The sequence below is a fragment of the Mytilus edulis genome, chromosome 5 (assembly GCF_963676685.1).
Source record: "Mytilus edulis chromosome 5, xbMytEdul2.2, whole genome shotgun sequence".
In the NCBI taxonomy this organism is placed as follows: Eukaryota; Metazoa; Mollusca; class Bivalvia; order Mytilida; family Mytilidae; genus Mytilus; species Mytilus edulis.
The window spans coordinates 65286083-65409781 of NC_092348.1; the positions used below are offsets into that span (position 1 = coordinate 65286083).

At 33.0% G+C, this 123699-nt stretch overlaps 7 protein-coding genes across 13 annotated transcripts; 3 read left to right on the forward strand and 4 right to left on the reverse strand.

Annotated features, from left to right (window-relative positions):
* Positions 1 to 3368: 3368 nt before the first annotated feature.
* On the reverse strand, positions 3369 to 4145 carry LOC139525190 (uncharacterized). The gene has a single exon (XM_071320380.1). The coding sequence runs from the start codon at positions 4143 to 4145 to the stop codon at positions 3369 to 3371; it is 777 nt and encodes a 258-aa protein (XP_071176481.1).
* Positions 4146 to 13100: 8955 nt separating this feature from the next.
* Positions 13101 to 18434, reverse strand: LOC139524244 (uncharacterized). Its single transcript, XM_071318916.1, has 7 exons — positions 18312 to 18434; positions 17519 to 17626; positions 16906 to 17129; positions 16298 to 16423; positions 15436 to 15615; positions 14398 to 14440; positions 13101 to 13478 (listed from the first exon to the last, which is right to left on the reverse strand). The coding sequence occupies exons 1-7, from the start codon at positions 18361 to 18363 to the stop codon at positions 13273 to 13275; spliced, it is 939 nt and encodes a 312-aa protein (XP_071175017.1). The 5' UTR covers positions 18364 to 18434; the 3' UTR covers positions 13101 to 13272.
* A 1539-nt stretch (positions 18435 to 19973) lies between these two features.
* LOC139524245 (testis-specific serine/threonine-protein kinase 4-like) lies at positions 19974 to 24140 on the forward strand. Its single transcript, XM_071318917.1, has 2 exons — positions 19974 to 20800; positions 23810 to 24140. Exons 1-2 carry the CDS (start codon positions 20102 to 20104, stop codon positions 24089 to 24091), a joined length of 981 nt encoding a protein of 326 aa, XP_071175018.1. The 5' UTR covers positions 19974 to 20101; the 3' UTR covers positions 24092 to 24140.
* A 2870-nt stretch (positions 24141 to 27010) lies between these two features.
* Positions 27011 to 38238, reverse strand: LOC139524246 (homocysteine-responsive endoplasmic reticulum-resident ubiquitin-like domain member 2 protein). Of its 4 annotated transcripts, XM_071318921.1 has the most exons (10): positions 37825 to 38238; positions 36086 to 36163; positions 35323 to 35382; positions 34042 to 34154; positions 33345 to 33473; positions 32342 to 32653; positions 31845 to 31947; positions 29951 to 30926; positions 28925 to 29891; positions 27011 to 28627 (listed from the first exon to the last, which is right to left on the reverse strand). In XM_071318921.1, the coding sequence occupies exons 1-8, from the start codon at positions 37963 to 37965 to the stop codon at positions 30777 to 30779; spliced, it is 1086 nt and encodes a 361-aa protein (XP_071175022.1). In that variant the 5' UTR covers positions 37966 to 38238; the 3' UTR covers positions 27011 to 28627; positions 28925 to 29891; positions 29951 to 30776. The 4 variants fall into 4 exon arrangements, with proteins under 4 accessions (XP_071175022.1, XP_071175021.1, XP_071175020.1 ...); XM_071318920.1 differs by having other exon boundaries at positions 28935 to 30926; XM_071318919.1 differs by having other exon boundaries at positions 28925 to 30926.
* A 5645-nt stretch (positions 38239 to 43883) lies between these two features.
* LOC139524248 (deoxyribodipyrimidine photo-lyase-like) lies at positions 43884 to 69882 on the forward strand. The gene is made up of 6 exons (XM_071318922.1): positions 43884 to 45348; positions 46455 to 46539; positions 61413 to 61639; positions 62958 to 63152; positions 68118 to 68355; positions 69460 to 69882. The coding sequence occupies exons 1-6, from the start codon at positions 44119 to 44121 to the stop codon at positions 69825 to 69827; spliced, it is 2343 nt and encodes a 780-aa protein (XP_071175023.1). The 5' UTR covers positions 43884 to 44118; the 3' UTR covers positions 69828 to 69882.
* A 10267-nt stretch (positions 69883 to 80149) lies between these two features.
* LOC139524249 (iroquois-class homeodomain protein irx-5-like) lies at positions 80150 to 105372 on the forward strand. Of its 4 annotated transcripts, none has more exons than XM_071318924.1 (6): positions 80150 to 80489; positions 94370 to 94565; positions 101463 to 101672; positions 102844 to 102971; positions 103184 to 103557; positions 103884 to 105372. In XM_071318924.1, exons 2-6 carry the CDS (start codon positions 94563 to 94565, stop codon positions 104360 to 104362), a joined length of 1194 nt encoding a protein of 397 aa, XP_071175025.1. In that variant the 5' UTR covers positions 80150 to 80489; positions 94370 to 94562; the 3' UTR covers positions 104363 to 105372. The 4 variants fall into 4 exon arrangements, with proteins under 4 accessions (XP_071175025.1, XP_071175027.1, XP_071175024.1 ...); XM_071318926.1 differs by lacking the exon at positions 80150 to 80489 and adding an exon at positions 86611 to 86717; XM_071318923.1 differs by lacking the exons at positions 80150 to 80489; positions 94370 to 94565 and adding an exon at positions 97154 to 97810.
* On the reverse strand, positions 91118 to 92591 carry LOC139524250 (sex peptide receptor-like). Its single transcript, XM_071318928.1, has one exon. It carries the CDS (start codon positions 92458 to 92460, stop codon positions 91255 to 91257), a length of 1206 nt encoding a protein of 401 aa, XP_071175029.1. The 5' UTR covers positions 92461 to 92591; the 3' UTR covers positions 91118 to 91254.
* Positions 105373 to 123699: the final 18327 nt, after the last annotated feature.

Genomic DNA, 123699 nt, shown 5'->3' on the forward strand with positions numbered 1-123699 from the left:
ACAACAACATATTTGTCATGGAGGTCGGATAGGTGTTTTGCAACATTTGGGTCTTTAAAGATTGACGTAGCATGGGGATTGATAGACCCATTCAGTTTCTTAATTCTGATTTGTATCAACGACCTCACTGCCTTAATCCATTCGGAAAGAGTGTCTACGTCTTCCTTCTCGCGCTTAGCCCATTGCCTGGCATAATCCTCGACTGAATCCATCAAAATTTTAAAGTTGTATTTCCAATTGATGGATTTAGGCTCACGTTTCTGTTTAGTATTAAATCAATATTTAAGATCCATTGTGTTACATCTTGTGATCTGTTTATTTGGCAATCACTAATGGCAGTCAGCAGGGTTTAAGAACATCCGTTGTTCGACTTGTTAGTCAAATGTGTTATGTTAAAATATAAAATGTTGTTTGTGCTGCTGTTAGACCTTTCTACCAAGAAATTTGTTTTGCAGGCTCACGTATCCAACGCAATCATAGGTTTGAACGTTGTTTTCAATTTAGACTTGTTTATATTTATTCGTTTGGGCTTGCAATACATTTTCCTTCTGGTTTATATGATCCGTACATCCTTTTTATACCCTTCAAATTCAAGAGTCTATCCTAAATTGAGGTATATATTATGGCCTTCCAAATACCGTTTTAATCCCTAACATCACTGAAGGGACATTGATTGTCGAAATCCGGATATAGTGTACCAATTATACACCTTTTGTATGATTGGTTCTTTTGTTAAGAACATCCGTTGTTCGACATGTTAGTCAAATGCGTTTTGTGAAAATAGACTCTTTTTTTTTGTAACTTTTTTGGTAAAAAAGGTCAAACCGGGTAGGATAGTTATAGATTATCATTGGTCATCTCAACTCGATTGTTTTTGTCACTTTCGCCGTACTGGCTCAAACCAGAAAATCAATCTCGTTGAGATGACCAACGATAAACATAATTATCCATCCCGGTTTTATAGCAGATATTCGGGACATCCAAACTCATAATTCAAAACTACACTGACAAACCTATGGCTAAAAAGAAAAACAAATACCAAAAGATTAACAATACACAAAGTAAACATAGAAACTACAATTTTTACAAACATTGACAAAAAATAACTCATAACTTATGCAATAATTTATAATATCGATTTTGGTGGGAAAAAACCATTGATACACATAATCAAATTGCTATCATATGACTAAACAGTACACCTTAGTTACAAAATACTATTAAAGTAGTTCTTTACTATTCGTTTGATCATGTCGATGATTGATGGAATCGGGAGTTGCACAACATCTTTTGAATCTCACGTTTAAACTTAGAAGTGTTGTACCAAGTATTGCATTAATATGAACAAAACTCTTTACAACCTGTTTTAAAGGCATTTTAGATAAAGGCAACAGAAGAATACCATTGTTCAAATGTCAACAGATTTAACTGCGTCAAATTCACGTAGCGAAAGCTGAAGCTCAGGAACCGTTGCTGTGAAAAAACATGTGCATTTTACAGTTACAGTTTGACTTTTAGAAAAATAAATATCCTTTTAAAATCCATGCAGCTGTTCCAATGTGTTATCCAAAATCGCCAAATTCAACAATTACGCATCAGATTTTTCGCCATCAGACAAAGTCTCCAACAATATTGTTTTATACGCGAAAGACATTACTTGGTATGCCCAAATGAAGAAATCATAATTCACAGCAAAACTTTGTTCCCTTAATATTTTTTCGTAATTGATTTATGAGATACAAACATCACTTTTATTGTTGCCTCGATTTAATTATCAGTAGATATGGTAATATATGCAGGAAACATAAAAAAAAATGTAGTATTATTGCCAATGAGACAACTATCCACCAAAGTTCAAATGAAGTGGATGTAAGTAATAATGGACAACCGTACAGCATTCAACACTAGGGAAACCCCATACCGTATGGTTGGCTATAAAAAGCACCAACATGAAAAATATGAATTCAATTACGGCCTAGTTTATAATAAAATTATTTATGAAAAACCAATATGACCGGCATGAACCAACGACATCCACTGAACTACAGGATCCTTAGTTAGGACATGCACTTTTGGCGGAGTGAAACAAGTTTGTGGAAGCTCACCCCCCCCCCCCCCCCCCCCCTTTACCTGATACATTGGTGTATCCGTACAACATAAGATCAAACTATAAAAATCAATTGAAAAAGGCTTAACTCATGGGATGGATACAAATACAAATACAAAATTCATCCAACAAAACAAGTAGTCATCCCTGTGAGACTAGATCACTTTTTTCCCATAGGCCTAACGTTAAAGCCGCCATCTTGGAGGGAGGAAGGAATTTTCGACATGGGTCAAGTGGCCATTTTTTTTTAATTAGTAACATAATTAAGTAAATGTTGTGTTCTTAATTAATAATTAATTGTGATAATTAATAATATAACTAAGTATATTAATTAAATTCCTAATTAATATTTAGTGTTGACCAATGTCCGAGTCTAATATATTATTGATTTATTGTTTACAATAAATATGGGTATGGTCGTTTCAACTGGATTGGTTTAAAGGTTTAATGTTTTGTATCAAGATTAGGTTTGAAGTGTAAATACCTCCAAATATATGTGGGCTTACAAAATAAATAAAATCTATAAGATATATTATATAATTTATTGTATACAAATCACAACAACAAAGAATTTCACAAGACCTGTCATTTCTTAACATACATTCTAAAAGCCGTATGGTATTGTTTTGTAATCATCAACTATGACTCGTTTGTCAAACACAATTTTATAGTCTTTACTTTTTTTTTTTTTTATAATTCGGGCGTTCTTCGGGTCTCTCGAAATCTTGTTTTCATCAACAACTGTAATAACATTTTGATCGCTTAAATTTGTCACCATTTCGCGCACGGTATTAAAATTAATGCTTAGAGCATTTTTATAGTTGAGTGTTATTCCGCGTACTTTGCATAGTTTTAATTCCTGTAGGATCTGACTTTTCTAGATTGAAAGCATAGTTTTTGGGGCCACCGGTAACAAAGTGTGTGATGTTATTATACGGGACTTCATCTGTTAGATCTCCTAGATAGTCACCAAGTGGAGGTTCCCACTCACCCTCGTTTACAGTGAATACAATTGAATCAGTATCGGCGTACATGACTCGGGGTCCTAGCTTTTCTAAACAACTGTACAATTTTAATCTAGCTTTAGCTGTTGTAACAAAGTTAACTCCAGTTACAAGATGTTGATCACTGGTCAAAATATCAAAATAGATTAAAGGGTCTGACACATACTCAACTTGAGGTAAATTTGTCCGTTGTCCGAATTTACCCCAGAAGCTGTTCAACATAAGTTTAGCAAGGGAACGGAGGCCAGGATTCGTTTCTATTTTGGCATAATCCAGTAAGATTCCTTCTTTTCAAAATAATCTTGAATATATTTCTGTCTATGCTCTTCACTAATACACCAGCTAGGCCAACCACTGGCTTCTTGTTTCATTTTCAAAAATATATTGATGTATTCCGTGAAGATTCCTCCTGATTTTGATCTTGTATCATATTGCTCAACATCATTGAAGTGCCATACTTCATAAATTGTATCCACTGCGTATCCCTTTTGAAATGCCATCTTTAACCCATCTGTTACCCAAGTTCCAATAAATTCTCGTTCTTCAGGATTGTGCTCACAAGTGGTTTGTTGTTTCAAATCTGTACAAGTTATGCACAAGGAAAACATCAGTTTGTTGTTAATCTTAGCGGGTAACACTGGAATGTGAAGTTCACGGGGAGGACATACTTTGCGTTTGATTAATCCTTCATATGTTTGTAAATCATCAAAAGTTTCTGTCACAACTGATGGGTGACCTAATACGGCTTTATCAGTTTTATTGATGTAAGGGTAAAGTGAGGTAACATCATAGTATTTGATATGTTCGCCATCTGAAGATTCGTGGTACAGTTTAAATGCTTCCGTTCTACCACCTGCAAAAGCATCTCTCGGTTCTAAGGGTGTGGTAATATCAATGGAGTCTATGAACCTTTTGATGCTCTCATTTTCACAGATATTTTTGTCAAACTCACATTCCCATATACATCTGTATGTATATCCTTGCTTTTCAATATGGATTTTCTTCTCCATAGTTTGATGATACAAATCAGCCATTTATGACTTATTTACAGTGTTAATAGTGTGCTGGGCGTAACATTTCGGACATCCATGCCAAAAACAACCATGATATTCCATTACAACTTTTCCATTATCATCGGTTTCAAAATAACCATCTACTCTGTATTGGTCAATCGTTTTCTCCCCAACGTTCCTTGCATGATGGATGTGTACCCCTTTAAAACTGTGATACGTATTTAATCCATTTTAAAGCTTTAATAGAATGTTTCTCTTCTGGACGGTATCCTTGTGCTGGTATAATCCCAATAGTTTCAGGGCGCAGAAATTTTGTGCGAAACACCAAATTACAAGCCGTAGCTATAGTAATGCAGCTTGCAAACGGATCAATACCCGAATCTTCGCCAGTTGACATCGTCATTGACATAAATAGTTCCCGTAACTTTAAACAGCATCGCCTCAGAATATCTACATCTGATCGACAGTAATCAAACGTTCTACAGGTAAGTCAAACATGGTTTTCCTATTAGTATGGTGCCATTCAAGAAAGGCTTCTCTGTCCCCTGATTTCATAGCCTCTGGATTATAAAACTTGGCATCTGGTAGATGGTCTAACACAACTGTAGTGTTTTCTTTCCTGCTATAAAGATGCGGGAAGTATCCTTTCTGTAAATCTTTAATTCCAAACTATTTAGGCAATTTTGATGATATAATAATAACAAACACTGTCAATTTATAATATGTTTTATTTGTAATACAATTATAAAAGAAATCAATGAGATTAATAGTCTTTTACATCACTTGCTTTCACCCACGAATTAAACTTGTTTGGTTAATTTAACTATTTGATATAATATTGTTTATATGGTCCTCTTCCTTTTGTCCTCATCACTGTTTTTCAATTTTCCACAAGGAATTATCTTTGACGTTTATTCGCTGAAGTTCAGATTGGTAGTAGGATGCAGAAATTTCTTCTCCATGGTAATCTTTAATGCGATATAACGGTGTCATGCTTCTCCAAAAACGTCCGGATATCGTGAACACCTCATCCATCCATTTCTCGTCATATTCCCGAGAAAACATAGTTCTCAAATATATAAGTCTAACTCGATCTCCAAGCTTAAACCTGAAGTGGTAGTATTTCTTGAACTTTCCATAATGTTCTTTTAAAAAATATGTCGATAAGCGAACAGTTTCTGCATTTTCCTTTTTTTACTTCTATGAGTGCCATGTCAATAGTGCTATGAATAGTATGATTGTATCCATTTGCAAAGCTTTGAACCTTGTCTACGCTCGTACACTGATGCTTTGACCTCATTTAACGCATAGAAATGATTAATATCTTCCTTCTTAAAAACTGTCTGGACTCTCTTAGCCTTGAACTCCTGTCCCATATCAGTTCTTATTCTATTTGGATCTCTTCCTGTTTTAGATATGTCTTGAAATGCAGCTGCCACGGACTCGCCTTTTTATCTTTTAATTTACGTAGCCATGCATATTTTGAAAACACGTTAATGACTACCAATACGTATTTATATTCTTTATTGTATTTATGACATGAAGTGCAAATGTTATTGCAACGGTTGTCCTTTTTATGCTGATATCCCTTCTGGCATGAGTAACAATAATAACTCCGGTTTAGGAAAGCAGGCATACTGGTAATAACATCGTAATGACCATCATGGAAGTACAAGTAGATCTTTATTTTGCATCTGGTTCATGGTAGACAATTTCATTTAAGTGTTGTTTTGATACAATACAAATTTGATATCCAGGCAGAACTGTCTGAAATCGATTGATTTCTTCAATTCCACATTTATGAAAGGGAACTTTTGCAAGATTATGCAAATCAACTGCAAGCTGTTCTTGAATTTTTCTTCCTAACCATATACTGTTCCACTTTTCGTGTTTTCTTTTGCCTTTATTAAAGCTCCGGCACAACGTATTTCATTTTTGTTTCTTATAGTAAGAATACATTGCTTAGGTAGCAATAAACAGTTAGGAAAAAATACAAAAATTTGCCCTTATGAATTTTACCATCCCCTTTTCATTGCTTTCTTGCAATATCAAACTTACTGTTTGTGTCATATATGGGCATATATATGTAATCAGAATCTTCCAGACTTTATATCCGGTATATAAAATGGTAAAATATAATTTCTTTTGGGTGTATCCATGGCAACAATCTGCATTTATTTGTTATAAAATATTGCAAAAAGGGGGGGGGGGGAAGATGTCACATATTTCCCCAAAATTTGGCTAAAAGTAGAATTTCAATCGCTTGAAGTAATACCTTTTCTGAAACTGTGTACATATATCATTCAGCAAATCCAATGATAATCATATGTCTTTCATCTCATTTTTTTGTAAAATTGCGTCAAAAACTTCGTGTAGAAAAAGAGTGTTTGTAAACAGTACATTAATTTCTGGACCGATGGCCGGTCTAGCTATGAAAATACGGATTGTCAAACAGAAAACAGCCCATAAAACATGTTTAAAATAATCTTGATGAACTTATAAACCATCTTTGATGGCTAAATTAGCACTCATCTGTCTAAAAATGAATTTTATTACACAATAACTTTCCTATTTTAAAAATCCACAGGGGCCAAAATGCGAAACTAAACTCCTAACTGTGTATTGCTACCTTAATAGTAAATATTTTTTTTTCAAATTCTCCCTTTTAACTTATTGTCTGAGTTCTGCTAGCTAATACGAGTAAAATGGCCTTTTATTTTTGAAAATTGGTTGAGTAATGAATATTTTATGAAGGTTAGCAGTTGACACTGAAACGCGACAAAAACTGATTTTAAAGAAAGGTGTCAAGTCAAAGTGTAAATCTTGTCTCTACTTCAATTTTTAGCCAAATCTTAAAAACTGTACCTCTTTTGTCAGTTTTTTAATGTTGAATATCTTAATAAGATCTCTGATGATGCAACATTGTATAAAATTTAGCAATTTCAAGCATAAAAATGTTAATCTTTATGCTTATTGCATACCAAAGACTTGATTAAAAAACTTGGTGATAGGGAATCAATTTCTTACATCTGATTTAACTATACATTTAATATATGCCAAAATGTAACATGAAATCTTGATAAAAACAATAATTTGATATATTCGCAAGAAAAACAACCAACGCGTTCAATACTTAGGCTACTACATGCAGCCCAATCCATCAGAAGCAAGAGTTAAGCCGATAGAGTACAAATATAAGCCTTGTGTCAAAATGTCTAATTTTGGTTGCTAAGGACTGTAAACAATAAAATTGACATATATTGTCATTCTTAAACACTTAATTTACTCAGAAGTTGATTAAGAATTTAAATATCAATAGATTTGTGGCATGAAAAGTCTTACATTATACAATTCTGAGCTTGGTAAGTATGCCATAAGGTAGCAATAAACAGTTAGGAAAAAATACTAAAATTTGCCCTTATGAATTTTACCATCCCTTTTCATTGCTTTCTTGCAATATCAAACTTACTGTTTGTGTCATATATGGGCATATATATGTAATCAGAATCTTCCATAGATTTTATATCCAGTATATAAAATGGTAAAATATAATTTCTTTTGGGTGTATCCATGGCAACAATCTGCATTTATTTGTTATAAAATATTGCAAAAAGGGGGGGGGGGGGGAGATGTCACATATTTCCCCAAAATTTGGCTAAAAGTAGAATTTCAATCGCTTGAAGTAATACCTTTTCTGAAACTGTGTACATATATCATTCAGCAAATCCAATGATAATCATATGTCTTTCATCTCATTTTTTTGTAAAATTGCGTCAAAAACTTCGTGTAGAAAAAGAGTGTTTGTAAACAGTACATTAATTTCTGGACCGATGGCCGGTCTAGCTATGAAAATACGGATTGTCAAACAGAAAACAGCCCATAAAACATGTTTAAAATAATCTTGATGAACTTATAAACCATCTTTGATGGCTAAATTAGCACTCATCTGTCTAAAAATGAATTTTATTACACAATAACTTTCCTATTTTAAAAATCCACAGGGGCCAATATGCGAAACTAAACTCCTAACTGTGTATTGCTACCTTAGTCTTCAAAAATCGCTCTAAATCAACGAACGTATTATGATGCTTTGTACTACTAACCGGAAGATCGACATGTTTCAAGAAACATTTCAAGAAAAGACGTAAGGATGCGACATCATAGAAACAAACATGAAATCACTCAACCATATCCGCAGAGCAGTCATACGGATCCGCCGCCGCAGCAGAAAGATATTATTTCTTGAAACATGTTGATCTCCCGGTTGGTAGTACAAAGCATCATAAGTTCGTTGATTTAGACCCATTTTTGAAGACTAAGCAATGTATTCTTACTATAAGAAACAAAGATGAAATACGTTGTACCAGAGCTTTAATAACGGCAAAAGAAAACATTGACAAACACGAAAAGTGGAACAGTATACGGTTAGGAAGAAAAATTCAAGAACAGCTTGCAGTTGATTTGCATAATCTTGCAAAAGTTTCCCTTGATTTCATAAATGTGGAATTGAAGAAATCAAGCAATTTCAAACAGTTCTGCCTGGATATCAAATTTGTATTGTATCAAAACAACTCTTTAATGGAATTGTCTACCATGGACCAGATGTAGAAAAAAGATCTACTTGTACTTCCATGATGGTCATTACGATGTTATTACCAGTATGCCTGCTTTCTAAACCGGAGTTATTATTGTCACTCATGCCAGAAGGGATATCAGCATAAAAAGACAACCGTTGCAATAACATTTGCACTTCATGTCATAAATACAATAAAGAATATAAATACGTATTGGTAGTCATTAACGTGTTTTCAAAATATGCATGGCTACGTAAATTAAAAGATAAAAAGGCGAGTCCGTGGCAGCTGCATTTCAAGACATATCTAAAACAGGAAGAGTTCCAAATAGAATAAGAACGGATATGGGACAGGAGTTCAAGGCTAAGAGAGTCCAGACAGTTTTTAAGAAGGAAGATATTAATCATTTCTATGCGTTAAATGAGGTCAAAGCATCAGTGTCCGAGCGTGTTATAAAGACAATAAAAAACGAAAATATATCGCTACTTTTCGTAAAACCAGTCTTACAGATACATAGACAAGGTTCAAAGCTTTGCAAATTGATACAATCATAGTATTCATAGCACTATTGACATGGCACTTATAGAAGTAAAAAAAGGAAAATGCAGAAACTGTTCGCTTATCGACATAGTTTTCAAAAGAACATTATGGAAAGTTAAAGAAACACTACCACTTCAGGTTTAAACTTGGAGATCGAGTTAGACTTACATATTTGAGAAATATTTTTTTCCCGGGAATATGACGAAAAATGGATGGATGAGGTGTTCACGATATCCGGACGTTTTTGGAGAAGCATGACACCGTTATATCGCATTAAAGATTACCATGGAGAAGAAATTTCTGCATCCTACTTTCAATCTGAACTTCAGCGAATAAACGTCAAAGACAATTCCTTGTGGAAAATTGAAAAAGTGATGAGGACAAAAGGAAGAGGACCATATAAACAATATTATATCAAATGGTTAAATTAACCAAACAAGTTTAATTCGTGGGTGAAAGCAAGTGATGTAAAAGACTATTAGTCTCATTGATTTCTTTTATAATTGTATTACAAATAAAACATATTATAAATTGACAGTGTTTGTTATTATTATATCATCAAAATTGCCTAAATAGTTTGGAATTAAAGATTTACAGAAAGGATACTTCCCGCATCTTTATAACAGGAAAGACAACACTACAGTTGTGTTAGACCATCTACCAGATGCCAAGTTTTATAATCCAGAGGCTATGAAATCAGTGGACAGAGAAGCCTTTCTTGAATGGCACCATACTAATATGAAAACCGTGTTGGACTTACCCGTAGAACGTTTGAATTACTGTCGATCAAATGTAAATATTCTGAGGCGATGCTGTTTAAAGTTTCGGGAACTATTTATGTCAATGACGATGTCAACTGGCGAAGATGCGGTATTGATCCGTTTGCAAGCTGCATTACTATAGCTTCGGCGTGTATTTTGGTGTTTCGCACAAAACTGCGCCCTGAAACTATTGGGATTATACCAGCACAAGGATACCGTCCAGAAGAGAAACATTCTATTAAAGCTTTAAAATGGATTAAATACGTATCACAGTTTAAAGGGGTACACATCCAGCATGCAAGCAACGGGGGGGGGGGGGGGGAGAAAACGATTGACCAATACAGAGTAGATGGTTATTTTGAAACCGATGATGATGGAAAAGTTGTAATGGAATATCATGGTTGTCTTTAGCATGGATGTCCGAAATGTTACGCCCAGCACACTATTAACACTGTAAATAAGTTATCAATGGCTGATTTGTATCATCAAACTATGGAGAAGAAAATCCATATTGAAAATCAAGGATATACATACAGATGTATATGGGAATGTGAGTTTGACAAAAATATCCGTGAAAATGAGAGCATCAAAAGGTTCATAGACTCCATCGATATTACCACACCCTTAGAACCGAGAGATGCTTTTGCAGGTGGTAGAACGGAAGCATTTAAACTGTACCACGAATCTTCAGATGGCGAACATATCAAATACTATGATGTTACCTCACTTTTCCCTTACATCAATAAAACTGGTAAAGCCGTATTAGGTCACTCAACAGTTGTGACAGAAAATTTGATGATTTACAAACATATGAAGGATTAATCAAATGCAAAGTATGTCCTCCCGGTGACCTTCACATTCCGGTGTTACCTGCTACGATTAACAACAAACTGATGTTTTCCTTGTGCATAACTTGTACAGAATTGAAACAACAAACCACTTGTGAGCAAAATCCTGAAGAACGATCAATTATTGGTAACAGATGGGTTAAAGATGGCATTGCAAAAAGGATACGCAGTGGATACAATTTATGAAGTATGGCACTTCAATGATGTTGAGCAATATGATCCAAGATCAAAATCAGGAGGAATCTTCACGAAATACATCAAGACATTTTTGAAAATGAAACAAGAAGCCAGTGGTTGGCCTAGCTGGTGTATTAGTGAAGAGCATAGACAGAAATATATTCAAGATTATTTTGAAAAGAAGGAATCTTACTGGATTATGCAAAAATAGAAACGAATCCTGGCCTCCGTTCCCTTGCTGAACTTATGTTGAACAGCTTCTGGGGTAAATTCGGACAACGGACAAATTTACCCCAAGTTGAGTATGTGTCAGACCCTTTAATTTATTTTGATATTTTGACCAGTGATCAACATCTTGTAACTGGAGTTAACTTTGTTACGGATGAAATGGTATAGATGAGATGGAAAACCAAGGAAGAATTCCTGGAAACTTCTGGAAGAACCAATGTAGTAATAGCTGCATATACAACAGCTTAAGCTAGATTAAAATTGTACAGTTATTTAGAAAAGCTAGGACCCCGAGTCATGTACGCCGAGACTGATTCAATTGTATTCACTGTAAACGAGGGTGAGTGGAAACCTCCACTTGGTGACTATCTAGGAGATCTAACAGATGAAGTCCCGTATAATAACATCACACACTTTGTTACCTGTGGCTCCAAAAACTATGCTTTCAAGCTGGAAAAGCCAGATCCTACAGGAATTAAAACTGTATGCAAAGTACGCGGAATAACACTCAACCATAAAAATGCTCTCAGAATTAATTTTAATACCGTGCGCGAAATGGTGACAAATTTAAGCGATCAAAATGTTATTACAGTTGTTGATGAAAACAAGATTTCGAGAGACCCGAAGAACGCCCGAATTATAAAAAAACAGAAAGTAAAGACTATAAAATTGTGTTTGACAAACGAGTCATAGTTGATGATTACAAAACAATACCATACGGCTTTTAGAATGTATGTTTAGAAATGACAGGGTCTTGTGAAATTCTTTGTTGTTGTGATTTGTATACAATAAATTATATAATATATCTTATAAATTTTATTTATTTTTGTAAGCCCACATATATTTGGAGGTATTTACACTTCAAACCTAATCTGGATACAAAACATTAAACCTTTAAACCAATGCAGTTGAAACGACCATGCCCATATTTATTGTAAAAAATAAATCAATAATATATTAGACTCGAACATTGGTCAACACTAAATATTAATTAGGAATTTAATTAATATACTTAGTTATATTATTAATTATCACAATTAATTATTAATTAAGAACACAACATTTACTTAATTATGTTACTAATTAAAAAAAAATTACCACTTGACCCATGTCGAAAATTCCCTCCTCCCTCCAAGATGGCGGCTTAAACGTTAAGCCTATGGGGGGAAAGTGATCTAGTCTCACAGGGATGACTACTTAAACACACTGAGACTCATTTTGACAGAACTTTAAACTTATGAAATTACAATCTGTCTGAAATTGAATTATCATTTTATTTTATCAAAACTTTACAGTGATGTGTGCAGTGTATTTGGTTTCTTTTATTTTCAATGGTCATGTTAAGTATAAGACTGTTTTTATTATCGAACTCGTTTGAGGTAGGTTTTGGTGAGTGAAAAACTTCATATTTGAAGACGAACTTATTGAAAATGAAAACTCTTACTCAACTGCAAGGACTAATAGTAGTCATGGCGCCATGAAACGGGTTTAAAAATACATAAACTATTTCGTTTCCATGACACTCAACAATTAATTTATACTTAAAATACAAAACGGTATATAACAATTTGATTATTCCTTATACTCTGTCTTTAATCTATCTTTATTACATGTCTTATTCATCGATTGTGCAAGAAATTGACGAGAAATGTTGACCAGCAAACAAGAAATGGGTGATCGTTATCATACGCAAGTTCAAAATTATTACGTTTACCATAATTCTATAGCTGGTTGGATACTTATATATAAAAAAAACTAATAGACTATCTATAGATGAATTGAAACGTTAAACTAAAAGTATAGCCTGTCAGATAAACTGATATTTAAGTGACCAAGAAATAAAACAAATAAAACAAAATTTGTTTTTTACCATCAATATTTCAAATTTCACAAATCGGTTCGCTGTACCGTGCATTTTTGTAAGATATTGCTGGAGTTTTCTTCAAAACTTAAAGAGAAATATCTACAGTATTTAGAATTGGATATAAATTAGCAAGTCGTCGTACAGGGAAACTTCTGTTTAATTCTTTGTGCAGTTCAGATCACTTCTCAACTCTAATAAACGTAATGGTATAAGCGGCTTTTGTGTTATGTACTTCATCGCATCTGTTCTGCCTTGCAGGGAGCTAACTAGAAAACTGCTAGTTGCACCTTGTACAAACTCCTTGTATTCCAGAAGTTTAGTTACATTTGGTGTAATTGTGCAGAAATGTATGTCTTTACATCCTGAAACAAAAGAAACAACCTTTTGTCCATCAATATTTTCAATTTCACAACTGGTTCGCTATACCATATATTTTTGTTCTTACTGTGCAGTTATCTGGATACTGCACAGCAAAGGTGTGCATTAACTACCTCAGATATACTACACAGTTCAAATCTAGTTTTCAATTACCTTAAGGGCGGTTCCTGGAATTTGAAAGGATGCACGAGCCGTGCAGATTAAATCCCATATACCGACTTGCTTGGTCAATAACTATAACATATTATGAAAAAAGGTAAGATATGCAACACTAGCTAGTTTTTCTCTTTCTAAGAATTAAAAAAAACTGCGTATATACATTTCTTCTAGCAACATAACTTAACACATTTTACCTACCGAAATTGCGGTTTATTAAACTTAAGTCTGAGTAATTGTGTCATATTGTTTCTTGAAATTCGAGTTTCTTTTAGTAATTCTAACGCCACGGTAGAATGTTTTGTAAGATCCATTTTCTGTTGTTTTGCGTGTTTTTTAATCGGCGAATTTACTTGTACATCAGGATCTATTCGCAATAAAATGATTTAATTCCTCTGAGTTTGATATTTTTTTCACCTTATTGTTACAGTATTAATTTGTAGTATTTTTTATAAAACTTTTATCTTCTTATAACTTTGGCAGAAACGGTTTGTTCATTCATCTAGTTCATTACTATCCATTGTGAATGTATTATCGTCAAGTCTGTCTGTCTGTCTGTCTGTCCATTGTATATTATGGTCTTCTTTAATTTTGTTTTTTTCACGTCTTCAAGTCTTTGGCGAATATACTAAATTTAGTCCTGGTATCTATGATGAGTTTATTTGCATAACTAACGGCATTGTATATATGTTTGTCGTCTCGTTTTGAATGATAATGGTAATGTATATTTTGGACGTGTATACATACCTGTCCATGGTACTGTATCCAATATATCACAATGACCGAAATTCTGAAAATAAAACCAAAAAAACTATTATTTCAAACTTCATGACTTGTTTAAACAAAATTTCATTCTGACATTGGTGTTTATCGTTTACCATTTTTGATTATTCATAAAGGTAGGGTTCTCTCGGTTCCGTTAAACCTGCCACTGAAAATATTTCGAATCATAAAGTTATTCTATTTTATATATTTTGTAACAATTTTATCTGTGAATATCACCGAGTAAAGCTTTCGTCTCATTCTTCAAGTTAATTAAAGTTAAAAACAATAGTTGTACACTAATACAAGTTTCGTTTAAAATATTTGAAGGCAAAACTGTTTCTCAGTCATGTTTCAATTGCCGACCTATTATATTGGGCATTTTCTTGCTAGTTCCGAACTGCTCTCAATTATATTAATTGAAAGAAAAAAATGTAAAATTTCTTATATATAATTCTAAAATTCTTTATAGAACTGTTTCTTCTTACAATGAACATAATGACACTCAGTGGCAAAACTGCATACACTTAAAGAACTGAAACTCTTGAAACTCTTTTGAAATGTACATCAAAATTAAAACATCTTTAACCGTTGATGTCATTCATTTGATTTTGTTAATGTCTGCTGATACTTTAGCAAATATCTTTTTTGTTTCTAATATACCAGGTCGTTATTTTTCTCGTTTGGCCTTCTTAAACAGTTAGAAACGCAACTTGAACCATGCCTACTATTCTATTATTTTTAGGTCTACTTTTCGTCAAACAGTACAGTAACTATACTAAAACACGTTTCCCATAATTATTGTAAAGTTCCCTTTTTCACATATCTTTGCATTTGTTATGGAAACTGAGTCACCTGTTTAGCATGTGAGTTGTATACATCTTCTGTAGCATAAGGTCAGACAACGCTGATGGCTACACAATGCACAGAATTCCTATTCTACACTTATTATAACATCTAAACTTCCTGTCTACCACGAGTTAAGAAAAATCTTAACATTGAGTATCTTAATCCTATACTCACGGCTACTTCCATCACAATTTTTGGACATCCCCAGATCTCGTAGAATTTATTATAACTAAATCCTGGTATGACGCACTGATGCCCCACCGTGGAAAGCTCTGTTCCGTACATAAACGCAGGCATGCGTATATCTACTTTCTCTTTGACATCAAAACTCACTGGTTCTAGAAATATTGTTGACTACAAAATATGCAAACTGATATAAACTTTAGATTGAAAGCATAATTGACAGGGTTAAATTTTCATTTTTGATAATTTGTACGACAGGTTTCACGTGTGGAGCATATTATCATGCTCAATTATCATGCTCACCCTTCCGGAGCACCTGGTATCACTCCCGGTTATGGTTGAGTTCGTGATGCTCTGTCTTTATTTTTCTATTTCGTATTTTGTATGCTGTTGTTTGTTTTAAAGTATTTTTTACTGTTTTAGCCATGGCGTTTTAAGCTTCATGATTTTCGTCTAATGACGTTGGATGTCCTTTTGGTATTTTTCACTCTTTTTTGTAAAATATAATTTGTATTTTGCGTTCTAGACTTTTTATCACTTTTGTCTTCCTTTATATATATCCTTACTGTTGGTTGGTGTGAGTGGAGGTTATTCAAATATTAAAGTGTCTTTTTTAACCTCTGATAACTGTTAATTGTCATAAACCGTTTACGGTTCTAAAGCTGTAATTTATGGACTGCTGCTAGTAAATAAAGATCACTTTGGACCAGGTGAGCTAAACACGAATGTATCTGCAATGATATCAAAATAGTAAATATGATAATAAATGTTGATCTCATTGTTTACTTACTCCATTTGATATATATTATAAACATGCAAGTGAATGACGATAAAATAGAGATATTATACCTACCGTAAACATAGTAGGTTTTTCTCTGATCATTTTCAATGTTGCGTCACATCCGGAGGAATGACACATCAAAGCTGTAGTGTTCCATGCAACTGTTCCTAACGTTTTGTTTGTCATATAGTGTTGAAGCTAAAAAGCACATATAAATGTAGTATGAAGAACATTTCATTATGTTTAAAGCCCAACTGAAAAGGAAATAATACATAAAAATGAGAACAGAATTATTAATGATATTATAGACAATATAAAAGACCTCATTAACAAAACAGCCAATGACTCCGAAAACAACAGACGTACATACGCATGGTCTATGTAGTCCGACTAGGTAAAGGCACGTGTTGAGTAAAAATTTGTTATAATTGAGGGTGAAACATTTCAAAGACAAAGAAAGTGAAGTGTCTGCACCAGTTTTTTTTTTTGTTTTTGTTTTTTTCTCTTGTTCAGCGTATTTTTTTTTATACCATAGCGAATGACTTTGAATTCGTCAAAAAACGGATTGGGACCAGATTAGAATACAGGTGTCTTTTCAAAATTTACATTTTTTTTTTTGGTTATAAGTAAGAATATATCTTAACACATTTTCTGCATGCAATCCGAATTAAATTACTCACCCATGCATGTTGTTCAAAGTACTTCGAAATATCCTGTTTTAATTCGCCAGCATTTATCAAATTTTGTTTTTCCAATGGAAATGCGTAATCTATTCCAAAAATAAAGAAACCATGGGAGGCTATTCTTGAAAGTACAGTTTCATAGTACTCAGCCAACACATACGTATCGAAACCACCAATAAACAAAACAGCCGGGTAAAATCCGGGTTCTAGTGGGAAATAAACTAAAAAGAAAATATTTTAAGTGAAAATTAGTAAATCTATCTTTCAAACTAACAACTTAGAATTATACAAAAACAAACACATAATAGACGATTTCATTTAAGAACAAAACAATGAAATATTTTACAGATCTCATTAAAAGTAGAATTATTACAATTCATTACATGGTTTTTACGTATAATTAATACGTGGCCTTTGGCTGTTGTCTACTCTATGGTCGGGTTGTTGCTTCTTTGACACATTCCCCATTCTCAATTTTATACAAAGCTAACATGTTTGGGAATTGTCCTTTACATTTTGCTTTTGAATCTATTGACTTTGTGGTAATGTTTATTATACTGTTTCTTGTTGATCGATACTTCTCGCCGATCAAAGCTGTATAGTAAGTTACCTTTTGTGTGTAAAGGACTTTTTTGTCCGGTTTTGCTTAGTGTCAGTCCGCCAACTTTTAATGGACGATCTGTATATGGGTTACCAGTATCTACGTAGGTGTTAATACCTAAAATACAATTTGGAGTTAGTGCAAAACAATAATATTTCATTTTTCTATCTACCCAATGAGAGGATTGTATGTATTTTACATACAATAAACGAATTTTAGAGCAATTGTACTCTGGGCATATGTTCTAGTACTCAGTAGTATACAAAAAACTTCACAAATGATAAATAAAAACACCATATACTATACAATCCATATTATCTTAGCCTTTTCCTTACACATGTTATATATTTCTAAGTCAAGTGTACGTACGTATGTTAAACATTGTCTTATGACAATCGTCGTGCACGTGTTTATTTTGTGTATATTGGAGGAGGCCTACGACTTGTTAAAAATGCTTGTTCTGTCCATTTTTTTTTAATTTCGTCATTTTACAAAATATGTTCAAAAGTAAAGTATCTATACGATATGAAAATAACAATAGAAACAGGTTCGTGGGTTAGTTTTATTAATTGTCATTAAACATTTACAAGGTTTGTGGCAATACAATTTTAAACAAACAAACTAAAAAGAACAAAACAAAATAGTATACGAAAAGCATTCAAATAGATATAAAAACATAAGTTTTATATGTAATGCCACAACAAAAAACAAGCAAAAATCACCAGTGCAGTGGTGTTCAAATTCTGTATTCCCCCCATTTTGCTAATTATTTCTTTTCATCAATACTCATAAAAATACTCACCCAAACATATAACGCAACGAAAAAGCAACCCGCAAAATACATAGTATTGCATGGTGTCAAAATGTAAGCTGTTGATACAGACGTTGTTTGTTTGATAATCGGGTTATCTTTGGACGGTCAGTCCAGACGAAGTGATAACATAATTAATAAACAAAATTTATTATCTGAATATTGAATCAGTTTCAATGATAAAATGAAATACGCAAATAATTATTACATATATATATATATATAAAAGGAGCTGTGGTATGATTGCCAAAGAGACCAAAATGACATAGAAATTTAAAACAACTATAATTCACCATATGGACTTCAGCAATGAGGATAGCCCATATCGCATAATCAGCTATAAAAGACCCCGAAATGACAATGTAAAACAATTCAAACGAGAAAACTAACGGCCTTATTTATGTACAAAAATGAATGAAAAACAAATATGAAACACATAAACAAACGACAACCACTGAATTACAGGCTCCTGATTATATTATAATTACTTCGTCGTATTACCTGGTGCGAAATTGTTAAGAATAGAAACTAAGCCGTTTTTAATTTTGTTATTTTTCACAATTCAGTACGTTAGTTTTTTAGTATTTACATTTGGCATGTCGGGGCCTTTTCATCATTATATATAGTTAGATATGAGGTATTGTTTTTGCCCATTGCTGAAGGCCGTATGGTGACCTATCGTTTTATATGTTCAGTGGACCGTGAAAATCGAATAAAATCTCTAATTTGGCATTAAAATTTTAAAAAATCATATCATAGGGAACATGTTTACTAAGTTTCAAGTTGATTGGACTTCAACTTCATTCAAAACTACCTCGACCAAAAATTTAACCTGAAGCGGGACAGACGGTCGAACGGACGGCCGGCCGGACGCACACACAGACTAGAAAACATAGTGCCCATAAATGGGGCATAAAAATATAAATAGGTTCCTTACATCCCTAGCCGAAATAAATTGTTAAAAGAAAAATTACTATCTATCTATTGTTCTTTCGGGTGTATGATGTCCTTTTTTCTCATCGGGTGGCCTTCGATACACAATTTTTAATTCATGTACAATTTGAAATAGTGTACAACAAGAATGTGTCCAAAGTACACGGATGCCCCACTCGCACTATCCTTTTCCATGTTCCATGGACCGTGAAATTGGGTAATAATCTAATTTGGAATTAAAATTAGAAAGATTATACTATACATGGGGAACATATGTACTAAGTTTCAAGTTGATTGGACTTCAATTTCATCAAAAACTACCTTCACTTTCATTTTCTATGTTCAGTGGACCGTGAAATTAGTGTCAAGCGAGACAAGAAAACAAGTGGATCGTAGCAAACATAATGTTTGTTTCGATGGGTATTTTCGCCAGTCAACACATGATTAATGTCCTTGCATAGACCATTTTGGGATATTGTTTTTATCAATATGTGTTTTTTATCAGTCGAGTTCTTTTCAGGTGAAAATGTATCCTGTGCAGATATGAAGTATGGATGATTAAATGTATATCTTGTTTCTTTACTTGAAAATCAGTAGAAAAATGATTTACGATAGCTTGTCGATTAGCGCCGATGTTGCTGTATTATGTAGTTTGAACATGACGTTAAAGATGGTTGAGACGTTTGTGATATATACCATAAGACGTCCTTAGTACCGCTTGTGACGTTTGCATATGTCTGTAACTACAAGATGCCTTCTTTGCACGAATATCAAACGTCTACAATGAAAAATGCTCTTGGTCGCAGAAATATCAACATGGACTTCATTAATAGTGAAATTTAGAAAAGATGAGTAATGGAGAAGACAATAGAGTGAAAACACCAGCAGAAGCTATTTCAGTTTCCTCTGCAAAAAGCAGAGTTCTACATAAGCGTTTCGCAGTTTTGGAGTCACAAGGATTTGTAGTAGGAAAATTTCTAGGTCAAGGATCATATGCATGTGTCCGTGCAGCTTATGATGTCAACAGAAAACACGAAGTAGCGGTCAAAATAATTTCGAAAAGGAAGGCACCGGAAGATTATTTAGTTAAATTTTTACCGCGAGAAATCGACGTGATCAAAGTTTTGAAGCATCCATATTTAATTCAATTTTTCCAAGTAATAGAAACGACAACGAGATTTTTCTTAGTGATGGAATGTGGCCATGTTGATCTATTGGATGTTATACGTTCACGAAAAGCAATAGAAGAAGATACTGCTGGAAAATGGTTTTATCAAATGTCACAAGGTATAGGATATATGCATAGTAAAGGAATTGTACACCGAGATCTCAAATGTGAGAATTTGTTGCTTGATAAATATGAAAACTTGAAAGTCACAGATTTTGGATTTGCGAAGAGACTTGTAAAAGGAAAATTAGGAGAAATTAAACCCAGTGAAACATATTGCGGAAGCTATGCATACGCACCTCCAGAAATTTTAAAAGGATCCCCTTATGATCCTATGATTGCAGATGTTTGGAGTATGGGTGTCGTTTTATTTACAATGGTAAGTAAATTTGAAGAGTATTGGTTTTAAAATAGAATCATATTCAAAACAGTGTGGCTGTGGCCATTGATTGACGACCTAAATTATCCCATTGACTGGGACACTATAAGGTGAACGCTTGTCTGATACGATCACGGCTCACTATGTACTTATTAAAGACACTTAAACTGTGGGGTCACCAAAGGTTCTCAACACCTAAATAAAGTAATTCGAAAAATAATCAGGAATAACACGATGTTTTGATCTATATCAATAATATAAATCAAAACATAAAAGTTAATCGTGATTAATTTTTCGAACTGTTTTATTATTAAAGGCGCTAAGAACCTCTGATGACCCCACGGTTTAAATTCTATAATAAGTAAGTAGTGAGCAGTTGTCGTTACAGACAAACGTTCACATAATCTGTCCCAGTCAATGGGATAATTTAGGTCGTCAATCAATGGCCACAGCCACACTGTTTTGAAAATGATTCTAAAGTCATCTTTCTCGGAGTAGCGATCTTTAATCCGTATTCTCAGCTCAACACTTCTATTACCTATAGGCCAGTAATTCAAGAACCATACACCTTTTTACCTCTTTAAACAAACTTGAAACTAACGAATACGAATACGAAACTGTTATTTTGATTCGGTTCACATATATAACAATACAAACATAACCTCGGAAGAGCTTTTTACCGAATATAAAATAACATTAACAGATCATTGAAACACACAACATGCAGACAAGATATATAACAGAACAGGCATATTGAAATACATGCAGACCACTGTCAGCACTAAAATACATATTTGAACAAGCCAAAACTGAATCACAACTAAAATTTTAGCACAACTAAAATCAAACACAAATTAAAACATAGCACACATGCAAACTTTAAGGCAGCTCTACTGTAGCGTTTCTGTGAAATAGGTTTTTGCTTCATAGAAGTATTTGTAGTTATGTACATTGTGCAAATTATTTAAACTTGACTATTTGATAGGTCTATTATTTTAATTTACTTGAAGTATTTTGTTAAAAAAATATTCGTCTTCCCCCCTTTTTGTTTTCGTCAGCAATTCAAGTTCATTTCTAACTGTTTTCATTTAAAGAAACTTTTAGTAGAACTTTGATTTTTGAAACTTAAAGTTCTAAAATTGAAAATAGTCACCTACAATTATAAAGATTGCAAGGTTCTTTTTATACTTTATGACTTGGGTGGACGGTTGTCTCATTGACACTCATACCACATCTTCTTATTTATAAGGGTTTAATAGCTTGTAAAAATAGTTTTGCATTTCATTTCTCCTGACAATATAACTATTTCAAATTTGTAATCAAGGTATCAAACCTTCATGCAAAGTTTTTAAAAAAGACAATCAAGAAAAGCACTGCCACAAGTGACGATGCTATTCTCCAAGAAACTTGTGTAGTACTTTACAGAAAGTTTGTGCATAGTACTATCTTGTTGTTTTACTTCCGGATTAACTTGTATAGATAAAACAACAAGATAGTTCTATGTACAAACTTTCTGTGCAGTACTATATGAGTCTTAAAAAGTATTTTTGTCGGCTCACTTCGGCCATCGTTTAAATGACTTGTTGGTGTATTTCTTCAATTCTTCTGTGAAGAATGGGCAAATCATGAAATAATGAAATTCATCGCCTTTGTCACTTTTACGTATGCGATATTTTGTTTTCTCCCTTTGAATGTTTGCTCATCTTCCATTCTCGATATCGTCCTGAATATGCATGAAATATTTGCCACTGGACGTTAAGCAACCAACAATCAATCAATCAATCCATTCTCGATAGAAACGTTATGATTGAAATGCCCTTATCTTCAAAATGTGAAGATATCTTTATCTCCAAGTATGCTTTAAAATAATCTTTCGAAAGTTTATGTTTCCTTGAAAAGACGATAATTAATAGTTTTAGATTAATTATTAGCATTGGCTGTAAAGTTTGTTTTGAATGATCTAACATTTAATCCAGTTGTCAATATGGAATAGTTGATACCTCCGTTTTTAGGAAAACCCATACTAGTTAAATTTATAATGTTTTCAACCGAAATAACCAATCGGAACAAAAACCATACAAAGTCTTGTCTTAAAGTCAGCATTTGATATTTAAATTTAAAATCAGTGTATCCCAACATTTTGCAACCATATTACAAAATCGGATTGACAGGTTTTATCAAAAAGGTTAGTTGGACAATGAAAGAAAGATTATGTCAAGTCCTGGTTTTATAATTTCATAATTGCTTAATTGCATTTTCTGCTAATGGGGATTTGCATAACATAAAGTTTCCATTTGTTTTAAAAGATTACTCCTAGATAATAAAGTCCTTTACAATTTCAATCGGTATCGATAGTATCTGAAATGTAGATTTTTTATGAATTCTTCCTTCTTAAATTCAATTGCCTTTGTTTGTTTTTTTGTTTTGTTTTTTCTATTTAAAATTTATGCCCAAAGTACAACAATATTTGTCGAATTTAATCTAAGATTTCTGCAACTCATTTGACAATTTCGCTATTTTCATTCATTCTCCAGCGTACAGAAACACAAATAACCTCACATAAATTCCAAACCTAGTTTCCACGGTATACTTATTTTTTCTAGACATGCCTTCGGTTGTGATTTTTACTCTTTGTTCGGGTTGATGTCTCTGTGACATATTCTCCATTTCCATTCTATATTTAATCAAGAGGCTTAAGTTTAGTCGTCATCTTGTTTGTGTGTGTGTGTGTGTTTGTGTTTTATAAATTAATACGAAGCCTCTGATCTTTGTTAGTCTTGTGTGTTTTATATTTTATTTTTTTGTCCAGTTATATGTTTCGGAGTTCACTATAACATCCATATTCACTTTTTTTCACAATTATGTAAAGGGGACAGCTGAAGTCCACCTCAGTCAAAGTTCGGGATTTTCCTGCTTTGTTGAAGACCCATTGGTAGCTTTCGGCTGTGATTTTTACTTTTTGGTCGGGTTTTATAAATTAATACGAATAAACTCTATTTTGATTTACAGGTTTATGGAAGATTGCCGTTCGATGATTCCAACCACAAGAAACTTCTAAAACAGACACAGCAAAAAGTTATATTTCCGGGAAAACCAGTTGTATCACAAGAATGCAGAATAATTATCTTGAAAATATTCGTAAAAGTCAATGATCGAATGCCAATAGCAAACTTTCGTTATGACAAATGGTTTAAGAAATTTGCGCCATATTCGGCCGACAAAGATGAATCCAAAATAGCTTTACCACCCATTAGATCCGATTCTCCAGGGGCAATTGTTGCATCTGGATAGGTCGAATAAAAAAGTTAAAATATATGTAAAATAAAAATGTAAAACAATATTATGCAATTAACTTATTTTTATTTTTAAACAGTAAAAAAAAAAAAAAAAAAAAATCGGACAAACTGCCAACTTTACAAGCAATGTAGCAAAATGAAGAATATGTATGTAACATTTATTTTTGACTCTTTTTTTTTTTACATAAAAGTACATGTGGTATATAAACGAGAAAACTTTCCATCAAAGACCAAAACTGACCTGTAGAATTTATCAACGTTAGGTGAACGAATGACCGCTTTGACATAAGTACAACCGAGTCCCCATAGCAAGCTATAACAGACCCCAATATTACAAAAGTAGAACAATTCAAATGAGAAAAATAACAGACTGATGTATGTTCAAAACAAAACCGAAAAGCAAATATGATGTATAGCAGCAAACGACGACCACTGATTGCAAGCTCCTGACCTGGAGCAGACACGTAGAATGTGACAGGACCATTACCCCAAAAATCAATCTTAAACATTACTTCTATTTTATTTTTTGGTTATGAAATAATGTGGTAAAATTTCATAGGGATCCATACACTTAATACAAGTTAGTGTAATTTAACAAGAACAAGAGTGCACACGACATAATCCAAGAAAATGAGGTCAAGGTCAGATAAACCAAAATAGAAATACATGAACACCATGCAATCATTCCGTTTCACCAAATATGCTTTAAATATGGTTGACCTATTACACATCTACGAAACAAACTTAACCAAGAAAACTTATCATTGATCAATGTACCATGGAAATGAATACAATGTCAGATGAACACTGCCAGCCAGACATGTACACCGTACAATCATTACATGATTTTAATATGGTTGACATATAGTATCTCAGAAACATACTTAACCAGGAAAACTTAAGATTGACTGGTAAACCATTAAAATTAGGTCATGGTCAGATGATAATTGCCAGACGTACATACTAGTATACACCTTATTTTCATCTCATACATCACATATATTAGATCATGGCTTATAGTATCAGATTTATAGACTTAACCACGAAAACTTCGCCTTGTTTACTAATCCATGATATGAGGTCAAGGTCAAGTGAAAACATTCTGACGGACATAATAACCTGTTAAGGTACGCACATATCGTTATCGTATTTCATGCCATAAGAGAGAAATAAAGAGACTCAGTTGAATGTACTAAGAATCTTAACTTTTTTCAAGTAGTCACTAAATCATGACGTGAAAATGAGGCCAAGGACACAAGACATATCACAGACGGAAACTTCATAACATAATGCATCTATATACACAGTATGAGGAATCTATGTCTTCCTTCCGAAATATAAAGCTTTTAAGAAGTTTGTGAAAGCCATCGCCGCCGCTGCATCACTATTCCTGTCAAGCTTTCTGCAACAGAAGTTAAAGGCTCAACACAAATGCTTGGTATTGGCCCTTAATTCCGAAAAAGCTAATACCATAGTCCCCAAAATTAATCCAAACCTTCCTTTTGTGATATGGAATATTTCCGTTTGAAAGAGATCCATACACTAAAACTCAAGTCGTTGTCTGGAAACCAAATTACGAATATGACGACAAAGTTGACACTACAAATATTTAGGGCTCATTTAACCAGATGCTCCACAGAGCGCAGCTTTATACGACCGCAGAGGTCGAACCCTGAACGGTTGGGCTAGTATGGACACAACATTCAAGCTGGATACAGCTCTGAATTTACATTGTGATTAAATAGTTGACACAGCATAGGTTTCTGCCACAGAAGGAATGTGGTCTAATGAACTTAAATTTTTGTTTTTGCTTTTGAGCAATTCACTATGCTGTTGAATATTAATCCTCTCAAAAACAATATATTTGAAGAAATTTTCTTTTTAATATCTAAACTCTGAAATGAAATGAGCATTGGTTTTAGGTGATTCAACAACCATTCTGGACAAAGAAAGATAACTCCAATTTATTGTTTTGAAACTACAAAAATGCTTGTTTTTGGCCCCTTTTTGGCCCTTTATTCCTAAGACTGTTTGCCCCATAACCAACACAATATATCCCAGCCTTCTACTTGTGGTATTAAACATTGTGGAGCAATTTCAGAACAATTGAGATACTTATACACAACTTTTTGTACTGACACAAGATAAATGCTTGTTTTGGGACCTTAGGGACCATAACCCCCAAAATCAATACCAAGCTTCCTTTTGTGGTTATAAACATTGTGTTAAAATTTTATTGATTTCTCATCATTTGTGAAACAGATATCCCATAACAGTGAATCAACTCATTGGCGTCCATAAAATTCAACATGACCACTTGGAATGGAACCCTTGGTTTAATAGCTTCTTTGTTGGCAGCAACCATTTATCAAGGTAATCATAATATGAAATGTAAGTTCTTAAATACAGTATCAACTGGGAGATATAAACTCCACATGCAGGTGCTGCTCGAATGTTGCTTCATTGAAAAGGAAAGTTCACAATTGGGAAGCTAAAATAATCTTTTCATGAAAATAAAAACAAATATTAACCCACCCTCCTTGTTCATATTTAAATGTAAGTCAAGGTATGAAGAAGACTTAGCTTATCTGTTGTATCACCAAGTTTGATTGGATAGATGCTTTCAATATTTACCAGACTTCATATAGAGAACATCTTCAATATAGCACAGCAATTTCTCTATGATAAACACTTCAGCAAGATTGTACAATGATCTGTGAGGTAGACGTTTTAGGGACAACAATCAAGCAATGAGCTATAACACAGAAAGTATCATCTTATATGCATTATTTTTTTACCTATACACATATAAAGACATATATTTTTAGGAACCTATTTGTTCAGGCTTTTACACATCAGATATATGGCCAGATCATTGAATATCAATTTTCTATATAATGAATAAAAACAAAACTTTAATATTTTAAAAATGTTTTATTTCCCACATGGTTCGGAAAGTTCTAAATAATATCTAAATCTAGGAATTCTTAAGGAATAACAGAAATGATGGTAAATGAATGATAGACAAAAACCACTCAACCATATTAAACTAAAGCACCAATATTTTCTCATATACAACGATATATGCAGTTGAACCTTGTTATGAAGAACTCCAAAAATAATTTATTTTAGATTCGTTTCAATATTTAATGCATCTATACTGTCAATTTTAGAATATATTTCTGCAATAATATGTGGTTGGAATTTGAAAGGTAACAAATAAAGATGAAGCATGTAATTGTAATGACTAAATCACTATGATTATGAAAATGTCTAATTTTTTTAAGATTTAACATTAATCAAACCATGGCAATTATCTCTGAATTGGCAAAATTTTAAATCAATATGACCAGAACAACAATTTTGCCATTTATAAGTATACAGATATTGTTTTTAGGTCAGATCAAAACTTAAGGGTGTCTTTTTACAATTTTCTGAATCAAGGATAGTTTCACTCTAAAAAGTATGATATAACATGGTGTGTACTGTGTATCTTTAGAAAAGCATTGTGTACTTTCGGTTCTTAAATATAGGAATGCTGACAATCTTGATAAAAACTTAAAAATCAATATTAAGACTTAAGTTTCATCTTTATTTAGTACTAGAAAAAGTTTCTGACAAGATTCAACTGTATTTACATATATATTAATCTATAAATGTTTATTTACATTTTTATATACATTTATGTACATATCACCTTCAAATGCTCAGATTAATTCTTTTATATAAATTAGTTTAACTCTAAAATATACATACAAAAAAATATCATTATTCTTAATTCTGTGTCGAGTAAGAATAACTGTAGTTTTCAAAAGTCATTTAATAGTAGAATTATACATAATTTAAACTTTTTTTCTTCAAACTATGTATTTATATTTGTCTTTTATGAAAACTGATGGTAACTATGAAGTTTTCAAAAATATAAACTTAAATTGCATTGTATTTGTGTATAAATGAATTATTAACTTTAAAACATAATTACTTAATGAAAAAGTACAAAGTATATAAAATATGCACTATATTAAAATTATGTATTTTGCATAGCACTGTGCCAAATTTAAGCTTTTTATGAAATTTTTAGTATACTAAACATACAAATATTGGATTTCATTATTTTTCTCTTTTTTTTGGCAGTTATATTCTTTTATACATATGTACATAACAAATATATCAACAAGCAACAGATATAACAAAAAAATAACAAAATACATAACATTAAAGCATGAAGAAATGATGAATATTCATATAGACATATCCTACATTTATGAATATAACTTACAAACATTTTGTATCATAAGATGTTTGGGAAAAATAGTTGCAGATGTATGAATGCTATACTCATTTAATTATGCAGATGTCTTAATATTGCTGTTTTGGCTGTTATAAATTTTGAATATTTTCTTAATTTTATTTTTCAGTGTAAATTAAGCAAAGTTACCAAATTTATGTGTTTTGTCTGTAACTAATATAGAATGAAATTCAAAACAGTGTGGCTGTGGCCATTGATTGACACATTAAATTCATCCATTGACTGGGACAATTTACGTGAACGTGTGTCTGTAACGACCACTATTCACGACGTACCTACGATAGACATTTAAACTGTGGGGTCACCGAAGGTTTCTTAACGCCTTTAATTATAAAACAATTCGAAAAATTAATCAGGAATAACCTTTATGTTTTGATTTATATAATTGATATAAATCAAAACATCGTGTCATTCCTGATTAATTTTTCGAATTACTTTATAAAGGTGTTGAGGACCTTTGGTGACCCCATAGTTTAAGTGTCTTTAAAAAGTTCATAGTGAGCAGTGGTCGTTACATACAAACGTTCACCTAAATTGTCCCAGTCAATGGATGAATTTAATGTGTCAATCAATGGCCACAGCCAAACTGTTTTGAATTTCATTCTATTTAACTTTCAAAGAATGACAACTAATATAGAAGGGCCATTACCATGATTACTAAAAATCCTTTCAAAACAAAATTTTGTAAATGAAGATGAATAATAATAACAATCACTCTTACATGAAATATAGGATGATATACAATCAACACTTAGATGTTTGATACATAAGTGAAAGTAGCATATTAATTTTCTTTGTGAATCTATTGATATTGTATTTAAAAGATATATTATAACTAAATGATAAAAATGATGATTGAACTTAAATGGAACTTCTAATTTTCATAATGACAATTGAATGCAATATGTAAGTAACAAAATAATATCATAAAGTCATATTTTAGTTTGATAAAAATTCAATAAATATGGAAAATTTCAGAAATTAAATAATATTTTTAACTTTTTTTTTTTATTTACCATTGTTATAACATAAAGCAGAAAAATTTCGGAAATTAAAGAAAATGTTTTTTTTTTTTTAATTCCCATAAAATATAACAATACTGTTCCCTAATAATGAAGTAAAAAAGTCTCAACAGCAAAATCACAGAATAAGTAACTAACAAATAATTAATCTCAAATTAGGTAATTAACAGAAAAAAATTATAACAAAATATTTATAAAGGAAATGATTGTAATAATATATATGAAAAAAAAACATGGGTAGATTAGCATCATCAATATGCAGATTATCACAAGTAGTTTCATAAAAATTTGTAACACAATGCCCTCTTGATATCAGGGCTGTTCCATAAAAGCATACATGGTTCCCAAGGAATTCACTTCCAAATCTCCATCATGTTAGGGTATCAAATACTTTTTTGTAAGTGAAATGTAAGTTAAATTCTAGGGTTTCCTCTTTAGATGTTGAACATACTAAAGTGCTATCGCTGAGTACTATATATGTTTTTATAAAACAACCAGAAGCAGAAAACTTTTACATTTATACAGGCCCAATTTCAAGCAAGAAACGTGATCAATTATAAACCGAAAGTAAATTACACCAATTTTGAAATATGTGTATACCTGAAATTTGACTTTTAATCAGTGTTTGAAGATACAGAACTGATAACAAATCAAAAGAAGAGCTGCTTTCAACATACATAAGTAACTGTTTATAATTTTTTTATGAATGATAAAACAATATGTGTATAACTAAATATTATTATCAAAATACAACCCATAAAAACTGCAAGTAATACTTTTATTTTATACAGCTTAGCTGATCATAAATAAGATGAAAAAAATATCATTGTTTCATAAAATGGATTTCAAAGAAGAAATACTCTGATTATAATACATGCTCCAGTCCCTTGGATTTCATAGCTTTTTTTACAAGACAGATAAAAGTTCTTTCAAGTGTACATTGTACAGCTGATATTTATAACACATTATATTTCAACTGTTCATTTAAAAATGTGCAATGAGCTAATCATTCTAATCTAATTTCAAAAATATTCTTTTACAATCATGAAAATCTAATTATTATATAAAAAAAAAATCTTCAAAATGAAGAACAGTCTTTATTTGTTACCACTTTCTTTCGAAGTCGTACTACAAATTATTGTTTCTGAATATTACTAAAATATACATTATATAAATTCATCTGTATATTTCTGCAGTTTTTCATGAAAATCTCTAGTTAAAAATCACTGCTACACATGACCAGATAACAGTTCAACTGTTCAGAATCAGAAAATGTAGCTTGTTTATACACAAAATATCCATTTTTCCAGAATTGTCTGTGTTTGTTCTCGATAATTGTGTTGTAGCCTTCAGTTGGCATTCACAGCTGGTGGCGGTGACGGGATCAAGGATGTAAAGAAGGTTGAGAAGAAAGACCAGGCAATAGATATAACACTAGGTTTGGGTGGTTCTTGTGGGGTACTTTCCTCTGTAGGTTCTGGCTGTTCAGTATTATCATTCTGGAAAATATATTCATTTGGTCATTATATATGGAATGAGCTTACAATTCAACATTAAGACAGTGTTATAGCCAGGCAAAAATGTATGTAAACACTCCCAAATTACTAAAAAAGTGGGAAAAGCAACTATATTGTATTAGTGCTTGGAGACAAATAGTATGCTCCAGCTACAATCCATGCGACTGTTGGTGAAATACATCGTCACGGCAAGGTAAACTACTTTTAAAATGTGTCAATTTTAACAATCTTGAAGAAATGATGGACATAAATGATGAATTTTTATTTTCAAGAAAGATATGTATTTGTTAATATAGAATTTGTAATTATGCATCAAAACAATTACTGAGATATAAATTCTTCTATTTGTGTAAAATTTAACAATCATTAGATAAAGAACGACATCAAAAGATCGATGTAGGATAAAAACTTAAATCAAAATAGTTTGGGGGTGGGTTAAAATTCTGCTAGTTTTGGATATCTAAAATCGAATTTTACATATATCTCTATTGGTAAATCAATGTTTCCCAAATTAAGTTGAGGGGGTGGGGAGGTCAGTGAAAAAACTATGTGAATTAAGTTTTTTATCCTACATTGAACTTTTGATGTCGTCCCTAAAATTGCAAAAAACACACAGAATTGCAAAAAACACATAACAATATTTTCTGATTAAAATCATTGATGTAGTAAGACAAAATTACTGTGGTGCAATTCTTATCATGCTTATAGAAATGTGTAATTTTCTATTTGCCATTTCAACACATCATAAATTAATTGACAGAAGTAATTATTTTATTTTGAACCACATAAGTTGTAATTTGAGTTATTTCTATCCATGCTATCCAGTAATACTCTTCCTATTAGTATTGGATAAACATGAAGTTTAAATATATATAGTGTAAATCTTGTAGTGAATAATACCTGTTGTACATCAGGTTGTACGTTCTCAGGTTGCTGTTGTGCTGGTTCTTGTGGTTGACGTACTGGCTGCCTCCTCCTTACTCTGAAGAATCCTGTTTGATACCTAATTACAAAATAGAAAAGATGTTTGAATGAAAATTACTCTTTCAAAATTATATTTTTTGATAACTAAGTTAGATGCCTTTTTTAGCATTTTCCATAACCATGGTAACATTCTTCAGATAATCTAACATGAATGAGACCAAAATTATATTTTAGAAAATTTCTCAAAGATTTCATAAATATTCATCATTGATTTATTTAGTTTTAGTCATAATTTCATCAAACTTGCACACTATTAAACTTGATTTTAATCTTTTGACATGATTTGTTTAATATTTTTCCAAAAAGATATTTGTTGGAAATGATGCATAGAAGAATATGTTAATGTATTTTTCAAAATAAATCAGTTTAAAAAATGTCCAGAAGAATAAGATATCACTAGTTTTATAACTTACAAATATACGATGAAGAAGAACAAAGCAACTACAGCAAATCTTGTGAAGTTAGAGTAGAAATACACAATACTGATGAGAACCATAAACCGACTGAATGTGTAAATATAATCCAACCAATCGTGTTGTCCGAACTCATCGTCATTATCTACGTTTTCCACTACACGTCCACGAGCATCAAGGATAACATTTTGGTTGTCATCTTGTTGATTTTGACCATTGTTTGGTTGAACTAGTTCTTGGGGGTTTTGGGGTGTGATATCTTGGGCTGCTATCTGAATGTTGGCCATATCAGGAAATGCCCCAGTCTGATAGCTGAAATAAAAAGAGAAAAATGTATTATTCCAGAAATAGAATTATTGCGTCAGTACATGTAGTACATTTTTGTAGGTGGTACATAACACTACAGGGAGATAACTCTGTAATACTCAACTCAATGATTAAATCTTTTGTATTTTTGTCAAAACAGCTTGCATTTAGGTATGGGTCTTGGTTATGGTTGAATTATATGAATTGATCTGCAAATGTGTAGATATTTTCTTTGAAGTCATTTTTTTTTTGGTGTAGTCAGATCAATGATTATTTTATTCAAGTCCATCTTCTGGCGGATAATTGTATCTATGGTAATCTAATCCACTATTTAAGAAAATGCCTGAACAAAGTAAGAAATATGACAGTTGTTATTTATTCGTTAGATGTTTTTGAGCTTTTGATTTTGCCATTTGATTATGGACTTTCTGTTTTGAGTTTTCCTCAAGAGTTTGGTAATTTAGTTATTTTACTTTTTACTTTTTTTTTTAAAAGTATACATGTAAATTGGATCTGCATTCTTAGATCAAATCTATTGACACAAGTGCTTTAACTTTATTTTTATAAATTTTACAACAAACCACCATCATTTAGTTTTTTTTGGCTATCAACCCATATGTCACCTACCAAATGTATATAGAAAACATTTGCTTTTGTAAGAAAATATTTTCAAACCCCCTATTGCTTGTGTACTTACTATTGCATGTACTGTGCTGCCATCTGGTTATAGTACGTCTGCATCATCACCATGTACTGTTCCTGTGTCATACCCGCCTGTGACATCATCTGAGGCTGAGGCTGGGGTTGACTTGTGTTGGGTACAGCTCTATAAATAAAGTCAGGTTTGATAATCAGTAAGAAATTTTAAAATATTCAGTGACAATAAAACATCTGTCAGATGTGAAATTATAGTTCACTGCAAGTTTTGAAAATAGCATGAAGCTATTTCTTGTTGTAGACTCTGCAAATTTGCTTTGTTATTTGGGAAGATTAAAACTAGTTCCGCTGGATAACTGAACCGCTGGTTGACTCTGAATTTTATTTTAAGTATTTTGAGCTTTTACCAATTCATATTTTTCCTTCAGATCTTCTCCATTCTGTCTTCCATATACATGATATATTCACAACATGAGCTGTCTAAAATTTCTTAAAATAAATGCTTGTTTGTTAAATTGCTGTCTCACTTCACATCTACCTGTATTCCTAAAAATTATTCATTTAAAGTAGAGATTTCTTTACAGATGTTGAGTTTCAATGGTGGCTGTGAATGTAAATACAAAAGTTTTTATTTTACTCCCCTATGGTTTTCAATTCTGTTCAAAATAAAAACAATCAATCCTTTAGACTACTTGTTAAAAAGTGAAAACAACATTACAATAAGTACATGTACCTACCCATAATAGTTGTTTTGTTGAACGCTTGGTGTATTATTTCTGTATCGTAATCCATCTGTATTTGGCATTGTGTTAACTGTTGGTGATGCTGTAGACACAGACTGGGGGGATATCTGAAGAAAAGATAAACAAAAGAATGGTAGATATTGTTATATTGCTCCATAGTCCATACATTTCATGACCGTCTTGGTCCTTATACTGTGGTTTTGGTATTACAACTTGATACATGTTACTACATGTATGTTAATTTTTGTATTATTGAATACTCACCCATTTGCATTTATATATGTGCAACGTCCATTTTCACAGAGCTAGTACAAATTTTGGTTAGGAGCAAACTGAAGCCTACATCCAGGTGCAGGATTTTTTCGCTGTGTTAAAGACTCATTGGTGGCTTTCAGCTGCGGTCATGTCCATTTTCAATTTTATGTACATGTACATGTATACACAAGTACCATAACATAACACATATTGTAAAGGTGACATGAGAGTATTGCATGTAACCAAAGTAGCAATTAAATATGCATACACGGGAGAAGGTTTGGTACCATTAAAACATTTAATACAGCTGCAAATGTTTGCACCTGTCCTAAGTCAGGAATCTGATGTACAGTAGTTGTCGTTTGTTTATGTAATTTATACATGTTTCTCGTTTCTCGTTTTTTATATAGATTAGACCGTTGGTTTTCCCGTTTGAATGGTTTTACACTAGTAATTTTGGGGCCCTTTATAGTTTGTTGTTCGGTGTGAGCCAAGGCACTGTGTTTAAGGCCTTACATTGACCTATAATGGTTTACTTTTATAAATTGTTATTTGGATAGAGAGTTGTCTCATTGGCACTCACACCACATCTTCTTTTATCTATGTATTCTAAATAATGAATGATATATATTATATAAATAAATTCATTATAATTTGGATTTCATTTTACAGGTTTCATTTAATATTACATGTACATGTATATAAATGAACTAGATAGTTGAACTAGTAACATATTTGTTTAGGGGCCAACTAAAAGGACTCCTCCGGGTACGGGAGTTTCTCGCTGCATTGAAGACCCATTGATGGCCTTCTGCTGTTGTCTGCTCTATAGTCTGGTTGTTGTCTCTTTGACACTTTCCCCATTTCCATTCTCAATTTTGAATGTTCTTTTAAGGATTATAGTTTACACTTTATCTACATGTTTTTACTAAATTATTACACTTTGGTCACCATTAGTGCAAAAAATACAAAAGCTTACAAAAGACAACCTATCTACAGAGATTTATGAAGGTTACATACCCTTTCTTGAGATTCATGATTGCACACAAGATGAACTGTGTGGTGTGTCTGTGTGTTATCCTACAACACAAATATAAACATGATAAATAAAGTAAATAATAGTTACAATGTGCATGTAGCATATTTCTAAAAAGTTGTCATAATACAGGTGTGTTCTACAGGTATGGTGCATCATCTGCTATATAGTATAGTATTAACACATTGTACATGTTGTATCAGTCTTTGATGATCCAAAACATGTAGGTTGGCAGACAGGTTTGTTAGAAACATTTTTTCATTGTTGAGCCCTACAGTGATCTATAGTTGTAAATTACAGTGTCATTTGGTATCTTGCAGAGAGTTGTCTCATTGGCATTCATACCACATCTTCTTATTCTTATAGTTAAGCTATTAAAATATTTTAAGGTGATTGTGGCTAATTTGGTTGCAATTTGCCAAGTAGTTTCAGGCGAGAAGATTTGTTGTAAAGTAATAGATGACAGGTACCATTGCCAACATGACCAAATAATGAAAATACATACAGCTCATCATAATTTCCCATGGTGAGTTAGAAACTACATGTACATTCCCACTGGAACTCTGTCAGTTAACCAGATTGATTCAATGGGCATGTGCTTAGAAAACACATCCATAAAAATATTATGACATGTATCTCCAAGTTTTTGTAAAAATACAAAATGTGTATATACATGTACACTGTATGTATATGTGCAAACGACTCTTTACCAAGCTTATCACTGTATTGGAAGACTTTAAAAATTACCTGTCTGATTACATCTTTCAGCAACAAATGGTCTTGCAATAACTTTCCAGAGTAGATAAGTTTCTGGTGAGTTTCTTTCTGGAAAAAAAAATCTAATTAGATCAAATCATGATTAACAAATAGGTATAAATAGATACATGTTTGAGATGTTTTCCAAAGATACTTTTAAAATCAATTAGATTTGCCCAATCATTGGCAAATATGTAGATAACTCAGAGACTCGAACACCAGATCTCACTGCTTAAAACTTGACTAAGCTAAATAAGCACTAGCATGGCATAGGCGGATCCAGGGGGGGCTGGCCATAATCAACCCCCAATTTCGTGTTTTTGGTTGATTATATTGAAAATTACTGAAGCATGACCCCTTTAGGTCAGTCTGACAGCCCTTATGAAAAGATCTGGATCCAACACTGCATGACTCTTAGTTTTATACTGTATAAGAACATAAAAACTGTCTCCTCCAGGACTTGAAATCTATGATCTCTGGTGCTCTCACCATACCTGTCAACCTCTGAAAATGAAAAGTCAGGTCATGACCTGCATTGAGAAAAAAAATCTCAGGTCATAACGCGTACGACATTTTGCGGGCTCAATTGAAGAACAAAAATATGTTTACATATAATTTATATAGTCAATATGTATATGAAACAGTTAGAACATGTATACAAGTTTATTTCAGACTATTGTTATATTCCATAGTAGCAGACTTGGCATTCTTTAAAAGAACTGCACTTGGTTTCAGTTCATAGCAATGCAAATGTGTATTCATTTTACAAGAAAGAAGACCACACAGTGTATCCTTATTAAGATCAGCCCTAAACTCTGTAGCTATTTTCTTTACTAAAGAAAATGCCCTCTCACTGTCTGCATTGCTGTTTGGCAAAACCAGTAATGTTTTAGCAAGTTTTGACAAAACAAAAAATCTTGGCTTGTTAAGAAAAATGTCATGCAACTTGGACATTTCTCCCCAAAATGTACCAATGTCAGTTTCAGGGGAAGTGCAAAGTGGAAGTTCATCTAATGGGGTCAACTGATAGTCACTGAACTCATCTTGTAGCTGTGTTGTCTCTTCATATCGTTACGTAGCTCAGGTAAACAGTCCTACATTTTGACTTTTGGTTACATTGAAAAAGACCGATAAAACCGAAGGTCGTATTACTTCTAAATACCGGAAACAATTCCGGTCAGAAATCCGGGTGAAACGGGTAATGTTAGAAATTCCCGGGACCCGCCGGGTAAAGAAAAACTCCCGGGTGAGAGGTGAAAATAACGGGTGTCACCCGCAAAAAACGGGTGAGTTGACAGGTATGTCTCACTGACTGAGCAAATGAAAAGATAAATAAGATGTATTGTCATGTACAATGTATCTACTGAGGGGGGATAGGAGGGGTCTTGATCCCGAAATCCCGAGGTCCCGAATTTAAATAAAGCAAATCCTGACATCCCGAAATCCGAAAAAAAGGATTCCCGGATCCCGAAAGGGTCAATCCCAAAATCCTGAGCTTAAAAACACCCGATCCCGGAGTCCCGATAAAGGTCCTATCCCCCCTCTCTACTGCTCTAATGATGCAAATTCCTGCAAATTCCATATATGCATCACATTTATTAAAAAAGGTCAATATCGTTATGCATACTTTTACAAGGTAGATATTTATAACTGCATGTATTTGGGACAATGTTGCATACTTTAATGATTAAATAGAACATTTATTGACTTACTGACAGAACCGTACTTACTGGTTTGCTTGGATAAACTTCTTCCAAATGTGCTTTTAGTTTTTTAACTGTCCAACCAAGCATGCATTCTACTGTGTGGTCACCAACTCGTTGGTTAGGTGCTTTGATAACCAGAGTCACTGGAAGTTCGGCAAAGTCCATTGTCAATCAATGAATTCCACAAAATTATAACAAAATATAGATTTGTATAAAATTGCCTTGCACAAAAATGTCAGTATAATCGAAACAAATATCTTTCAACTTCTATAGTTCATTGACATGACAATAATTTCGTAGTAAGTGCTGTTTTGTTATGAATGTGTATGATGTAACCTTAATGCTAACGTGTTTTAGTAGAAATACGTTTTAGATAATCGAAATCCTCTTTTGTCAACAGGAAGTAGTCAGGATCCTTATCATGTGACGTCACAATGCATAAAATGTGGTTGGCGCATTTTAATTGGCAATAAAGAAAATTGTCATATTTTTATTTAATCATATTTTAGATCAATTTCTTTCGATAAATTTTTGCATAAACAGAATTAAAAGAAAAAAATTATCCCTTTAAAATATTTGGTGCGTTCGAATAAATAACTCGGTTATTATTTTAACCAGGAACACATATATATACCATTTGATTTTTATGGGGGTGGGGGGCTAGGATGAAAAATGTTGTCCTGCATTTTTTTAGCTGTAATCTCTGTCCTGCCTTCACTCTGTTCGGTCCTGCCTTTTTTTTTTTAGTTTATCCTGACTTTTTTTTTTACCTAAATTGTCGTCCTGACTTTTTTTGCAAGTGTCTCATCCTGCCTTTTTTTTTTAACTCAAAACTCCTGTCCTGCCTATTTTTTTCAAATTTCATTCTAACCAATTTGGCTTAAATACTTTTTTTAGTTTATTGAAAATGCTTTGAGATGGCCTTGATATTTGGAGAGGACATCAATGTGGTCTACTACATGATGTGACATCTTATCATAAGGGTCTATAAGGCGGTCCTTCAATGTATTCTTGAAATATTTAGGCCATTTTTATTTTCTCTATTTGCACATTATTGCCAATTCTTTATATTTTAGACCTAATTATTCTTCATATATATACTCTTTATATTTTTGGTCCATTTTTCTCTATTCTATAAATACCTATCCACACCTTTTGATAAGACAAAGACCAATGTGCAAAAACCAAAACTTAAATTAGTGTAAGATGTAAGGGTGTGTGTTTAAATATTCTGACAATTTGTTCCAATGCAATCTGAATATCATTCTAATCCATCCACTTGTTGTTCATTCAAACAACTTAAACAAATAATTAAAAACCAATTGTTCAGAGAACTATTGATGGTCTTTCCACAAGTAAGGATCTTTTGTATATGAAAATATTAAAATTCGGTTTTAAATGTCAATTTTAGCGTCAAATGACAGCTTATTGGACGCTGATTCCAAAAATATATGGTTTCTATACAAAAAGATATACATAAGGGAGATCATTTTTTACTTCCGGTTTAAAAGATGTTATTTCCGGTATGTTTTGATAGTTTACTTGACACTGATTCCAAAAATAGATGGTTCCATATACTTTTACATTAAATTAGTACAAAAAATTGCTACTTCCGGTTTACAAAAGGTCACTTCCGGTTGGCTTTTTCAAGGTCACATTGCTTGCAACCTTTTGCCAAAAGTCCCATGGTTTTATCATGTATATATATAAGAGGAAAAAGCAAAGGTCAAAATCTAGAACGCTAAATTTACCTATGACCTTGAGCTCAATTTCAAGGTCATCATCAACCAAGGACCTCAAATCAAAAGACTCTAGGCCTCTACTTTATATTGTTAATGAGTTATATTACCATACAACTAATATTAACATGTCGCAACTAACAATTGTGTGAAAATATTTTGTCGATATCTTGTATGATTTCTGAAAATAAGAGATAACAAGCCAAAATCAAAAATTTGAACATGACCTTGACCTTTGACATTGACCTCATTTTCATACTTTCAGTTGAGCAAGGGCCTCAAATCAAAAGACCCTAGGCCTCTATCACTTATGGTTTTCCAGTTACAAATTTATTTCACTTATTTCAATACAAAAGGGGAAATTACTCTCATATGGGGTCTTCGTAAAGCTTCGGTCAAAATAAAACGTAACATCCTGAGGATATAACAAGCAATTTGGAAAAATAAATTTGTCGCTTTCTTTTACGGTTGCGGAGGAGATCTGATAACAAGAAAAACAGTGTTTGGGGAGATAACTCTTACAAAGAAAAGTGTTCGGTTAAACAGGGTGAGTTTCAAAAGCGTATAGACTGTATAATCTCATATACAAAAAAATTAAGCGACATCTTTTGAAACATTTTTACACCGCAAGAAAAAAATTAGGCGGAAGAAAAAAAAAATAATCAGAACAAAATCAATAGGTCTTTCCACACGAAAGGTGGAAAGACCTAATAATTTAATATATTCGATCATATAAATACAACCAGTGTTTCAAAACTGAAGCTTTATTTAAAATAAATATACATGATTTAACTCTTTTTTAATTGCATAGATCAATTTTCATTCCATAAAAATGTAAATATATGAGGTAGATATTTTTAAGAATCACGGCCGTGAAAAATGGTACCAAATAATTTGTTTCACCAGACATGTATATATTGTAGTTATGAAGTGAATAAAGCAGTGTAAACGTATAGCTTGTTATTTACACATATAGCTTTTTATATGTACTAACATTTTCAGACAAATCAGACAACCCAAGGATTTGTATAGTAAGATGTTACTATACAAATCCTTGGACAACCCAATTTAGAGTTTTTTTCCCAGATTTTCAGCGAAGTAAGACCTAAAAATAGGTCAACTTTTCCAAATTGATCCCTTATAGGATTTTTAACCTTAAAAGCTAATGCAGAACGTATGATACTAGAAAGAAACTTCAAACAACAAAATGTTCAGCAAAGTAAGATCCGCAAAAAAAGTCAACTTGACCGAAAATGTCACTTGGTTCCTATTAAATAGGAGCTATTGCCCTGGCCTTAAATTAAAGTTTACTTTTTTTTTGTTTTATACGACCGCAAAAATTGAAAATTTTTTGGTCGTATATTGGTGTCACGTTGGCGTCGTCGTCGTCGTCCGAATTCATTTGGTTTTCGCACTCTAACTTTAGTAAAAGTAAATAGAAATCTATGAAATTTAAACACAAGGTTTATGACCATAAAAGAAAGGTTGGGATTGATTTTGGGTGTTATGGTCCCAACAGTTTAGGAATTAGTGGTAAAAAGGGCCCAAATAAGCATTTTTCTTAGTTTTCGCACAATAACTATAGAATAAGTGAACAGAAATCTATGAAATTTTAACATAAGGTCTATGACCACGAATGGAAGGTTGGGATTGATTTTGGGAGTTTAAGTCCCAACAGTTTAGGAATTAGGGGCCAAAAACAGGTCCCAAAATAAGCATTTTTCTTGGTTTTTGCACAATCACTTTAGTATAAGTTAATAGAAATCTATGAAATTTTAACACAAGGTTTATGACCACAAAAGGAAGGTTTGGATTGATTTTGGGAGTTTTGGTCCCAACGAATTAGGGGCCAAAAGGGTCCAAAATTAAACTTTATTTGATTTCATCAAAAATTGAATATTGGGGTTCTTTGATATACCAAATCTAACCGTGTATTTAAATTCTTAATTTTTGGTCCCGTTTTTAAGATGGTCTACATTAAGGTCCAAAGGGTCCAAAATTAAACTTAGTTTGATTTTAGCAAAAATTGAATTCTTGGGGTTCTTTGTTATGCTGAATCTAAACATGTATTTAGATTTTTTTATTATAGGCCCAGTTTTGAAGTTGGTCCAAATTGCGTTCCAAAATTAAACTTTGTTTGATTTCAAGAAAAATTCAATATATGGGGTTCTTCAATATGCTGAATCTAACCATGTATTTAGATTTTTAATATTTAGGACTGGTTATCAAATTGGTCCACATTGAGGTCTAAAGGGTCCAAAATTGAACTTTATTTGATTTCATCAACAATTGAATTATTGGGGTTCTTTGATATCATGAATCTAATAGATATAGGAAGATGTGGTGTGAGTGCCAACTTGATGAGACAACTCTCCATCCAAATAACAATTTAAAAAAAGTAAACCATTATAGGTCAATGTAAACATGTATTTAAATTTTGGATATTGGAATACCACAAAGGGATGCCGGTTAACAATTGTTTTTGGGAGTTATGGCTCAAATCGTTAAGGAATAAAATGCAAAAAAAGGGGGGGAAGGGTTTCCAGGTTAATGGACAATTACTTAAGTACAAAACATAACTTAAAAGCAGCGTAAGGTTGGTAATTGAAACTCATTTAATAGCTTATCTAAACTGCTTTTAAATTATGTATATCGGAAAATTTGCCAAAAACTTTGTTATTAATAAATTTCATTGGAAATTTGCCAATATTTTATGATGTATTCAAATGAGTAGTTATTGTTGAAAACTCCATTAGAAATTTGAATTGAGATCATTTTTGGAATAAGGGAAAGGGGGAGGTGAAAAAAAAATTGGTGAAGTTCAATTTTTCTTATTTCAGATTTCAGAAATGAAAAAGAAAATTTCTTCAAATATCAAAGGATTAATATTCAACAGCATAGTGAATCAAAAGCAAAAAAAAAACATTTTAAGTTCATGAGACCACATTCATTCTGTGTCAGAAACCTATGCTGTGTCAACTATTTAATCACAATCCAAATTCAAAGCTGTATCCAGTTTGAATGTTGTGTCCATACTAGCCCCAACCGTTCAGGGTGCTTTGGAAAGCTACTTATCACGTTAAAATATTTTTTAATAGAAATAGAAAAATACTGTAGTGGTACATCAGATTAAGACTACATGATATTACATGTGTAACCTATGCAAGATGTTTCGGCCACACTGCCGCAGTTTTAAAACAATTTTAATTTATTAATGCATATCTATTTAGAACAATATAAAACAAAGTGCTCGGACTGAATCGTCTATTGCCGAAACGTCACGAAAGTTACAGTCAATTTCGGCCATACTTTTGTAACGTCGTTTCGGCCATACTCTGTAAAGTCGTTTCGGCCATATACTGTCAGTTTGCGGTCATAACTTTATAAAGTCGTTTCGGCATACTGTCAGTTCGGCCATACTTTTGTAAAGTCGTTTCGGCCATACTGTCAGTTCGGCCATACTTTTGTAAAGTCGTTTCGGCCATACTGTTAGTTCGGTCTTACTTTGTAAAGTCGTTTCGGCCAGATACTAGAAGTTCGGCTATACTTTGTAAAGTTGTTTCGGTCATACTGTCGGTTCGGCGATACGTTGTAAAGTCGTTTCGGCCATATTGTTAGGGACGACATCAAAAGTTCAATGTAGAATAAAAAACTTAATTCATATAGTTTTTTCACTGACCCCCCCCCCCCCTTTCCCCCCTCTTAACTTAATTTGGGGAAAATTGATTGACCAATAAGGATATAATGTCAATTAAACAAAACATGCAGCAATTTTTACCCCCACCCCAAACAATTTGAATTAAGTTTATTATCCTTCATTGATTTTTTTTTATGTCGTCCCTTAGTTCGGTTATTTTTTTGTAAAGTCGTTTCGGTCATACCTTGTTAAGTCGTTTCGGCCATGCTGTCAGTTTGGCCATACTTTGTAAATGCCTGCTCGTGTATTATATTAGGGTGGTAATGGGGGTACCTACATGATGAATCACGGTAAAAATTTCGTGCCAAATGACGTTGACGGTAATTTTTTTGGGCATGACGTACTTTCTTTTAGACAATAACGGATGACGAATCACTATAATTTTTTTCCAAAAATAACGGTAACGATAATTATTTGAGATCTCTGACGAATCACGGTAAGGATATTTTGAAGAATCACGGTAAAATTTTAATCAATTTGACGCTAACGGTAGCCGAAAATTACCGTTTGAGGCCTGACGATAAATGGCTATACTATACCCTCTTATATAATTCTTTGATTTGAGAACAAAGTCGTGTCGATATAATCTATTTTTTCAAGAATACATGAACATATAATTGAAATTATGGCTGATCACTGCATTTCAGCTTCAGAAAGTAATCTTCAAAATGGTTTTCTGTACCTAAAGAAGGAGAAGACTAGTACACTATTATGTGTACAGATTTCAGATACGACTTTATCTGTGTCAACCTAAATACAATTTTCTAACGCACCGCATGGGATATCAATAATGAAGAAACAAGAGAGGTTCCGAGGTGGTCAAGTCCGAAAAGAGTTGCATAACGTAAACATTGCAGATGATAACTGGTGAATGAATGAACCATGAGTTCTGTTTGGTTTTCATTAGGGAGAGAATCTCAAGAGATTTTGAATCAATATTCAAATGGAAGTTGTGAAGCAGACGAATGCTTTTGCATGATCTTGTCAATTGAAGGCTACGACAAAACACGAAATCATTTCATAAACTTTATAGAGAACCTGAAAATTACAAAGCCGATTTTACATAATGGTTTGGTTACCGTCTTCAAGAATTACTTCTCTGAAACAGAAGCGTTACATTCAAAATCTAACGAAGCAGTTGGTTGTAGTGTTGAAAATGGGTTTCTCACAAGCGACTTTGGCTTTGAGCTTGACATAGAACTAGCTAAATCATTGTCTATGTCAGACTCTAATCCTAAAAAGACCAGTGGCAATACACCCTCACTCTATGATTACAGCAATGAACCTTCTGGTTCAGCTTCGCATAGCATTACTAAAAAACCAAAAAATAATAAATCAACACCAGATTCCTTAAATGGAAACATTGAGAAAAATGATGGACACATAAAAACTAGCATCCCTGGACTTCAGGTTGAAAACTTGTCAAATCATAAACATAAAAAGAAAAAGAAGAAAGGAAATGCACTACCAAGACAAATAAGTAATCCTCCTGTTATTTATTGGTTAAGAAGAGACTTGCGGATGTATGATAATCCAGCTTTGGTAGCTGCTGCCTCATCCAATGCACCAGTGATATTAGTTTTCATATGGTCTGACCATGAAGAAGATCCGTTGGATGTTGTTGCTACAGGTGGGGCCACTAAACTATGGCTCCATTACGCCCTCAAGTTTCTTAACCAGTCCTTTGTTGAGAAGTTTGGCAATGGAATTTTGTATTATAATACAAAAACTGAAGACAGTCACAATATTATGAAGCAAATTATTCAACAAACTGGTGCAAATACTTTGTTTATTAATGATGTTTATGAACCCTTTTTAAAGGAAAGAGATGATGCTTTATGTAACAAATTAACCAAGTCAGGAATACAGTGCAATAGGTTTCATTCTTATTTGCTGCATGAACCATCATCTATAAACACAGAATCTCTAGGGATGAGGGGCATAGGGTCAGTTACTCATTTCATGGAATGCTCTCGTCAGTCTTCAGTTGAACCAATTGGCCATCCAATAGAAAGTCCAGGAATCTTACCGAAATGTACATCTTTATCAAACTCTCAAACACTTGATGAACTTGAATTAGCAAAAATGCCAAGAAGAAAAAATGGTAGTGTGGTAAGATGTATTCTAATTTACTCCAATAATTCAGTTATTACAACAATTAATATACATACATGCCACATAAATTCATAATTAATCTTAAGTTTTGAATATATGTACATATTACATGTATAATGTGTATAATACCTTGCCAATTTCTGGTTTTTAAGTTATAATAAAAGAACAAAAATATCATAGGTTATGATGCATATGTACATTGATTTGCCATACGATTCTTCTTGAAACTTGCATGTACATTTTATATTGACCTTCACCATGTTCACTCTGCCTCTGGATTTGTTTGTTTTTTATGTGCATGCAGATTTAGTTACTTATATTGACTAAAAATTCAAGTACATATATTTAGTAAAGATCTAATCTGGATAAATGCCTTCAAATACATTGTTTGTGTTCAAAGAAATTTAATCTCTGAGGAGAATGAGTCATAGACATGCTGCACTAGATATTGATTCATCAAATATACCAGGCTTACAACATACTGCACTAAGACATTGATTAGACATGATAGATAATTGGAAAATAAGACAAATAATTAAGACAGGCATATTATAATATCATTTATGCTTCAATGTTCACAGGCATATATGTATAAAAGTGAGGTTTTGCACTCCAGAAACCATTAATAATATTGCACAAATATTTAAAAAAAATAATGCTTATTGATTACAATAATGTATGTTCATATTTTCATCATGCTTACAAGTTTTCAACTACCGTCATGTGCATGTATTTAAGGGAAACTTTGGTGCCAGTCTAATTATTACTATGTTGTGGTAGATCATTTTGAAAATAGTAAAATAGTACTACTGTACTGACACAATAAAGATACTCTAAGCAAAGCCCTAACACCATAGGGTATATTTTACCTAGCACTTCTTAACCTATGAAACATTTAGAATTACAAACATGTACATATATGTACCTGAACATTTTAAAGACATTTACATTTATTAGCTTTATGTATTCTTGCTAAAGACATGCATTTACATGTAAACATGTACATGTCAACTATTGGCATATATCAATTTGCGCCAAATTGCAGTTCTGTAATTAACACCTGCATGTATAACATGTTGTAATTTGATGATTTATGATTATAGATTGATTGGGCTGCACCTATTGTTAAATCCTGGAACTTTAGTGAAGATGGTGCTTGGGATGCTCTTGGATCCTTTCTTACTGAAGGTTTGTACCATACTCTTATTATATTATCACTGAACTAGTATATATATATAATTATTTAGGGGCCAGCTGAAGTACGCCTCTGGGTGCGGGAATTTCTCGCTGAATTGAAGACCTATTGGTGACCTTTTGCTGTTGTCTGTTCTATGGTCGGGTTGTTGTCTCTTTGACACATTCCCCATTTCCATTCTCAATTTTATGCTGTGGATTTATTATGATTTGTTTTAAATCAATTGTAGATATGATGTACAGTAGTTGTCGTTTGTTTATGTAATATATACATGTTTCTCGTTTCTCGTTTTGTTTATATAGATTAGACCGTTGGTTTTCCCGTTTGAATGGTTTTACACTAGTAATTTTGGGGCCCTTTATAGCTTGTTGTTCGGTGTGAGCCAAAGCTCCGTGTTGAAGGCCATACTTTAACCTATAATGGTTTACTTTTTAAATTATTATTTGTATGGAGAGTTGTCTCATTGGCACTCACACCACATCTTCCTATATCTATTTTGATACATCATTTGTACATGTATAAATGTAGGTGAACCATGATTTAAGTGTTAAAGGAAATGCAAATTTTCTAAAGTCTTGTACACAACTCATGCAAATGCTAGCAGACTTTGACAAAACTACAAAATAAAATATCCACTAAAGTTCAGTTCATCATCTATCCATAATTGGTACTATCTAAAATAAAAGAAATCACCCTTTGTAATAGAATGTCAATATTTATAATTTTCCACATTATATAATGTTTCATTACGTATAACAAAATAACCATCACTTGAATTTAACCAATCAAATTTTCACCCTTATTTTTCCTGTGTACAAGCTTAAGCTTTAGTATTAACCTAAGGTAACCTCAAGTTTCCATAAAATTCTATCACAAGAATGTGTCCATATTACACAGATTCCCCACCTGCATTACCATTTAATATGTTCAGTGGACTGTGAAATTGATGTCAAAACTCGTAGTTTGGCAATAGAATTAGAAAAATCATAGCATATGGAACATGTGTACTAAGTTTCAAATTGATTGGACTTCAACTTCATCAAAAACTTGCTTGAACAAAAACTTTAACCTGAAACGGGACAGATGAACAGAATAATGAAGGGATGGGTAGACGGACGAACGAACATATGGATGCACAGACCAGAAAACATAATGCCCCTACAACTATTTTTGGTGGGGCATGAAAACACTGAATAAAAAAAATAATGGTGCTTTGAAAAACCTCAAGATATATGTTTATGACTCTGGAACCTTTTACTGCAATGAAATGAATGATTAATTTCCTTCAAAATTTAAATTCAAGGGAATATTTTTTTAAACCCTTTTTCATATGCAATTGAATGTGACGTACTATAATTTGGGGGTATTACACCCCTGATTACACCTAAAGAAGACTTTTTAATTGGATAAACTGAATGTGATTTTTTTCCCTTTGTAATACTGATTATTACTGTCAAGGTTTGTCATAATCACTTCAATAGTTTGAGAAAAATCTTGTATAATGTAAGACAACATCTACAATAATACAAGCAAAATTTCTTCAAAAAATCTGAATCAATCTGCATCATGATAGAATATAATGAGGAGTTGAGGACCAATAAATGATCAAATATTTATCTCATCTGTCTGAGCACAGTTAAATAAGATACAAAAGATGACTCTTGGATGATAAATACCACTTATGGACCTTATGTATTTGTCTTCATTATAAGGTCCCTTTTGGTCCATTTATAACTCTGTTTTCTTCAAAATTTCAACTTTTAGGTCAATAAATAAATTTTAGGGTGACTTCCACTTATTTATGGAAGAAATTTGATAATAAGCGAGTAATTGAAGTATTCGAACATTATGAACCATCTATACAAAAGTTTCCTGACTCCATTGAGTTTCAAAATAAGTCTTTACGTAAAACTTAAATTTACACTACATTCCATAGAGGGAAATAAAAAGCTTCCCTTTTAATGAATAATCTGTTGTAAATGCTTCAAAAATGATTTAATTTACTCAACTGTATATTTATGAAATTATGACTTCGGAAAAAAGTTTCTATTACAGCAAAATATAAGAAATATAAGGAGAAAAATTAAGAAAAATCTCCCCAAAACACTGAGTATGGCTTGCTCTGTCTATTAATATTCAGGGTAGAATGGAACCCATTTCAAGACAATTTTTGTCATAAAATGTGTTTTTGAGACTCAATCCATTCAGCATATTTCATTTTTGTAATATTTCACACAATTAGAATGAAATTTTAACAAATGAGTCTTTGATATACATAAGATCAAAGGTAAATGTGCAGCTTCCCATAAAATGTGTAATACCACCCTTGATTTTCCCCTATTAGTCTTTCCGTGAACTTGAGACTTGCTGGCATTCTGAAACTTTAAAAAATCAAAACTTTAGTTTTGGTTGTATATGTATTAATTTCTGTTTTAGTCTTATATCATGCAATGTGTCAGTTCTAATAAATTCTATGTAAGTTATGGAGTAAATTTTATGATTTCTGTCAATGAATTCAATAAGTCCCTACCGGATCATCAATAAGTCCCTACCAGATCATCAATAAGTCCCTACCGGATCACCAATAAGTCCCTACCAGATCATCAATAAGTCCCTACCGGATCACCAATAAGTCCCTACCAGATCATCAATAAGTCCCTACCGGATCATCAATAAGTCCCTACCAGATCATCAATAAGTCCCTACCGGATCACCAATAAGTCCCTACCAGATCATCAATAAGTCCCTACCGGATCACCAATAAGTCCCTACCAGATCATCAATAAGTCCCTACCGGATCACCAATAAGTCCCTACCAGATCATCAATAAGTCCCTACCAGATCATCAATAAGTCCCTACCGGATCACCAATAAGTCCCTACCAGATCATCAATAAGTCCCTACCGGATCACCAATAAGTCCCTACCAGATCATCAATAAGTCCCTACCGGATCACCAATAAGTCCCTACCAGATCATTGAATTCTTGTATTGGACACTTAATATAAACCATACCATGCACATATGGTCCAGTTGAACTTTGATATATTGATATTTTGATTTTTCTTGAGCAAACATAAAATAGAAGATATGGTATGATTGCCAATGAAACAACTCTTCACATGAGACCAAAATGACAAAGAAATTAACAACTAAGGTCACCGTACAGCCTTCATCAATGAGCACAGCCCTAACCCCATTATGCATAGTCACCATGAAATGACAAACTTTAACAATTCAAACAAGAAAACTAACAGCCTAATTTATGTACGAAAAATTGTACGAAAAACAAATATGTAACACAGCCACAAATGACAACCACTGAATTACAGACTCCTGACTTTGGACAGACACATACATACAAAATGTGGCAAGGTTAAACATGTTAATGAGATCCTTAACCTCCCCTAACCTGGGACAGTGGTGCAAAAATACCACATAAGAAGGAAGTTCTTTTATTACATGTACATGCATATGGTTTTAGAAAAAAGTAGGAAGTTTCCATTCAATGATAATAAGCATGATGAGTACACCTCAACTAAGTTTTTAACTAATTTAGACAAGTCAGTAAGATTACATGTAAATGTTAAACATTGAGACAAAGCTACTATTTATCATATTTATTACCAGTAATCTTATTTGACTCATTTATGATTATTATTACATTTGTTTTATTTTATAAAAATGTTTGAGTTATGTCCCTTTGTATGTCATTATGGATATTCTCAAGTTTAATAGTTTGATGCTAAATTGGCCCAACTAATTCTTTTCAGGGAATCAACATGTATTTCTATGAAGATTTAAGTATAAGATTTATGTGGTTTCCCAAACTAATTTAGACTGAAACATTTATTTTTTTTTATTTGAAGGAGGAAAGTTTGTCATATACATAGGCTTCATGATTTAATATTAGGCCACATGAAAATAGGTATATAAACCTTTGTTTTATAGATTTTCTGCTAAAAAAAAACCATACAGACTTCAAAATGTAATAATGTAAGGCAATGAATTACACTCACTTTTAATCAAGGGTAGAATAAGGGGGGGGGGGGGTGTTTGGAGGGGCATCACCCTTTTAGTTGGAAGAATTTTGTTGATTATTTAGGGCATGACTGGAGAGGGCCTCTGGTTCATACGAAACTGCTGAATCCACTATTGTTAATTACAGAACTATAAACAACTACCAAACAAGTGGGAGGGTTAACTAGAATGAAATTCAAAACAGTGTGGCTGTGGCCATTGATTGACACATTAAATTCATCCATTGACTGGGACAATTTAGTGAACGTTTGAATGTAACAACTACTGCTCACTATGTACTTTTTAAAGACACCTAAACTATGGGGTCACCAAAGGTTCTCAACACCTTAATAAAGTAATTCGAAAAACTAATCAGAAATAACACAATGTTTTGATTTATATCAATTATATAAATCAAAACATAAAGGTTATTCCTGATTAATTTTTTGAATTATTTTATAATTAAAGGCGTTAAGAAACCTTTGGTGACCCCACAGTTTAAATGTCTATCGAAGGTACGTCGTGAACAGTGGTCGTTACAGACAAACATTCACGTAAATTGTCCCAGTCAATGGATGAATTTAATGTGTCAATCAATGGCCACAGCCACACTGTTTTGAATTTCATTCTATCTATAAAACAAGGTAAATTCCAGTACAAAGTCAGGAATATGACAGTTGTGTTCCTTTAAATGCTTTAGTTGATCTAGTATAAGATTTGAATTTGTAAGGTTTTATCGAATTCCACTTTTTAGATTTACCTTTGATTTCAATACATGTATTTGTTTATAGTTTTTTTATGCAATTTATTAAAAGTGCAAAATTGAAAAATTGACTTGTTGAACTGCAATATATTGTTTAAGCTGTATTAAAATCTACCGATTATTTTTCTTGGCCTATATATTAAGTAAAGATTTTTTCAGTTTATGTATTTATTCAGGAATATGATGTAATATGATATTTAAAACAATTAAATTAGACATTGTTGAAATATCAATAAACATTATACAATGTCCTCTAGATGTGACAAGTGCAAAGTTTTGCAACTTTTTCAAACTTTGTACTTTTATTGTATTTTTGCCATGTACATTTAATTTGTCTAAATAGTCATTGAGTTTATAAAAAAATAATTATATTTGCAGTGACATTTATACACTAAAATGCTTTTTGCCAAAGATATATTGTTCATAAAAATTAACTTTGACACTGTTTGTCACTAATGTAAGTAGCATTCCAACCTGTCCCCATTCAAAAGTAATTTGGTTGTCAAATAAAAAGGGGGGTTACAACCAGCTGAAACCCCCCTGGATCCTCCTCTGACAAATCTCATAACAAGCAACTCATTTTAGAAAATATTTTATTAGTAAAATCCATATGGATAAGTTTAAACCCCAAATCTGTGTGAAAAATATGCAATGTGTTTATATAAAGTTATCATCCCCCTCTTTTATATCGGTATGAACTTCTTATTTTTGTTGTGTTGCTTTGTAATTTAAAAAGTGCACTCCAAAAAGGGTTTTGCTTATTGACCTTTAATTGTAAATGTCTATGTCATGTTCATTTGATTTTTGTCTCTGATGGAGAGTTGTCTCATTGGCAATCATGCCAAGTCTTTACTTTTTTATATCCAATTGTTTTTCTTCAGGTAAATAAAGTTTTTTTTAAAAGTGAAGTAACTTGAGATCATAAACATAACAAATTAACACCAGGGGTGGATCCAGTCGTTTTAAAAAAGGGGTTCCAAGTTCCAACCCAGGATAAAAAGGGGCTTTCCAACCATGTGTTCACATTCAAAAGCATTGGTCATCAAATAAAAAGGGGGATTCCAACCTTAGGAAAAAAGGGAGAGGAAGTTCCAACCATGTCCACATTCAAAAGCATTGGTGTCAGATAAAAAGGGGGTTCCAACCCAGGGAAAAAGGGGGTTCCAACCATATGTCCCCATTCAAAAGCATTGGTCATCAAAATAAAAAGGGAGATTCCAACCGAGGGAAAAAGGAGGTTTCCAACCACATGTCCCCCTTCAAAATCCTTGGTCGTCCAATTAAAAGGGGGTTCCAACCATATGTCCCCATTCAAAAGCATTTGTCGTCCAATTAAAAGGGGGTTCCAACCATATGTCCCCATTCAAAAGCATTGGTCGTCAAATAAAAAGGGGGGTTCCAACCCAGGAAAAAAAGAGGGTGGTTTCCAACCTTATGTCCCCATTCAAAAGTAATTTGGTTGTCAAATAAAAAGGGGGGTTACAACCAGCTGAAACCCCCCTGGATCCTCCTCTGACAAATCTCATAACAAGCAACTCATTTTAGAAAATATTTTATTAGTAAAATCCATATGGATAAGTTTAAACCATATGATTTATTATATTATGAGTCAGGTCCTGATTTTTAATTTCTTTAAATATATAACCTAGAGTTGGGACTGTTTTGCACCTTTGTCTTTAGGATTCAACTTAAGTCATTGGCTTTACATAATCCTAAAATTTGAAGCATCATATTCACTGATATTGCTCCCTTGTATTATTGAACATATATAAGTACTACATTGCATGGAAAATTATTAAATAGTGCAAGAATATTTGTCACTGACAATTGTGTGCACCATAATTATAATTCATTAAATAACCCATTTACAAACCAAAAAAATGATGGTGGCATTTATAGTTAGATTTATACAAGCCAGGTGTTCAAGTTGAAAGAAGCAGAATTATATAATGCAAGTTTATTTGCTTATATGACCATTTTTTTTAATACATGCAGTACATGCAGTTATAGTTTTTTGCGGGACATGACAGCTGGTGTAAATACACATGATCCATACTTATCTACAATTAAAATTTGGTTGAAATAAATAGCAAATCTCTGATTTAAAGAAAATACCTAGGTTAAACATCATCAAAAAATGAAACTGCTTTATAGCAATATTATCACATTTTTTTTGCACTATATTTTTTTTTTTTAAACAAACACACATTAGTTTTTTGATTCAATTGTTTCACATTTCTAATGTAAGGGTCTTTTATAACCTATTTACAGTAAAGGTTTTTCTCAATTATTGAAGGCTGTACCTTTGCCTAATTGCTTACATCAACTTCATTTCAACGTTGGTGGATAGTGCTGTCAATGGCAAACATACCACATCTCCTTTGATTTTTATTAAGATGATTAAATTTAAATTGAGTTTTGACAGTTTCTGCATGTAAAGGTAAACAGATTATTAAAACTTGACCAGAAGTGAACCCATAATATTTGTTTTAAAATGTGGTTTATAATATGAAATATATTGTTGAAAAATGCAAGTGATGAATACTAATGTCCATGCACAGTACTTCTAGAAAACTCATTTATACGTGTGGGCAATTTATATATTCGTTTTTCTTAACATTTTTATACATGATATATACATGTACATGTACTGTAAATTCAGAAAAGTGGGTTTATTATTGCCATTTTTATGAAAAATTGTTAAAAATGCGAGATTATTTATTGCAATTTTTGAAAAAAGTGAATTAAATGTATAATGCCAGTTCTAATTATTGTGATACTCATGCAATTGTATTATTTGCATTGATATAAAAACTAGCAATGATTTCTGAATTAACAGTATTAATTATTGCTATCTTAAAAGCCCCCAAAGACCACCCTTCATTTTTATACGACCGCAAAAATTAAAAATTTTTTGGTCGTATATTGGTATCACGTTGGCGTCGTTGTCTGCGTCGTCGTCGTCTGAATACTTTTAGTTTTCAAACTCTAACTTTAGTAAAAGTGAATAGAAATCTAAGAAATTTTAACACAAGGTTTATGACCACAAAAGGAAGGTTGGGTTTGATTTTGGGAGTTTTGGTCCCAACATTTTAGGAATAAGGGGCCAAAAAGGGCCCAAATAAGCATTTTCTTGGTTTACGCACTATAACTTTAGTTTAAGTAAATAGAAATCTATGAAATTTTGACACAAGGTTTATGACCACAAAAGGAAGGTTGGGATTGATTTTGGGAGTTTTGGTTCCAACAGTTTAGGAATAAGGGGCCAAAAAAGGGCCCAAATAAGCATTATTCTTGGTTTTCGCACAATAACTTTAGTTTAAGTATATAGAAATCAATGAAATTTAAACACAAGGTTTATGACCACGAAAGGAAGGTTGGTATTGATTTTGGGAGTTGTGGTCCGAACAGTTTAGGAATTAGGGGCCAAAAAGGGGCCCAAATAAGCATTTTTCTTTGTTTTCACACCATAACTTTAGTAAAAGTATATAGAAATCTATGAAAATTAAACACAAGGTTTATGACCATTAAAGGAAGGTTGGGATTGATTTTCGGAGTTTTGGTCCGAACAGTTTAGGAATAAGGGGCCCAAAGGGTCCAAAATTAAACTTTGTTTGATTTAATCAAAAATGGAATAATTGGGGTTCTTTGATATGCCGAATCTAACTGTGTATGTAGATTCTTAATTTTTGGTCCCATTTTCAAATTGGTCTACATTAAGGTCCAAAAGGTCCAAAATTAAACTTTGTTTGATTTTAACAAAAATTGAATCCTTGGGGTTCTTCGACATGCTGAATCTAAAAATGTACTTAGATTTTTGATTATTGGCCCAGTTTTCAAGTTGGTCCAAATCGGGGTCCAAAATTAAACTTGAGAATGGAAATAGGGAATGTGCCAAAGAGACAACAACCTGACCATAGAAAAAAAAAACAACAGCAGAAGGTCACCAACAGGTCTTCAATGTAGCGAAAAATTCCCACACCTGGAGGCGTCCTTCAGCTGGCCCCTAAACAAATATATACTAGTACAGTGATAATGAATGCCATACTAAACTCAAAATTGTACACAAGAAACTAAAATTAAAATAATACAAGACTAACAAAGGCCAGAGGCTCCTGACTTGGGACAGTCGCAAAAATGCGGCGGGGTTAAACATGTTTGTGAGATCTCAACCCTTCCCCTATACCTCTAGCCAATGTAGAAAAGTAAACGCATAACAATACGCACATTTAAATTCAGTTCAAGAGAAGTCCGAGTCTGATGTCAGAAGATGTAACCAAAGAAAATAAACAAAATGACAATAATACATAAATAACAACAGACTACTAGCAGTTAACTGACATGCCAGCTCCAGACTTCAATTTAACTGACTGAAAGATTATGATTTCATCATATGAACATCAGGCACAATCCTTCCCGTTAGGGGTTTAGTATCATACCATCATAACTTATATGTTTGATTTCATCAAAAATTGAATAATTTGGGTTCTTTGATAAGCCATATCTAACTGTGTATTTAGATTCTTAATTTTTATGCCCCACCTACGATAGTAGAGGGGCATTATGTTTTCTGGTCTGTGCGTCCGTTCGTCCGTCCGTCTGTCCGTCTGTCCCGCTTCAGGTTAAAGTTTTTGGTCAAGGTAGTTTTTGATGAAGTTGAAGTCCAATCAACTTGAAACTTAGTATATATACTGAGTGCCAATGAAAACGCAACACTTGGTTTTTCAAGAATAAAATTTATACTAGAAATGATAATCTTTCAAAATAAATTGTTCTTGAAAATTAACAATTTTAAAAATAGATCGATATCAAACAAAAACTGTTTCCTTGTCATCTTTCGTGCGCAATAGGTAAACGAAACATCCAATGTCGAATCATCAACTCACAGTCCTAACACAAAATGTTACAGCCCCGTGGTGCAGTGCAATCTCCACAGTGCCGTGGAGTTGATCATCCCGGACGTTTAATGTGATCCCGAGGAATTTTATTCCACTTGTCCCGCAAAGCAAACTCAAGCTGACTTTATGATATTGGTGGTGGTTTTCATCGTCTAAACCATGTTAAATCTGATATCAAATTTGCTCGATTGGACCAAAATCCGGCGAAAAACAAGACTTTTGGCCAAGGCGCGTGCCAAATGTCTATGTAACCACCAATAATGTTTTTTGGTACATAATGAATGTTTTTTTTGGTCTACAGAATTCGATGTTTACGCCAGACGGCCGTTTAGATGTCACTAAGGAAAGGCTGTGGTGCTCTTTAACAATTTCCGCGCAAATGGTGCCTTACCGAAATTTCTCCAAAGGTTCTACCGTGACCACCATTGAACTCTCATGACCTTTGAACAGCCATCAGAGTCGATATCGGATATGTTAAAGACCAAATGTATCGGTCTTGCTGACCGTTTCTTGCTTTTTGTATTCCGGGATGTGGCTTATCATTAAATGATTCATTTTGGTGGAATTTGTGGATGATTTGGGTTATTGTAGAGGCTACAACTTCAGTCTTCTCGTAATTGTATACTGTGAAAGGCTTCATTGGATCATGCCCAAAACTGCATGTCGCTGGTTGTCAGAAAGTCATGGCATTTACTCAGATGTTTATTGCAGTTTGTTAAGAATAAGGGCGGGAAAATTCATGACATTAGCCAAGCTTTATTAAAATGACAAAATCGTGAAAATGGTGGGTATGTTGAAAAGCGGTGAACTCGGTTTATGTCCGTTTAAAATAACCCATACTTCGCATTTGTTCCAAAAATCACTCAACCGTAAAATTGTCGACAATTGTCTTAAAAGTCATTTTCAACTAACTATACAAAGTTCTAATATAAATAAAATAAAAATTATAAGATTTTTATGAAAAACAAAAGTGTTGCGTTTTCATTGGCACTCAGTATATGTGCCCTATGATATGATCTTTCTAATTTAAATGCCAAATTATAGTTTTGACCCCAATTTTACGGTTCACTGAACATAGAAAATGATAGTGCAAATTTCAGGTTAAAGTTTTTGGTTAAGTTAGTTTTTGATGAAGTTGAAGTCCAATGAACTTGAAACTTAGTATACATGTGCCCTATGATATGATCTTTCTAATTTAAATGCCAAATTATAGTTTTGACCCCAATTTTACGGTTCACTGAACATAGAAAATGATATTGCAAATTTCAGGTTAAAGTTTTTGGTCAAGGTAGTTTTTGATAAAGTAGAAGTCCAATCAACTTGAAACTTAGTATACATGTTCCCTTTGATAAGATCATTCTAATTTTAACGCCAAATTAGAGAATTTATTCCAATTTCACGGTCCACTAAATATAGATATTGATAGCGCGAGTGGGGCATCCGTGTACTGTGGACACATTCTTGTTGGTCCTGTTTTCAAATTGGTCTACATTAAAGTCCAAAGGGTCCAAAATTAAACTTAGTTTGATTTTAACAAAAATTGAATTCTTGGGCTTCTTTGATATGCTGAATCTAAACATGTACTTAGATTTTTGATTATGGCCCAGTTTTCAAGTTGGTTCAAATCATAATCCAAAATTATTATATTAATTGAATTATAAAAAATATTAAATTTTCAATTGCACATGTACAGTACTCAGCAATAGCAAGAAATCTTCAATTGCACAGTATTGCGCAATAGCAAGAAATCTTCAATTGCACAGTATTGTGCAATAGCAAGTATTTTCAATTGCACAGTATTGCGCAATAGCAAGAAATATCTAATTGCACAATATTGTGCAATAGCAAGAAATTTCAATTGGAGTTATCTTTCTTTGTCGAGAATAGTAGTTGAATCAACTTTAATCATTGTTTTATACAATATACAATGTATATTAACTTTTACTACCAACTGATAAATTAAAGCAATGATGCCAATCTTTACCATTCAGTGATAAGTTGATAACAAGCACTTTTTTACATTTTAATATTTTATGATGTATTTAAATGAGTAGTTATTGTTGCAAACTCCATTAGAAATTTGAATTGAGATTGGTTTTGGAATAAAGGAAAGGGGGATGTGAAAGAAAAATTAGGAGGGGTTCAATTTTTTCATTTCAGATTTCAAAAATAAAAAGAAAATTTCTTCAAACATTTTTTTGAGAGGATCAATATTCAACAGCATAGTGAATTGCTCAAAGGCAAAACAAAAATTTTAAGTTCATTAGACCACATTCATTCTGAGGGGGAGGACAGGGGTAAGGGAGACAGGGAGAAAGGGGGTAGGAGAAAGGAGAACGGGGATGGGAGAAAGGAGAGGAAGGCTGGGAGAAAGGAGAAAAAGTTGGAGAAAGTAGACAAAATAAAATATCTCTCCTTTTAAAAAAATTTCTAATATTTCAAGAAAAAATATCTCAAAAGGACATGTTTTATTCTAATGGGAGAAAGGAGAACGGGGTAGGAGAAAGGAGAAGAGGGGTGGGAGAAGGGAGAAGGGTACCCCTCTGTCCTCCCCCTCCATTCTGTGTCAGAAACCTATGCTGTGTCAACTATTTAATCACAATCCAAGTTTAGAGCTGAATCCAGCTTGAATGTTGTGTCCATACTTGCCCCAACTGTTCAGGGTTCAACCTCTGCGGTCGTATAAAGCTGCGCCCTGCGGAACATCTGGTTAATTTTTAATCTGACAGATTATTTTTAATTCACTATCTTTTTTGAGTCCAGTGTTTGTGAATGATCTGGTCTAATATAATATCCTGAATTTTTGGTGATGACACAGACATCTGTCATCCTTTTTAAGAAATATCCAATTGATATCATCCATACTTTGTTAAGCTTCGTAAACTTTTGTCCAGCCAAAATTCCTGTGTTAAAATTTTTAACATGATGTAAACTGGTAAATTTTAGCTTATATCCAAGTCTGTAGCATGTTAAGCTGCACTTCTTTGGATGGATTTGAGTTAACATACATGTGATGTAACTTTTGTAAGGTATGGAGACCAAAAACATGGCTTTACCATTTTTATGATTATTTTTATGATGATGTTCACAATGTAATACCTTTTAAAATACACTTTGAATAGCAGGATTAAAATTTAATTGCCAATAAAATGGACCTCTCACATGAGTAGTAAACATTTCCTGGTAATTTCTTTGCTCTTTGTTTGAGGAAATAATGTTTAACAATCTATTCATAATTATTATCATAATAGCCTTTACATTATTAGGGAGATCATTGATAAAAGTTGAAAAAGAGCTGGTCCTATTATACAACCCTGTGATACCCCACTGACTACATCATGAAGTTGTATGGTTTAATTGAATACTGCTTATTTCCAGATAAAAATCCACCTCTAAATGGTAATCCTAAATTCCAACTTTCAATAGGTTAACAAATAATCCTTGAAGAAACACTGTCACATGTATCAAATGTCTTTAAAAATCAAAGTTGATTTAAACTTGCAAACAACTAAAGTCTATCAATTAATTCTGACTTAATTTTAACCTAACTTCAAGGCGTTGTGTGATTTACACATCTTATACCAGGACAGGAGCCATATTGAAATCAATTGTGTGTTCTGATAAACAAAATATTTTCCAGAAATCACAGTTGGTTCCCTTTCTGAACTATACCAGATGCAATTGCTTCTTTTCAAATACTCTGGGATTTTTCCTATTTTTTTATTATTGCAGACCTTAAAAAGCTCTATTTATCCATATGATAAGTGTTCAGTTTATTCCTTTTTGTAGAAATGTATAACTGTATTTTCACATATTTTCTAACATTTTTAAAGTTAAAAGCTTGAAGATCCACATTATCATCAATACTTCTGATATCTAGAAATAGGTGCAAGTTGTCATTGTTGTAACTTTTAATAAAATCCAATTGGTATAATAGTAAACACAAAGGTCAGTTTTAATATGCAGCGGTCACTTTTCCACACTAATGAATTAGTCCATCTTGATCACTCCAGGTCCAGGAAAGTCTCGTAAGAAAACTGATTTTTGAAGACTCCGATAAATATCGCCATACAAAGATTTATAAGTTCCAGCCACAGTTAACTAAATTTTCATCAAAAATTTGTTAAAATCCAGTTTGAATAAATTGTTAAATTTACTTTTTTACTGAATGAAATCAGATTCCAGTGTAGTTGCATGTAAATGGTTCGTACAAATATTTTAACACTGTAAAAAATAATTGAATTGAAATATATACAAAGACAAATGTTGCCTCAACAAATTTGAATTAATTAATTGTTTATAACATGTGGTACACTGAATTTCTTGCATATTTAATTTACACATCAATATATTTGTTCTATCGAAAGTTAAATACATAATCATCCTGTCAAAGTATTAAAACTAAAATAGAATTCTTTCTACAGTGGTTTGAGAGTTAAAACTTTTATCAATTCTATTTTTATTTTCTATCAGATTGCATTGAAAATTGTATTATTTTTGTTAAAGTAAGATGCATGTATTTAAAAAAAAGGTGAATATACAGTAAATAGATCTATATATATATAAATTATTTAAAAATATATGGCTAAATAGATATGCATTCTCGAATTGAAACAAAATTCAACATGACTTCATGTACTTTAAGAAATATAACAAATCCAGCAGTTCTTTTCAAATAATATGAAATAACATCATTCTTAGTCTTTATGGTGAATTGATTGGAAGTCGTGCTAATTACTTGTCTACAAATATATTCTGTCCTTAAATTATTTTTTTTATTAGTTATAAGTATATTTTATAATTGAAAAATATATGTTGAGCATATTTTATTTTTTATTTGAGACACTGTCTGAATGGGAGGTCATTCACTTCTGTATTTCTTAATTTTTCAGGTTATTTTTCTCTATATGATCGATCATGAGCACCCAATTATTATCTTTTTTTATTTTCTGTACTTTTTTTACCCATTTTTCTCTTATATTTACCCATTTTCTTTATTCTGTAAACATGGTAACCACAATCTATATCATCATACTTTTTATAGTTCAGTGGTCTAATGCCAGATAACTCTGGAATATTGGACTTAATTAGCAGATTTGTGTCATATTATTAAGGGCATGTCATTCTTAAACATTCTGAGAAGCAGGTAAAACTTATACATTTCTTTATATATTTTTATTTCACAGGTATTAAAAAGTATGAGAAAGAATCGTGTCGAGCTGATCATGTAAACACTTGTCGAATATCTCCATATCTACATTTTGGACAAATCAGTCCGAGGGCAATACTTACGGAGGCCAAACACATGAAATCACCAAAGTTCCTGAGAAAGCTTGCATGGAGAGATCTATCATACTGGTTGTTGTCATTGTGGCCTGATCTACCTAGTCAACCTACAAGACCTCAGTATAGGGTAATATGCTTTCTTGTTGGCAATATTGTCAAGGTCATTAAGAAACGACCATTAAAACTTAAAAAAAAGGGGGGTGGTAAAAACCATACCACCCCCCAACATTTTTTGTAGTCAAGCAGATGACAATAGCCTATGTTCTGAATCAAGATTTTCCCCATACCTTATAGCGTTAAATAGTGTTAAAAACTAAATAAAATAATGTTCACCATTAGTTGAATAAGAAAATGAGAAAAGCAAAATTCATGACAAAAATTTGATCTGATCGCCAGAAAAAAACTTGAGTTAATTTGGTTTAACAAACAAATTAAACTTATACACCGTTATACATGAACTCTACATTTACTGAAGTAAGTGAGATTGTGTAGATAAACTCTAAATGTGATATATTTTTCTAAGAAATACGATTTATCACTATCATTGTACCAATTGAACATTTAATTATTACATGACAGTCTAAATGTTACACATGAAGAAGGGTCTGGATGGGGGGTCCTTCATTTCTGTAACTATAAATTTTGGCGAGTCATTGAAGTAAAAAAAATAATATCTTTTCTGGTGGTCAATGATATTTGGTATGTAGTTGTATGAGCACAGTTCATTTCCATGCAGATTGTATGGTCCCAATCCCTCAAAATGGTTCATTGACTTTGAATTATTTGATTAGTTAACATGTTTCAGACTTCAGTATTGTCATTTCGATTTCAACATTTGCAGTATACTATCCAAATTACATAACACAAGACATATCTATATCAACAGTTTACTTTATATTATTTTTTTCTGTTTTTTATATTCTTCCCCTTTTCTTTTAAATTCTTTATATTTTAGCACCCCATTATTCTCTACTTTTCATTTTTATTATGCCCCATTTATGGGCATTATGTTTTCTGGTCTGTGAGCCCTTTCGTCCGTTTGTCTGTCTGTTCGTTCGTTCGTCTGTCCGTTCATTCGTCTGTCCCGCTTCAAGTTAAAGTTTTTGGTCGAGGTAGTTTTTGATGAAGTTGAAGTCCAATCAACTTGAAAGTTAGTACACATGTTCCCTATAATATGATCTTTCTAATTTTAATACCAAATTAGAGATTTTCCCCCATTTTCACGGTCCACTGAACATAGAAAATGATAGTGCGGATGGGGCATCCGTGTACTGGGGACACATTCTTGTTTTGGTCTGTTTTCTCTATAAAAAAAAATAACTTGTTTTCTGTCGAGTTGACACATTATTGTTCATTGTTTATATCCCTATCTTAACCCTCACGAAGATACATACTACCATTTTCCAAATTATTAATATGTGATCAATTTTAATTGTTTTTTTTAGCATCAAAGATGGAGTAAGAACAAATCCCATTTGAAAGCATGGCAGAGAGGAAACACAGGATTCCCATTGGTGGATGCTGCTATGAGACAGTTATGGTTGACTGGATGGATGAACAACTATATGAGACATGTGGTAGCTTCATTCCTCATCTCATATCTCCATCTTCATTGGATTGAGGGGTACAGATGGTTTCAGGTAAGTTTGATTATTTTGATAACCAGAACTCTGTTAGATGGGAAATTTTCTTTGCACACATGGCTAACCGTATTAAGTTGGGTTAGTTTTGATTATATTTTTCTTAACAATTTTCCAGAATTCATAATTATTCCAAATTCAAATATCTTCTTGTTTAGTGTAGATTAGCTTTGGCATGTATTAACTTCAGGTAAAAAGACCTTCAGGTAATATGAATAGACACTATAGAGGGGGGATAGGACCTTTATCGGGACTCCGGGATCGGGTGTTTTTAAGCTCGGGATTTCGGGATTGACCCTTTCGGGAGCCGGGAATTCTTATTTCGACTTTCGTGATGTCGGGATTTCAATTTATTTAAATTCAGGACCTCGGGATTGCGTGTTTTTAAGCCCGGGATTTCGGGATCAGGACCCCTCCTATCCTCCCTCACTATACGTATATTGTTTTTATACTGAAATCGATAAAAAAAAAATTAAAATATGTAACAAATATGGTTAAAAAAGAAGTTTGGAATTTCCCTCTTGGGGTACAATTTTGGGGTATTTCCCTATGACCGTAGTCCAGGCGGTAGGACATTGACATTTTAAGGAATTAGAAAGGAAACATGAACTTAATTAATAACATTTAATAAACATGGTATATAAATTACCAATTTGAAGACGTAACAAGTTTAAATTCATAAAAGTTTGACCATTGTTACTACACGTTGTCATGGTTGTGACGTGACGTTGTTGATGAAATATAGTAGTTTCCGTAAGAAGGCTGGGCTTATAGGTTAGTTGAGGTCATTGACGTATAAAGCTAACGTTTATACGTATAGCTTTATCTGTATAGTAAAATAGCTGATTGCAGTATAAAGATATATTTAAGAGAACGCAAAGAGATTTTCATGAAGCATGTATCCATTCCTATACATGTATCACTCCTCTACCAACTTGACAATTAAGCTATCTTTCTAATTTATGAGATGTTTTTATTGAGAAAATGTATGTAAGAAAATGTAAATATTTACAAAGTGAATCTATAGTAATTAATTACATCTGCAACCTGGCAGTGATAAGTGCAACATATCTGTCTGAATGATAATTTATGTTTATTTATTCATTAGCCAATTGAGCTGTCTATTCAATATGTTTTATCATGTTAAATTGATATTAATGTACATGATTCATGTTACACTGTATTGTAATAAACATTTTTCTTTTAGCTTTCTTTTCTTTCTTTCTTCTTTCCTTTTGGTTCTCTTTCTTTTTCTCTCATTTTTAGCTCACCTGGCCCGAAGGGCCAAGTGAGCTTTTCTCATCACTTGGCGTCCGGCGTCCGGCGTCCGGCGTCCGTCGTCCGTCGTCGTCGTCGTCGTCGTCCGTCGTTAGCTTTTACAAAAATCTTCTCCTCTGAAACTACTGGGCCAATTTTTACCAAACTTGGCCACAATCATTATTAGGGTATCTAGTTTAAAAATTGTGTCCGGTGACCCGGCCAACCAACCAAGATGGCCGCCATGGCTAAAAATAGAACATAGGGGTAAAATGCAGTTTTTGGCTTATAACTCAAAAACCAAAGCATTTAGAGCAAATCTGACAAGGGGTAAAATTGTTAATCAGGTGAAGATCTATCTGCCCTGAAATTTTGAGATGAATCAGACAACCCGTTGATAGGTTGCTGCCCCTGAATTGATAATTTTAAGGAAATTTTGCTGTTTTTGGTTATTATCTTGAATATTATCATAGATAGAGATAACTGTAAACAGCAAAAATGTTCAGTAAAGTAAGATCTACAAATAAGTCAACAGGACCAAAATGGTCTGTTGACCCCTTTAGGAGTTATTGCCCTTAATAGTCAATTTTTAACCATTTTTCGTAAATCTTAGTCATCTTTTACAAAAATCTTCTCCTCTGAAACTACTGGGCCAATTTTTACCAAACTTGGCCACAATCATTATTAGGGTATCTAGTTTAAAAATTGTGTCCGGTGACCCGGCCAACCAACCAAGATGGCCGCCATGGCTAAAAATAGAACATAGGGGTAAAATGCAGTTTTTGGCTTATAACTCAAAAACCAAAGCATTTAGAGCAAATCTGACAAGGGGTAAAATTGTTAATCAGGTGAAGATCTATCTGCCCTGAAATTTTGAGATGAATCAGACAACCCGTTGATAGGTTGCTGCCCCTGAATTGATAATTTTAAGGAAATTTTGCTGTTTTTGGTTATTATCTTGAATATTATCATAGATAGAGATAACTGTAAACAGCAAAAATGTTCAGTAAAGTAAGATCTACAAATAAGTCAACAGGACCAAAATGGTCTGTTGACCCCTTTAGGAGTTATTGCCCTTAATAGTCAATTTTTAACCATTTTTCGTAAATCTTAGTCATCTTTTACAAAAATCTTCTCCTCTGAAACTACTGGGCAAAATTAAACCAAACTTGACCACAATCATCATTGGGGTATCTTGTTAAAAAATTGTGTCCGGTGACCTGGCCAACCAACCAAGATGGCCGCCATGGCTAAAAATAGAACATAGGGGTAAAATGCAGTTTTTGGCTTATCACTCAAAAACCAAAGTATTTAGAGCAGATCTGACAATGGTAAAATTGTTTATCAGGTCAAGATCTATCTGCCCTCAAATTTTGAGATGAATTGAACAACCCGTTGATAGGTTGCTGCCCCTGAATTGGTAATTTTAAGGACATTTTGCTGTTTTTGGTTATTATCTTGAATATTATTATAGATAGAGATAAACTGTAAACAGCAAAAATGTTCAGCAAAGTAAGATCTACAAATAAGTCAACAAAACCAAAATGGTATGTTGATTTCTTTAGGAGTTATTGCCCTTTATAGTCAATTTTTAACCATTTTTTCGTAAATCTTAGTTATCTTTTACAAAAATCCTCTCCTCTGAAACTACTGGGCCAAATTAAACCAAACTTGGCCACAATCATCATTGGGGTATCTAGTTTAAAAATTGTGTCCCGTGACCTGGCCAACCAACCAAGATGGCCGCCATGGCTAAAAATAGAACATAGGGGTAAAATGCAGTTTTTGGCTTATAACTCTGAAACCACAGCCTTTAGAGCAAATCTGACATGGGGTTAAATTGTTAATCAGGTGAAGATCTATCTGCCCTGAAATTTTGAGATGAATCAGACAACCCGTTGATAGGTTGCTGCCCCTGAATTGGTAATTTTAAGGAAATTTTGCTGTTTTTGGTTGTTATCTTGAATATTATTATAGATAGAGATAAACTGTAAACATCAATAATGTTAAGCAAAGTAAGATTTACAAATAAGTCAACATGACGGAAATGGTCAATTGACCCCTAAGGAGTTATTGTCCTTTGTAGTCAATTTTTAACAATTTTCATAAAATTTGTAAATTTTAACTAACATTTTCCACTGAAACTACTGGGCCAAGTTCATTATAGATAGAGATAATTGTAAGTAGCAAGAATGTTCAGTAAAGTAAGATGTACAAACACATCTCCATCACCAAAATACAATTTTGTCATGAATCCATCTGCTTCCTTTGTTTAATAGTCACATAGACCAAGGTGAGCGACACAGGCTCTTTAGAGCCTCTAGTTTCTTTTCTATTTATTTTTCATTCAGGAGAAATGTCTATCATGAATAAAAAAAACATTATCTAATGTATTTATTTTTTTACTTTCTCTTTCCTTTTTCTTTTTCTTTTTCTTCTTTCTTTTTATATTTCTTTCAAAAACAATGTGTGTCATGCATTAAAATCTTTATCTCATATTTTATTATAACCATTATTTGATTTCATTTTTATCTTATATCTCTCTTTTTTTTTCATACATTTACTCATTCTTTTGTCTTTTCTTTTACTATTTTATTCTTTTTCTTTTTTTCTCATCTATTTTTATATGACCCCAAAAAAATTTTGGGTTCGTATAATGGCATGATGTCGTTGTCTGCGTCGTCGTCCGAAGACACTTTGGTTTCCGGATAATAACTTTAGTTTAAGTAAATAGATCTTAATGAAATTTTTTTCAGAAGGTGCAATACCACAAAAGGAAGGTTGGAATTTATTTTGGGGTTGATGGTCCCAACCGTTTAGGAATTAGGGGCTCAAAAGGGGCCAAAAGAAACATTTTTCTAGTTGCAGAATAATAACTTGTTTACAAGTATTTCAATTGCTCTGAAATTATACCACAATGTTTAAAATCACAAGTAGAAGGTTTGGATTCATTTAAGGGGTTATGGGGCCAAAGTTTAGGAATTAAGGGCCAAAAAGGGGTCAAAACAAGCATTTTTCTAGTTTCCAGACAATACCTTGTGTGTAATTGCATGGATCTCTCTGAAATTGTACCACAATGTACCATATAACAAAGGGGAGGCTGGGATTAAGTTTTAGGTTAATTGCCCAATATATGTAGGAATTAAGGGCCAACAAGAAGCATGTTTCTAGTTTCCAAACAATCATGACAATAACTTGTGTTTAAGTGTATGAATCTCTCTGAAATCGTACTACAAGGTTCAATATTACAAAGGAAAGCATTGGATTGAGTTTAAGGGTTATTGCTCCAAAGGGGGGGGGGGGGGGGGGGTCAATAAAGTGGGGGGATCTCAGTTTACCATTTTTTTAAGGGATTTTTTTTTTTCAACATTTTTCAAATTTCGAATTTTGAAAAGTTTCAAGAAGAAATATTCAATTGCACAGTATTGTGCAAAAGATGTATTAGAACTTTAACCACATTCATTTTGTGGCAAAAACCTATATTATGTCAAAAATTTGATCACAATCAAAATTCAGACAGTATCAAGCTTGAATATTGTGACCAAATTTGCCCCAACTGTTCAGGGTTCGACCACTGGGGTCTTATAAAGCTGCGCCCTGCGGAGCACCTGGTTCATTTTTTTTTTCATTATTTTTTTAATATGTGTCATGCATTTAAATCTGTATACAAGTATATTATTTTATTATATCCATTTTATTTGATTTCAGGACACACTTCTAGATGCAGATGTGGCTATTAATGCTATGATGTGGCAGAATGGTGGCATGAGTGGCCTTGATCAGTGGAATTTTGTCATGCACCCTATAGATGCTGCCATGACATGTGATCCAGATGGAACATATGTACGTCAGTGGTGTCCAGAATTAGCCAGTGTTCCAAAGGAATTTATACATCAGCCATGGAAATGTCCACCATCCATCATGAAGAGATGTAAAGTAGAACTTGGTAGGTTCGTGTTTGTTAAGTACTGTGGATTCTTTATTAAGGTGGTACCCAACACCTTGACTAAAATTAATTTGGCTCGCTTAATTTTTATAAAATTTTGACAAAATATTTACTTTGACCCTTCAGAAAAATATAAAAATTTCAGAAAATTTGAACCAATCACTTTCTCGGAAAAAAATGGTTGGATAGATAGCAGTTTGGCAAACACTAATTTTGATCATTGAGAAGCTTAATAGTTCCCTTACAATACAATGTGATTAAAACGCTTAGCTAATTTTACAGAGTTATCTCCCTGCAGAGTTAGGTACCACCTTAATGAAGGAGTACTTTGGATTCTTTTATTTTCGTTGGTAGCAATTTTTGTGGATAACAGAAAACTTGCATGTTGTATGTTGTTGTTGCCATGCTGACAAGGCTATAGAAATTTGTTATTTGTTGTCCTATACCCACAAAATCCTATGCATTTAAGTGTACAACTAAAAACAAATGTCCTCTGTTGCAGAATTTAAAAAAAAGAATCCATCCCCTAAAACTCACTCAAGCTCTGGTCCTGCTTCAGTGATCCCCTAAATCCGCCTCTGCTTCAAAGAAAATATGATATAAAACATAGGTAGCCCTCAAACATGTCAAATATATAATAAAACAGAACTGATTGGATATTTTATCATACAGAATTAGAATATTGTATTTTTTTCAAAACAAATTTCAAGATGGCATGGCAGTTAAAAGAAAAATAACACTATGACATACAAAACCTGTTCATAAAGCTGTGTAAATCTATATACAGTTATCTGGGCAGTTTACATTATGGCAGTGTCTGCGTGTACCCACATGCAGGTACGTCCAGACACTGCCTTACATTATTCTTTTACACTAACAGCAGCTATCACTAGTCAGTCCCGAAGTTTTTAAATTGTATCATGAAAATACATTTAGTGTTGTAAAAAACTTCAATATATCTAGAAATATGAACTTAACTATCTAAACACAATAAACAGCACCCAGTATATAGGTACAAAACCTTTTTTTCCCTAAAGTTCTGAAAAAGAAATGAAATGATGGTTTAAATATTTTTATTTCATTGGTTGTTTTTGTATATTTCAGGCAATCAGTATCCTAATCGTGTCATTACCGATTTAGAAGTGGCCAGAGAACAGTCATTACAGGATGTGGTAGAAGTACGTAAAAAGTTTCCAGATTTCGTTGATCGTCGTTCAGGAAATGACCTTGTACCTGTAGACAATGGACGACTACTTATACCTGTAATTACAAGAATGGAATTTAAATATAAGACAACTAATCCAGAGGCTAAGGATAATCCACACACGGCTGTTTTACGCGGTTATCGAAGCAGAAAAAGAGACGAAGCTATAGCATTTGCTAATGAGAGAGACTTTCTGGCCAGTACAATGAATGAATGTGTTCAGAGACAAGAGAGACATCAGAAAGCTTTAAAACAAGGAAATTTTTAACAACATATGTAACACCTCTTACTTTTTAACCGGATTTTTGTGTCAAAAATGTTGGTTATTGATTTGGGGATGTACGGCGGGCGGGCGTGCATTTACTCATTAAGCGTTAAACCAAACCTTTTAAAATTTTAATATGTTGTTACTGACAACAAAATGGTGGTCAAGTTCAATAATGACGATTTTGACTTTTACCGTTCAGGAGTTACGGTTCTTGAAAGTTTAAAAAATGTTGTGTCCGTGCATTTACTCATGAACCGTTCAACCAAACCTTTTAAAATTTCCTATTAGGAGTTTTGGTCCTTGTAATATTGATAAATGCCAGAACACAAATAAATGTTAAAGAATCGGGTTTACTGTCATTTTGACAGCTCTTGTTAACGATGTCATGAGAAAAGCTTAGTTTTATAACTTATACCCATGAAGCATATTTGCACAGTAAGTTTTCTGTTCACCCCAAAAAATGTGTATGGATACATTTTCTTTATTTTTTAGTTTTTTTTCTTTTAAATTTATTTAAAATACTTTTGAAAAATTTTGAAAAAGTTCTACAAGTTTAATATTTACAGAAATAATTGATACATGTTTTTCATGTTGTACATGTAGTTGATATTTTGAAAATAAAAATATAATGCTAGATATCTGCAAAGGATTATCATTCATTAGTACTGAATCAACAAGAATACAAAGCTTCGTTAATCTTATAATGCAAGGTTTTAAATTATACTTTAAAGTTATAGTTTGAAATTTGGTATTTTACTTAAAAATAACAGTTATCAAGAAAAAAATAGCTGTAGTTGTAAAAATATTTTGGATTAAAAAAAAATATATACATATATTTGTTTGGTATCCTTGAATAACAAAATCAGTATAAAACAAGGTGATTATCTGTAGGATCTGACTTCACACTCATCATTGCAAACCAAGTGATGATTTTTAGTGGTTTAATTAACTTAAACAGAGGCCCCCCCCCCCTTTTTGTGAAAAAATTTGGTTGCTTATATAGGGAATCACTGAAGCGTGTCTGAGAGGGGGCCCGCTACAGACACGCTTCAGTGATTCCCTATATAAGCAACCAAATTTTTTAACAGTGGCGGATCCAGAAATTTTCAGTCAGTGGGCCCCCACTTATGAAAATTTCTGGATCCGCCACTATTAAAGGTTGTACATGATATGACAGGAAGATAACTGTGTGAATATGAGGTTAAAGTTTAAATCAGGTTCTATTGTTCAAGAAATATTTAGCTTCTGAATGATCAACATAAGGGTTTGTCAAAATGATATAAATGCAATGAAATTTTTCAGATAAAGTGTGTGGTTCAAGTTTTTTGATTTTTTTTATATTTTTGTCAAAGCAAGGATTTGTATAGTTAACAAATACAACTATACAAATCCTTGGTCAAAGTATGAAAGTAAATATTTTGTAGTATTTTTATGAACATTTTGTCAAGGTGTTTGGTACCATTTTTAGCTCACCTGACCTGAAAGGTCAAGTGAGCTTTTCTCATCACTTGGCGTCCGTCGTCCGTCGTCCTGCGTCCTCCTCTGAAACTACATGGCCAAATTCTACCAAACTTGGCCACAATCATCCTTGGGGTATCTAGTTTAAAAAATGTGTGGCGTGACCCGTCAAACCTACCAAGATGGCCGCCATGGCTAAAAATAGAACATAGGGGTAAAATGCAGTTTTTGGCTTATAACTCAAAAACCAAAGCATTAAGAGCAAATCTGACAAGGGGTAAAATTGTTGATCAGGTCAAGATCTATCTGCCCTGAAATTTTCAGACGAATCGGACAACCTGTTGTTGGGTTGCTGCCTGTGAAATGGTTATTTTAAGGAAATTTTGCAGTTTTTGGTTATTATCTTGAATACTATTATAGATAGAGATAAACTGTAAACAGCAATAATGTTCAGCAAAGTAAGACCTACAAATAAGTCAACATGACCAAAATGGTCAGTCGACCCCTTAAGGAGTTATTGCCCTTTATAGTAATTTTAACAACTTTTCGTCATTTTTTGTTACTTTTCTAAAAATCTTCTTCTCTGAAACTGCTTTGCCAAATTTAACCAAACTTGGCCACAATTATCATTGTGGTTTACAGTTTATAAAATGTGTCCGATGACCCAGCCTACCAAACAAAATGGCCGACATGGCTAAAATTAGAACATAGTGGTAAAATGCAGTTTTTGCTTGATATCTTTGAAACTAAGACATTTAGGGCAAATCTTTCAAGATTTTAATGTCCATCAGAATAAGATATATCCCCTCACAAATTTTCAATTGAATCGGACAACCTGTTGTTGGGTTGCTGCCCTAAAATTGGTGATTTTAAGGAAATTTTGCAGTTTTTGGTTATTATCTTGAATACTATTATAGATAGAGATAAACTGTAAACAGCAATAATGTTCAGCAAAGTAAGATCTACAAATAAGTCAGCATGATCAAAATTGTTAGAGGACCCCTTAAGGAGTTATTGCCCTTTATAGTCAATATTGAACAACTTTTCGTCATTTTTGTAACTTGTATAAAAATCATTTCTAAAACTACTTGGCCAAATTTAACCAAACTTGGCCACAATCATAATACTAGGGTATCTTTTTTTTTAAAAAGTGTCTAATGACCCCGCCTACCAACGAAGATGGCCAACATCTGTAAACACATTAACAGGTGAGCGACACAGGCTCTTGAGAGCCTCTAGTTATTTTTATTCTTAATATCTACCTTATATATTTATATTATTTATGGAATGAAAATTGAAAAAGATCTATGCAATTAAAAAAGAGTTAAATCATGTATTAATGCATTTAATTTATTTTATGATATTTATTTTAAATAAAGCTTCAGTTTTGAAACACTGGTTGTATTTATATGTTTGAATATATTAAATTGTTATGTGTTTAAGTTGTTTGAATGAACAACAAGTGGATGGATTAGAATATATTCAGATTCCATTAGTACAAATTGTCAGCACACACACGCCCTTACATCTTACACTAATTTAAGTTTTGGTTTTTGCACATTGGTCTTTGTCTTATCTAAAGGTGTGGATAGGTATTTATAGAATAGAGAAAAATGGACCAAAAATATAAAGAGTATATATGAAGAATGATTAGGTCTAAAATATAAAGAATTGGCAATAATGTACAAATAGAGTAAATAAAAATGGCCTAAATATTTCAAAAATACAATGAAGGACCCCCTTATAGACCCTTATGTTTTAAAAGATGTCACATCATGTAGTAGACCACATTGATGTCCTCACTAAATAAAAACACAATCTCAAAGCATTTTCAATAAACTAAAACTGCGAAAAGTATTTAAGCCAAATTGGAGGGGGTTTCTGATTCCAACTTCCCCCTACTTCCCAAATTGAAAACTTTTCCAGCATGTCCTTATTCTTTTACTCCTTTTCTGTCACCGGTTTGATTCATTCCCCCTGACTCCTTAGAGCTACTACCCCCCCCCCCCCCCATTCAAATGATCCAATATCCCTGCCCAACCTCTCAAATTGTGTGCTATTTATTAAGGGCACAGGTAAAGAGGCAGATGTAAAACATGAGAACAGTGATGGCCTAAGATGATCGATCTGACAACAATTGCCAAAATTGATACAACTAAATTAAGTAATATTTCTACAATTAGTGAGAAATTAATCTCTCATGCATGATTGGCTTAAGAGACTGTTCTTTTAATACACCCATACAACTGCAATAAAAAAAAATGCGTTGTATAATGCTATCATGTCGTCGTCGGAAGTTACATTTAGTTTCCGGACAATAACTTTAGTTTTAGTGAATGGATCTTTATAAATTTTTACCAGAAAGTTCATTACTACTAAAGAAAGGTTGGAATTGATTTTAGGGGTTATGGTCTCAATAGTTATGGAATTAGGGGCCAAAAAAGGGGCCCAACATAAGCATTTTTGTAGTTTTCAAACAATAACTTGTGTTTAAGTGTATGAATCTCTCTGAAATTATACCATAAGTTTCCATACCAAGAAGGGATAGTTAGTATTGATTTTGGGGGTTATGGTCCCAATAGTTTAAGAATTAGGGGCCAAAAAGGGGTCCCAAAATAAGCATTTTTGTAGTTTTTAACCAATAACTTGTGTTTAAGTATATAAATTAATCTGAAATTACAACACAAGTTTCCATACCACAAAGGGATTGTTAGTATTGATTGTGGTGGTTATGGTCCCAATAGTTTTGGAATTAGGGACCAAAAAGGGGGCCCAAAATAAGCATTTTTGTAGTTTTCAAACACTTACTTGTGTTTAAGTGTATGAATCTCTCTGCAATTATACCACAAGTTTCCAAACCATGAAGGGATAGTTAGTATTGATTTTGGAGGTTGTAGTCCCAATAGTTTAGGAATTCGGGGCCAAAAGGGGGCCAAAATAAGCATTTTTGTATTTTTCAGACAATAACATGTGTTTAAGTGTATGAATCTCTCTTAAAATTATACCACAAGTTTCCATACCATGAAGGGATAGTTAGTACTGACTTTGGGGGGGTTATGAGTCAAATAATTTTGGAATTAGGGGCAAGAAAGGGGGAAAACTAGGTTTTTCTAGTCAATGGACAATTAAGACAATTTAAAAGTTGTGTAAGGGAGGTAATTCAAAAACATTTAACATACAATATTGGGTATGTTCGTATGTACCTCCCTTACACTACTTGTAAATAATGTATAAAAAAATGTCAGGTTTTGGACTAATTGCAAAAAAGGGGGTGGGGTAGTAGTTTTCAAAAAAAAAATTCCAAATTTTTCAAATTTCAAATTTTTGAAAAGTTTGAAGAAGAAATCTTAATTGCACAATATTGATTTGTGAGATCTTGACAATTATTTTGTGTAATAAACCCATATTATGTCAAAATTTTATCACAATCCAAATTCAGAGCTGTATCAAGCTTGAATGTTTTGTCCATACTTGCCCCAACTGTTCAGCGTTCGACCTCTTTGGTCGTATAAAGCTGCGCCCTGCGGAGCACCTGGTTTCTTGTGTTCATATATTTTGCTTCTAAGATTGTTTTATTGAGTGTATGTGGTGAATTCGAGGGCACATGTCGAAGGTCAAACAGAATTCGAAAGCACCTGATGAAGGTTAATAAGAATTTCAGTGCCCTTGTTGAAGGTCAATCAGAATAAAAAAACTGTTTATATGACAAACAGAAATTTGTAGTTAGCACCAAAGAAGCATGTTTTTCAACCGAACGTAAAGCAAATATAGTAAATTATTTTAGGTAAACATGCTTGTTTTTTTGTGACATCATGTGTTAGGGTCATCGATATAATATATATTATGAAACAAATAATTTTTCGGGAGTGATTTGAATTCTGCAACTTTGGCGGGTAGAAATATAACTGGAACATAGCTCATTCATAGCTGTATCAATTTTGGCACTGGCAGTCCTCTTGTAAACAATACAAAAATAATGCTATTAAAGTCAAAGTCAAAGATTTATTGATATAAAATCCAAAATCTGGATTGTTATTATACAAAAGTGTGATATAATTTTTTTGTGTTTACCAAAGATCATACACTCTCTGGAATAAACTTCATTAAATATGCTAGAAATCAAAAGTTTAGGAGGTCAATATGTAATTCATTTCAAAGCTATAAGAATTTTTAGTCATTATGGTTTTAGTTTTATTTCGTTGACTTTGAGTTCTGTTTTGTCCGTTTACAGAAATGACAGTTGAATGATCTGACACCTGTATTTCCCATCTGATTCAAATAACTACAATTCAGTAACATTTGGTTCACATTGACCTGGATATATGTTTACTTAACAAAAGATGCGTATTATATGTCAAAGAGACAGTGACCTAACTGCACATATGGAATGTCACAGCTGCTTTATGATATCGATAATCATAGCATTACGGGTTGAAATATGTTTAACTCCAAAAGGGGAGGCCGGGGTATGGCTTTTTGTCTGAGACAGATTTGTTTTCTCTTTAAAATTTACACTATATTATGGTAATGGGGAAATCTGAAATTGAGATCAGCCTGAACACAAATTTTTCTTCTTCATCAAATTGGGATACCCCCCCCCCTTTTTTTTTTAACTCACCTGACCCACAGGGCCAAGTGAGCTTTTCTCATCGTTAACTTTTACAAAAATCTTCTCCTCTGAAACTACTGGGCCAACAATCATCCTTGGGGTATGTAGTTTAAAAATGTGTCCGATGATGACCCGGCTTTCCAACCAAGACGGCCACCATGGCTAAAAATAGAACATACGGGTAAAATATAGATTTTGGCTTATATCTCTAAAACCAAAGCATTTAGAGCAAATCCAACAGGGGGAAAATTGTTTATCAGGTTTACAATTGTGTGGCCTGAAATTTTCAGACAAATCTGAGAACCAGTTGTTTGGTTGCTGCACCTGAATTAGTAATTTTAAGGAAATTTTGCAGTATTTGGTTATTATCTTGAATATTATTATAGATAGAAATAAAATGTAAAAATCAATAATGATCAGCAAAGTAATATCTACAAATAAGTGAACATGACCAAAATGGTCAATTGACCCCTTAAGGTGTTATTGTCCTTTATAGTAAATTTTTAACACATTTTCGTAAATTTTGGTATTCTTACATAAATCTTCTCCTCCGAAACTACTGAGACAAATTAAACGAAACTTGGTCACAAACGCCATTAGGGTTTCTAGTTTTAAACATGTGCTCCTTGATATAACATATATAAATCAAAGTAAAGACTTACTTGATAGTAAACATACGAGATCATATTTCAGAAATGCATACTTGAATTAAGTTTTCTTACGTATCATATTTAACTTTAACCTTTGTAGACTTTGCAAACCTTTTTAAACGACCGCAAAATTTTTTTTGCATCGTATAATCAGATACATATAATACAATTGTATTATATGTCTCTGGTATAATGCTATCATGTCGTCGTCTGCGTCGTCTGTGTCTGCGTCATCGTCCGAAGACGCATTTAGTGTCCGGACTATAACTTTAGCTTAAGTGAATGGATCTCTATAATTTTTTACCAGAATGTTCAATACCACCAAAGGAAAGTTGGGATTGATATTGGGGGTTATGGTCCCAACCATTTAGGAATTAGGAGCCAAAAAAGCATTTTTGTAGTTTACAGACAATAATTTGTGTTTATGTGTATGAATCTCTCTGAAATTATTCCATAAGTTTCAATACCACAAAGGGATCACCTTTAGAGGGGTTATGGCTCAAACCATTTAGAAATTAGGGACAAAAAAGGAGGACAAACTAGTTTTTCTCTGGTTAATGAACAATTAAGTCCATTTAAAAGCAGTGTAAGGGAGGTAATTAATATACATTTAAAATACAATGTTGTGTATGTTTGGATTTACCTCCCTTACACTACTTGTAAATTATGTATAAAAAAATGACAGGTTTTGGACTTTAAAAAAAGGGGGGTCAATAGGCACCAGCATAGTGTATTGCTCAAAAGCAAAAAAAGGGGGGTAACTCTTTTTTTTTTTGGGGGGGGGGGGGGTTAATTCACAACAGCATAGTGAATTGCACAAAAGCACAACATATATAAATTCAAATTATATAACCAATTCTAAGTTCTTTGACTACAGATTATTTTGTGTCAGAAACTTATTATGTGTCAAATATTTAATTACAATCCAAATTCAGACATGTACTAAGCGTGAATAGTACGTGTTTCCATTTTTGTCCCAACTGTTCAGGGTTGGATCTCTGCGCTCGTATCCAGCTGAGCTCGGCGAAGCAATTTATTTTTTATCGTTTAGTTATATATTCGAGAATGAGAACCTTTGAAAATTGTTTATATGCTATCGATAAATTGCCATCGCAACTGCTAAAGGAGTAGGTTCAGTAAGACCCCTTTTTGGCCCCAAAATATAGCAGTTTTACAAAATTGTTAAAAGCTATACTTCTAGTTATTTATTGGACAGTAGAATGGTTCTGCTAAATGAATATGAGCTGTGTTTGACAATATAATGCACATATATCAGGTACTAGCATCATTAAGTCATGCTAAATTACTGAAATCTTCACAATTTTAGCATTTTAGTTATATTTTAGACGGTTTCCGTCCTAAATGAAAGTGGCCGCATTCGTGTTCATTCTTAATATTGAAATGTAAGTTGTATTTGGTGATAATACATAACATATATATAAAGGTTGAGGATGAACACGGATGCGGCCACTTTCATTTTTGACAAAAACTATCCGAAAAGTGACATTTTTTTGGCATATTTGATTGATTTTTCATATTTAAGCTAGAATCGGGGCGTTTTTAATGAGTAAATCAAGTAAAATCTTTTACATATACTTATTGAATCAACTACAATAGACACTTAAGCTAGTGTTTAAAAAGTGTCTAAAATCTTTCGTCAGATGAACTTTAAATTTGAGGCCAAAATCGGCTCTTACCGGACCTACTCCTTTCATAAATTGTTATCTGTATTTTATATTTACTATTTAGAATGCTCTAATCAAGTTTTCCGGAGTAATGTCCCTTTGCACTTGGAACTTTTGCCTTGAATATCACATCCCCTGTTATCAGTAATCATTAGATATCATTTTAATTCTGCACTTAGTTGGATATTTTAATAAATATGATGTTCATCACAAATAAAGGAAAGGGGAAATTTGTCATTAAGTAAAACATTTCCTTATTGGGAAAATTACTATTATAAAAATAAGATCGAGAACATGGTCCCCAGCAAAATCCATGCCCTCTCTTCTTCATAAAAAGATGGTCAGTGCCTTATAGATCGCATTTTCACTTGTTATCTTAATTGACGATGTAAGCTATATATATTTTTCTCTCTGATTATTAAGGGCGTCTTCATACCAAATCCGTTGGATGTTGAATGTGTACTTACTGATATTTGAGTCTTATATATATTACATGATTTTTGTTGTCGGAGGAATTAATAAATTTCCAATCACGTCCAGTTTGTTGTTTTTCTGCTGTGTGTCGATCCGATGAGTTGAACCCTTTTAAAATTACTCTTAAAGTGCATACTTATGTTGTACTGTTTCACCACTATCCAAGGTTATGAGAGGGTTTGTAGCCAGCAATCATCTAGCCCACCACTTTCTATATATGCCTGTTCCAAACAGGAGCCTGTAATATAGTGTTAATAAAAATAAGAAAAAATGGTATAATTACCAATGAGACAACTCTTAACGGCAGACCAGATGAAATAATGGTTTAACAACGATACAAGTTATTTTACGCACGGCCTTCAACAATGGGCAAAATCATCAGCTATAAAAGGTCCTGAAATAATTAATGTTATACAATTATACAATTCAAACGAGAAAACTAACGGCTTGATTTAAGTAAAAAAAAAACAATAAACGAAAAACAAATGTCGGATATATACAACAACAAAAGACAACCACTGAATTGCATGTTCATACAGAATGTGGCAGGGTTGAACATGTTAGCGGGCGCACAAATCACCCTAAGCTGGGACAGCGTTGTAACAGATCAACATGTATGACTAAACTATATAAAAAAAAAAACATTTAAAAGGACTCAACTCACCAGATCACATAAACATAGACAGGACGTGGCGAGTATTTTTAACATCCTTACAACAAAACAGATATTTCGTATAGATCTAAGAGTATTCGCTGTTATACTGACAGCTTTAGTTCAAATCCAATAGCAACTACTAGACTAGTAGTAATAAAAAATCATTTATCTAAAAATTTAATATCAATATATACACATCCAACATCCAATGGATTTAGTGTATAACTAAAGGCATCATTAACAGTCAGAGAAAAATTTGACCTGGTGCAATGCTCTTTCTGATTTTGTTTTCTGTTTATTGTTTTGCATAGCTTGTTCGTGTGTTGTGCCGTTGCACCGCAGTCTCAGTTTAGGGAGATGGTTGGTGCCTTCAAACATGTTTAATCCAGTCACAGTGTGTATGAGCATGTAATTCAGTGTTGCATATCACATTTGTTTTTTGTTAATTGTTTTGAACATAGATAGATAAGGCCTTTTTTTTTCTCTCTCGTTTGAATTGATTTACAACTGCTATTTTGGGGTATTTCATAGCTTTATATATTTTGCTAATTGTAGTACGATGACCTATACTTGTTAACTTTTATGTCATTAAGTCACTGGTGGAGATTTGTCTCATTGACAATCATATCACATTTCGTATCTTTATAAGCAATGGACTCTATAAGTTTGCAAAATTCGGTATCTGTCAGCAAATATATATGTTCACCTGGATTTTCTAGAAGCAGATGATTAAACGTTTAAGATATTTGACATTTTCAGTTGTTGTCTCATATTATAGGAAGTACTAAGCTACATTCGTCACTTGACGTCAATCGTCTTTGGTTCTTCACTCTTATCAAGTTGGACTTTTGGGCAGTTTTGAATGGACTCGGTTTCCTCTTTCCTGTTCAAATTAAAACAAAGGAAAGGGAAATGACATGTTGTTTTTCTGGATGTTTATTTTGTTTGAGTGTAATATCTTGTCCGGATATGGAGGGAAAGAAGAGTGTACTTTTAAGAACAAACAAACAACATGCTTGTAAAATACCTTGACCTATACTGGTTTACTTTTATAAATTGTTACTTGGACGGAGACTTGTCTCATAGCCATTCATACCACATCATCATATATCTATGTACCTTAACTGAATGGTAGGTCTGATATATATCATAAATTTTTAAAATGTGTAAATAATCTTATATTTATACTATGATAACCCATTACACATGCATTGTTTTGTATTTTTGTATTATATTCTTAGATTTATTATAGCGAAGTGTATGGGTGAGTTTTCGGCCTCTCCCTGTCTTCAACACATTAGAGAAATGTCAACAACGAATATATTCTTGGGGTTAACAGAAAAGCAAGTAATTTTGCTGTTATGTCTGAATTAGGAAGATTTGCTGTATATTTTTCAATTTTATTGGCAATGTTAAAATATACTCATAGGTTAGAGAACACAAAGGATGGTTTATTATATGATGCATATATTTGTAAGAAAAAAGTTACATGCAAACAATATCACTACATGGTTTTCTAGTATTGACTTTTTAATGACATAACTAGACTTACCAAACTTTAAATGAAAGTGTTGGCCGTTTATGTACTATAGTTAAGAAAAAAATATGTACAAGTTTTCATAACCATTGGAAAGAATTTAGAGAAAATACATTTTATATGTCAGTGTCCCCTTTATAACTCTTTAAGAAAAGAATTTTATGATAATATTTCAATAAGTTGTAAAAATTTTGAAAAGTTAAGCACAAGTGCCAAATTTAATTGGCTTTTTATTCGAATCGAAATAGTTAAATTCATATTTATGATTTATGTCAACAATATTGTAACAATTATAAAAATCATTGTATTAAATTACTTTGCTCTTCATGGGCCCTTTAATTGGAATAAAAATATCTTATCTTATCTTATCATTGTGTAAATACGTTCTTATAAGATAGGTAAAATTGTTATAAAAAAAATTTCCCTGCGTTGCAATGAAAATTATTTGAAACTTGAAAATTTTATTTCTTCTCAATACTAACCAAACAAATTAGAATGAAAGTCAAAACAGTGTGGCTGTGGCCATTGATTGACACATTAAATTCATCCATTGACTGGGACAATTTACGTGAACGTTTGTCTGTAATGCCCGCGTCACACTGTCCCGATTTTTATATACGATGGACATCCGAATGCTAAAATTGTAAGTTCGTACGAAGTTGGTTCCGATCTCGTTAAAATACCAAAAAGTGACCGAAGCAAGTACGATGAATAACGAAGTCTATACGATGGTGCCGAAATTGTATACGATAGCAAAAGATGGACATACGAAGGTTAACCGAAGACGGGTATTTAAGCTTCATATCTCAGCCGTAGCCTACACGATGGATCACGAAGGCTACACGATGGATTACGAAGGCTACACGATGGATTACGATGATGGCGCGATGGCCATACGATGTCTAAAACATACGAACAGAATTTCGACAACATATCGTTTCTGTACAAGTCTGCCATGCATGGCGGGTAATCGATCTTTTTGTCTAATTCTTATAAAACTTAGTTTATTATCCCCTCGCCTACTACATGTAAGTTTCGTGTAGAAAAAATTGTTATGGACACTCTAGAACCAAAATGCTCAAAACTTGGTATGGTGTTACTCGTTAAGAATATCTTAAGCGCTATTGACTTTAAAGTTCAAACCCCTGTTCACGACGTACCTACGATAGACATTTAAACTGTGGGGTCACCAAAGGTTTCTTAACGCCTTTAATTATAAAATAATTCAAAAAATTAATCAGGAATAACCTTTATGTTTTGATTTATATAATTGATATAAATCAAAACATCGTGTTATTTCTGATTAGTTTTTCGAATTACTTTATTAAGGTGTTGAGAACCTTTGGTGACCCCATAGTTTAGGTGTCTTTAAAAAGTACATAGTGAGCAGTAGTTGTTACATACAAACGTTCACTAAATTGTCCCAGTCAATGGATGAATTTAATGTGTCAATCATTTGGCCACAGCCACACTGTTTTGAATTTCATTCTATGATGCATGGAGTGACAATTATAATTTATATAAGACATGTAAGAAAATTACATAATGTAAAAATATTTTTACATAGTGCAAAAGTTAGCATACATTATTACCACGGACTGTAAAGTATAAAATGTTGATAAAATCAGTAATTTTATATATATATATATAATATTTTTTACATAATTAAAGCAGTATACATAAATCCGAAAATTAGACCAGCTAAATTTGGTAAGAACTAACCGAATTTTGTTATTCTAACTTTTGCTTCTTTTTTGAATAATTTGTTAACATAGATTAAAATTGTAAAACGTCAAAAGGTATATAGCAAATGTTTTTAAAGAACGTCCAATTTTCAAATCCAACGATTTATTTACACTTTTTGTTTACGTTTACCCTTAATTCTCCGCTGCTTATGATGGCGAGTAGGAGAAATCGACCAGGAAAGGACCTGCAAGATTTGCAAGTCTTATTTTTTCAAAGACGATTTTGGTTCTGCATGATGTATACATAGCAACGTCCGAACTGACTTAAGTCTTTAAATTGAAAACATGCAGAGTATGTCTGGCGTTCTCGACAAATAAAGTCCTTATATATAGATGCCAGCTTGTTGCTGAACTATATTGAATTTATAAATACGCAGCAACGTGCTCATAAGACATACCATTTTGAGCCTACTTGTAAAGTAACAGGGTTGCATTGATGGCTAGAAAGGTGTTTAAAATCTAGTGGTAAATGCAGCCTGAAAATCAGGACGAGAAGCTATACACGGACACATTTTCGGACTTCCAGCCGACCAGCCTTGCTCTTGCTGCGAGATGTCGTGAGCTCAACGGACAAATACCAGAAGCAAATACCTTGGTTTGTCCAGATGGCTGAAGGAACCAACGACCTCCCCTACTAGAGCCAATATATTAAGGAGATATATTGCTTGGTAAATGTCATTCAATGCATGTACAGGTTTGTATGTAATCTGCCAATGCAGTCCATCAAATTCGTTTTTTTTCGTTTTGCTCCAATGCAATTCGAATCGGAGACACACCCCTTAGTTAACAATGTATAATACCTTATTTATCTGAATGTGCACAGTCGTTTTAATTAGAGATGTGATTCATTTGTTGTTTTATAACTAGCATTACAATAAATGTGCATATTGGCTAGAGGTATAGGGGGAGGGTTGAGATCTCACAAACATGTTTAACCCCGCCGCATTTTTGCGCTGGTCCCAAGTCAGGAGCCTCTGGCCTTTGTTAGTCTTGTATTATTTTAATTTTAATTTCTTGTGTACAATTTGGAAATTAGTATGGCGTTCATTATCACTGAACTAGTATATATTGGTTTAGGGGCCAGCTGAAGGACGCCTCCGGGTGCGGAAGTTTCTCGCTACATTGAAGACCTGTTGGTGACCTTCTGCTGTTGTTTTTTTTTCTATGGTCGGGTTGTTGTCTCTTTGGCACATTCCCTATTTCCATTCTCAATTTTATATTAACCATAATATTTTTTGTTTAAATAATAATTGAATGTAGTTTATACAAAAATGTGTAAAAAATCATTTGCTGTTTTAAAACTAGCATTACAATAAATGGGCATGACTTTATTGAAATATTAACTATAATTTTTTGGTTGAATAATAATTGAATGTAGTTTATACAAAAATGTGTAAAAAATCATTTGTTGTTTTAAAACAAGCATTTAAACAAATGTACAAGACCCTATTGAAATATTTACTATAATTTGTTCGTTGGATAATAATTAAATGTAGTTATACAAAAAAGTGTAAAAAAAAATAGAATAACTAATAAGGAAAATTGATCTCTACTTAAGCATGATTTATTTTTTGTTCTGAGGGAACATGTTGAATCGTATATATTTGTTACCACGTCGTCAGCAATTTTTAAAAGATGTCATGGTGTATAATTTTATAGTAGAACTTCAATTATTTTGGTCAACTGTACATGACTATTTTCACAACGGAATAGGAACGACAAGAATCAGTTCAAATGATAAAGAGGGTACTTCTGTGCCCTATAAATGTTCAGATAAAAAATACTTCTACAGCCTTATAACAGTTTAAATGATTTGAGTCTTACTTGGAAGACGAATAGTTCTTTGATTAACATTTTCACTGTATATAGATTAATACATGAATTAATTTGTTATTTAACATGTTCGTTATGATGAAGCTGAGATAAATTGTATAAAATGTCTTTGTGTGAAATAGTGAACAATTAAAAAAACAAATGAACATGTTACTTGAGAAAAAAAAGTACTATAGTGAATCGGTCAAACCATGTCAAATAAGCTTAATACAAATCGACATGAGATTGCAATTAGCCTTTGATCCTATATTTTTTTTACAGATAATATGTCAAAAAGTAAAAGAAAGTTGCCTGGAATGTGTTAAAAAAAACCTATGAATGTATCCTGAATGATATCCTCTATCAGATAAGAAATGCGGCAATATAAATGTCAAAGTACGCTTAAAGAAATGGTAAGGGTTAAGTTAAATAAAAAAAAGACCAAAGACCTACATTAGTGCAGGACTGATAATTTTGAATTTAAAATGCATAAGATGTCTTATATGATTATATGAGATTTATTATAAACTATAAATAGTTTATAAGATATCTTCTAAAGTTTATTTGATATCTTATAAAGTTTATTAGATATCTTGTAAAGTTTATAAGATATCTTATAAAGTTTATAAGATATCTTATAAAGTTTTATAAAGTTTATAAGATATCTTATAAAATTTATAAGATATCTTGTAAAATTTATAAGACATCTTATAAAGTATATCTGATATTTTCAAATAGTTCATATAAACTATACTAGTATAAGATATTTCATAAACTATAATTAGATATTTTATAAAGATTACGAAATATCTTGAAGCTAGAATAAATAGTAAAACGGCTTGCCATACAAAATGCTTTGGACGCACAAAATGCGTATAGTGTTATTTTCGGTTTGTGATCTATGTCAGCCCGATTTCCATTTAAACAAATATAAATCTGATGATGATGGTAGTTTTTTTATACAGCCCTCGCATGGTCGATATAAAAATCTGGAGCACTCATTTTAACTTGTATTAACCTTTTATCGCATAAATGAATGCGCGCAAATGGAAAAGCTGCGCAAACGTAAAACAATAATCTCCAAGTGTTTTATGCTTAAATATCCCTAAATTAGAAGATGATTTTCTGCTATTTACAGAATATATTTACAGCAACTAACATTAAGCTTTTCAAAAGTTGCGGTTGTCCAAAGTATTGGAAAGCTACTGTGTTGTAATCACGACTGTCTTTTGACTTATGGTAAGAATGATATGTATGCATGTTTGAAATTTCGGCCGAACTGCATTATATGTCAATATTTGACTCAATTAGGGAATCAAAGAGAGTACATGCACCGGATACGTTAAATAGGATGTACTGCTTTAATTTAAGATATTGTCATTAATAAAAAATACTTATATATATAATTTCGCAACAAGTTAAAGATATCTAAATTTCAATGAATTACAAGTTATTTGTGTATGAACATCCAATATCATTTTATTCTTTTAATTTTTTTTTCATTTTATTAAATATAATTTCAATTCAAAATTCTAACTACATCAATAACTTCACTATATAACATTAATATTATTTTAGCAGTAATTATTTTAAGTCTAATATCAATCTTTCATCGGTCCGCTTTAAATGTGTATGTTACACGTTTTTCAAAGAAAATTATTGCATTTAAGAGTTTCTTTTCTGTATCAGTACATCACTTTGTACAATAATTGTGTAATCTTCTAACATGCAAACTAAATACTATATCGGATTATTGCATATTAGGTTAATAATAAAAATATAAAGTAATCGCATTCAAACTGACTCACTATAAAGAAACAATCTTTTAAATAGGAGTGTATACAAGGATGTTATATTGATTTAAAAAAAATGCATTTGGGGGTAGGGGGTGGGTCTATTTCGTATATTTAATTTTGAGTCTAAAAAAATATCAAATCTCATAACTGCAATAATGTGATAACAAGTTATTAATAACCAACCAACTGTTGTGTTGTACTTTGAATTTTTTTGTAAAATAATAATTAGTTACAAATTTACCAATAAGTTACCTGTTAAACGTGTAATTTTACAAATTGTTAATTATTCTTAATGCATATAAAAAAAATTGTGGAGGATGCAATGTTTAAATTTATTCACGTGTAACAACCCCATCTGTTACGCGTTAAAACGGTGTATACTCAGTTACATTGTAAAATCAATGTTTGACAGATGTTTGGATCTGACATTTGAACTTCCATTATGTGAAACATTGTCGAGAGTAGAAGGGTAAGTTGTTGGGTCTTTAATATTGTATTTTTTGTAAAACATGTAAGAAAATGTCGATTAAGATTTACTTCTTTTTCTTACATTTCTCCATATTTTAAGCTGTGTCTATATGATCCTATATATAAATTGTGTTTTGGTCGTAACTGATCAATACGCACGTGTTTGTCAAAGTATTTTTGGCTTCGAGGGTTTTTGGTAGTGGTAAGCATCTGTTGTCGGTACGATAGGCTTCCATGATATCAATCTGTAAGTTTGCTTTATTCATCTCATGGTATAGAATTCACAGAAAAATTGGATATCGGAAGATTAATTGCTCAAGCGTTTCATCTAACGTTAATATATTTCTATTTTATATTTTTATGAACTGGTCGATAAAGCATGTGTTATCAAAGCAAAAAAATGAGCTTTTTATATAAAAAGTATTAGTTTGTAAACTTTCTGGTTATCGGCTTTTTCTATTCATGCATTAAGCAAGCGACAATAGACCAGCTTATATATATTTACAAGTTCAAATCGCATCTCTTTCATTGTTAGATTGAATTCAAGAATATCTTAAATATTTAAATAAAACGTTCCTACTAATGTAATTGCTAAAATTAAAAAAAAAAAAATGTTTTTAGGGTTGCCCTACCTACCCTTTTAACGTTTCAAACTTCCCACCCACAAGTTCTAAATGGAAGTTTTGGTTGTAAATTGTGACATTTGGCAGGAGGTGACTAAAACTGTACTCAAGGTAATTTTACCGTAAAGGAAAAAAAGCAAACAAAAATATATACCTAGTTCTTTATTTTTGTAAAGGAGGAAACGATCCACACACTTTTTTAAGCCTTATCATGTTTTGCAATGTAAGCACGTTTCGGCATTTGGTGTTATTTTCTATTACTAAGTATGATGCCTCAGTAGCATGTAAGTACTAAGAGTTTTGGGTTCCGAGAGATAAGTTAGATTGCAGCATATTGATAAACAATGATCTGGTTGTATTAGACTTGCAATGAGGTGTGATATGTTTGGCTCCGTGTTGAAGGCCATATTGTGACTTTGGGATGTACAACAGAAACAAGCACCGTTCCTTTGCTTTTTTGGGGATTTTTTTTTTATTGTTTTGCTGTGTATGTACTGATTCTGTGTCACGGACGGATTGCCCAAATCTTTTGATTTTTGATTACTTCAATGCAGTCTTATGGATACGAATAATAGTCAACTGTTCCCTCATTTCATTAATTTTCTCACGAAGTATCGTCAGCTTTTATTAAATTTGGCATGTTAATTTTTGTCTATGCTTGGTTGATAAGATAGACGATCAAAATTCTACATGCCAAAAGTTTTAGTATGCACTGTGTGCAGTCTTTCAATCAATATTTTACGGTCCAGGGAAGAAAGGCGCTATTTTTCTTGTTTACACTGAATTTAAATTTATTTTACAGAAAAGATAGCATTTTTAATGTATGAATATATTTCCTTGCATTTGATTAACCGTTGCACACAAATGATGAACTTATATAAGATAAATAATCTATATATTAAATATGTTAAATATGTAAATAGACATTCAACATTTGTTACGACTATATTTATAAAGACAGGTGCATTGCATTTAATCCTACTTTATAGTTCACGTAGGAATTTATATGAACCTAATTAAATGTTTACCACAAAAGGTAAGAAACTTCAGGCCTTGCCGGTATTTTGGAATTATCAGATGAAATGTTCAGAAATATAGGATAAAAGTATTGCAATAATCTTAACTTGCAAATATGTAGCTGTTGGGTTTAGAAAGACCATAGAGATAGTGTATATATGTCGCTGGAAAGACTAAAATGTTCTCTTTAAAAAAAGATAAAATTGAGAAATGAAATGGGGAATGTGTCAAAGCGACAACAACCCGACCATAGAGCAGACAACAGCCGAAGGCCACCAATGGGTCTTCAATGTAGCGAGAAACTCACGCCACCCGTAGGCGTCCTTCAGCTGGCCCCTTAAAAAATATGTATACTAGTACAGTGATAATGGACTTCAGAAACTAAAATTAAAAATCATACAAGACTAACAAAGGCCAGAGGCTCCTGACTTGGGACAGGCGCAAAATTGCGGCGGGGTTAAACATGTTTATGAGATCTCAACCCTCCCCCTATACCTCTGGCCAATGTAGAAAAGTAAACGCATAACGATACGCACATTAAAATTCAATTCAAAAGAAGTCCGAGTCCGATGTCAGAATTAAGATGTAACAAAAGAAAATAAATAAAATGACAATAATACATAAATAACAAGACTACTAGCAGTTAACTGACATGCCAGCTCCAGACCTCAATTAAACTGATTGAAAGATTATGTCTTCATTATATGAATATAAGGCACAATCCCTCCCGTTATAGGTGTTTAGTATCATACTTTCATAAAATATATGAGAAGAACATAACCCGTGGCATGCCAACAACTGGTTTTATTTAAAAATAAAAATCTACTTTGAAATTCTGTAAAAAAAAACCAACACTCTAAGTATTTTACAAGATCCGGTCTTCCTGTATTTACTGTATAATGATGTGACTGAATCACCCTTCCGGAGCACCATAGGTCATCCCTTTTTTACGGGGTTTGTGTTGCTCAGTCTTAAGTATGTCTTTTTTGTTTTGTTTTTTGTTCTTTTTTCGTTTTTTTGTCATGTGATTTTTTCGAATTATGAGTTCGATTATTTATCCATTTGATATCTTTCTTCTCTCCTATACTTCAATTGATATTAGGGTCTAGGACGGATTGTCGCACACCGGTCTCAGTCATTCGTCTCAACTCGGCCGATTCTGTACCCTCATTTGAGAGTAGCGGATTCTACCGAGGATTGCCGAATGTGGTCTTAGTATACTATCATAGTAACTATGAGCTTGCTTTCAGTAACTACAGGCATATCTTTTGGGTTAAATATACGATGAGCTTGTCTTCAGTAAATACGAGCATTCTCTGATAAGATATTGTTTGTTATTTTTTGTTCGTTCTTTTTGTTTGTTTTTATGGGGAATGTTTTCTATTTTCACGTTATTTAGAGGTATTTAAACTGTAGACGAATTAACTTCCTCACATGTACATGTTCCGTCATGTTCGTCAACTTCTCACTTGATTGTTCCTCTTTTTGAACTTTTTGATTCGAGCGTCACTGGTGAGTAATTTGTAGACGAAACGCGCATCTGGCGCACAAAATTATAGGCCTGCTATCTTGGTAACGATATTCATCTATTTATGTAAATAAACTATTTTGTATTTTTTATATATGAGTTTTGCTACAATATTTAAATTCTGAAAATGCATGTAGTTATAATTGATCTAATGATTTATAGTTTAGTAATTATACAATGTTATAAGGGATCATAACGTGTTTGCTAAAATATCAAAATTACTATTAGTTTATATGCATTTTAGCGGCCGAATTTCTTTGCTTATTATTATAAACAGTCGGCGCCGACTTACAATGATATTGGAGCATTATAAATACAACTTGATTTAATTTAGAACATATCTTAATAATCATTGAAAAATGCAAGAACTATTCAGCTTGCATTTTACAATGATACACATGTGTAGCATTGTAAAATGCAAGAACGATTCTTATGGTATGTGTAATACATTTCAATATCATAATAAATAAAACACCAATTTGTTATGACAGACAGACTGATTAAAATGCTTCTTTTATGATATTTACTTCTACGTCCTATGCACAACTGCACTACAGTGTACCAATATTTTCTTCTTCAAAATGATAGACGTTTAACTTTAAAGCAATCTTCATTAAATCAATCAATCTATCAAAATGATTGATTATCCTTTTGACAAGGTAGTTCACTTCGAGTCGTTTACTGAAAGTTTTGCTTACAGAGAATGTGGTCTATCGACGTCAACAAATTCAACCCGAGATTTATTTGAGGATATTTGCTTCTGAACTCAAATGTCAACAATTCTTGAATGAATCGTGAATATTAATTAAAAGACTTTCCCTCTGGTATCTTTCGTTCCTCTTTTTTAATACGTCTGAGAGAAAGAAAAAAAGGAACTGTTTACTGGACAGTTCTTTAATTAAATTTTTCAAATGAAATTTTTATGGGAAATGAATTAATATATATTGATCAAACGACATCCAACAGAGTAAAAAGCAAAGTAACAACCATATTACAAAATGCATTTAACAACATCATCTAATAAAATTGTAAACACACAACACAACAACACAACAAACAACCTTACGTGTTCCTTGTCCTTTGTTCCAGACCACATACTATTTTATAAATTAGAGTTTAAGATTTCTTTTGGTGGCTCAACATTATTCATTTTATTGGCAGAAAAATCTTCACATTCATGTTGAATCATTATAAAAATGTCTTAAATCCTTACTTTATAAAATAAAAAGAAACGGAATTCATTATCCATTATTTTGAACATGTGAAAAAGTCTTTGATAACGTGAAAAAGTTTTAAAAGCAAAGGGATGATCACTTATTCCCAATGTTGTAAAAAGTAGTAAGCGTTTGAAAATAAAATAGTCTATACAGTCATTTATTTGGTCTTTGCAATGGTTTAAAATCGGTTTCCGTTAAGAAATTACTAGACATCATCGTTGTCCTCGTAGACGAAGAGAACTGTCTTGTACGAACAGACGAACACGTGTCATAAAATGCGGATCGGAACTGTGAACTCATCAGAAAGAAGATCCAAAAGTTACAATGGTAACTGAACAATGACAATAGATTTCCCCATGTATCCCAGTGATCGTCTGCGTCGGCAGTTAAAACTTCTCTTATTCTGTCCGCTGCTAATTCATAGGCATAAATGCAAAATGCAATAGTATCTTGTAATTCTGATAATAAAAATATTGTCAAAATAATAAATACAAGACCATTCAGTCTTTTCATTTGTGCAGACGATCTATTTCTGTCATGCACATCTGCAGCTATTCCACGATTCCGACGTTGTAGCTTTCTCGCGAGAAGTATTGTTGTTATAAATAGAACTAAACATGGCAAAAATCTCGAAACAAATCCACTGATAATATAGCTTACCATTACTGATGTTTGCGTTACTCCGTATCTCGTTCCCAATAAACAACCTTCATAAAGAAAAGCACTTCCGTTCTTTATAGAAAACGGAAAAATTTCCACTGAAACGGCTTCATATATATAGACGACGATACCAACTATCACTGAAACTAGTACCGCCATTATTGATGCTTTAATGGAACATAAAGATCTAGCCCGGAAGGGAAAGCAAATGCAGACAAAACGTTGAATGCCCAAAAGCGCTGTTATCCAGTTTGATGAGGATCGAGCCATTTCTTCCATTATATGAAGCACGCGCTTTAAAATACACCATTTATATTCAACTGGATCCCTGTAATGTTCCAGTAGATGAAAGTATATGTGATAGACCGCGACTGCCAAACATATCACTGAATCAGAGCAAGCAAGCGATGATAGCAAAAATGTTGTCTGCGAACGCATCTTTTTCTTCGCAAATACGTAAATTACCATAATGTTTACTAAAATTGTCAAGAGTGATATTCCAGAATATAAATACGCAAAAATAGGAACTTGCCATTTCTTTGTTACCATTTGATATGGCAGATCATAGTAGTAGTAGTAGTAGTAATAGTCGCCTGTTGTCTCGCTGTAGTTCCCACCAATTTCTGTATCGGTGTAATTCCCGCCAAACTCTGTAGATTTGTTCAAATGCAATATTGTCAGGGATGTTGAATTACTCATAATATGTTCCTTAAATTTAATTTTCGGGAAAATTGTGTTTCCTCTGCGCAATGAATTATCACTATAGTATACCCTTCAGTTGGTATTAGTTCCATTAAAAGAACATTTCAAACCAAACCAAAACCAGACCGCGAGACAGCTGAGAGATAAGTTATTTCATGTTTATACAGGTTACTTTACAACTGAACATTAATTTTTCATTTCGGATGGTTGAGGGTGTTGTGAGTAGTAGCTTACTCAGCGAAATGTGTCATCAAAATACATTCGTATTCGGGGAATGCTGTCGTTTTATAAAATTATTCTGACATTTAAAGCTAATATTGAAATAGAAATTTTTCTAGTTTATTTGGGATCATGATGATGATAAATGGGATATTTCAAGCACTGCTGAAATCTGACATTGCTTATTTGATCTTTTACTTTATTGTACTTGAAAGGTGTAGTATGACATTTTCTGTGTGTATCAACAACTATTAGCGGACGTGTCAGGATATTGTCGTAATGACTTCATATCATCAAAACACTTAATAATCGGAAAATAAAAATTTTTCAATGATACTCATCGCTACTTATTAACGACGTAAATTATTGACAAAAGAAGAAAAACGAATTTTCTCAATTAAGAACATATCTACAGCTACGGTCATATGACGCATTCCTTTGGCCTGTAAAATTTACAAAATTGTAAACCAAAACCAAATTTTTAGACTGACTAACTTAAAAATTTGCTTTTATAAAAGCAATATAACCGCAGATTAATATATGTGAAATCTACGATAAAAATGCCATACCCGCAAAAATTATATCTCGATTTCAAAGTCGATCAGCCCTCTAGCGGTAAACTAATCAATCATATCAGGAAAGTCATTTAACTCGTAAAAGTCCATCCGAGGTGGGTGACGTTTTGTCATAATGATTTATACTGATTGTTAAAGTAGTTGTTTTACGTGCGGTGGTGGTTTTACTTTTTGCAGTAAATTTATAGTAAAACGATATCTTTGTGTTTCTTACAATAACATTTTTAAGTCATTTGTTTATATCCTTTATGAATTAATTTAAAATCGAAAATTAAAGATGTTTGTCAATGGTGGTGTTCTGTGTATCATTTAAATTAGCATTAGGTAGCCTAGATTATTCGGCTGGATTTAATTCCACACGGGCTTAGGGACGACATCAAAAGTTCAATGTAGAATAAAAGAATTAATTCACATACCTTTTCACTGACCCACCCCCCTTCTTAACTTAATTTGGGAAAATTGATTGGATATATGTAAAATCGATTTTAAACTAATTGATTTAAGTGTTTTTTTATCCTACATTGATCTTTTGATGTCGTCCCTTAATAGAATAAGTTCTTCTGTCTTTTTTAGTTAATTTTAGAAAATTTACAGTATCTCATGTTCATATTTGAGCTTTGTACAACACTCTGTTGTACTTCTTAATAGCTTCATCATAAACCCCAAAACATCTGTTTGGAAGTTTGACCAATTTGGACCCCCCCCCCCTTTTTTTTTTCCTGAAAAGGTATAATGATAAAGACAACCTCAACCATATACACAACGATATTAAAGGTAGATATCTACTTTATTTTGGATAAAATATTTTACTTTAGTTTATACGGTTGAGATTGTGACCTTCGAGATGAACGTTTTAACTTTTTTTATTTAAATATATAAGAAAGAAAAAAATATCAATATGTTACCAAGATTTTCGCAAGCAACAATGAACAGGTGCTGCATAATTAACATTTTGAATTTTGAATATATATTTATAAGCATATTGAATTTGGTAAATTTGGTGATCTTATGGGTGTGACTTCTTTTAAGTACATTAAATTTGTGTTTGGATGCTGAACCCTTGAATAAAACAAATTTATGGAATAACATCACCAGACCTCTTTTCTTTATAGGTTGAGGACTTTTAAAGCATGATACTGGGAAACAGCTTTCACTTAGATCATTGATAACTATACTCATATGTGTTGTTATTCAACCAGTAGAAGATATTTGACGCAAATAAGTAGTTAAACGGAACCGGTATAAAGTTTAGCAAACTGATATACAGATCATACCAGTTGGTCTGTACTTGTAGACATTTTCCCTATGGTAAGTTACAAACTTTTCAAATTCCCTGTAAGCCTTTCCTGGTTTGCCGACCTAGATTTAGAATGAATGTTCGAGAAAATCGTTCAAGGGCCAGTGGCCTATTCAAGGCTATTTGTGACGTTCTTGTAAGATTTTATTTTTCTTAAAATTTGACCTATAAGCTTAGTTCCATCATATTGTTAAAATTAAAAAGAAGTGCTTGTTGAATCCGAAATCGTTAGGGAAATTTCCCGAAAACAAAATGAAAGTAATAAAATAAACCACAAATCATATAAAAAATGACGCAAATGCTTTCATCTAAATATATACTTTGTTGACAATATATAATTTCCAGTGTATAAAGTTGAATTGAATTTTAACACATTGCATTTGAACAGCTTATGTGCATGTACAGGTTTTAATAAATAAGACTATTAATAAATTACAAATCATTAAATAATGTACAGGGCTGTTACTATTTCTTAAAAAAAATATATTTCAAAAGACGAGTTTTAATCAAATGACGCAAAATCGAAAATCTCGACAGCAATTAAAACTTGTATCTCCTCTGACTGGAAATATTTAATATTTTTCATTGTAATTATAAAAAATTATATATAGATAACTCCATATTTTTAATTCTATGGGTAGATCTCCAAAGTTTTAATATCGTCCGTCTTCTTCTAAACATTTTTTTAACGAAAATATCGATGTAGTATACAGGTGAGAGTTGTCCTACAAATATTTTCTTTCAAAGGTTTCTAATTTTTTGGTTGTAAATTTACAGTAAGTACATTTTCTTCATATTTTTTTCTAAACTACTCACATTTTTCATAGCTATAGGAACAGTTAATTTTAAGATAAAAAGGCACATAGCAAAATCTAAAAGTCGTTGCGTTATTACTTATTTAAATGAGTTCCACAACAGGTAGCACTCGTGTAAGTGTCTATAGAAAATATCCCGCGCCCCCTTTTTTTTATAGAGCGTATCTCTGTTAGCCTCCGTTAAAGTTGGATATAAATGTCGCAATCTTTTGATTTCCTTCCAATATGTTTTGGTTCCTTGATTGTCCATGTTGTCTATTCTTTGGTATATGGTTTTGAGATGACCTATGTATCGTCTTATTAAATCGTTTGCAGTCTTAAATTAGTCCTGTTTAAACGTGATATTTGGCCATAACCACATAAAAAAACATGCCCAAAAACCTTTTGCTCAAATAAATATTAAGTACGATTATATTATCCGTAGAAAATGAAGTTCAAGGAGTAGCTGACATACTCAGTGATTATCATGAAAGATGTCACCTGAGTAACTAAATCGGGTACCAACAATCACCTTACCCCCCCCTCCCCGAAAAAAATATTTAAAATTAAGAAATACATAACAAGTTGCAATTTTGCTAGAATTAATATTCAATTACATAATTATCTAAGCGTAAATTTAATAAAAGCAATGAGTTTAGATTTTCTTTCCGATGGTCGCTGTAGAAGAACCAGACGAAATTTACATATATGAATACGAGGCTAGCAACATACACATTTGAAATAAAATATAACCATACATAAATAAAACTTTTTATGGACGTAAAAACGTAAACAATTTTTTTTATACGAGAATGGTGAATGGTAACGTTTAGATGAATCATATATGAGGGTATGGATGGGGTCCTTCGTGTCTATATTCTTTAATATTTCTCCATTCTTCATAATTTTTGTCTATGTTTTCTAGTGATTATTGTATTTTGGCCCTCGTTATATTCTTTTCTCTATTTTTTTTGGTCCATTTTCTGCAGAAATCGTCCATTAAAAGTCTTTTTGTATACCTTCACAGCCCCTCATATTTATATTTTGATGGGCTGATAATAGCCGTCACTAAAATGGACATAATCGTTGTAGAAGTCAGCTGAAAACGGCAACTGCCAGGTATCAAATATAATCGAGAGACAAAAAATGCACATTACATATAATAAACAACTCTAATTGTGTAGGTAAATATTTAACCATTCATGTTATATGTAAAGTGTGTGCAAGTATACTAATATAGAATTAAAATGTCAAAACTTTTAATTATGTTAATTCAAAAATGTGTATTACTATCAACATGAAAAGAATAAAGATAAGAATGCTATAATACATTTGAAACGCAATTCCATGAATTTTCCATTGCGGTTATACGGAAAAAAAAGATTTATTTTCTGTTAAAAATTTCGTTAACGGTCTGTCATTTCAATTTAGCAAATCAGTAAATTGTCTCTTTTGTTAATCATTAATGAAACATTTAGATTTATAAAAGAAAATGTAATACATTAAAAATGTGTGTTTTACTTTTATTCCCTTGATCTAAATATATTCCTAACTTTACAATGGGAATAAGTTTTCCAAAAAAAAATGCGTATTACAAATAATATATTTTTGATTATAAGTTAATAACATGTAATTGGTTTCGTTCAAATTTGATTTAAATTGCACATTAAATAAGATTGAGAAATAAAATTAAACATATTAAACGATAAACTAACATGAAATGAAAGATCAGGAAACGGAAGGTCGTTTTTATAAACTTATTTCCTTCTAATCTTTGTAAAGATCGCATAATCCGTCGTAATGTCATTTATAACCCTGACATGCAAACAATAAGTTTTTTAAAACAAAAAAACATAAAATAAAATTATCAATAGCAATTTCCCATATTTAATCCTACGTTCCATACCGTTGACAGCTAAAAAGCGGCACATCTACTGTGACTTGAAATGGCCCTTAGCTAAAACAATACATCATGTTATGGTTGAGTTGTTTCTAAGCCCTGGGCTATCTTTTTCTACCGTTTATACATACACTGTCGTCTGAATGAGAGGTCCCAATGGCGAATAGTGAGGATTAGAAATTTGTTTACATGGGCCAATTACTTATCGCCTTTGCATTTTAATGAGGAGTATTTAACTTATTAATAACTCTGATTACTCTAATTAATATTTTGATTTGAGTGATAGTGACCTACTTTCTGAGTAATTACTTAGTTGATGGTGATTTAAGTGAAAGAATTCGAGTTTAACCCATCATTTAAATTCGTTCTCTCACCTCTAAACTATACACGTGTTACACAGTTATATTATAACGGGATTTTTAATAATAGAGTGGACAATTTCATTTTGGGGACTTATTCATACTGTGTATTGTGACAGTGAATTTTAAATTGAATGATGTATTTTGCGGATGAGACTAGAGTTATCCCACAAGGAGATTTACAAGACGGACAAAAACATATGGTACGTACTAGCATAATACGCGTATCTTTTAAAAGACGAATCTTTCAATAAACTAAATTTACACATTTGGATAAATTCACGCATATATTTTCTTTCCATAAATAAAAGTATCATGAAATAAATTTCACACAGGTGATAATGTTAATGCCCGCGTCACACTGTCCCGATTTTTATATACGATTGACACCCGAATGCGAAAATTGTAAATTCGTACGAAGTTGGTCCCGATCTCGTTAAAATACCAAAAAGTGACCGAAGCAAGTACGATGAATAAAGAAGTCTATACGATTGTGCCGAAATTATATACGATAGCTAAAGATGGACATACGAAGGTTAACCGAAGACGGGAATTTAAGCTTCATATCTCAGCCGAAGCCTACACGATGGATCACGAAGGCTACACGATGGATTACGAAGGCTACACGATGGATTACGATGATGGCGCGATGGCCATACGATGTCTAAAAGACGTAGTGTACAGCTTACGATGCATTTAAATTATATGCAGAAGGCATCACGCTTTTTATATTGTTTAATCAGTATTGAATATATATTATATTGTACATTTAATTTCTGGTTTAATCATAAGACGGAAGACCGTGGGCTTGAAGGGTAAAACTTGACTCTGAGTCTCTGCATATAATGCCACCAAAATCAGGGAGAGGAAGAGGGAGGGGTATGAGTCTGTACAAGTCTGTACATGCATTGCGGGAAATCAATCTTTTTGTCTAATTCTTATAAAACATAGTTTATTATCCCCTCGCCTACTACATGTAAGTTGCGTGTAGATAAAATTGTTATGGACACTCTAGAACCAAAATGCTCAAAACTTGGTATGGTGTTACTCGTTAAGAATATCTTAAGCGCTATTGACTTTAAAGTTCAAAGGTCAAGGTCACAGTGGCAGTTGTAATACAAGGCAATATCACCCTTGTGGACACTCTAAAACAAATATGCTTCAAATGATTTTAACCACATTTGGTATATTGTTCCTCCTTGTAATGATCTGACATTTTTTACGTTCAAGGCTAAAGGTCAAGGTCATGCAGGTGGACTTTTTTCTCTCCTTGAAATAGCATAATACACAGGAAATTGGTTGCTCATTTTTGCTGGTTCTAAAGACAATATTAAAGATATTTCCAGTTACTGGAAGTTTTGATTGATTTCTAAAAAAATAGTTTATGTATCAAATATGCATATTCAATTTACCATTTTCTGCATGTGTCATATACAAATATAATGTCCATATTTGTCCCCAATATGTTACATACGAGGGGATGCCACGCTCGGCATTGCCTTGTTTGAACTGTAAAATATGTGCACTAGTCTGAATAGTGACCCATAATTATGCCTATGTTTAGTGATCTATCTTAAAGGTGGGGTAATGGGTTCATTGATCCCTTTTATTCAAAAAGAGCTCTTTCCAGGAGAATATCATAATAATATAGACAAAAGGAAGGACGTGGGGAAAGCAACAAATGCGGCAAAATATGACATATAGAAAACAAAATGGTTATGGAGTAAACATTCGTGTGACAACAACTCAGACGATAGATAAAAAATCAGAATAATGAAGAAAAAGTTGGTTTCCCTATATACGTGTACCTGCAGTGTTGGTGTACGAGGCACGTTTATGATTTTCATTATGTTATTTGATATGAAAAATTGACAAACAATAATATTTTACTTGTAAAAGTAAATCTTGAGCCTGTAATAGCTGCTCTTTTTGTTCCATTTGATTTAATAGAAACAACGCTGTTGCCTTTCTTGTTCTCATAGAATCATATGATATGAGCTCCATGTTTTGTGAACGTCTTTCTTAACTGTCGTATTAGACTGACCAGTGCATATCGCGCATGGCACTTTAAATGTATTTTAGCGCGAAAATTAACTTACATTTAGCTTGATTTATTGCCGTCGTAGTTCCATCTTGTCGCCTTCGTACTTTTATTCGATGGCAACACGACGGGATTACGAGGTCTTCACGAAGTCGTGTTGCCATCGTAAGACCTTCGGGTAGCTTCGTGATTCATTCGTGTAGACATCGTAATGTCAAAACTGCCCGATTGAAACGATGGAAACACGAATGCAATACGATGTTCAAAGATGCATTCCCGGTGACATTACGATGGTGAGGATGGTGATACGAACTCAATACGAACCCTCAACATCGGACGCACCTTCGGGGATTTTTTAACATGTTAAAAAAATTTAGAACCCTTCCCGAAGTTGTCCCCGAAGGCTAGAAAAGTGGCCGATGGTTCTCCGATGGTTAAAGATGGCACTACGAATAGCCCGATCTTGATACGATCAGTCCCGATTTTGAAAATTTCCATAATCGTGTTGCCATCCGCGTAAAAATCGGGACAGTGTGACGCGGGCATAAAAAATACATCAAATCGTTTTCAATTCTAAATGCGTATATGTATATGTCAAACAGTTGACCAGAAAAAACGATGACACCGGTGTTTATGTAAAAATTTATAGATCCGGAAGCAATGAGTTATAGCTACTGATACATAAATATATACATATATATTTAGTGTTTCTACACTGGATAGGTCGCCGCCGTTAGTGGTGTTTCCGGCTTCTCTGAGTAATTGATATTAGTTGTTAAACATTTTTCTGACTTCGCTGGTCAGTTTTTATTGCCAAGTGGAGACAAAGGTTTAGGTCATCAGGTAAGGGTCGTACGATTTATATTTTTTATAACGTAACTAACATATACATGCATCAATGTCATCCCGAGTAATTGCTCTTCCTTGTATAAAACTTGTGTACACTTAAAAGGTATTAACCCACATTTATATATATGTATGTATATAAGTGCATGGTAGGTTATGGCGATTTTAAGGGCGAAGACCTTTCAAATGAAATGTTATTTGTTTTAAAAATGTACATGCATTATCGAAACAAGTAGCTAGGGTTTTTATTGTAGACTGAAACGGATTGTTTTGATGTTTTCGTCAACCACAAAATACGCATGTGCATAATGATATGTATATATTTACCATGCGTGAAATGTAATTATAATATGCCAGCAGTAGTCATAAGGCGCAATAGATCGCAAACACATGGATAGTTCTTTTCTTTTATAAAATTTTCGCGAATACATACATGTACAATTCGCTATCCACCACATCTTTCAACATGCATGCGTACATGTAGTACATGTATCAAAATATCAATTTGGTCCATCTAGTTAGTTTTGACCGTGTCCCTGGTCCCAGTTTTAAATAAATCATCATAAAACAACTTTAATTTAAGCATCCAACCGGATGCTTCTATCTATTAGTACATCTTTTATAATATGTAATTAGAATTTCAGAAAAAAACCCAGACTACCGGTATATAGGACAATGATACTATTTGTTAGTTTTTATATTTCACAATCATGCGTTATTTATTATGTCGAAACGGACCTTACTACTTATTTTGTAATCCAGGAAAAGGAATTTATGATATATCGATTGATAAAACGATTGTTAACGAATTATTAACTAAAACCCGGATATATTAACCCATTTGCGTAATATTTCCATGGGGACCATGACCAAATTAATAGTGTCTGAATTGTTTGAGACGCATCCTTTAACCAGAGTAGAGAAATACCTCAGAGTTCATAATTTAGAATCATCTGATATATTTTCAGATATGCCAGAACCCTTCCTGTCCAACAGTTGTTGAACCATTTACCAACCGGTTGATTTGCCAGTGCTACAACACTCTACCGGACCATCAACCGGTACCTGTGACGTCTATGCAACAGAATCCGGATATCAGCAACGGGGAACCAGCTCTCTATAACTCAGCATACCTAAGAGTTAACTCGCCAGAAAGAAAAGGTGTTCGTCCCCCACAGGTAAATTGAGATATAAAAATTTAGATAAGAAACAATTCAGTGATAAGTAAATGTCCTACTAGTCCTAAATACACCTTTATACGTTCCTTTTGCTAAGGTATGTGCTTCCGTTTTCCGAACATTCATTTTATAACTATCTAAGATGCAATTTTTTTTTTATCATCTATACATGCATATATTTATTTAAAAACAGTCTACCGAAGTTATGTTTTAAATATGTTTCAAATAAACAATTAACAGTCACGAGAAGATACGCAGAATTTTTGCACTGAATTGTCAACCAGTAATGTGTCAGCGAGCGTACTTTTGATTGATAAGCGAAAAGGTCACGCATTACATCACAAGGCGAATCCAACCGGCTTTTGTTTATAGTCTCTCTAATGAAAAGAAATATTATGCAGGAGAAGATATACATAATTTTCACGGTCCAATGCATTCGTTGTAAATTTAATGTGAAGTTAGAAATAAAACAGTCCCGTTTTATGGTACAGTGAAGGCGAGGTTTTCCTTCAGACGCCTTTAGTATAAATGTTTTAATATTTAGTTTGTCAAAGTTAACTTACATGAAGATATTTTGTTAGTTTTCATCACACGAACCGGCCAGCATGTGTACCATAAAACCAGAAAAGGGTTAAGGATTTGATGAAGGTGTTGGGAGGGAGGGGGGATGTAATTTTCCAAAATGATAAACATAGCTCCTACGCATACCTAGACGAGGCTTTTTTTAACGATTTAATGCACCCATTTTTTTCACCGATCTAAAGGGCGGCGATGACCCCCTCTACAACCTCCGAGTCAGTCACTGTATAAAGTGTTTTGGTACTTTTGTGTCTCTTTGTTGCTGTCTCATTGACATATCTCCTTTGATGCATAACTTCTACTTCATCATATCAATATTCACAAGTTTAGGTAGTCATTGAGGTCAGATTGATATAGATAAAATGGTTTCCGAAAGGTTCAAAGTGACCATTGCTTTAGATAAATTTAGTATCAACTTGTATATTTGCTTCACAAAAGCCGCCTTTAAGGTAGTATAAACAATCAGCAACTGGAATGAACTTTGGATCAATGTTGTATCAAATAATATAAACATTCCACATGAAAACATGTGATAGTGACACTGTGTATACATTTATAAGTATTTATTCTAATGCACTCCTTTCTTTAATAGGGAAGACCAGAATCAAGTCTTGAAAGTTTAGCCATGCTAAGTTCAGGATTCAACCCCGGTGGAGCACCGAAGACCACCCCAAACTTTGATTCACTCATCAAGCCACAAGTCCATGACTATATAAACATGTAAGTATTATTTAATTCTTCATTCCCAAAATTGTTAAAAAGTCTGTTGTAATTTTATTCATCCTTATTAATTCTGAGAGTAATTGCAAATTTCTGTGAAAAATTGTTAAATTATTTCCTTGCTTATTGCATTCGATTAAAATGAAATAAAAAAAAATTGTTTTCAAAGATAAGATATGTTTTTTAACAACAAACTTTTTTTATTTTTACAGGCAGAAAACCACATATGATGTTAATCCAGGTAAAAAAGTTGATACCAGACACGCAACTGGTGTATTAAAAGCATGGCTGCGAGAACACAGGAAAAGTCCATATCCTTCCAAACAGGAAAAAATAATGTTCACACAAATAACCAAGATGACAATGACACAAGTATGCACATGGTTTGCCAACGCTAGGCGGCGGATGAAGAAAGAAAATTCAGAAGAAGGTGGTTCATCAGACAACAACAGTGATTCTGGAGCTTCCGGTGACGAAGACGAGGATGGCACAGATAGTCGAACTGATACGTCATCACAAGACTCCAGAAAATCCATGCCAGCTATGCCAGTTATGCCATCTATGCCATCTATGCCTTCTATGCCAGGTACATATTTATATTAGGTGTCATTTATATATAAGCATTGCTGCACGATCAAGTGATCTTAACTTGTAGAAAAGATAAAATGTGTATCACTTTATTCGTATATTTTACAAAACATGACGTTTCCTGCAAAAATACTAGTACACTGGGCTGTCAAAGTAGCAAAGACCAAGTGCAATACTAAATGAAATATCTTGTAGCTAAAATATGTTAAAAAAAAGTCGTAAGTAACTAAAGCTCCATGGATGATTAGGCTTCTGCAAATTTCGTTTTTACTTACATGTATACATTTTGCCATGCTAAAATTTGTTTATCATCTTCTTTTTTAGCAACAACAATGGGAACAATTTCTACAAACACAAAAGATTCTCGCTTACCGGGTTTCGATACTTTTATGTCTTCAATGAAGAAACAGTTAATAAATCCACAGCCTCCTGTCTACAACCCGCCATGTCAGCAAATAAACCCAATGGCAGTCAGTCATCACTATGGCAACGAACAAGTCATGAACGGAGGGATGAATAATTTCAACCAAGAAAACTATTACGTGCCATACAGTAGTTATTGTGACACTGACGCTAACCTTTATCAGCATAATTATTACGAACCTCAGTTTAATGCGCAGCATTCAGGATTTACAATGTATGATAACCCGGATGATAAAGTTTCAGTAGGGTACCAGCAGAGCTACAACAACTTCGAGACTCATACTACTACAGACCCTGCGAGCGGGAAAACAAAAATTTGGTCCATATCAGAGTTGATAGGTTCAGCCATGAATATAAACAATCAGATTGAAATTGAATGAAAAGTTTCGCATATGGATTTTAACATGTCTCAACATTTTGGCGTTCTAGTCCTGCACGGTCAGCCATTGGTGTTCAAATATCGAGTTGTAACATTGTATTTCTTTGATGTTCCGAAAGATGGTGCAACGAGTCATATGCTTATTTGCATAATGCATTATGTTAATGTTTGTGTAGAAAAATGCCGAGACTATCGAGTCGATTAGGCTTAATAATTTCTGTTCAATTATGAATTGTAATTCATAACATTAATGTATAAAATTTCGATTTTGATTAGTATTATATGGTCTCTTTCATTGAAGGTTTCATGTACAACTTCCATTGACCACGTGGTGATCATTTGAATATTCATAATCATAACATAATTTAAGGTTTCCAATATTTTCTTTTTGAAATTATGGACGTATTTTATATTTTAGATGAAACAGTTGAAATTGTTATAGATAGATGTCTTTGTGTTTGAAATGTTACGTTATATATTTTTTTAATTTATCTGTAAAACATTCCACATTTTCGTATTTCCTAGAAAGAAATTCATTGTTATCAGTATTACGTTATAATTTAAAAAGATATTTTTAAAATATTTTTAAGACATTGCAGATATTTAAATAAGTCTGTTGATATTATATGGTGCTTTTGAGATTGGTAGGTGCTAATTATGAAATTAATTTGTTGTTGGTTAACTAACATTGGTAATTATTATTTTCATGTTTTTTATTTGTAAATTGTATGAATGGATTGTAGGGGCATTATCTCATTCTACCATGCAGAGTTATCGGCCCTTGCTCTTTCTCAAGAACGAGAACAAGGACCAATAACTCTGAATGAGAGATTGGCATTATCTTGGAATGGTTCCTTGGTGTCGCAGCATTTGTCATTGATTGAGTGATGAGAGTTTAGATTATTTTATTCTGTAATTTGTAATTGATTATGACAACATTGTTTTAGTGCACATGTATGTAAAGAAAGATGAAATGAATTTTATTTATTAATAAACTTATGAGAACTTTTATTTCCAGTTTAATAGTAAGGCAATAAAATCATTACACTATTCAAGGATCTGAATGGGGTTAACAAAATAGAGAATAATAGACGAAAAAAAGAAAGAAAAATAGGGTGCTTCAATATCATGAATAGAGAAAAATGTACAAAAAACAAAACAAAATAAAGAATAGAAAACAAAATAGTGAAGAAAAAACAGAGAAAATGGCCTAAACATAAAAGATTAAAGAATGAAGAACCCCAATCTAATCCCTCATATTATTTATGCTCAAAATATGCATTTGCTACAAGTTTACATCATTGTATTGATATGAGAAGAGAAATGTCGACACAACCAAACAACCACAAATAAAAACAAATGTAGAAATCAGAGGATATCTATTAGCTAGTTTTCTTTTATACTCAAAACGCAAAGCAAATACTCAGGATACTGGCCTTTCTTCTCATTTTACTTGAACAAATCGTGTTCTTCCAGTGATTAAAGTCAACCAATGAAAATGTTACAGTTTTTTATGATCTCAAATGTTAATATTTTGGCTATTTAAAGTAGAACTTTTTGCGTAGAATCACGGAAGAGGATTATTTCAGTAAAACCTGACATGCACACGATAAACCACGTAAACCTCTAGATGATTGGATACTGCATTTGCTTAAAATTTATTGTTGAAATTCTAAACTTTTTTTCTCTCTCAGTTTTCCATAGTTTGATCTTTTACTTTACTGGGTGTTTTTTTCCCGGTTTGCAGTTGCATGCTGGTGCTTGATTTAATGTACACAAAGTTATACGATACCACTGTCACAGGTTAGGGGAGGGTTTGGATCCTGCTAACATGTTTAACCCCGCCACATTCTCCTTGTTTGTGCCTGTACCAAGTCAGGAGCCTGTAATTCAGTGGTTGTCGTTTGTTGATGTGTTACATATTTGTTTTTCGGTTTATTTTTTGTACATGAATAAGGCCGTTAGTTTTCTCGTTTGAATTGTTTTACATTGTCATTTCGGGACCTTTTATAGCTGACTATGCGGTATGGGCTTTGATTATTGATGAAGGGCGTACGGTGAGCTATAGTTGTTAATTTCTGTATTATTTTGGTCTCTTGTGGAGAGTTGTCTCATTTACAATCATACCACATCTTCTTTTTTTGTAGTCTGATAAGCTCATTTAGAAAGACCATCTATTTATGATCTATTGACCATACTTGCAACGGTTTGTACAGAACACATGCAGAATATTGCCAAGACGGTTGGAAAATGTAAAGGTTTGTTCGATATTACAGTTGCTGATCATGCTTAGAAATTGTTTGTTGGTACCGGAGTTTACTTTATTTCCTAGATGGCGAGTTCCAGTTGGTTCCTAGAAGGTTTCAATCCGATAACCACTATCCACAACAATACAATTTGTATTGTGTTGATGTAGTTGGTAAAGTGTTTTCAAACCTTACCCATCTAATCGATGTCAATTTGGGTCAACATGACAAAATATGAAAGATTTCAAATGGAAAAAACCAAGAGCCTGATATTTTTCCACAATATTAAACGTAAAAACAAATATGAAAGACAGCAACAAAGGACGACCACTGCATTACATGCTCCTTTTTTGGGACACTCTTAAAAAACGTGATGTATAGTTAAACATGTTTGTAAGTGCTCAATCCTTCCCTGAACAGAGACTGTGGTGTAATCAGATTTGATAAGTTGCTCGCAAGATATATTTCATAGCGCGTACTACAACGCACTGCGTAAAAGAATGTTTACTCGGTTTTATCTACTTTTTTGACTCCTGGTCATGATATGAACAACACCCCTCCGACTATCCCATCCCTGACTAGCTGGTGTGTTAGTATTTTCCCCCGCTTAAACAAGAATTTGAAGAAAAAAAAATCTATTGAGAAAATTTGACAATGTAAAATGAATAATGCATACTATCAATATACCAAAATTGATGACTTTCTATAATTTAGATATTTAACGAGAAGTTCGCAAAATATATCGCCACTTTCTCAAATCTATCTAAGCACCTAGGAAGTCATACTTAAATTGTTTTCGTTGTCTTTTGTAACACATTTATTCAAAGTTAACACTTATAAACGTTTGTTTATCCTTCTTTCCTTGTGTGTTTGACCTTGTCATTACCAATTGTTATTAAAGATAGGCCACAGCAAACGAACTTCATTTTTTTAAAGGCGAAAAAGAAAAAGATCATATATTATATGTTGCACTTTGAATATTCTCCCCATAATTAATTATGTAATGAGCAAACACAAATTAGTTTAGGACGGAATTCATTTATTGAAAAGTTCATTTTATTTTCACATGTACGAAGTAACGTCATTCTTCTCATTAATGAAGTTTTTTCCATGTTTTGCGATTTCGAACTCAAATAACTAAAAATTAACTTTCTTTGACCTTAAAATAATAAATCCGGAATACTGAATTTTCGTCAACGAACGATCGCCAGTGACGGAAGTACTTCCGTTTAAAGGAAACTTAAGATCGCAAACGTCTAATATTACTTTATCAAGAAAAGTATTATACCATTAAAGTGAGAGGATTGACATGAGGTGGATGTTCAAGGAACATTTTACAGAAATTTATATAAAAAAAAATCCCAATTACATCGTTTATTTACTTGAACAAACTTGTTTTTTAATTGCATCTTCATCTATTTTTCGTACAACTTTAAGCAACCTGTTTTATTTTCTAAAACATACTTGCATACATGTGCCGTACAGTTGTTCAAATCACGACTTTTTCCGTTGCTTTGCTATTGCACAAACTAGCATTTCATATTCGCCAAAAACATCTTTAAAGTGTGCAAAAAACATCTTTAAAGTGCGCAAAAAACATCTTTTAAGTGCGCCCGTAAAACTTATAAATTTTATATGCGCAAATTATACAGTATAAACAAGGAGGTGCCTTGGTATAAACAATAGATCTATAGTAGAAAAGGACTGCATGATAATGTTAGAACATAGTTTTGATAGCATAATACAACATATCCTTAAATATAAATCCCATTCATTAATAAACTAAGATTAAAAAAAATGTTTTTAATAATGCTGAAATTTTACTTTTTGCTGTTCTAAATAGTGGTTGAATGTATCATTGAATGTTTTATAATGGTTTTGCTGTCCACATCTTTTATGATTATAACTTTCAGCTTTTATGGTACATCTATAATTTGTCTGTGTCTTTTGAAACACATAAGATACACTTGCTATCAGGTCTTAAAATATACAGATTTATTTCTTTTTCTAAAAGTCTCCGAATAAATCATGTCCGTTTTATCACCTCTTCATTTGAACACTACAATTTTACACCTCAGTTTTGTATGAGATATGAGATATGAGTATGAATACTCTACTTCAACATTTCTTAAAAGAGCCCCGTATAAAGGATACAACTTAAATTTCAAAATTCGTTCTATTTTTTCTTGTAAATTGGCGCAATAGCAGTATATGTATATATATATATTTTTGCGCAAATGAAATACATCATATTTAAAAAAAAAAATGCGCGCATACAAACATCGACAGACAGCCCTTATTTCCGACTGTCGACATCGCAGAGGGGGAGGACAGGGGGTACCCTTCTCCCTTCTCCCACCCCTCTTCTCCTTTCTCCTACCCCCGTTCTCCTTTCTCCCATTAGACTAAAACATCTCCTTTTGAGATATTTTTTCTTGAAATATTAGATCATTTTTTAAAAGGAGAGATATTTTATTTTTTCTCCTTTCTCCAACTTTTTCTCCTTTCTCCCAGCCTTCCTCTCCTTTCTCCTACCCCTTTCTCTCTGTCTCCCTTACCCCTGTCCTCCCCCTCATTGCAGACGCAACGTTAACAGTAAACACAATCCATTGCATTACAACGGAAATCGGAACTGCACACATACATCTGATATACACAATAACATAAACAAATGTTTTGAATGACAATCGGTAGCACATATCGTCACTATTATGTCATTTCAATGACCTATCAATCAAATTGCATCATCAGTGATACTTACCTATAATAAAATATAATATAATACACATACACAATAGGCCTTTATTTTGCATGTTCAATATGTATTAAACTAATAATAGCATACATTAAATCTTGTTTTTCATTTTGCTCAATCTATAGGACAGATGAGATGAGCAATAAAAATGTATCAGAATTCACGTACATTTAATTCGAATTGAATTCGAATCGAATGCGAATCGAATTCGCTAATCGCGTTCACACGATCTTCTATTTTAATTCGAATTGATTCGAATTGGATAATTCGAATTATCCAATTCGCATTAGAAATACGCTTTTGTTAATACGAATGAAAAGTTAACGTCGAATTTGACGCACATTGCAATTCGAATTAGAATTGACGTTATGACGTAAACCTATAGGGTTTATTGTCATACTATTGTGGAATATTGTCAGTATTGCGTTTTTATCTTACAAAGAAAACTACAATAAATATTTGCTATATCATACTAAAATTTTGTTTATTGTTGTTTGGCTTGCTATGCGCTTTTTTTTTAAGATGCTGATGGCTGTTGAATTCATTCACTTCTTTTCTAGACTAGTTGTAACTAAGGGCGCATTACTCTTGCGCACATTTAGGATAACATTTTTTTTCTACGGTTGTACAATCATTTCATTACATTTTCGCGTTTTCATTTTACATGCAGGTAACACTATAATATACTAGTATTGAGGACATATAAATCCCGATCATTTAATCAATTATAGTACTAAGCGATATCCTAAGATCCCGAAAGCACATACGACATGAATTTGACACGAATATTGAAGAGTTAACGTATTCTGTTTTCTTAACTTTTTTGTTTTATAAAAGGACATATATGCTTTATTCATTTTCTTAACACTATCTTATTATAGGTCTAAGAAGTTGAGAAAATTAAGTATTTTATTTAATGGTGGTGATCCGAAATTAAAAATCAGTAAATTACAGACCAATCTGTCTCACTTGCATTAGTTGTAACTATTGGAACATAAAACAGAACAAAACTAATTTTAACTACCTAGAAAATAACAACTAATTAATTAAAGATTAAAATAATTCAAGAAATATTATGGAATAAAACAGGTCGCATATGGTAACGGTTTTTGCTCATTGTTGAAGGTTGTACGGGTACCTTTAGATGCTAATACCAACGTTGACTCAGGCGCGTAGCTCCCTATACGCCAACACGCAGTTGCGTGCACATCAATTCGGCATGCAAAAAAAAAAATAAAAAATGGCAAAATAAAAATTTATAAATTAAATGTTTAAAGGAAACACATATATGTAATCGCTTTTTTAAATGATGTAATGTCATTAAATACCGGCATTTGGTTTCAAAATTAAAGTTTTATTGGAGATGAAAAGACTAACAGTAACTTGCATCTATTACAAGATTTGAATTTGTTATACTCTTTTACAGAACACGGTTTAACTGTTTGGACTGCGATGTACCAATTGACATTAGATTTATCAGTACACATCGATATCGTTGAAAGTATGCCGAGGCGATGTGTTCGACAGACTACCTGAGCCAATCCCCCCAGCAAACACGCTAAAACAGTATTGGAAAGTCTCATTTTATTTTACGTTCATAGACCACTTGATAATGGAACTGGAGTCGCGTCTGATATCATCAGGAAATCGCTTCTATGCGCATTATCTGCTTCCTCGTGTTGTCGGTAATACAATAACGAACAAATCTCTGCATTGTTTGAGACATACGAAACTGGCCTGGCATATAATTTGTCAAATTCAATCGGGAGGTCGCTCGTTGGCGAACACGAGTGCTACCGCGGAGAGATCGTTCAGTGTACTACATCTGTTGAAAACATATGTATGATTAACCACGAACAACTACAGCTAGGTTATTATCGCTAGCATTAATGCATTATATTCATCGGGATTTCAGTGTGAATATTGACAAAGTAATAGAGACGTTCCCGAAGAGCAGATTTTGGACAATTTTGAGTAAATTCTGTATTACAAAAATATGTTGCTTACATATTCAATTAATCATGCTTTACTCTATTCAGAATTCAAGATTTCTTAATAGTTTTGCATTCATGAATTGTTTATAAGTCCTATGTACATCACAACATGTAGCTCCTCTTTTAACCGTCCAATGACCGAAAACCGAAAAAAAAAATTCTGCATAAAAGGGTCCCAAATTTTTTTCGCAGTAGTTGCTTACAGACCGTTTCTTTCTAGCTACGCTCCTGATAGCCCAATGATTTAAATTGCTGGTCACATGATTGTTTCATTTAGGTCGAATTATTCACTTGGAAGTGAACAATTCATCAGTGATTTTTTTTTTAACTTAGTTTGATAAAACTGAATCAAAGTGACTGCAAAAAGTGAATAATTATTTGACTTATTGACTTTCATTAATGATCGAACAAACAAAAAATGTTTTGATTTTTCGTTTTATTTTGTAGCTAATTTCCCTATAAAATTGACATAGGCGGATTCCGGGGTCCGGTGGAAAAGGGGGGGGGGCTTTTGTTTGGAAATATTTGGTTGATTATATAAGGAATCACTGTAGCATGACTGGAGCCCCCCCTTTTATGAAAAGTTCTGGATACGCCACTGATTGACTTTCTCGAACATTTACGTTCGCGGAGTTCCTGTCTGGTTGTGGGAAAATGTAAATATTTAAATCTTAATAGTGTTAGGATCAATAATTTAGATTATTATATAATATAACAAAATCATAATAAAGTAATCATTATGATTTTAATAAAGTAATCATTATGATTTTTATTAATGATTGAAATATTTTGTTGAAAATAACCAATGTCCGAAATACATTAAGTGGAAATCAACGACCTACCAGATAAAATCACAAAACTGACATCTCTGGGAATTCATTTATGTTCGTGGATATATAAATATAGATAATGTGTTGAATATCAAAGTTGTGGTTCACATAAAACAACACAATCAACGAAAGTTGGTTTCCAACGAATAATGCTGAATTAAAGGCTATAAAAAAGACATTACAAGAAGAAAGAATGCAACCAAGTGCCGTTCAATCCAACAATAAAGAAATGCTAATCATGACTGAAGCATCACAAATATGATGAACAAATGTGCCAACCAAAGATAATAGGAAACAACAACAAGGGCTGATATTATTCAACAGAGTTTTTGAGAGTCAGATAAAAAAAATGTTATATAACCACTTTTAAGTCATTAGAAAAATCCTTATAATATAAATTAAAATTTCGATATTAATGTTCAGTTGATATTTATACAGTTCAGTGATTACTATGATAACAAGTGAACTGATTTTGACATACATTGTGCAATCTGTTAATTAGCCGTATATTTGTTACGTTATATATATATTAACAATGACTTAAGTAAGGATTGTCACAGTTAGCACCCTTTATTTCATCTCATTTAACATTTTTTGCGCATACAAAATGAAAGAAATTTTATAGCTAACTGAACATAAAAAGGGTCAAGCATATTAAAAAAAGTGATATGCAAATGAAAACAAAAAAAGTTGGTTCTTCATACAGGTATATGTTGCAAATTTTAAAATGTTAAAAGACCGATGAAATATGACAATTTCATTGCAATAAAAAGCATAGATTTTCCAAAACAGTGTTGTACTCATACCTAATGAAGGTTAACTGAAGGGACGAGTACCAACCTTTCCCAGACAATGGTAGACATTGGCGTTCTCTCCGATGCTGTGGTGTCAACAGCTCTGAAGGAGTAGAAGTGCTGTACTGTCATAGCCATTTTGACTCTCTGTCATATTGATATTTCTCATGTGGATGGGAACCAGTCGTATGCCGAGTATTCACTGGGAGAGGAGTTGGGGTCATAAACAGGAGGAAGGTTTGAGTGTCGTTTAGGGTAGAACACGGTGTATTTTGGGTAGAACGGATAGTTAGGGTTATGTGGTTGCGGGTTGGTTTTGTTAGGGTTAAGTTGTTACGGGTATGCATAGTTTGGGGGTATTAACGGATAGGGATGTGACGGGGTGAGACGGTTACTGGTATGATGTTGAATTTGTTAGGGTCAAGAGGGTTAAGGTTGAGGGGATGGAAAGGGTTGGGCATAAGTAAGGGGTTGGGTTTGTGACAGTGGAGAAAAAGGGAGATGAGTGAGAGGGGGGAGAGACAATGTAGGAGAGAGAGACAATGTAGGAGAGAGAGAGAGGAGAGGAGAGAGAGTGTAAAGAGTGTGGGAGAGAAGAGAAGAGAAGAGAGAGTGTGGGAGAGAGAGAAGAGAGAGAGTGTTGGAGTGGGAGAGTGTTGGAGTGGGAGTTGTGGGAGAGAGAGTGTGTGAGTGGGAGACAGTGTGGGAGTGGGAAAGAGTGTGGGAGTTGTGGGAGAGAGTGGGAGAGAGTGTGGGAGTGAAAGAGAGAATGTGAGAGGAGGGAGAAAGTGAGACGAGTGAGAGAAAGAAGAACAGTGTCGGAAGGAAGTGACAGTGTGGTGAAAGTGGAGACGAGTGTGAGAGGGGGAGAGAGGCTGTAAGAGGACAGAGTGTTTGAGAGGGAGGATAGTGTGTGGGTGTGTGAATTGGAGATAGTAGAGAGACTTTCTGTGCGTGAGACAGGAGAAAGTGTATGAGAGGACAGAGTGTTGAGAGGGAAGATAGTGTGTGGGAGAGGATTGACTAAGTGTGTGTGTGAATTGGAGATAGCAGAGAGAATTTGTGCTTGAGACAGGAGAGAGTGTGTGAGATAGAAAGTACATAGTGTGTGAGATAGAAAGTACAGAGTGTGTGGGTGGGTGTGAGATGGAGAGAAGAGCAAGAGCATGGAGGGATTTGTATTTATATTATAAATTTAATATAAATATACTTAATAAATAAATGATTTGGGAAATACGTTAAAGATATAAAAAATCATGAGATTTCCGAATTCAATTAGGTTCTATCCGGGCACTCTGTTCAAAACCTTGGTTCTATCCAGGTTTTTTGGTTCTGAACCTTGGTTCTATCTGGGTTCTTCTGTTCGAAACCATGGTAACTGGTTCAACATCCGGGTTTCATAGTTTGTTATAGCAACCCAACTTATTGGTTCTATCCGGGTTCTTTTCTAATATTTCCGTTGAACTTTGAGAAGATATCCGCAAGAATCCGAATAAAATGGTAAAGTGGATCAAAGACGCTTATCTTGTTTACATGACAATACATATTTTAATTAACAAAGAAGTACAGATATGCTCTGGACACTCTTAACAATTATTCTGTATGAGAGCGTAAAGAAATACAACATACAAGGTATTGCCAATTTACAAAAAAAGTGTAATAACAACATAAACCAACTCTAAGGTAAATTCAAAAGGAAAAAGTCCATAAAAACCGAACGAGTGAAAAACATGTATAACAACGAAATCTATCCATTAGTTACATAAACTTTATATATACAAATTAGCATATTAATCTATTGCAATAAAAATTCATAATATCTAATAAAATTTGTAGATTTAGCTTACAAAGTCCTTATATTTGTATAAAGTAACATTCGTTTATAGTGAAAAAGTGTTTTAACGTTGAAAAAGCTACAATTAAAATTTGCTTGCTGGTCCCTCTCTGTGATTACCATTAAAAAACGCTGGTACATTTCCTAATCAATCTATCAACAAGGGAAGATAAATAAGTCGATTTTCGTTCATAGTCTCTTTCAAAAATGATGAACGGTTCTTTATATTGGTATTTAATCATTTAAACGTTTCAAATTTATGCAATTATATTCGTACATCAATGTTTTTGATACACCAATAACAAAATCTGAAATATATTGAATTGATACATTTTGTAATCATTCAAAATTATATCAGAAACCTAAACTTTATTATAAAATAATAAACCTGTTAAGGGGAGAGAATACTCGCATAACTTTTTCGAATTGGCACATAATACAACGGAATGTCACTCTAGCATACAAATGGCACATCAATATAATTAATTAACTGTGCAATCGTCCTCCACCTTCAATGATGATTCTAAATTATAAATATAAATATAACCAAAAGTTGTTAATCTATAGATAGTTAAGACTAATGAAAGCTAACCCACTGTAAAAATATTTATTTGCAATTTTTTAAAACTTCCTCAGAAAAATGCTCGATCCACTTGACTTTCATAGCTCAAAATTAACGTTTTTACACAATATTTGAATAAATTAGTTAAAGATTATTCGCTTCTCAAAGTGTAAGACGCAATAAAAATCGTATGCTTGCACCATCCTACCGAAATACGGATTTAATTAAGTCCTGAACATTTCGACATTTCTTCGTATATTTTTTTAAAAACCGGTTTTAACCAAATCACAAGTACGTGTTAAGATCCAACTAAATACCTATTTCCCGATATTGTCAGGTAAAGTTGCTATACAAATGTGATCTTTATAAATATACAATCAGGAATAATATAATTTATTACAAGAATGTGTCCACAGTACACGGATGCCCCACTCGCACTATAATTCTCTCTCTCTCTCTCTCTCTCTCTCTCTCTCTCTCTCTCTCTCTCTCTCTCTCTCTCTCTCTCTCTCTCTCTCTCTCTCTCTCTCTCTCTCTCTCTATATATATATATATATATATATATATATATATATATATATATATATATATATATATGTTCAGGGGTCCATGAAATTGAGGTAAAAACTCTAATTTGGCATTTAAATTAAAATGATCTCATCATAGGGAACATTAATGTACTAAGTATCAAGTTGATTGGACTCCATCAAAAACTACCTTGACCAAAAACTTAAACCTGAAGCAGAACAGACGGACGAACGCATGGACAACCGACCGGACTAACGAACGGACACACAGACTGAAACAACATACTGCCTCTAGGTGGAGCATAAAAATAACTAAAAGATCTTACACAAGGCTCCGTGTTGAAGACCGTACTTTTACCTATAATGGTTTATTTTTATACATTGTGACTTGAATGGAGAGTTGTCTCATTTGCACTCATACCATATCTTCTTATATTACTATATATGAAAATTTTGTCAAGAATCAACTAATACAAAAGTAAAAATTAAAAGATAAAAAAAATGCATTTTCCAACCACATTTCGTCCTCAACATACATGAAATACTTGCCATTGGACATTTAGCAATTTTACTACATAAACGGACAACAAATTCAAACAATAACCTCTATTCTAACATAATAACTCGACTAAAGAACAGACCAAGAAAAAATTGTTAGATTACTGTTATTGACTACGTCGCATTAAAAGTAATCGAATTCAGTGTCCCCCATTGATTTCATAGTAAGCTGTACACATGAACATGATAGAGGATGGGGTTTACAGACTATATAATGAAGTAGAGAAACGGGCAAAAACATTACGAAAACAACCAAACAGACAATGATGGCCTGATGTTTTAGAAATACAGAAATAAACACCCCTAGCAAGGTCCTCATGCAAGACCGGCTTCGAATCTTCCGATGCAGGAAAATCTGCCCGTGCTTTCTTTCAGTTTAAAAAATCCATCATTCAAGCACTCTACAACCAAAGTTCTTAAGCTTTTGGTCAATATAAATAAATAAGTATTAAACAAATTATAAGGTTAGTGGCGCAAAACGTCTCTCTCTCTCAAAAAAAGAAAAAAAACACTTATGACCAAATTATCAATAAAAAAAATAACTAACATATTCATTGTTCAAATGTAAGCCCTTGTTTTCTTAAAAGAAATCTTTAAAAGAACATCATGAATTTAAACAGTAAGTCGCAGGCCATGGATATCGTTTGACTGATCTTCGATAACACGAGTATGCGTGCTCGGTTGTAACACTCACACTTCCAAACACAGCAATAAACTAGAGATTGTGCAACTACGGCAGCTAGATTGGCCAGTAATTGTTATAAAGTCAGTTAAGAGCGTTCAGACATGCTAGCGGTACTCTCAACTGGGCAATCCAGCTAGGTTGACCAGTAATTGTTATAAAGTCATATAAGAGCGTTCGGACATGCTAGCGGTACTCTCAACTGGGAAATCCAGCTAAGTTGGCCAGTAATTGTTATAAAGTCGGTTAAGAGCATTTAGACATCCTTGCGGTATTCTCAACTGGGCAATTTTACACCAACACAGATGTAAAACCAAATTAAGGAGCCTGTAATTCAGTGGTTGTCGTTTGTTTATGTGTTACATATTTGTTTTTCGCTCATTTTTTTTTTATATAAATAAGGCCGTTAGTTTTCTCGTTTGAATTGTTTTACATTGTCATTTCGGGGCATTTTATAGCTGACTATGCGGTAAGGGCTTTGCTAATTGTTGAAGGCCGTACGGTGACCTATAGTTGTTAATTTCTGTGTCAATTTGGTCTCTTGTGGGGAGTTGTCTCATTGACAATAATATCTTCTTTTTTATATTTACAATGTTTTATAAATTTGTACGCCATATTGTTGCGTTACTTTCAGTATTACTAGAACCAACAGACACTAGAACATACAGGCATCTACTCGTATCTAAAAATAAAATCCCTCTTACTAACAGTGGGACTCACTTCCTAAAATGTAGAACTTTCCCCTTCCGACTCTTTTTTTGTTTGTTTGAGAAAATTGACACTTACTGTTCTCTACAAAATTGAAAATTAAATTTTAGTAATTATGTAAATAGTTTTAACCACAAAAAAGTTATGTAAATGTTTAATTTTTATTTTTGGCACTGTTTGTAAATATTTGTGTGTACTTTTACCGTAGTATTTCAAGCATGCACATCAGTTAGTAACTACGGTACCAAAATTGTGATGGATTACGAAACAAGAGTAACTTTATGTAAAATCTATACTTTTTAATTCTGTGTCATTTGGTTTCTTGTGGAGAGTTGTCTTGTTGACATTCATACCACATCTTCTTATTTTAGTAGAACATATTTTAAACAAAATAGTTCCTACGCATAGCTGTATCTTTGTTAACAACGGTTATATTTGGTTAGTTGTGGTATACACATGAAAGCTTGGGGACTTAGAATCACTGTAGAACCCTTGTTGAAAAATAAGGAAGTATATGAAATTTTGATAGAAGGGCACATTTGACCTGTTGTTCAGATCAGAAGTTTCTGTTTTTTTACTTTCAAACTTCCGGGAACCAGTACGCTCTAATATGCAATTAAAGGTATGTTGAAGGCAATTTTTACATGAAATAACTGCCATTTTATTTCAACATAAGACAAAGTAGCCATTCATGTTTGAAATTGCAGAATTTAACATAGAAAGCAATGGGGCTATGAATTAGTGGTTTTATAACTTGTAGGGACAGAAGAATTCGGTCTACGAATTTGTTTTTACTCTGTTTTTTAGCCTTGCCCTGAAAAATATCTTTATTATAACATATAAGGATATAAAGGTAATTAAAAATTAGGAGACAAGTGACTTTGGTTGAACTTTATACGTAAAGTGATTGAAACTAGTCAGTTCACAGTTACTATTTCATCAGGTAACTTTCCTATTAGATATTCATAGCATCACTCATTTTATGTCAACATATTACCGGTCTAACAGACAATAGGTCAAATTCTAGATCGTTGTCTGTCGACATTTTTTAACTGAGGTCTGAAATGTATAAATACGGTTATTGCAAATTCGGATCGAATCAAAATACATTTACAGAACGACAAACTGTCAACAACATTTGAATCATTTAATACTACAGAACTGCTGCTGATAAAATTGCAAAACGTGACCTTGTTTTGAATTGACCCATAAAACTCCAACTATCAAATACAATTTAATTTATACAGAACAATATTTTTACACAGAAAAGACTGCCAAAACAGTTTTATTTTTTTAAAACTCCTGTATCATTTTTGGTACTTTGCGAACGGTACGGAAAGGAACGAAGCGGAACGTGCAAAGGGGCACTTAGATTAATCTGAAATATTAACCATCCTTGCTTTTTATCAATATTTCGCCACTTTTCGGAGTTTGGAGTATTGATTTTCCAGCTCATTATTAATAATAATATATCTGATTACCGAAAAGTATGATAATAAATAAAACAAATACGCTCAAATAACGTTAGGTGGCTCCTTTGATAGTACGATTGTGTTTATGTCTTGATCAGTCTTGTTAATAAGTTAGAATGATAGCACGGCATTGATTTGATGGCGATTTTATGATATTGGCCCTATATATATACTGCATAGTGTTATGAAATGGTCCACTTTCAGTAGGTTTGGTCCATTTCACACCGAACGGTAAACAGTCAGTGGCGGATCCAGAAATTTTCATAAGTGGGGGCCCACTGGCTGCCTAAGATGGGGCCCGATTTCGTCCCGCTTCAGTGATTCCCTATATAAGCAATCAAATGTATTTCTCAAAAGGGGGGCTGGCCCCCTGCCCCCCTAAATCCGCCTCTGACAGTCCAGTTTTATATAGATGTCCGTCAGTCTGTCAACCAGTCTGACATTATATATAACAGCCTGGCTAAGATCACTTTTGTCCTTTTTTTAATAACTGAGTTGGTATATGTAAATATATGATGCATATGGATGTTTTAAGATTTTGGTATCATTGATATATAGAAGTCTGTATAAATAAAGATAGTGGACTTTTCCGAGACTGATTTTATTTACAGACCGTTACACTAGCCTGGCAAAGCTGAGGTTGTTATTACGAAGGTCTTGGTGTGCTTCTCTCTTGTTTTTGCCCCCAAAGAAATTGGTCGCAGCGATATAGCCAATAGGCTAAAAGTGGCGTTAAACACCAAAAATCAATCAACCAAACATCAAACAATGTGAATCAAACTTTGATTTGTATCTTCACAGTGTCAGATAACAACAGCATTTAAAATATTCTTGGTAAAGTTACGATCTAAGTATTGTGTAGTCATCTATATGATAGTCATTTTCTCTTATAAGTGAGTTATGTCTGAACATGGGAAAAAGAACTAGATTGGGTTGTTACATTTACATACAAATACATTAGTAAACTTGTTTTTAAACTGGTGTGATAAGCCAGTTGAATTTTAAAACTGACAAAAAATAAAAGCACTGAAACGCATGCAACTTTTTTGTGTAAAATTCTGAAGTGAACTCAGACTAGCTGGAGGGACGTGAGTTTGGATTTGCTGAATGTAGTTCAGATTCGATAGATTCAGGGTCAGATCCAGTCATTTAAAAAAAGGGGGTTCGAGCCCATGATAAAGGGGCTGGGTTTCAATCATAAGTTCCCTTCAAAAGCATTGATCGTAAAAAAAGTGAGGTTTCCAACCCTCCTGAATCCGCGATACCATAAGTACTTTTATAAATAGCAAGGCTATATTTCCTTTTATGGGAACGTTTGCTTTCAATGATTTTTTTTACGACAGACATCAGTAAGTAAAAACGGAACGTTCCGAATAATTCGGCCTCATAATCGATCTCACATACCAGGGAAGCAATTGTAAGACAGCAAAATATAACGACTGAATTATATGGGTTAAGCTGGGGTCACACATTCACGATTTTTACTGCCGTCCTTGACAGGACCATTCCCAATTAAAATTTGTCAAAAGTCTCATCAAGATCCTGTGAATCGTGGATGGAAATTCAAACTTTAATCAAAATTTGTTAAACAAATAATTTAATCACGACAACAATCAGATATTGTTCAGGAAGCGTCGATATTCAACCGTTTCTAACCGAATTTATCCCGATAATCCCGTTCTCAATCCGCTTTTAATCCAATTGGTATTTTTTGCCAGGTAAAATTCGACCGAGTCTGTTACGACTGCGTCCCGATTCTACCGAATGTAATCCGACAGAGATCAGACAGTGACCAGACAGTGAACCGACGCTGGCGGAAGTTATCCGTTCGAAAACTGTCGGCATAATCGGTATGAGCAGGTACTATCGGAACGTTATAATTCCTATCACGGTCCGCTCTATCGCATTGCAAACGGCTTTGTCTGGTCTCAGTCGTATTGTATTCTGTAATTGTCGGGACTCTGACGTGGGTATTATTGACGAATTTCGTATTAATAACGGGACTGTTCCGGAACGGTTTCGGCAAAAACGGTTTTTTTAGTTTATCCTGACTTTTTTTTACCTAAATTGTCGTCCTGACTTTTTTTTTGCAAGTGTCTCATCCTGCCTTTTTTTTTTACTCAAAACTCCTGTCCTGCCTATTTTTTTCAAATTTTATCCTAGCCCCCCCAGCCCCCCCCCCCCCCCCCCCCCCCCCCCATAAAAATCATATGGTAGCTCCCTTACGAACTTAAACGACTGCGTTCAGACAATGATAGGACATTCCAGATAATTGAGGATATTAATCCGACTTTTTCACTGTTCGTGTCGTATCGCTGTCTGATCTCAAACGGGAGCAATAATCGGCAATGTGTGAACCCCGCATTAGACAATCGACAAAAGTTAACAAGTTTTAATCAACGGGAGATAATCGTATTGGATAAACCATGTTCAATCGACCATACATCCGACACTTATGTTAACTAAGTATACATTTCCCAATAAAAAAAAAGAACGAGCCGAGTCAGACATAATATTTTTTGAGAAATATATCATCACATAAAAACAGAAGAAGTCAATACAAAAACCTAAGCCGAAAAATACAGACTACCATATGAGGGTCTATATGGGGTCCTTCATTTCTTTATTTTTTGATTTTGTATGCCATTGTCCTCTATTCTTTCTTTATCTTGCCTAATATTCTTTATTTTGTTTGGGGCTTTTTTCTGCATTTTTTGTTTATTATTCTCTATCCTGTAAACCTCACCTAGCCCTTCATTATGACCCCACATAACAAACGACATACAATACTTTAAACCGTCTTTTAGCAATCGTAAACCGCCACTACAAAATTACTCTGAAGAGACCTATTTCCAACTGTTTTGACATTCCATTTAGAGAGCAATACAGTTCGGTGTAAACTACTATCAAGAAAAATATGGGTCTTCTTTCAAGAAAACAATATCAACTCGGAGTATACTCTTATAAACATTGGAACTTCTTAAATAGGTGTTGTCCAGAAAACGAAATTTCTTTGAAAATAAACCATGTGTATTTTAAAATTATTTAAAAAAAAAATTAAACTGACTGACTGACTGACTGACTGACTGACTGACTGACTGACTGACTGACTGACTGACTGACTGACTGACTGACTGACTGACTGACTGACTGACTGACTGACTGACTGACTGACTGACTGACTGACTGACTGACTGACTGACTGACTGACTGACTGACTGACTGACTGACTGACTGACTGACTGACTGACTGACTGACTGACTGACTGACTGACTGACTGACTGACTGACTGACTGACTGACTGACTGACTGACTGACTGACTGACTGACTGACTGACTGACTGACTGACTGACTGACTGACTGACTTACTGACTTACTGACTTACTTACTTACTTACTTACTTACTTACTTACATTAGGAGTTATTGCCTTTCTACTATTACCTTGAAAACTATTAGATAGATAGGATTGTGAACAGCAGGAATATAATGGGGATAACGGAAGTGCTATTTATAGATATGTTCTATATTTAATTATTTGTTACGCCCCCTATAAATATCTGACCAGTCCGGTTAATCACCCCAGACGCTATATTTAAATATGCGTCTGGGTTATCGAGACTAGCTCATTATTAATAATAATATATCTGTTTACCGAAAAGTATGATGATAAATAAAACAAATATGCTCAAATATAAACCTTAATTAGGTGGCTCTTCGATAGTACGATTGTGTTTATGTCTTGATCAGTCTTGTTAATAAGTTAGAATCACGTGGTTAGAATGATAGCACGGCATTGATTTGATTGCGATTTTATGATATTGGCCCTATATATATATATACTGCATAGTGTTTTCAAATGATCCACTTTCAGTAGGTTTGGTCCATTTCACACCGAACGGTAAACAGTCCAGTTATATATAGATCTATATAGATGTCCGTCAGTCTGTCAACCAGTCTTACATTATATATAACAGCCTGGTTAAGATCACGTTTGTCCTTTTTTAATAACTGAATTGGTATATGTAAATTTATGATGCATATGGATGTTTTTAGATTTTGGTATCATTGATATATAGAGGTCTGTATAAATAAAGATAGTGGACTTTTTCGAGACTGATTTTATTTACAGATCGTTACACTAGCCTGGCAAAGCTGAGGTCGTTATTACGAAGGTCTTGGTGTGCTTCTCTCTTGTTTTTGCCCCCCAAAGAAAGTGGTCGCAGCGATATAGCCAATAGGGCTATGAGTGGCGTTAAACAGCAATAATCAGTCAATCATAAATTAAACTTTAATTTTTATCTTCACAGCGATATCAACAGCATTTAAAATATTCTTGGTAAAGTTACGATCTAAGTATTGTGTAGTCATCTATA

What these genes read in the sequence shown, in the direction of transcription:
- LOC139525190 (XM_071320380.1), bottom strand. Translation starts at nt 4,145, where the DNA reads ATGGCTGATTTGTATCATCAAACTATGGAGAAGAAAATCCATATTGAA.
- LOC139524250 (XM_071318928.1), bottom strand. Translation starts at nt 92,460, where the DNA reads ATGAGTAATTCAACATCCCTGACAATATTGCATTTGAACAAATCTACA.
- LOC139524245 (XM_071318917.1), top strand. Translation starts at nt 20,102, where the DNA reads ATGAGTAATGGAGAAGACAATAGAGTGAAAACACCAGCAGAAGCTATT. An exon ending in GTGTCGTTTTATTTACAATG is followed by an intron (nt 20,801 to 23,809) that starts GTAAGTAAATTT and finishes TTTGATTTACAG; the next exon opens with GTTTATGGAAGATTGCCGTT.
- LOC139524249 (XM_071318923.1), top strand. Translation starts at nt 97,742, where the DNA reads ATGATGTATTTTGCGGATGAGACTAGAGTTATCCCACAAGGAGATTTA. An exon ending in GTCCATGACTATATAAACAT is followed by an intron (nt 102,972 to 103,183) that starts GTAAGTATTATT and finishes TTATTTTTACAG; the next exon opens with GCAGAAAACCACATATGATG. An exon ending in ATCTATGCCTTCTATGCCAG is followed by an intron (nt 103,558 to 103,883) that starts GTACATATTTAT and finishes CTTCTTTTTTAG; the next exon opens with CAACAACAATGGGAACAATT.
- LOC139524248 (XM_071318922.1), top strand. Translation starts at nt 44,119, where the DNA reads ATGAGTTCTGTTTGGTTTTCATTAGGGAGAGAATCTCAAGAGATTTTG. An exon ending in GAAGAAAAAATGGTAGTGTG is followed by an intron (nt 45,349 to 46,454) that starts GTAAGATGTATT and finishes TTATGATTATAG; the next exon opens with ATTGATTGGGCTGCACCTAT. An exon ending in GAGATGTAAAGTAGAACTTG is followed by an intron (nt 68,356 to 69,459) that starts GTAGGTTCGTGT and finishes TGTATATTTCAG; the next exon opens with GCAATCAGTATCCTAATCGT.
- LOC139524244 (XM_071318916.1), bottom strand. Translation starts at nt 18,363, where the DNA reads ATGCAATACTATGTATTTTGCGGGTTGCTTTTTCGTTGCGTTATATGT. An exon ending in TCGTTGCGTTATATGTTTGG is followed by an intron (nt 17,627 to 18,311) that starts GTGAGTATTTTT and finishes ATTGTATTTTAG; the next exon opens with GTATTAACACCTACGTAGAT. An exon ending in AAGTCCTTTACACACAAAAG is followed by an intron (nt 17,130 to 17,518) that starts GTAACTTACTAT and finishes TTTTCTTTTTAG; the next exon opens with TTTATTTCCCACTAGAACCC.
- LOC139524246 (XM_071318921.1), bottom strand. Translation starts at nt 37,965, where the DNA reads ATGGACTTTGCCGAACTTCCAGTGACTCTGGTTATCAAAGCACCTAAC. An exon ending in AAGTTTATCCAAGCAAACCA is followed by an intron (nt 36,164 to 37,824) that starts GTAAGTACGGTT and finishes TTTTTTTTCCAG; the next exon opens with AAAGAAACTCACCAGAAACT. An exon ending in GCAGCACAGTACATGCAATA is followed by an intron (nt 32,654 to 33,344) that starts GTAAGTACACAA and finishes TTTTTATTTCAG; the next exon opens with CTATCAGACTGGGGCATTTC.